Source organism: Nycticebus coucang, chromosome 11, assembly GCF_027406575.1.
Source record: "Nycticebus coucang isolate mNycCou1 chromosome 11, mNycCou1.pri, whole genome shotgun sequence".
Lineage (NCBI taxonomy): Eukaryota > Metazoa > Chordata > Mammalia > Primates > Lorisidae > Nycticebus > Nycticebus coucang.
Window position 1 is genome coordinate 27,587,584 of NC_069790.1, and position 121,896 is coordinate 27,709,479.

General features: G+C 39.2%; 2 protein-coding genes and 1 non-coding gene across 8 annotated transcripts; 2 read left to right on the forward strand and 1 right to left on the reverse strand.

The window, feature by feature from the left end:
- Positions 1 to 25,527: 25,527 nt before the first annotated feature.
- On the reverse strand, positions 25,528 to 94,149 carry PLEKHA8 (pleckstrin homology domain containing A8). 4 transcript variants are annotated; one of them, XM_053609033.1, is made up of 14 exons: positions 93,724 to 94,149; positions 74,215 to 74,331; positions 73,065 to 73,220; positions 71,152 to 71,276; positions 70,207 to 70,365; positions 68,917 to 68,957; positions 67,296 to 67,453; positions 65,081 to 65,240; positions 64,598 to 64,683; positions 61,519 to 61,577; positions 46,780 to 46,910; positions 45,129 to 45,199; positions 30,383 to 30,444; positions 25,528 to 25,765 (listed from the first exon to the last, which is right to left on the reverse strand). In XM_053609033.1, exons 1-14 carry the CDS (start codon positions 93,761 to 93,763, stop codon positions 25,568 to 25,570), a joined length of 1,563 nt encoding a protein of 520 aa, XP_053465008.1. In that variant the 5' UTR covers positions 93,764 to 94,149; the 3' UTR covers positions 25,528 to 25,567. The 4 variants fall into 4 exon arrangements, with proteins under 4 accessions (XP_053465008.1, XP_053465010.1, XP_053465009.1 ...); XM_053609035.1 differs by having other exon boundaries at positions 25,654 to 25,761; XM_053609034.1 differs by lacking the exon at positions 25,528 to 25,765 and adding an exon at positions 29,298 to 29,521.
- Positions 94,150 to 94,243: 94 nt separating this feature from the next.
- FKBP14 (FKBP prolyl isomerase 14) lies at positions 94,244 to 110,801 on the forward strand. Of its 3 annotated transcripts, XM_053609037.1 has the most exons (6): positions 94,244 to 94,280; positions 95,743 to 95,921; positions 96,076 to 96,295; positions 101,025 to 101,176; positions 105,233 to 105,360; positions 108,404 to 108,734. In XM_053609037.1, the coding sequence occupies exons 3-6, from the start codon at positions 96,099 to 96,101 to the stop codon at positions 108,560 to 108,562; spliced, it is 636 nt and encodes a 211-aa protein (XP_053465012.1). In that variant the 5' UTR covers positions 94,244 to 94,280; positions 95,743 to 95,921; positions 96,076 to 96,098; the 3' UTR covers positions 108,563 to 108,734. The 3 variants fall into 3 exon arrangements, 2 of the variants coding, with proteins under 2 accessions (XP_053465012.1, XP_053465013.1); XM_053609038.1 differs by lacking the exon at positions 95,743 to 95,921 and having other exon boundaries at positions 94,252 to 94,280; XR_008383653.1 differs by lacking the exons at positions 94,244 to 94,280; positions 95,743 to 95,921 and adding an exon at positions 108,904 to 110,801 and having other exon boundaries at positions 95,941 to 96,295; positions 108,404 to 108,615.
- On the forward strand, positions 107,694 to 107,798 carry LOC128560515 (U6 spliceosomal RNA). The gene has a single exon (XR_008373013.1). It is a non-coding gene; the product is annotated as a U6 spliceosomal RNA (small nuclear RNA).
- Positions 110,802 to 121,896: the final 11,095 nt, after the last annotated feature.

The window sequence follows — 121,896 nt, forward strand, 5'->3', positions numbered from 1 at the left end:
CTGCTATATCCTTTTTATATTCTTCATATCGTTCATCTCTTATTTGATTCTGTTTTTGGATTTCCTTTTGGTTATTTTCCACTTTATTAGCAGTTTCCTTCATTGTTTCCATCATTTCTATCATTGTTTTCAACATGCATATTCTAAATTCCCTTTCTGTCATTCCTAACATTTCTTTACAGGTGGAATCATCTGCAGTAGCTACCTCATGGTCTCTTGGTTGGGTTGTTCTAGACTGGTTCTTCATGTTGCCTGGAGTTTTCTGCTGATTCTTCCTCATGAGTTATTTCTTTTATCTGTTTCCTTGCCCTAATTTTCCTTTCACTTCCTCTTTCTCTTTAAGTTCTTGTGCCTGTGGACTAAGGGTTACAGGACCATAAGAGTGAGAAGGTTGAAGAGCAAAAACGGGATGAAAGAAAGGAGGACCGAGTGATAAGAAAAAAAAGAAAGATAGAGAAAGGAGAGGGGGTGGGTAAAAGGAATATTGACAAAAAGAAGAGAGGCACAGAAAGAGGGAGACAGAGCAATATAGGTGTACAGTAGGATACTTTGACACAACCTTAAAAAAACCCCACCTTCTGGGGATGCCCAGTTGGGTGGTTCCCTTGAGGTCAGCAGCTCTTTGCTAACCTGATCAGACACAGTACCCCACCTTCAGCAAGTAGAGAGGAAAAACAAAAATGCTATAAATCAAACCAAAACAAGCAAACAGAAAACTTTACGGGATAAAGTTGGGTGAAAAGCCAAATAATAGCGGTAGAAACACTAGCAAAAATGAAGTTCTAGTTATTGAAAAAGGCAGCAATGGGAAATTATAATTTAACTAGAAAAATTGAGAAAGAAAAAGGATCTGTATGGAAAAGGTTGAAATTAAAAAACAAAACAACATCATCAACATCAAAATAAACAAAAAAAACCAACCAAAACAAAACAAAACAAACAAACAAAAGAAAACCACAACCAAAAACCAAGCAATATGTATATGTTATTGAATATTGTTTGGGCAACACGTGGTCTTCTGGGGTATGAGATGTTAATCACAGTTCTGATACGACCGGAGGCTGCTGATTTCTCAAATCCCAGCAGGTAGACACCCTAAATCTCTCTTCAGCCCAATTAAAAGGCACTTTGAACTTGTAAACTTGCTGAGCAGAAGCTTTCCCAGGAAAGTGCTTGTCACTGGAATCACTGCTGATGTGGCTATCCACTTACCCAGTGTGCCAAAACCCGTCTCATTCTGCCCCTGAGGGTTAGGGCTGCAAGGCAGCTCAAACCCCACCCTTAGGCTACTAGGTCGCTGGGTTACCAGCTCCCACCCGATTCTAGCTCTGCGACCCTGAGGGCGGAGCTTGCTGGGGCAGATCGCTCACAATGGCTCCCTGTGACCCACAGCCAAACACTATTAGCTCCGTCTAGCTGAGCGGCTCAGACTGGGGCCCTAGACAACGGCCAAAGTTCTCCGCACTCCCACTCAGGCTCTCCCCATGGCAGTTCAACTGAGTGCCAAGTCCAAGGACACAAAAACAGTTCACAGGTAAGGCCTTTCCGGTTTGCAGTCTTGCTGCTACTGAACTTACAGTTGCGGGCGGGTTTAGATGGATTGAACACATGTGACCACTTGCCGTTTTTCCACTGTTTTAGTCCTCCTCTTGGGGTCCAGAAGTCTCTCACTGACTCCCTGTATCCTCACAAGGGTGATGATAGGCAGATCCCACCAGCCAGAGATGCCTGGAGTCCTATATCCCCAGACTCACGGTGCCCAGATGCAAGGAAGCTGTTACGCGGCCGCCATCTTGCTCTGCCTCCTATATCATCATTTAGATAATATATGTATTACATAAAATTTGACATTTTAATAATTTTTGAGTGAATTATTCAGTGCCATTAACTATATTCACAATGGTGTACAAACATCATCAATATCTAGCTCTGAAATATTTTCATTATTCCAAACAGAAATTCTGTAAACATTACATAATAACTGTTCATTCTTCTTCCCTGCAGACACTGTAATCTCTAAAGTACTTTCTGTGTCAATGGATTGCCTTTTCTAGATACTTCGTGTAAGTGGAATCATACAGTATTTGTCCTTTTGTGTCTGTCTTATTTTAGTTGACATGATGTTTTCAAGGTTCATCCATGTGGGAGTATGTGTCGGAATTTTATTTTTTTTGTATGATCAAATAAAATTCCATGGCTGGTATATATCACATTTTGTTTATCCTTTTATCTGTTGATAGATAGTTGGGTTGCTTCCACCTTTGGCTGTTGTGAATTATTCTCCGATGAACGTTGGGCTATCAGATATCTGTTCTAGTCTCTGCTTTTAATTTCTTTGAGTGGTGGAATTGTTGGGTCAGAAGGCAATTCTATGTTTACCTTTTTGAGAACTGTTAAGCTGTTTCCATAGAGGCAGCACTGTTTTACATTCCCACCAACAATGTACAAGGGAAGTAATTTCTCCACATCTTCACTAACATTTATTTTCTGTGTTTTTAAGTTGTTGTAGCCATCCCACTAGGTACAAAATGGTATCTCATTGCTGTTTTAATTTGTTTCCATAATGACGAATGATATTGAGCATCTTTTCATGTGCTTATTAGCCATTTGTAAATCTTCTTTGGAGAAATATCTATGCAAATCCTTCAGTCATTTTTAATCAAGTTATCTTTTTGTTGGTGAGTTATAAGAGTTCTTTGTATATTCTGAATCAAGTCCCTTATCATTACTATGATTTGCAAATATTTTTTCTCATTTGGTAGGTGGTCTTTTCATTTTCCTTTCTTTTCTTTCTTTCTTTCTTTCCTTTCTTTTTGAGACAGAGTCTCACTATGTTGCCCTGGGTAGAGTGCCACGGTGTCACAGCTCACAGCAACCTCAAACTCTTGGGCTTAAGCAATTCTTTTGCTGTGCCCGCCACAATGCCTTTTTGTTGTTGTTGTAGTCGTCATTGTTGCTTGGCAGGTCCAGGCTGGGTTTGGATCTGCCAGCCCCGGTGAATGTGGCTGGTGCCTTAGCCACTGAGCTACAAGTGCGGAGCCTCTTTTTGTTTTCTTGACCAATGTCCTTTGATGCCCAAAAGTTTTTAAATTAGGTGAGATCCTATTTATTTATTTTCCTTTTATTTTTCATGCTTTTGGTGTCATATCTAGCTGCTAGTATTTTGATTGGGATTGAAACGAATCTTCAGATAAGTTTGAGAAGAACTGACATCTTACCAATGTCAGATCTTCTAATGCGTGAATGTGGTATGCCTTTTATTAATTTTTTTCTTTTATTTCAGAATATTACAGGGGTACAAATGTTTTTGTACATGAATCGCTTTTGTACAGTTAGAGCTGCAGTTATAAGTGTGCTTATCACCTGGATAGTATGTATTGTACCTGTTCGGAAGGGCAAAGGAAGGGAAAGGGGAAAGGAAGGGAAGAAAGGAAGACAAGAGAAGGAAGAACAGAAAAAAGAGAAATAAATAAAAGAACTTGCTCTCTTACCAATCCAGTTCCAAGTCCACAGCAGCTTCCATCCTCACACTTGGAAGATGAGAAGGGGCAAAGGACTCGCACGGGGCTGCACACCCACTGCACGTGACAGTCAACTGAGCTTGGGAGACTTGAAAGTGGGTCATGATAAAACAAGAAAGCTTTTGCCTGTCCCTGCCTCATTTAATCCTTGCAAAAATTTTATGAGCAGGGGGTGCAATCTTGTTATCTCACTTTACAGAGGAGAGCGTGGAGCTCAAAGCAGCACAATGTGGGTGTGGCAGGGCTGGGATTTGCCCCTGGGTCTGATTCCAGTCTCTGCTCTCTCACCTCACATAACACAAGTGCACTGTGGCAAGGCTGTGGGTTCTGGGGGCCAGCCTATCTGGGCTCCCTTTACAGACCTACCTTTCACAGGCTTTGCCATCCACCTTGGGCAAAACAAGCAATATTTCTAAGTCTTCTTTATACCTATAAATGGGGCTAATAACAGCACCTACTTCATGGCCATTCTGAGGGCTAAATGAGAAAACCTCTAAGAAGTTTTCCACACAATGCTTGGTAGTACATAAGAATTCATGATTACTGGGCCATGTGCAATGGCTCATGTCTGTAATCCTAGCATCTGGGATGCCGAGGTCGGAGGATTGCTTAAGCTCAGGAGTTTGAGACCAGCCTAAGCAAAAGCAAGACCCTGACTCTACTAAATATAGAAAACAAAACAAAACGAAAACCAACTAGCTGGATGTTGTGGCAGGCACCTGTAGTCCTAGCTACTCAGGAGTCTGAAGCAAGAGAATTGCTTGAACCCAAGAATTTGAGGTTGCTGTGAGCTATGACGCCATGGCACTCTACTGAAGGCTAGAGAGTGAGACCCTGTCTCAAAAAAAAAGAAAAAGGAAAAAAGAAAATTCATTATTATTATTGTTATTTAGGAAGGAGGTAAAAGCTAACAGAGTCTAAAAACTCAGCCCTGTGTCCTGGATCTAAAGTAGAACAAAACAGTTATCACTTAAATTGGAGCCCACCTGCCGGCTTAGATGTGTTTCTCAGTTCTCTTCTATTGACCCACCATAAGAGACCAGGTGCACATATTATGAGGAGGCCCAAGGCATTGAGAGGTAATTTGCTTATCTGGCCAAATGCTTGGCTTATCTGAAAACTTATCATGCTTCTTTCAGTTACAAGTGACAGAAACCTAATTCCGAAGAGCTTTAAATAAAATGGGATTTATTGATTTACATAACCCGGAAAGACAAGTGCGGAGGTGGCCCCAGACATGATTTGACCCAGCATTCAACATGTCATATCCATTCTCTTTCTCTCAGTCTCACTCTGACCCTAGAGAGAAAGGATACTCTCTCACAGTCTCTAAATATATAGTTCCAGGGAAGGCCCTTGATGGGCTGTTTTGGTTCACATGCCCACTCTGTGGCCAGAGGCCTGGGGATGGTGGCCAAACCAAGTGGGCAGGGAGAAGTTTGCTCAAAGGAATAAGAATGTGCTCCAGAGTAAGGGGAGAGGAGATGAGACCAGACAAATATATCAGCTGTCCTCTGGAGTATGGAAAGTGGGGTCCTATGGAAAGTGTCAGTTCCATTCTAATGCCTAGGTAGCTATTCTTCTGGAATCTACCAATTGGGACACAGCTGTGAAGCATCACAGGCAAGAAAAGGAAGGCCATATTTACATAGAGACCTGATTCATAGAGGTCTCCTCCTTGAAGGTGCCAAGACACATAGTGTAGAGGAAGGGTCTAGGGGCAGCAGTGAAAAGTAGCCCAAATAGGAAAAGGCTTATTGAGCCAGCAAAATTCCAGGCACAATGGAGCCATACCTGCCTTCCAAACAACAATAATAATAGCGGCTACTGTCATTGCCACCACCATTTTTGGAGCTCTTGTCCTAACCTAGGCAGTGTTCCACACATTATGCACAATTCCTGATCTGGTCCTTTTTATAGTTTCCTGTGATAGCTGTTATATCTCCCACTACAGATGAAGGAGGTTTCTAGCTCTGCAATCCTGTGATCATCTTTCCATACTAACCAAGTGGAGCATTGAAATTTTCTAAAAGTCTTTTTGTAACACAGTGAAAGGGTCCTGAGATGTTCACACACCTGCCACAAGAGAATGTAGGGCTTCCGTGGGTTTCTGCAAACATGACGCCGAATGGCTCTTGAAACAAATGCTCACTGAGTAAAGTTTACTGTTCCATCCTCTCATCTGCCACTGTCAGCTAGCCGGGTTTGCTCAGCATAAGCTAATCCTGAACTAATCTACTGCCCAGCAATTTCACTCAGGCAGGGAAAGGGTTGACATTTCATTTCCAAACTCACAGAAGCACAAAGAAAGAAAGCTTTCAGCTTCTCCAAGGAACTGCAGCCAATTCATGTGCAAAATTCAGACTGTTGCTATGAGTCTTTCTGGCTTCTTGTAAGATGACCATCAGCCACTCTAAATGGTTCCTTTTCTACCCATTTTTCATTTGTTTTACATGTACTGGGCAAGCTTCTAGGTGTCGTACTGGCGTTCATTTTCTGCCTTAGCCCCAAGAGAATGTCACAACACTTACCGTTTGTATAAAGTGGAAAATTTAGATGAGTAATATGTTTGTGTGGGTTAAGGAACAGTAGCTTATGAGAAAAATTATCAGTGGACAAAAAAAGTGTGGTGAGATAAAGCTAGAAATTTAAACTACCTTGATGAGAGTTGTAAAGAAAGGTCAGTGTAAGGAACAGCACTGGGATCCACCACACTCCACAGTGCTTTATAACCTTGATTTTAGAGTAACATCTTCCTTTTCTGAAGCCATGGCACTCTAGCCCAGGCAACAGAGTGAGACTCTGTCTTAAAAAATAATAATAATAATAAGATGTCACAGTTTTCAAACAAAACTCAACCAATAAAGTACAAAGATTAAACCAAAATCAACACTTGGATAAAAATGACCATCATTCACTTTAGATAAATATCATTCCTGACTCTTCTTTTCTTTAGAGATGAGGTCTCACAATGTTGCCCAGGCTGGCCCTGAATTTCTGGGCTTATATGATCCTCCTGCCTTCTGCCCCCAGAGTTAGCTAGGACTAATGGTACATGCTAGCACACCTGGCTCACTCCTGATGTTTCCCTACACAGACACAGGCAGAAAGACAGAGGATATTACTGTATAAACATAGAATCGTACTTATTTTTTAATTCTCATTTATTTCTAATAACATTTATTTCAAAATAAATAATATTCAGCTAATTTGCTTGTATTTAAGAAAGGAAACTGAAGCAACTGCTAAATAGATATTTCTTTAAAAATCCATTTTAGCTTCTCTAAAAGAAAAGATTACCAAAAAAATTTAAAAGGTTTTTCTTTTCTTTTAGACAATAACAACTCTGTACTATGAAAATAAGACAGTATTGGGACTGTTATATCTCCCTTGCCAATTTCTGAGTTATCATATTAAGGTTTATAATATTTGCAATCTGTTATCTACAATGAAACTACAATTCTCAGTCTGGGCTTAGCTTTTATTTTCATAAGTTCAGTGCTCAGTGGTTCTTTTGCTTTTTTTTTATTGTTAAATCATAGCTGTGTACATTAGTGCAATCAAGGGGTACAATGTGCTGGTTTCATATACAATCTGAAATATTCTCATCGAACTGTTCAACGTAGCGTTCATGGCATTTTTTTAGTTATTGTATGTAGACATTTGTATTCTGCCTTTAGTAAGTTTCGCCTGTACCCATTCTAAGATGCACCGAAGGTGTCGCCCCACCCATTACCCTCCCTTTCCCCTAACCTCCCCCCTCCCTTCCCCTTCCCTCATAGTCTTGTGCTATAGTTGGGTTATAGCCTTCATGTGAAAGCTATAATTTAGCTTAATAGTAGGGCTGAGTACATTGGATACATTTTCTTCCATTCTTGAGATACTTTGCTAAGAAGAATATGTTCCAGCTCCATCCATGTAAACATGAAAGAGGTAAAGTCTTCATCTTTCTTTAAGGCTGCATAATATTCCATGGTATACATGTACCACAATTTGCTAGTCCATTCATGGGTCGATGGGCACTTGGGCTTTTTCCATGACTTAGCAATTATGAATTGGGATACAATAAATATTCTGGTATGGATGTCTTTGTTATATTGTGATTTTTGGTCTTCTGGGTATAAACCTAGTAAAGGAATTATAAGATCAAATGGCAGGTCTATTTTTAGATCTCTAAGTATTCTCCAAGCATCCTTCCAGAAGGAACATATTAGTGTGCATTCCCACCAGCAGTGTAGAAGTGTGCCCTTTTCTCCACATCCACGCCAACATCTCTGGTTTTGGGATTTTGTTATGTGGGCTACTCTTACTGGGGTTAGGTGATATCTCAAAGTAGTTTTGGTTTGCATTTCTCTGATGATTAAGGATGATGAGCTTTTTAGCATGTGTTTGTAGATGGTGCGTCTGTCTTCTTTAGAGAACTTTCTCTTCAAGTCCCTTGCCCACCCTGAGATGGGATCACTTGTTCTTTTCTTGCTAATACGTTTGAGTTCTCTGTGGATTCTGGTTATTAGACCTTTATCAGAGGTATGACCTGCAAATATTTTCTCCCATTCTGGGGCTGTCTGCTTGCTTTACATACTATGCTCTTGGCTGTGCAGAAGCTTTTTAGTTTGATCAAGTCTCAGTAGTGTACTTTTGATACTGCTTCAATTGCCTGGGGAGTCCTCCTCATAAAATATTCACCCAGGCCGATTCCTTCACTTCTTTCTTCAAGTATTTTTATAGTTTCATGTCTTAAATTTAAATCTTTTATCCAGGGAGAGTCTATCTTAGTTAATGGTGAAAAGTGTGGGTCCAGTTTCAATCTTCTACAGGTTGCCAGCCAGTTCACCCAGGACCATTTGTTAAATAGGAAATCTTTTCCCCACTGGATGTTTTTGATTGGCTTGTCAAAGATCAAATAATGATAAGTGGCCGGATTCATCTCTTGGTTCTCTATTCTGTTCCAGACATCTACTTCTCTGTTTTTATACCAATACCATGCTGTTTTGATCACTATTGATTTATAGTACAGTCTCAGGTCTGGTAGCGTGATTCCTCCTGCTTTGTTTTTATTGCACAGTAATGTTTTGGGTATTCAAGGTTTTTTCTGATTTCATATGAAACGAAGTATTAGTTTTTCAAGATCTTTAAAATATGACAATGGAGCTTTAATAGGAATTGCATTAAAATTATATATTGCTTTGGATAGTATAGACATTTTAACAATGTTGAGTCTTTCCAGCCATGAGCATGGTATGTTTTTCCATTTGTTAACATCTTCAGCTATTTCTTTTCTTCAAGTTTCATAGTTCTCTTTGTAGAGATCTTTCACGTCCTTTGTTAGGTATACTCCCAAATATTTCATCTTCTTTGGCACTACTGTGAAAGGAATAGAGTCCTTGAATGTTTTTTTTAGCTTGGTTATTGTTGGTATATATAAAGGCTACAGATTTATGGGTGTTGTTTTTGTAGCCTGAGACATTGCTGTATTCCTTGATCACTTCTAAAAGTATTTTAGTAGAATCCCTAGTGTTTTCCAGATATACAATCATATCATCTGCGAAGAGTGAAAGTTTGATCTCTTCTGACCCTATGTGGATACCCTTGATTGCCTTTTCTTCCCTAATTGCAATGGTTAAAACTTCCATTACAATGTTAAAGAGCAATGGAGACAATGGGCAACCTTGCCTGGTTCCTGATCTAAGTGGAAATGATTTCAATTTAACTCCATTCAATACGATATTGGCTGGGGGGTTGCTGTAGATGGCCTCTATCAGTTTAAGAAATGTCCCTTGTATACCAATTTTCTTAAGTGCTCTGATCATGAAGGGATGCTGGATATTATCAAAAGCTTTTTCTGCATCAATTGAAAGAATCATATGGTCCATATTTTTTAGTTTGTTTATGTGCTGAATTATATTTATAGATTTACGTATATCGAACCAGCCTTGAGACCCTGGGATAAATCCCACTTGGTCATGGTGTATAATTTTTTTGATGTGTTGTTGGATTCTGTTTGTTAGGAGCTTATTGAGTATTTTAGCATTGATATTCATTAGTGATATTGGTCTATAATTTTCTTTTCTTGTTGGGTCTTTCCCTGGTTTGGGGATCAAGGTGATGTTTGCTTCGTAGAATGTGTTGGGTAATATTCCTTCTTTTTCTATATTTTGGAAGAGGTTTAGTAGTATACGTACTAGTTCTTCTTTAAAGGTTTGGTAGAATTCTGACATAAAGCCATCTGGTCCTAGGCTTTTCTTTTTAGGGAGATTTTGTATGGTTAATGCTATTTCAGAACTCGATATAGGCCTGTTCAACATTTCCAGTTCATTCTGGCTAAGTCTTGGGAGGTGGCGTACTTCCAGGTATTGGTCAATTTCTTTCAGATTTTCATATTTCTGAGTGTAGAGTTTCTTGTAGTATTCATTAAGGATTTTTTTAATTTCTGAGGGGTCCGTTGTTTTTTCATCATTACCATTTCTGATTGATGAAATTACAGATTTTACTCTTTTTTTCCCAGTTAGGTTGGACAAAGGTTTATCTATTTTATTGATCTTTTCAAAAAACCAACTTTTGGATTTATGGATCTGTTGTATAATTCTTTTGTTTTCAATTTCATTTAATTCTGCTCTGATTTTGGTTACTTCTTTTGTTCTGCTGGGTTTGAGTTTGGAGTGTTCTTCCGTCTCCAGTTGCTTGAGATGTCCCATTAAGTTATTAACTTCCTCTCTTTCTGTTTTCTTGAGGAAGGTTTGCAGTGCTATAAATTTCCTTCTTAGGACTCCCTTTGCAGTATCCCAGAGATTCTGGTAATTTGTGTCTTGATTGTTGTTTTGTTCCAAAAATTTGGTGATTTCCTTCTTAATCTTGTCTATAACCCATCTATCCTTCAGCATAAGGTTGTTTAGCTTCCTTGTTTTTGTATGGGTATGCAGGTTCCTGTTGTTATTGAGTTCAACTTTTATTCCATGATGGTCTGAGAAGATGCAAGGAATAATTTCTATGTTTTTAAATTTGCTTAGGTTAGATTGTGGCCTCGAATGTGGTCGATTTTGGAGTATGTTCCTTGGCCTGATGAGAAGAATGTGTATTTAGTTCTGTTGGGATGAAACGTTCTGTAGATTTCTGTTAAGTCCAGATTTTGAATGGTTAAGTTTAAATCTAAAATTTCTTTGCTTAGCTTCTTTTTGGAGGATCTATCCAGCACTGCTAAAGGGGTGTTAACATCTCCAACTACTATGGACCTGGAGGAAATCAAATTGCTCATGTCTGTTAGAGTTTCTCTTATAAATTGAGGTGTGTTCTGGTTGGGTACAGAAATATTAATAATTGAAATCTCATCATATTGACTATTACCTTTAACAAATATGAAGTATCCATCCTTATCATTCCTTATTTCGGTTGGTTTAAAGCCTATTGCGGCTGCAAATAGGATTGCATTGCCTTCTTTTTTCTGCTTTCCATTTGCCTGGAGTATAGATAACCATCCCTTCACCTTGAGTCTATATTTGTCTTTTAGTGTAAGATGCGATTCTTGGATGCAGCAGATATCTGGCTTGAGTTTTTGTATCCAGTCAGCCAATCTGTGCCTCTTTAGAGGACAATTTAAACCGTTCACATTAATTGAGAATATTGATAAGCCTTTCGAGAGTCCGGTGGACATTTTTAATCCTTTTGCGACTGTGGAAGTTGGAATTTGGTCAAAATTTTCTGGGTGGGTTTACTTTCGTGGTGGAGGATTACAGTGGTCTTTATGAAGGATAGGTCTGAGAATATGCTGGAGAGCTGGTTTAGTTATGGCAAATTTTTTCAACATGTGAATGTCATTGAAGTATTTAATTTCTCCATCATAAGTGAAGCTCAGTTTAGCTGGGTACAGGATCCTGGGTTGAAAGTTATTTTGTTTTAGGAGATTATAAATCGATGACCATCCTCTTCTATCTTGAAAGGTTTCAGCAGAGAGATCTGCAGTTATTCTAATATTCTTGCCCCTGTAGGTGATGGTTTTCTTTCGTCTGGCTGCTTTCAGTATTTTCTCCTTCATATTAACTTTAGTGAAATTGATTATGATGTGTCTGGGGCATGTCTTATTTGGGTTGAGTCGTGCTGGAGTTCTGAAGCTGTCTGCTATCTGAATTTCAGAAATCTCTTGGCATGTCTGGAAAGTTCTCTTTCATAATCTCACGGAGAAGAGACTCTGTGCCTTGTGAAGACATTTCATCGCTTTTGGGAATCCCTATTAGACAAATATTAGTTTTCTCCGAATTATCCCAAAGCTCTCTGAGAGACTGATCTGTTATTGCCCTACATTTGTCTTCCTCTTTGAGAGTTTGGGAGCATTTGAAAGCTTTGTCTTCAATGTCAGAAATCTTTTCTTCTGCTCACTCCATTCTGTTACTGAGGGATTCTACTGTGTTTTTCAGATCTTGGAGGGCTGCAACTTCTTGTCTCAATGTGTCAAAATCTTTGGTCCTTTGGTCTTTGAATTCATTGAATTCTTGAGATATCTTTTGGGTTACTGCTTGGAATTCTAATTCGATCTTATTTGCTATCCAGATTCTGAATTTGATTTCTGACATCTCAGCTATTTTGTGCATGGGATCTTGTGCTGTGTCTGCCCCATTGATCCTTGGGAGAGTGGATCTACTCTGATTATTCACATTCCCAGAGTTTTTCTGTTGATTTCGCCTCATGATTGCTTTTTGTCGTTGCCTCTGGCCATCCTCACAGTTGGCGAGGTGTCTCTCCAAGATTAGACCCCAGCGGGATCACTCTATTGTTGCTGGATCTTTGTAGTGAGTGACCCTATGTAGTTCCTCTGGGGTTGCCCCATCCAAGGCGTTCTGGTTGTAGAAGCAGCTCCGAAGTGTGACACACCCAGATCCAGCAACAGGGCAGGAGGTGGTGCACACAGTTCTGGGAGTGCCTGGTGCCCGGTGACTTTGGCACAGAGAGCCCAAGGCTCCAGCAGTCTCTGGCCAGCAGAAGGGCTCTGCGCAGAGGCAGTAAGGGCTCCGGAGTACATGTGGTTATCAGAGTCCCTGGTCAGACGAGTGGGCTGGTGTGGAGGCAGGGAGCATACATGAGGGAGGACACAGGGTTGCGGTGCTCCTGCAGTTCCTGGTCAGGGCATGTGGAGGCCCGGCAGGCGTGGGTTGTGGCGCAGCTCTTATGGAGGTCCGTGTGGCGCCAAGCCCAGGTGTTTGAGGTTTCTATGAGCTGTGACGCCACAGCACTCTACCCAGGGCAACAGCCCTAGGCTGCAGTGTGCCAAAACCGGTCTCACTCTGCCCTTGAGGGTTAAGGCTGTAAGGCAGCTCAGTCCCTCAGTTAGGCTGCTCAGTCACTATGTTACTAGCTCCCACCCGATCCTTGCTCTGCGACCCTGAGGGTGGAGCTTGCCAGTGCAGTTCTCTCACAATGGCTCCTGCGGCTCACAGCTGAACATTATTAGCTCCATCCAGCTCAGAGGCTCAGTCTGGGGCCCTAGACAGTGCCCAAAGTTCTCCGCACTCCTGCTAAAGCTCTCCCCAAGGCAGTTCAACTGAGTGCCAAGTCCAAAAACACCAGAACAATTCACAGGTAAGGCCTTTCCAGTTTGCAGTCTTACTGCTGTTTGTACTTACAGCTGCCGGCGGGATTAGGTTGATCGAACACACGCAACCACTTGCCAGTTTCCACTGTTTTTGTCCTCCTCTTGGGGTCCAGAAGTCCCTTGCTGACTCCCTGTATCCTCAAGGGGATGACTATAGGCAGATCCCACCAGCCAGAGATGCCTGGAGTCTTATCTCCCCAGACTCACCATGCCCAGTTGCACGGAAGCTGTTACTCGGCCGCCATCTTTATTTCCCAGCCAGTGGTTCTTTTTCTACAAGCTCCCCCATTACTGAGTTATTTGATTCATCTCTGCTATCAAATGGTTTCCTTGTGAGTATTACCTGAGTTCTTGCTTTTTTTTTTTTTGAGATAGCCTCATTATGTCACCCTCAGTAGAGTGCTGTGGTGTCACAGCTCACAGCAACCTCAAATGCTCAGGCTTAAGTCATTCTCTTGCCTCAGTCTCCCGAGAGCTATGACTACAGGCACCCACCACAATGCCTTGCTATTTTTGTTGTTGTTATTGTAGTTGTCATTGTTGTTTAGCATGCCTGGGCTGGATTCAAACCTGCCAGCCCCTGTGTATGTGGCCAGCAACCTAACCACTGAGCTACGGGCTTGTATTAGCAATAACACATTGAAATCTCTCTTTTTTCCCACACAGAACTTTGCAAATACTCTTACCTTGTTTCTGACACTGAATCTTATGTTAAGGAGTCTGGGATCCCTCAGTGACTTGCTTTTTCTGCATGAATAGTGAAGAATTCTTTTTTTCTTCTTGAAGTTCAGTAACTTCATGAGGATTTGCTTTGGTGTCATGTTTTTTGTTGGATTTCCTAGAACAAAGTGCACTCTCCTTATCTAGAGATTCTTTCCTCCACTTTAGGGAAATTTTTCTGTATTGTATGTTTAATACTTTTTTAATTCCTTTTTGGTCACCACTTTCTATTATGTTAGAATATCTTTATCCTCCTACAATGATCTATTCAAGAATTACTTGAATCTTTGTGTTTAACAGTCTTCATTCACGGCAGTCATCTCCAGCCTTTTCTTCTGTTACCAATTCAATTTTCAGCCATGTTTCTTGCTATTCCTAATTCATTTATTTGTTCTATAATATTATTTTAGCTAAGTTATTTCCTATTTGTGATCTTTGTATCTTACTCTGTTTTGTCAACTCATATTTATTTCAGTGCTTGTTTTTTTTTTTTTTTTTTTTGTCACTTTGTCACCCTTGGTAGAGTGCCATGGCATCACAGCTCACAGCAACCTCCAGCTCTTAGGCTTAGGTGATTCTCTTGCCTCAGCCTCCTGAGTAGCTGGGAGTACAGGTGCCTGCCACAACGCCTGTTGCAGTTTGGCCGAGGCTGGGTTTGAATTGGCCACCTTTGGTATATGGGTCCGGTGCCCTATTCACTGAGCCACAGGTGCCACCTGAGTTCATACGCTTTTTAAGTTCTTTGAGAGCACAGTAACCTGGATGAACCTTTGCTTCTCAGGTTAAGTGTTTCTTCTGAATGGGTTTCACCTGTTTCCCATCCTGCCCACCCGCACCCCTTTCCCGGTGTAGCATACTTACACAGTCTCCTGGTCAATCTGTTTACATTTGCTCATGTTTCAGTTGAGCAGATCTGTTCAGACCGTTTATTCGGTTTCATATTATGTTGGTGTTTTCTCCTGGATGTATTTCTCATCTTATTAGGCATCCATTTCCCTTCTGTGAACTTGTGTTCTATATACTTTCCTGCACCATTGACACTGAAAATATTTAACAACCAACGTGACACAGACATTGAAAAAACCAGAACACAAGGTGGTCATAGCTCTGGGGCAGAAGCCTGAAGGTCCCTTGCTGGGCCATGTATTACTCCTGTAGATGCTGGGGTTGTGTAAAGTGGGGGGCTTCTTCTGAGCATGGCAGGGGTGGCCAGAACAGCGTAAGACACTTGACTAGTGCTTATTTCCTTCTTGGTATCTAAATATTTTGGTACTTCAATAATTAGCACACCCATACCAAGTGTGTAGCAGCCAAATAGGAACCCTACTTGTCTGTGCCTTCATGTCTATATAGGAAGGAGGAGCTGCGTGTACTTGTCTGTCCCTCGTGTCTGTGTAGGAAGGAGGAGCTGCATGTACTTGTCTGTCTCTCGTGTCTGTGTAGGAAGGAGGAGCTGTGTGTACACGCTTTTGCTGGGGAGACTGGACTTTATCTTCTGGTGCTTGCATTAGAAGTCCTGCACCAGGGTGAATTCCAAATAAAGGGAAGGCATACTTAATATGTTTCCTTATCACAGGGACAAGACCCCTGGAATATAGGGTTTTCCCTTAATTCAGGGATGAGCTAGGTCCCTTGATTCTGCCTCCCCCACCCTTCTCCAGCCCCCACCAGCTCCCCCACCCCTCCCCTATGCTGCCCCGCAGCAGCTCCACACGAAATAGCTCACCAATCTACTTCTTTCCCAAACCTGAGATTTTACTGAGTATTTTTGATTCTGAGAATTCCTCAGTAAGGGGTGGGTTTGGGAAGTCTTCTTGCATGCGAGAACAGTCTGGCCTTTTTATTTGGCAATCACCTTTTGAAGTTTAAGGCACAAGGATAAGGTTGGGCTCCTTCCATTGTTTGATTATTGGTGACTTTTTTTTTTTTTTTTTTTGACACAGAGTCTCAAGTTGTTGCCCTGGGTAAAGTACGTGATTACAGCTCACAGCAACCTCCAACTTGGGCTCAGTTTTTCTATTCTTGCCTCAGTTTTTCTATTTTAGTAGAGATGGGGTCTCGCTTTTGCTCAGGCTGTTCTTGAACTCGTGAACTCAAGCAATCCACCCACCTCAGCCTCCCAGCGTGACAGGACTACAGGTGTGAGCCACTGTGCCCAGCCTGGTGATTTTTTTAATTAGTTTTCTTTTTAGGTTTTTATTTATTTTGGTTGCTCATTTTGTTAGGCTTTAGGGACGGAGGGTCTGTGATTTGGCCACGTATTTATCCTAAAATACCCCCTCAGCACATTTTTTTTTTTTTTTGAGACAAATTCTCATTCTGTTGCCCTCTGTAGAATGCTGTGGCATCATAGCTCATAGCAACCTCAAACCCTTGGGCCTGAGGAATCCCCTTGTCTCAGCCTCCCAAGTAGCTGGGACTATGGGCATGAGCCACTACATCTGGCTATTTTTTATATTTTCAGTAGAGACAGTGACTCGCTCTTGCTCAGGCTGGTCTCAAACTTCTGAGCTCAAACAACCCACCTACCTCGGCCTCCTAGACTGCTAGGATTACGGGCCTGAGCCGCAGTGCCTGGTTCCCACGGTACAATTTTAAGGGATCAAACCAGCAACTCTGCAGTTTTCACTCTGGGCTGCAGATTACAAATACTAGGGAGATTTTAACAATCACATGCCTAGCCCTGATTTCAGTGGTCTGGAGGGGCCCAGATCAGTGGGGTTTCTTTCTTCATGCTTGCTTTTGACTCCTTTCCCTGATTCTAATGTACAATAGGGCTAAAAACCATGAGCTGAACCTGGCCTCCTAATTGTTCACAGTTTGATACATATGAGCATCACTGACACAAATATTTTATATGTGCATATTAACAAAAGCAAAATATAAAAAACACAAAAGGTATTTATACCCTGAGTGCTCTAAATATTTCTTGAGCAGCCAAGGAAGCAAGAGAGAGTAGAGGTGTATAATTTTGCTTCAAACCTAGTTTTATCCAGCTGGATAACTAACTAAACACATCTGAAAGAATCAGGGAACACAATCCAAGGTAACACCAACTTCTAGGATAGTTTTGGACAAGGAAGGCACCGTCTTGGGCTGGGCTCATTGACTCAAAGGTAAAGTTCCTGATTTAATGAGAAAGGCACCAAAACTAGTAACCAGAACATACTGCATTTTTGTCATGTATAATGCACACTTTTTTGCTTAATTTTTTGAGGAAAAATAAGGATTTGCGTTATACATGGGTATATGGCTTGGGAGTGGAGGAGTCCAGTGGGCCTCCCAGGGCTGCCACACCCTCCTGCCTGGGCTGGCAGGGCACATGGGGCTCCAGGCTGGGAGGATCTGAGATCTAATGGGAGTGCCATGGTTAGGGGAAGGAGAGTGGCAGGGCTGGAGAGGCAGTGTGTGGCTGTGTGGGGCAAGGGCCAAGGCCTGAGGTCTAGCTGCAAGGAGGAGACTGGGAGCCCCACACAGCTGGCTGCCCATAGGTCATGTGGCCTTAGAAGCTCCACCCTGCCACTCATGTGGGTGGTCATCTTGGCTGTGGCCCCTGAATTGGCAGGGAGGGAAGGGGTTCCAGGAGAGAGTGAAGGGGCTGCCTTTACAGAGTAGGCTGTGGGAGGGTGGTGTGATCTATACATTTCCCCAGATGTCTCTCCCAGCCAAGAGTTGGCCACTTTCACAAGGGGCATTATCCTTTAAGTTTGGGCCAAAACCAGAGGTGTGTATTATACACAGGACCACATTTTACATGGCAAAATATGGTAATATCGAAGAATTAGTCTAGTTACTTGGATTTACGCTTCTGGCCCCTATGTTCTGATTTGTGAGGTATCATTTAAAAACGCCATGGGTGTTTAGAGGTGAAATTGAAGGCTGGGATGTATTGAGTCTGGAGTTTTTCAAGGGGCTTCTAGGACTGGGAAAGAAGAAAGGGCATTCCAAGTTTGTGAAAGGGACTTGAAACATAGTAGTCAGGTTTGGAAGGCCACCATAGGTTGAAAGAGCAGAGAATTCAGAGATCAAGATTATAGCCACATCACCAGGAGCATGGGGACTGAGACTGACCTTAATGACACAGTGAATACAGACAGCGGAATTGAGGAAGAATTAGGGTGTCTGAATTTATTGCCTGTGAAACTAGAATAATGGTGATACAACTGACTTCGATAGAAAAGCTTCAGGGGGAACTAAGCTTGGATTTGGAGTTTCAGGTGAAGGCAGGGCATCTAAGGAATGCAGGAGGCAGGTGGGTTTGGACTGAAAGCCAAGACTATAGCCCAGGTGAGTGACCTGCACCTGAAGTATAATTTAAGGGCTGTCTGCAGGGAGAACAGAGGGCCAGGTCTAAATCAGAAAGCAGGTGTGAAGAATCACTTCACATCTCCCAGTCATAATGAAACTCAATGAAGCACAATGGTCAGGGGAAGGGAACAGCTGAGGGAACTCACTGTCCACAGTGATTGTGTGAAGGACTCTGAAGCAAGATTTGACTTTTAAAATAACTAAATACCTTTTCAACAAGTTAATCTCTCAAGCAAAAGCTGAAGGTCCTAAAATTGGCCACGTGTAAGTGTAAACAAAGATGTCACAACTCTGTTCTATGAGGAAGGAGATGTGATGACACAGCATTGTAAGATTACTTATAATGTAATCTGTGTCATCAGCGCTGATGTCAGGAAATCAACACATATCTACATGAACCATGCTCCAAAGGAAAGTGATGGTACTGGTGGGAAGTGTGTGCCTCAACACACATGGACACACACGTGACACGCGCTCATGAGAGGGCATCTCTTCTAACGTACCCATGTGAATATGAGAACAAATTAAAGTATCAACTCCACGATTGTTCCAATCCTTCTTGCTCTTTTGGTTTCCCCATTGCTGTCATTCAGCACAGATCTTCTGCTGTGTCCAGGCTGTTACAGACTGGTCAGAGGACAGAGAATGCACTGGTATCTGCATATCTGGAATAACAGCCAGTAGCAAACACAGCCACACTTTCCTCAGTCAATCCCTTGTTACCAGGAGGCAGCTCTATTTCCCTACCCCACTAAATGTTGGGACAGATATCCAAATATATCTTTCTGAAATTACCTCTGTTCACACTCCAGAGGGTGTGGCTGAAGAACAAAAATGGACTCCTTTCACACAGCTCCTATCTCAGCACATCTCCACCTAGGCATGGAGAAGCACCAGGTGGACACATCCTGCTCCAGTAGTACTGATCTTTGAGATTTATAAGAAGCCATTATCTACAAAGGAGTGTACAAGAGAGAGAACCTGACAAGTGTTCACACGACTTTGGCATCAAGCAATTTAGGCAAGTGTGTCTGCTACTGAATATAAACTAAGTAAGCAATAGCCACTCAAACACTATGCTAAGCAAATGCATCTACTATCTGTTCTACATCTGTGGTTTCTCTGAAAACAGAATTAAACCAGGCCAAAAAACTCAGCTATCTCTGAAAGGAGCTAGTCTTTCTAAAATGCTTAGAATACTCATGGCAATGCCTTTACAGAGGCTGTTTTTGATGCTTCAAAATGACCTTTTATTTAGATTTTAAACAGTTTAAAAAATATATTGGAGCTAGACTGCCTGGGTTTTATAGCCTGGGTCTATTTCTCATTAGCTGTAGGACCTCAGGTAAGGGGCTTCCCCCATCTGTAGCTCAATTTTCTTATCTGTAACTTGAGAATAACAATAGTATCTATGCGGCAGTAGTTAGGAGGATGAAAAGTGTTAATATCTGTAAAGAATTTAGATTGATCCAAGTCATATGTGATCCATAAATGAAACTTATTATGGTATATTCAATTAAGCAGAAACACACAAAAAAATCTTTGAGAAGAATTTGATAAAATACTTTAAAAATAAGTTTATTATAACTAATGAATATAAAATCTGACAGATGTTTTCAAACATTTTTGCAAAAAAAGTAAAACCCTCCCAACACCCCTCCCCACAAAATATAAAATAAGAAATTGGACAGATAATACAAACCTAAACATGAATTTCTCATTCAGCAGCTGGTCCTAAAAGGTCTCAACAATTATATTCTAAGAAAAGATCCATTAAATTAGGAAGTCAGCAAACCACTGGACATTTGTACTTCCATTTGCTTTCTATTGCCATTATGATACTCATTCAAAACGCTCACAGACAAAAACAGGAACGTGTAATACTGCGTGTGACAGATAATCAAAGTGCATGAATGTATGAAACCACAAACATATACAGGAATACTGGATGTGGAATTAAACACTGACTTAACATTAATTCAAGGAAACCTATGTACATTTTGGCCTTTGGCATCTGGTCTAACATGTTTCTTCTTTATACAGACATCAATTTCTTAAATCTATAACCAGAATAAATTTATCTGAACACATTTCTCATCTGACACAGATTGTCCACAGCCGATTTCACATGAGGTAGTTGGGCTGTTCAATGACATTCTAGTGAAATTCTCATGACGCATGGGAATTATACATTAAGTATGCCATGAAACTGGCTCGTTAGCTTTCTAGAAGCGACAGGATACTAGATCACCCTTCTTACTAGATCACCACTGACTCCAGATACACGTATAAATAGACACACACACAGGAGTCTGCATGGATGAAATCAGCTTTGCGAGGGTTACCAACCAACTCAGAATGGTTTCTGTGTATAAGGTACAAGAAGGAAATACTGACCACACTTTAAAATACATGAAATATTTAAAACAAGCAGGGTACTGTTCTTACGTACTCACATAGCTTAGCTGAAAACATTTGTTCACTCTGAAAGAGAAGTGATTAATATGGGTAACCAAAGAATTTTGAAAACTTTTTCATTGCAGACTGGTGGTATTTTTTCCTTTTAATTAAAGGCTACACATAATCCGCAGAGGAGAAAGATCAACACATGCACCAACTGCACAAGGTGGGCGCATCAGTGACTGTGTCATCACACCCTGGAGCGCCTGAACGTGGCAGTGCAAGAAGAAATCATGCGCATGGTCACCGTGCATGGGACTGACTGAGACAGGATGGAACTGGTAACACTTACAGGGAAGGTTTAATAAACAGTATGTTTATGAAATGCTGAAAGGACCCCTAATAACCTTATAATAGATAAAGTCTTAAAATACCATTGAGACAGTTAATAAAATTGTTATGTCATTACTGTGAAGCCCCTGAGTAAGCAACTGCAAATTACAAAGGGACACAGAGAAGTAGAACGTAGTCCTCAATGCAGCCTTCTGTGTACATGTCACAGGATACAGGTGCACCACTCAGACTGAGGTCTGCACATGAGCTGTGTCAGATTACAAAGTCAGGCCTCTAAGACCAAACATAATAGCTCAGCTAACAGAACAATGCCTTAAAATATATTTTACTTAACTTAAAAATGCTACATTTAAAATGTTTTTAATTTTAAAAAGGTTGATAGTTTGGCTTAAGAAAAACAATGAAACATAAGGGTAGGGGTGACATAAGGGTGACTAGTTGTAAACTTGTGACTAACATCAGACTAACCTGGTTTTAATCAATGATCCAGAAATGCACCATTATATAATCAAGTAGGACATGGTAGTTTAGTAGGAAAAAACATGACAATTGTTTTTCTCCAGAAAGTTTCCAAAAGGCTTCACATCATCATTTACTGCTCATGACCCTCTGACTCTATTGGCCTTATCTGATATTTTGTCATATATACGAGTTTTCATACTCAATTAGGTTTCCTTAAGAAACCTCTCACTTCAGTTGTTTCCTCACTTCAAATTTAGTGAAGAAAAGTGTACTTATTAGTCCTTACCACATATTTCTCATTTTCTCAAAGTATAAAGTTGAAAGCATTTTCAGAAATATATATGAAAGGAATAACCAAAAAGAGAAGAGTACAAATTTTTCCAGCAGCCCTCCTCTAATAATATGTTGCCTCTCCTAGATGTCACAAATGGTATCCACCTGTTTTCCAGTCACAAATGGGAACAAGAGTTCCATAAGAAGCTCCTGCAGTTTGGGAGGGAAAACAGAATCCCCGTGGTTATGCAGCTCTGGGCTAGGAAGAGCTAGATGCTCTGCCTATGAGTATGTGAATGGGTAGGACAGATATAAGAGGGAAGAGACCTGGCATGCTGATGGGGGCACTGCTGGCAATTTTCAGCAGTAAAGAAGAAAAATCCCTATGGAGTTCAGAAATCCCTCATTATAGAATTAATTATGGACATTGGAGGAAGCTCAATTTCAGAATGACATGCAAATAATGATGAGAAGGTGCCTCAAGCCACTAACTTATACATCCTAATGAATAGCATCCTTCAGAGTCAATTCCCCAAGGGCCATGTTCAAAATTCTGAGAGCTCCTTTTCTGGAATCCCCTTTCTGACCTCGACCAAAAGCTGATGAGAAAATCCTCTCCTCCTCATAATTACAAGCTGGTTTTGCCCCCAAAAGATATCCTTCCAATTTAACATTTTTCACCAGTATTAGCTATAACAAATCTGATTTGCTTTCAAAGGGCAAAAGACTTGCCATCATTGAAAGTATTTTGTTCAGTTCAACAAATTTACAGATTCTTCCAAAGTATGTTGTGGGGAAAAGTACAGGTGTGATGAAATTCTGTGTGTGGAAGTGCCTTATAAGGAAAGGCTCAGCAAAATGTTACTTATTCATGTCTACTAATACTTAGAAGACACAGTCCCTTTGTCATGTTCTCCCTACAGATTATGCTAGAAATGGAATCCTAAAAATGTTCTGAGCAATGAGAATTTTTTCATCTCTTCTCACCATCAAGGTGAAAGCAAGCTTAGGTGTCTCAGAAATCTTTGAGCTGTGAAGAAAAAGTTTTAAGCATCTTTTCTCATTGCTCCCTTCTTGGAAAGTGACTGCAAATCAGCACAAATTATGACTTTAAAATGGAGAAGCAAAATTGTAGATCCAGGAGGAAGCTCTGACTATCCCGCTATTCAGGTCCAGTTGAATTTATTTTTTAATATTAAATTCAATTTCTAGTTATTTTTATTTAAGGATCCTCATTTACACATCTTAGCAAACTTTCATACATCTCAGGCAAGCTTAGTATGCTCCAATAAGGAAAATACCTATCAAAACACATTATTTTCTTTCAGCAGGGCTGGAAAAGGGTCATTGGAGAATGTAACTTACTTAAGTTATTCGGTCTGTCTGATCTGGGTTCCCACTGATCCCAGATAATATTAAGCCCTTCTTCCCCAGAAAATTGAGTCGTATGTACCTAGGCAGTACCAGTATAAATACAAAATGTCCACAGTGAGCATCTTTCCTTTTGTGCGTATTCAGAGCCTTGGCATCAGAACTGAGGTATTTGCAGAGTACTCACCTCCTCTTCAAGAGACCACAAGAGTTCACCTGAGGGGACAGGGAGCATCAGCAATTGCTTAGAATAATCCTGCTTCACAACACTTACAATCTCCTGGTAGCATCCCCTCTAAATGGAACGATGCCTAAGGCATCTTCATTCTAAATATAAGCAAAGACTTGCTGCTTTTTCTTGATCCTTTTCAGGAGGTTGTGTCAGGGGTAGGAGTCTAAATTATTACCAAGGCCTGTCACCATATTCATACCAGTCCGAGAAGGAGATCCATATTAAGGACTCACAGGAATGTGAGAAAAACAACACCACACCTCAACAGCTGCCAACAGCAAATGCTAAAATACAAAATAGCGTTTTAGATTTTCACTCTAGCCTTAAAACATGTTATGTTGCTTTTCTAAGTTTAAGCATTTTCCAGAAGTCTTTGTGTGAACAAATTACATGCTTCATTAGTCTGTGCTAAATAAAATACCCATTTGTTTAAAGACAGATAAAAGACAAAAATCAATCTCCCTCCTTATATGGAACCCTTTGGCTAAAGAGAGAATTCTCTTTGCTCTAGGGATCTGCAGTAGGAATAGCATCATCAAGAGCTGCTCAATTTACTCGAGCAGCCTCCACCCTGGAGAGCTACCTGATGCTGGTGTTGCTCTTCTGGGAAGGCACCCATGGCTTCTCTCCAATGTACTCTAGGAGGGCTGGTCTACTGAGAGAGGAGGGCCAGAGTATGGGCATCACACTGTGCAGAAGAATGCACACCCAGCATGGCTTTCTGAAATATTTAAGTCCCACTTTTAACCTCTGATACTGTCCCAAAGCTTTTGAGATTGATGAACAGCTAGCTGCATTTAGCCTGCTCTGCACTTTTGGTGATAAAGCCAAGATTGATTGGAAAGCAGATTCAGAGCTGTGATCCCTGAAGGACTGCCAAGGCTGGATCCTGATGCTGGTTCAATTAAGAATGCTGCTGAGTAAACTTTCTCTACTTCTCACCCTCCATTTAGCTATTTTATTTAAATGGCCTCTTCCTCTTTGAAAAAAAGGACATCATTTAATGGAATTTGGCAAACTAGAATTTAATCTAATGGCTCTTCCACACTGTATGCAGAAGAATCATGTGGAGAATTTATCCAAATGCAGATTTCTGAGCCACCCCTCAACCTTTTTGGTTCTTTAGGTCAAGATAAGGCCTGGGACCTGCTCTTTGAATAAGCACTTCATATGACTCTGATGCAGACATGGTCCAGATCAGACATGGAAATCACCTGGCTCCTATACTTATATCCCTTGGCCTCTAAACCTTGCTTTTGGAGTAGGGTAATTATCCCTTTGAGTATCATAGCTTCCTTGTGATGCCCAATTAAGATAATGCACAGGAAACATGCTGGCAAAGGCTAGGCACTAGGTAGGTGTCATTGCAAACGACCTGTCTGCTTGTTCCCACACTGTTCTCTGACGGGTTAGGGCACAATACTCCTCAGAGCCACAGTCCCCTGCCTACCACCAGGGATGGCACTTCTTGTTCATGTCTTCTCCACTTCTCACAACTTCATGGTCACGCAAATGCCCTGAGCATCTTTACACTACGGGCTCTTATCACCAAAAGAGCCATGGAGAAGAGGATCTGCTGAAGAATGTCTTGGATAGCAAACTCCACATGGCAATAGGTTCTACAAAGGGGCTTATACTGTCTCTAAGTATCTAGTCTAATTCTAAGCTGGCTGAAACACTGGCTATGAATTACAGTCCTTGATACAAAAATTTGCTCATTTTCAGGTTGGGTTTGGGTGATCCGTTACAACTAAAATCTAAAAATAAAACAATACGTAGTGATAGCAAATTCATTTCTCGAATCTGCTCTTGTAACTAGCTGTTCAAGTCTGTAACAGCTATGATTTGGTTTCCAGTAGGCCCACTGAACAGAAATATATAGCACCTTGATTTTTTTTTTTTTGTAGAGACAGAGTCTCACTTTATGGCCCTCGGTAGAGTGCCGTGGCCTCACACAGCTCACAGCAACCTCCAACTCCTGGGCTTAAGCGATTCTCTTGCCTCAGCCTCCCAAGTAGCTGGGACTACAGGTGCCTGCCACAAGGCCCGGCTATTTTTTGGTTGCAGTTTGGCCGGGGCCGGGTTTGAACCCGCCACCCTCAGTATATGGGGCCGGCGCCTTACCGACTGAGCCACAGGCACCGCCCTTGATTTTAAACACTCAAAACATATATGAATTTAAAAAAATTATATATAAAAGCACTGGTTTAGCCTCCTCCTCGCCACCCCCCACCCCCCAAGTGAAGGGGTGGAGAGGATTGAGGCTGCTGCTGAAAATTAAGTAGGGCAACAAAATACTCGAGCAAACTTTATTCCCTGAAGTTAAGAGGTGCTGTCCTGCAGCCGTCATACCACCTCATCAGACTCCAGCCCGTGGACCTCATATAAGGTGTCCAGTATGGCCAGTTGCTTTTCCATAGCAGGGAGGTAAAGGCTGAGGTCTCTCTGCATCCCAATACTGAAAGCTTCTTTCTGGTGGTCACCTTCCTTTATAGTTAACGCAGCCACAAAATCTTCATAGGAAGGAGCTGCCCTCAGAGCTAACTGCAAAAGAATAAGCCATGAGAACCTGCATCTTGTCTGTTTCTCACACACTTACCCTTATGTACGTGCTCTCGCTCTCTCTCTCGCTCTCTCTCTCTCTCCAACACACACACATGCACAAGAAGCTGAGAAGAACAAGAGTAAAGAAATATGAATAACCTTTTAATTCGTGGATTCTTAGAACCAAAGATGTACTAAACCATCTTAAGGACGAATAATACCATCAAGTCAGGGAATGCTGAGAACGAGTTTGAGAAAAGCTCCCTTCTGATCCATAGTGTGATCCAGACTATTACCCTTGAATCTGCAGGATCTACCCGAATGCATTTTACCATTATGTAAAATTCCATGTGGCCAGTCCTCCAGGACACCCCACTCTCCCATCTACATCTCATTTTCATATACATTTCTCTGCCTATCTATATCCTCTCACATGGATATTTCCTTTGAATCCGTGCATATACCTTCTAGAAATGAAGGGAGCTAACATTTGTTGTTAGCTTGTACACTGATGCCTTAATGTATTTTATCCAGTTACTCTTCATAAGAACCATGTAAAGTTTGTTTGTTTATTTATTTATTTATTTTCAGACAGAGTCTCATTCTGTTACCCAGGCTAAAGTGCCATGGCATTAGCCTAGCTCACAGCAACCTCAAACTCCTCGGCTCAAGCAATCCTTCTGTCTTAGCCTCCCGAGTAGCTGGGACTACCGGCACCTGCCACAACGCCCAGCTAATTTTTCTACCCTCCCCCCCTTTTTTTTTTTTTTGCAGTTTTTGGCCAGGGCTGGGTTTGAACCCACCACCTCAGGCATATGAGGCTGGTGCCCTACTCCTTTGAGCCATAGGCGCCACCCCTAATTTTTCTATTTTTAGTAGAGAAGGAGTTTCACTCTTGCTCAGGCTGGTCTCAAACTCCTGAGTTCAAGGGATCCACCTGCCTTGGCTTCACAGAGTGCTAGGATTACAGGCGTGAGCCGCTGCTCCTGGCCCCAACCCTATACAGTTTATATCCCTATTTTACAGATGAACTTCATATAGCTAATGAGTGCCAAGGCCAGGATCTCTGTGCTTTTCAACCACACCACCACTCTACACTGCTTCCCTAATGGAAGCATGAAGGGAAAAGTTCCTCATCCTTCCCTCCTATGCAGGCCAATATTCCCTAAGCTTGATAAAATTTTCTTTCTGATGTTCACTCAGATGGCTCTGCTGGTTCCTACAGATTTCAGCAGAGGCTTTTTGGAGAATCTTGAATTATCATTCCATGGTTGCTTTTCCCAGTCTTCCATGTTTTCTGAAAGTCTTTGAGAATCAACCCTCTCCGTTTCTACTACAAGAGTGAGAGTGAATGGTATTATCACACAGTGGCTAAAGCACAGCCTCAGATGAAGCAGACCTGGACTTGAATCTCAGATCTTTCACATATTAGCTTGAGAAATGTAAGCAAACAAACTTAACCTCCTAAAACCTCAGCTTCCTTTTCTGTAGAAAAAGATTACTACCACTACCCTTATTTTAAAGATAAATGGGATATGGTCTGTTGCCTTGCACATGCTACTCAAATAATGCTAGGAAGAAAAGGGAACAGGAGCATAGAAAATGAAGAGAAGACAGTTACCCAAAGACATAATGTGAGAAAATCTCCCCCAAAGGAAGGATAAGTCTCCAGATGTAAAGACCTAACCAGGTGCTCAGCACAATGACAGATACAGACCAAAAGGGCACATTGTGAAGGTTCAGAACATGGAGATAAAGGACAGATTCTAAAAACACTCCAAAGAGGACTAGGAACAGTTTGTGTGTAATGCAACAAGGACATTAGATTTTACAATATTATCAGTGGAAGCTGGAGGATAATAGAGTAATACCTTCAAAATTCTGAGGAAAAATTATTATTAACCTAGAATTCTATACCCGGCCAAACCAACACTCTAGAAAAAAGGGTCAAACCAATAATAGAGTTCAATTATCTAGCGTGACTGAAGAGAAACCCAAAGAAGTCAAATGATGGCTCGTTAGTGACCAAGCTGGAGGTACAGCCTGGCCTGGGCATCAGTTCAGTAGACTATATCTGTTGGAAGATAAAAGTGCAGTATTTGGTTGGCAAAGGAGTCAAATTCTTTAGATGTAAATGATGTTTTCCTGAGCAACTGTGATCAGTTAAAATAAATTTGACTCTGCAAATCAGCACGTTAGAAAGCCGGATGCAGTAGCTCACGCGTATAAACCTAGCATTCTGGGAGGCCAAGGCAGGTGAATTCCCTGAGTTCAGGAGTTTGAGACCAGCCTGAGCAAGAGCGAGACCCCATCTTTAAAAAATAGCTGGGTGTTGTGGCAGGCATCTGTAGTCCCACCTACCAGGAAAGCTTAATCACTTAAGCCCAAAAGTTTGAGGTTGCTGTGAGCTATGATGCCATAGTACTCTACAGAGGGCAACAAAGCGAGACTTTGTCTCAAAACACTGAATAGACCTTCCATAGTAGAGATGACTTGGAAAACAGCAGAGATGATAAAAGAATTAATCTAGCTATAGACTTAACTCCTTTATTGATCAGGCTATTGCCAAATACTTGACATCATCTTAAATACCTGCAACATTAAAAATTATTGGCAATAATAACTAACACCTACAAAATATTCTTGGGTATTACCTCATTTCTTTGTGTCTCAAGTTTCTCTGGTTTATAAGTGGAGGAAACAGCAGAACCTATCTCAGAGTTAGGAGATTCATAAACTTACATATGTCAAGTACTTAAAACATCTAATATGTGGTAAGTGCTTGAAATTATAAATTGTGGTTGTAATTCTTGGTAGTAGACATAGTGATTCTACTTCTAGGAACCTATTTTGAGGAAATAAGAGTGTTAGTAAAAAAATGCATATAAATAGATGCTGTTTTATTTCTAAACTTAGAAGCAGCTTACATTTCCAACAAGATAATCAGGCAAATAAATTATGATACCACCATACTGGGGAAATACTATGCAGTCACTAAAAATGGTGTTTGTTCAAAGCCCTTTATGGCATTTAAAAGTAGTGAAGATAGGCCTGGCACTCGTGGCTCGGTGGCTAGGGTGCCAGCCACATACATTGGAGCTGGAGGGTTAGAATCCGGGCCTGCCAAACAACAACAACTACAACCCCCAAAAATAGCTGGGCATTTTGGTGGGTACCTGTAGTCCCAGCTACTTGGGAGGCTGAGGCAAGAGAATTGCTTAAGCCCAAGAGGTTGCTGTAAGTGACACCACGGCACTTTACTGGGGACAACAAACTGAGACGCTGTCTCGGAAAAAAAAAAAAAAAAGAAGTGGTCATGATAGAATCTATTGGAGGGGATATAAAATACAAGCTAAATATAGAAAAAAAATTACATACATATAAAATAAAAATATGTACATATACATATACAATATGCATACAGATATAAAACACAAACATCTAGAGCAGAAATATTTACCTAAATACGTAAACAAAGATATAAAAATAAAAGCAAAGAAAGCAAAACACAAAATGTAAAACTGGAAAAATGCAGTTTTTATTTTTTCTCTTTCTAGTCTTCCATAATTTCTAAAATCTTTCACAGTGTAAATTACTATAAATCATGGCTTGGTGCCTGTAGCTCAGTGGCTAGGGCGCCAGCCATATACACTGAAGCTGGCGGGTTCAAATCCAGCCCACGCCTGCTGAAAACAATGACAACTACAACAAAAAAATAAAAATAAAAAATAAATAGCCAGGCATTGTGGTGGGTGCCTGTAAAAAAAATAATAATAATAAATTACTATAAATCAGAGAAAAGGGCTAAGTTAAAAGTCATTTTAAAGACTCCTGATTAGGCATTTCCTAGCATTCAACTCTATGACGCTGTCTTTCCATGGCTATATTTGACTAAGACTGACCTTTCCATGGATGGAAGAATCAGAGTCTCACTGCTGACATAAAGAGGCCATCTACCCCTGCTATTTTATAAAGCAAGCGAGGTGATTTGCCAGTGGCCTATGATTCCCACGTTTGTGTTCTTCTTCCTAGTTTAACATCCTGGGAGGGTGCGGGTGGTGGGTAACCAGAGCCAAAACACTTGAATACAAACATCTTCACAATGAACATAAACTGGATAAGAAGAAATTTCTAGCTCTAGCCACCGACATACCTAATACAGTTAACATTCAAAGACAAAATTCACCTAATTAAAAAAAAAAAAAAAAATCAAGACCTGAGACCTAACAAGATTGAATACAATGGGCAGCAGAGGGAGCTATTAGTTTGAATTCATCACTTGAATGCATGGTTTCCCCAAATGGTAGGTATTTAGGGTCGCTTCTTCCTACCAACATCTGCAGGGATAAGCAATCTGTTTACCACTCTACCAGAAGGGCTACCATTTCTGAGGCAAATCTCCACAGGGCCATAGGAACTGGATAGAGTTATTCACATCAAGCAAGCTCTTTGCCAATCTAGACACTTTTTATTGCTAACATTTTCACAAACCAAAGGCCTATACATTTGAATGAAATAAACATGGAGTTCTTCTCCTCAAAAAACAAAGCAAAAACACCATATACACAAAACATCTTGCTTCTCACCATCAGAACTAGGAGCAGAAGGAGCACTTACCGCAAAAACCCCTCGAACTACCCAGCCATGGTGTTGCCGTAGTGTTTTACCATATGCGTTATCTTGAAAAGAAGAAAAACTCTATGAGGAACAATTTTGTCAGAATTTGATGTGCTCTTTGTATAATGCGCTTTTAATGTATGTAGTAAGTAGCACAGTCCTACTGGTATTTAGATCTGATGTAAAAAACCAAATTATATAATTTTGTACCCGTAAATAGGAAAAAAGCCCACATGAATTATTTTTTTTTTTTAAGAAAAACAGATACTGCCACTCTTACCCTGGATTAATATATCTAAACTTCAGCTTATTATTAATATCACAGTGGAAAGGTTAATACATATAACAAAGTAAAAAGGAAAGACTATTGAAACATTGAGACTAAATACAAGTAGAAATACACACTTTAAAAAATAAACATAAATGCAGTTCTCTGAAATGTTGTGTGACTCTGAGCCAGCCTCTCAGCTGCCTGCTCTCACCATCTGCTCCTCCCTTTGTAGAATGATTTCAAAGGTTCCTTCCAATGCTAGCATTCCAGGATGCCAAATGTTTATCCTGAATGGTCCCATGACCCTGGATATACAGTATTAAAGCTACAAACTTTTAAGAATATTATGGAAAGGTGCTCACTTTGGCAGCATATATACTAAGAATATTATGGAAAGAAAGAGTTGAAGTTATCAAGCTAAAGTAACTGGTGAGACCAATTAATAAATGTTTCTCATGTTTTATACTTTAACTATAACAACCTATTATTTTTGTTTCAGTGGGTTTTAAAATGAGATTTTACAATTAGAATATAATCATTTCAAATTACAAGAAAAATCCCAAGAACAAGATGCATGTATTTTATGTGAAGGATATGTTCCTACAGTCTTTGGATAACTCAATATGTGTACAATTCAAGGCTGATTTTTCTACAGGAATAAATGTACTCTTGGGAGGTACAGGTCTATGTCGCCATGATGCATTCTTATTTCAATGCTCCATTTCAATTTCTAAGTATCACCCCCAGTAGTTACAGAGTGTTCTTTTCTAATTAATAGCACAGTGTATAATGAGACTGTTTCACCACTTTCATGTTTTTCTACATTTAAATTTTGTGTTCTGAACTTATTTATTTTTATGTAGTACTTTTAGCACTAGCACAAGTATTACCACCATTTCGCAAAGGCTTAGGTGATATCATAATAGGTTATAAACGTACACAATAATAAGAGCAGATGTTAAAATAACAGAACGACACTAAAACCACAAATACAGATTCCTATGCAGTGAAAAGCAATGGGGTTCACAGAACACTGACTGAAGTATCTACTGAGGGAAGTCAGATATTTGCATTTTGCTGGCCAAATTAGTGCTGCCATGTGATTGCAGCTTGAGCAGTTTGCCACTTTTGAAATTATAGAATTCTAGTCAACTTTTATTTTAAAAATTTGAATAAAGCTTTAGTAATACTTTTAGTGCATCTATTTCAATTTTATATTATTCCTATTTGCATGAAATACAATTATATATTATATAAAAATATATATTCAATATACAAAGGTCTGAGTTCATAAACTTATCCTAGAAAAAGTGCTACATACCTCACTCCTGAGTATCACTATGGTCACCTTCAAAGTGCTCCCCCGGGGGAAGTTATACCCTGATGCCAGTGCCTGGTCTACCCTTCAAAGCAATTCTGGAACTCTTTCTCTGGAATGATCATAAAAGCCATCATTCTATGAAGGTTTGACAATTAAGGTCATGAACCTGCCACCAGGCCTTAACATTGGCAGCACTGTATAAAGGACTCAGTAAGGTTTTACAACCTTGGTATATCAGTGTCTCTCAGATGTGTTTGTGTGGTGACATGTGGTGGTATCTTGCTGAGTGATGTTCATTATTATTGTTGTGTGGTTTTGTGTGCCATACGATGATAGCTTAGATGGTCATTCTAGAAAAAAGAGTTCCAAAACTGCTTTGCGGGTAGATGAGGCTCTGGCATCGGTGTCTAGCTTCCCAAGGGGAGTACCTGGAAGGCGACTGTAGTGATTCAGCAATGAGTGTGGAGCACTACTTCTAGGATGAGTTTGAGAGCTTAACTGTCAGACCTTGTATATCATAATGTATTCTATATTAAAGACTATCCATCTGAAATATAACAACAGATTTCCTTGGTTATCTAAAGTGTTAGGAACAGGTTGGAATGTGACCACCCAGTGTGGCAAAACTAAAGCAGAAGTGATAAATGATAAAGAATTAATAAATTCATGTACAGAGAAGACTCTTAGAAACAGAAAAGCCTAAGATTAAATTTAGTTCTTTTCTTAGAGCAGTCTGAGTAGACTAGGGCAGGGTGAAAGAGCCATGTCTCAGATCACACATAAAACTTTAACTGTTTCTCTGTAAGGGGACATACAGTATCAGGGAAATTTTAGAAAATATACAAGGTCTTAGTAAGGATATCTTGAGAAAAGTGAAGAAAAGGGTTGCTTACCGCAAATACTGATGGACAAAGAATACTATGCACAGCCTCTAAGAAAAATCAGCAAGACAATCAAATTTACAAAAATTTGAGGAGCCATCTGGTTTGGCAAGAGTTCAGAGGTCTGTGTAAAACCTCCTGAGGCGAGTTACTGAAGTAAGGTGGGAATCCTTTTTTTTGTGAGCCTATTCCAGGCAGGCTATGGAATGTCATTATAAACAAATTAAATACCACTAAAAATCTGCTGGTAGATATTTACAATGAACAGCTGCTCTACTCAGCAAGAATTTAGTGTGAATCTGTCATGCTCCACACACTGGGCTAGGCAACAGGATCCTCAGGTGATTTAGGCTCAATCTTCTGCCCTGGAGAAGCTGATGCTTTGTAAGAGAAACAGTCATTTAACAAGTTATGATTACAGAATTCACTAACTGCTACAGTAAACACAGTGCTACAGTAACAGAAAGAAGAAACTGAGCCAGGTTGGAGATCTCACCTGACCTGTACCCAGATGGAATAAAGCCATTTTAATTGCACAAATTGGACCTCCGTTTTCTTCTCATTTCATGCCTCAGAATAACTTTTCATCTTTGGCTCCATAACCTTTTATTTGGTGCCAAACTGGGGATGGGGAGAAGCCCCTGTATGGGGCCAAAGCATACCCCATCAGACCCAGCTAAACGGACCCTTCTTCTAGTGAGATGAAAGAAAATGGGAAATCTTTCCGACCCTGCCTAAACTTCATCCATCTAATGGTGAGCTTTTTCATCTAAAACCCCTTTTCTAAACTTTGTTTAACTTCTCTTTCCATCCTCTACTCTTAACTTCCTTTTTCCTTCTCCCTCCATCTCTGGATCTCTTACTTTCTTCTCCTCCATTTTTTTTCCCCTCCTGGTTTCACATATGAAGGCTCACTTCCCCTGATCCCAGCCCTGGTCACCCCAGTGAGCCAGGTTTGCCTGCCTGCCCAGTGCCTCGTGTTTGGGGATGCCCTCTTGTAGGCCTGAGCTGTGGCTGATTACCCAGCCTTGCTCCTCTGGTGCCCTACTGTGGGCCTAGACTCCACCAGCTGGTTATGGTCATGTGCAGAGGCCAGATCCTCTTCTGACCAAAGTCATGCCAAGAGTCCGGATACTCTCCTGATGCCAGCCTTGAGGAGACAGGCTTGTTGGTCCATTGCCGTACCATAGGCTGGACCATTTTCAGTAGTTCTGTGAGCCAGCCTTACTGTCCAGTGCCCTCCTGGAGGTCTGGATCAATTTTTGGCTGACAGCCACACGCAGAGGCCAGGTTCTCTTTGGCTGAAGTCTTGGTCATTTCGTTCCTCCTTTTCCCACTGGAAAGTCCTCTTTATATTTTAGCTTTAATCTAACTCATTTATTTTCTACCAGTTTCCGATATGGGTACTACTCTGTCACAGATTCCCCCTTGTTCACCTCTAAGCTGTCCTGTAACTCACTTCAAGCCTCTCAAGCTCTATCCTGACCTCAAGCCAAAATGTCTCATTTTTTCCTGTAATACTGCTTAGCCTTATGCACAAGCTTGACAGTGGCTTACAGTGGCCTCAACATGGCACCTTCAATCTCTCAATTCTCACTGATCACAATGATTACTGTCAAAATTAGGCAAATGGTGGGAGGTCCCTTATATCCAGGCATTTCTGATACTCCAAAACATGCTTTCCCTGTGTTTGTCCTGTGAACTCTCTCAGATTCTCCTGGCACGGATAATACTGGCTTCTCCTGCTCCAACCCCCTCTTATAATCCCTCCATTCTCTCGATCAGAACACCCAGGAAATTTCTCTCTGTGAGATACCTCTCTTCCGTCTATAACCTCCCACCAGCCACCCATTCTCATTGCCCTCCAACCACCGAGTCCATATCCTTCCCTTAAACGATACCCTTCCCTCCAACGATACCCTTCCCTCCATTGCTCCCAACCTGCCTTCCACTGCCTTCAACTGCATATGGTAGAAAGAAAAAATGGTGGAATTTCTCCCAGGACCCTCAGACCTCTCAGCAAGATCTCACTGATCTGGCCTTCAAGGTATGGCAGTGCCTCTCAGAGCTCCAGTATTGGCTTCTGAAATTAAGCAAAACCCAACTACTATTTAAAACTTAGTAAGCCATTCCAAAAAACCCCAAAATCTTCCTCAGGATTGTGCTTTAAAAATACAGCAAACCAGGCTTCTGGACAAAGCAGTGCCCCAAATCTAACCCCACCCCCCACCCCCAAACTGTGTCCAGCCTGCACTGGTCTGGCTGCCCAGGTCTTTCGGAAGATCTGATGCAGACACTCTCAGAACATGGCTCAAGTTCCCTCCTGAGCCTAGATGCAAAAGACGGACAATCTGCAGAAAATCAGAATGCCTCTGGACATCGTCCTGGAAAACTGAACTCTAGGTATTTTTGCTTATAGAAGGTAAGCCAATTTTTTAACAAACACAGGAAGAACTTCATCCATGCTGCCACCTTGTAAAAATCCTCTAAATTGGGCAGAGATCTTGGTAATGAGTATTCAATTGCTGGCAGCCCTGGCAACTCCAACTGGTTTCCACCTCTCACTGTCCATCTTCTTCTTTGGTTACTGTCTGATAAGGTCACTAATGACGATTTTTTCTCAATCTCAGTTTTGAACCAGTAAACTTCCACGTCATGTCTTGATTTATTAACCAGATGGTCAACCAAAAACAACTCCTCATATCCTTGTCCTACTGGACACCAACAAGATCAAGACTGAAAAAGCCAAAGAGTTCCTGTAGGCACCAGTCTCTACCCTATCCCCTTCCCCCACCCATTCTCTTTACAGGTAGTCCACACAGCCCCTCCCTCCACAGGAAGTAGTCAAAGAGATGCCATGGCCATCATCCCGCCTCCTTATAATAGACTAAAAGACTGGAATGATAGGGTCAAACCCTGCCCAAATACAGTGCACCTGCCTAAAAGAATCCACCCCCCTACCCTTTCCCATCAGATGTCCCATCTAGGAAAGGTAAAGAAGCCAACCCCCACCCTTCCAACAGACTTTCAACCAGGAAAAGGAAAGTCCTGACCCCCACCTCTCTGACCTTTAAATCCCCCATCTGTCATTACCCAGGTGTGGATTTCTTTGTGTTTGGAGGTCTCACCTCGTCTATACCCAGGTGGAATAAAGCCATTTTAATTGCACAAAAAAAAAAAAAGAAAGAAAGAAAGAAAAAGGAAAGGAAAGGAAAGGGAAAGGGGAAAGGGAAAGGGAAAGGAAAAAGAAAAAAAAACTGAGCCAGCCTTGGGCCTAGGGATGAACAGCAAATTCTCAGAAGGAGTCTTCAAGGCAGGGTTGGGTAGAGAGAAGGATGGTGGCTGCAGACGGATGAAGCTCCATGGAGCTGTGAAAAGTCAGCTGGGCAGTGGTAAGCATGGGGCCCAAATGTCAGGACCTTTAACCACCATCTCAAGAATTCCAAACTTGCACCTGAAGCATAGTGGGCAGTTTTTAAAAATACAACATTTATCACTTTTTGCTGATTCACAGATAATATATGTCTATTATCAAAAATAAGAAAAGATATCTAAAAAGAAGAGAAGTAAAGAGACCTATAATACTTTCTCCCAGAGATAACCACAGTGGGCATTTTTGGGAAATACTTTTTCACTCTTTTTTCCTATAGAGAGAGTATTATTTTCTTCTGTTAACAAAGTCATGATCATTCTGACTTGGAATTGTAGTAGGAAAGTAATAAGATGATATGCACACTTCTTTTTTTTTTTTTATTAAATCATAGCTGTGTACATTAATGCAATCATGGGGTACAATGTGCTGGTTTTATACACAATTTGAAATATTTTCTTTTTTTTTTATTAAATCATAGCTGTGTACATTAATATGATCATAGGGCATCATACACTAGCTTCACAGACCGTTTGACACACTTTCATCACACTGGTTAACATAGCCTTCCTGGCATTCTCTCAGTTACTGTGCCAAGACACTGACATTCCACATTTACCAAATTTCACATATACCCTTGTAAGATGCACCGCTGGTGTAATCCCAGCAATCCCCTTTCCTCTACCCACCTTCCCCCTCCCTCCCCTCCCTTTCCCCCTATTCTTAGGTTGTAACTTGGTTATAGCTTTCATGTGAAAACCCTAAATGAGTCTCATAGTAGGGTTGAGTACATTGGGTACTTTCTCTTCCATTCTTGAGATACTTTACTAAGAAGAATATGTTCCAGCTCCATCCATGTAAACATGAAAGAGGTAAAGTCTCCATCTTTCTTTAAGGCTGCATAATATTCCATGGTGTACATATACAATTTGAAATATTTTCATCGAACTGGTTAACATAGCCTTTGTGGCATTTTCTTAGTTATTGTGTTGAGACATTTATATTCTGCATTTAGTAAATTTCACCTATACCCTTCTAAGATGCACTGTAGGTGTGATCCCACCAATTACCGTCCCTCCACCCATCCTTCCCTTCCCCTTTCCCCAAATTCTTGTGCTGTAATAGGGTTATAGCTTTCATATGAAAGCTATAAATTAGTTTCATAGTAGGGCTGAGTACATTGGATACTTTTTCTTCCATTCTTGACATACTTTACAGTCTGTAGCAGACATAGGTGTCCTGGTCCCTGAGCCTTCAGTTCCAGAGCATACTTGGTCAAACTGCTTGTTTAAAAAGGGCTCTGGACTCAATGCTATTCCTGCACTGAGAACCTTACATGGGGTACCTTTCCCATACTTTGCCATTCAAGTCAACCATTCAGAAAAGCCATTCTACATACTTTCTTCTAAAGGATAGGAAGAAGACAAGAAGGACAGGTACTGAGTCTAAAGAGCACAGGCACCCTGGCCTCAGAATGAGGAAATGTCTGTACAGCAGTATGATTTGTGTCTTCCCACCTTGCCAGGCTGGAGGAAGCAGATGTTCCTTGTTGTGCCTGTACTTTGCCAGAAGAAGAGTCCCACCTGGCAAAGTGTGGGCCACACAGTCATGGGAGAAGAGGAAGTCACAGAATTTGGGGTAGGTTCTGATAGGTCCAACAAGACCATGACTTCTAGGGCTACAAATATTCCTGCCATGTGAAGCTGCATTAAAATAACATGAAGTCTAAGCCTGACTTATTTTGGTTACTTAGAGAGGATTAGATAATGAAATATACATTAATCTTCACTATAATACCAGTTCATTACTATTACTCATGTTCTATAATGTGGGAGTATTTTTGGCCTCTGAAAGACATAAATGATACCTTTCTCCCAGTTCTTTGAGATGTGTCAGTTCCCCAGAAACTGAGTCAAAATTTCCAAGTAGGAAGCCTTGACAATCACCTTGCCCAATTCTCTTCCTTTTACAAATGAAGATATGGAATACCCAGAAGTAGTGACTTTTCCAAGGTCACAAACCTAAAGCCAATGAGAACGCAGGGCATTCCTGTCATATCAAACCATTCTTTAAAAAAGAAAAAAACAACAACAAAATACACCTAATGTTTATTCTTGATGAAACAAAGATATGAAAATGAAAAATATGCCTTTTTTAGTCATTTCCTAAAAGAATTAGCACCTTTTTCTAGTTATAGAAACACCACAGATCTGATTTCTTTACTAGTAACTCAGAAACTTGCTATGAGGTATCAAAATCCATGTAATACCAACTCTAATATAGAAATGGGAAAAGGATGGGTAATCCAACATATGCTGATTTTCTAACTAGAAACAATACATTTACATCCCTACTTTATACCAATTTCAAAAGTAAATTCTAGGAAGATTTAAAGACATAAATATGAAAAGCAAACCTATAAAATTTTGAGAAGAAAATATCAAAGAACATCTTTGTGATCCCAAGGAAGAAAGGGATTTCTTAAGATATAAAAAGTACAAACCATGAAAGAATGACATGTCACATAAAACTTCTGTATACCAAGACATCATAAATAAAGAGATAAGGCTTGCCACAGACTGAAAGAAGAGATTTACTAACTCTTAATTGAAAAATATTAATCTCCAGAATATTAAGAACTCTCAAGAATCAATAAAGAAAAGAAAACCTAAGAGAAAATGGTCAAAGTACATGAACAGTCAATTTGCTGCGGAAGAAATCAAACTGCCAATAAAAATAGGAAAGGCTGCTCAACCTTACTAGTAATCTAACTCTGGCAATATTCTATCATTTTATAACCATCAGACTCAAATTTTAAAGTCTGACAACAAGTATTAACGAGAATGTGCAGCACTAGGAACTCTCACTATGCTGCCAGTAATTACAGACTTTGAAGAGCAATTTGGCAGTATCTAGTAATGTGGTTCAGCCCTTCCAATTCTATTATATACTAGACCAGTAAGTTCAGTATCATCTAGGAGCTTGTTAGAAATGTAATCTTGTACCTTACCCCACACCTGCGGAGCAGTCTGTGTTTTAGGGAGTCTTCCCAGGATGATTAACTAACAAAGGCTAGAGTTTGAGCATCACTGCTCTGGCAACACAGCTTCTCAACTAGTAAGGCCTAGGATAAATTACAAGTATGTAAATTGTCAGAACCCCTGGGCCAGTCACCCTTAGGTATTAGCTACCCCCTCCTTTTCCTAGGATACTGTTTAGACCTTACAATTGCCTATATGACAGAGAATAAGTGCAAAAAAGAACATGTACATTATAGCGTCATTTGCATTAGTAAAAATCTGAAATCAACTGTGTCCGTCAACAGTATATTAGCTTTTCAAAACTGTGGTCTATTCATGATACGTGCAACAAAATGAAATAACAGGGAAAATGAATGAGGCAGGATTACAAAAATCAATAGTGGATGTATCTGAAAACAGTACTGAATAAAAAAGGAAGCACGTGTACAATATGGTATCAAGTACATGAATTTACAACTTGCAGTTTAATACTAGGTACTGTTTATGGACACATAAATATATAATAAAAGTATAAATATATAATAAAAATATACAGTCATTACATAATGATAAACAGCAAATTCAGGATGATGATCTCTGAAAAAGGATGCCTGTTCATGTACTTTGACCATTGTTCTTAGGTTTTCTTTTCCTCACTGGTTTATGGGAGTTCTTTATATTTTCTAGACATTCATGCTTTCCAGTCATTAGTTATAAATATCTTCCATCAGCCTGTGGCAGGCCTTTTCTATTTGTAATGCCAATACTGCCAGTAAGAAGCATTTGCTGTGAGTGGTTCTATGTTCCATAATATTTTGGGGATAATCAGTCAAGTTTGATTTGATGTTGATTATCTGATGTGTTCTGACTTATCTCTCTCACTTATGTCTCCTAGTCTATGAAAGCTTTTTTTTTTTCTGAGACAGAGACTCAAGCTGTCACCCTAGGTAGAGTGCCGTGGCATCACAACTCACAGCAACCTCCAACTCCTGGGCTCAAGCGATTCTCCTGCCTCTGCCTCCCAAGTAGCTGGGACTACAGGCATCCACCACAATGCCTGTTTTTTTGGTTGCAGCTGTCATTGTTTGGCGGGCCTGGGCTGGATTCAAACCCGCCAGCTCAGGTGTATGTGACTGGCGCCTTAGCCGCTAGAGCCATAGGCGCCAAGCCTGTGAAAGCTTTTTATATTACATACATGACTGAGCATACTTGTCCTATTCTGTGGCAGAACAGACTTTAGCTGGGATAGTTTTTACTTGACATTTGTAGAATTATTCTAAGGTGAGAGATGTGAAAATAATGCTACTTTGCTGAAAGAACAATGCAAAACATGTAACATTTAAACAATGGCCCAAGAAATGCCAGACCAACTTCTCTTCCTTCCACTCACAAGGATGCTTTCCAAAATCTCTTTTTGATGTGGCATCTGCAAATTGAGGGACCCAGTTCTGTGGCAAGCCATTAAACACATCTGTCTTGTGAATACAACTTCTCCCTTAATATGGCCTCTAGGGAGTGTCAAAATGCACTAAGGATATAGAGCAGTTCTTGGCACAAAATCATCCAAAACGTTACATCAAATGGGGAAGTCAAATGATGGTTCAAGTGTAAAAGGAGACAGTATAAACCTTAAGGCCTCCTTCCAGATGCTGAGAACTGCTCCAGGTCACAGAACTGCAGCAAACAATGATTACAGATCCATTTTCCAGAAAGGTAATAGATAGCAACACTTCCACAGTGTCATTTAGGGCTTTATAAATCATGCCCCATCTCCAAGGCCACTAAAACTACACAAGTTTTACAAACATTAATCTCAAAACCTTTCTTATGTTTTGTTTTACTGGAAATCTTTCTAATTATGATGCAAAAGAGGCAGAATTAATGCTGTGACTGATTTCACCACTTTTATTCTTGCTTATTAACAATCCTTCAGTCAAAATCCCAAAATTGCTGAGTACAGCCAAGTGAAAGGTGAGATGCAGTAGCCTAGGTCTAGATGAGTAAGTCTCAAACTTTAGTATGGATTAGAATCAACTGAATAACTGGTTAAAAAACAGATCACCAGACCCCACTTCAGGAGTTTCTGATTCAGCAAGTCTGGGCATTTCTAATAAGTTTCTTTTTTTTTTTTTTTCTTGTAGAGACAGAGTCTCACTTTATTGCCCTCAGTAGAGTGCCGTGGCGTCACACAGCTCACAGCAACCTCCAACTCCTGGGCTTAAGCGATTCTCCTGCCTCAGCCTCCTGAGTAGCTGGGACCACAGGCGCCCGCCACAACACCCGGCTATTTTTTGGTTGCAGTTTTGCCGGGGCTGGGTTTGAACCCACCACCCTCGGTATATGGGGCGGGTGCCTTACCGACTGAGCCACAGGCGCCGCCCCTCTAATAAGTTTCTAGGTGATGAAGATCCTGCTATCATTAGACCAGTTTGAGAACAACTGATCTGGATTTTGAGACCCCGGAGAAGATATTTATCTTCTCTAAATCTCAGTTTAGTCACTATAAAGGGAGAATATTTGGAAGAGTCATTCAAATGTTTACTAAGAATGTTATATGATAATTACAATGGGTGCTCTATAAATGGTAGCTGTTATTACAATAACTCAAATTCAACTTCAGAATTTAAATAAGCTAATTTGCCTACATATGGTCTATAAATTACACATATCCTCTCTTTTACCTACATATCCACATTCTCTCATTTCAGACAAGGTTCAGTTCACTTAAAAGGCTGCAACTTCATAACATGGGGGGGAAAAAGCCCTTATCCCAGAAGAAATATGCATAAAGAGCCTAGGGGTTCTGAATAACTACTATGTAAACACTTCTCATAAACCTATCTTGGTTTGCACACAGCTTGTTGTGTCTGTGTCAAGAGGGAGTTTGGGTTGGTTAGGGGAACAACCTCACACTGAGGAGCAGCAGGAACTAGGAATTACTATGATCAAAGATATGATTCAAATCATAAAAGCCTCCTTTGAATTATGTGTTCATCAGGATGAAAATGTCAAATTTACAGCCCCCTTTTCCTTCCCAATGAAAACGATACTGAAGGAGAAGTGGGAAAAGGAAAAGCTCAGATTGACTGTGATTATTTCAGTCACAAAGCAGTATTTATCCTTCAAAATCTTCCTCCTTTTCATAAAGTCAACATATCCAGTCTTCAAATCAAGTAAAAAGCACCTGTTAGAGCCGTGGTTCTCAATCTGTGGGTCGTGACCCACAGGAACTATATTAAAGGGTCGCGGCATTAGGAAGGTTGAGAACCAACTAAGTTAGAGGAGAAAAGGGACAGAATTGGGGTGGGGACAGGGCAGAAATGGTATATCCTTAATTTTCTCTCCACCTCCTGGGGTCAAAACCTGCTTAGTGTCCTGTAAGCAGCTGAGTTCTACTGCCTGAGCTCCTGCAGTAAGTTAAATGAGATTAGCATTTACCCTGCTCCCCTCTTACAGGTAGCCCTAACAAAGCAACAGCAGCATGTGACATGTGTAGTCCACCAAGCATATTACACCAATGCCATACTGTCTGCATTTCCAACAGGAGGAGATGTCTTTCTTTTGGTGTGAAATTTCCACTCTAAGAAGTTAGTTTGGACAGAAATTTCTGGCTTGGCATCTGAGCTTTGTAAACTTTCTATTTCTCATTTGAAATAAGTAAGTCTGGCAAGTTATCAACTTCATATATCATGATGATGATGATAAAAATATAAACAATATAGAAACTAAGCTCTATTGAGCACTTATCATGTGCCAAATACTTTTCCAATTTTTAACATGCATGAACCTACTTAATCTTCACAACAACCTTATTAGAGAAATAGTATCATCATTCCCACTTTTCAATGAAGAAACTGAGGCACAGAGGACTTAAGTAACTTGCCAAGGAAAGAATACTAATAAGTGGTAGATCCAAGAGAACCACTCCAGAGCCCACGATACTAATTACTCCAGGCCATAAAGCTTGATAGGTACTGGCTAGGGACATAACTGGACATGGTGAATCATATTTAGTACTTGAAATCAGAACAGAGAGAGAGAGACTGTAACTGAGACTATCTGGAAATTCAGGGATATATGGGGACTTCAAACTTTATAGGCTCACACCTGTAATCCTAGCACCTTAGAAGTCGGAAGCAGGAGCATCATCTGAGGCCAGGAGTTAAAGACCAGCCTGGGCAACGTAGTGAGACCCGGTCTGTATAAAATAACAAAAATACTAGCCAGCCATGTTGTCATACACTTATGGTCCTTACTCATAAAGCTCATAAAGTGAAGGTTGGAGGATAACTTGAGCCCAGGAGTTCTAGGTTGCAAGGAGCTATGATCATGCTACCCCATTCCAGCCTGGGTGAGAGACAGAGTAAGACCCTGTCTCATATTAAAAAAAAAAAAAGTGCAGGTAGCTTAGGGATGGTAGAGAAGACCCTCTGTGGGAGAAATGAGGATCTTCAAGATATGACTCCAAAATGGATCCTTCTTGAGTCACCATGGGGTCTCAAGCAAGTATTTTAATCTCTCACAATTTTGGTTCCTTAACATGTAAAAATGGATCGATGTGAAGATTAAATTGTCTAAATTCTTCACAAAGTGCTATGAAATGTCAGCTCTCATTTTTTTTTTTTTTTTGAGACAGTCTTATTTTGTTGCCCTGGGTAGAGTGCTATGGTTTCATAGCTCACAGCAACCTCAAACTTTTGGGCTCAAGCGATTCTCTTGCCTCAGCCTCCCAAGAGGCTGGAACTACAGGCAACCGCCACAATGCCCAGCTATTTTTTAGAGACGGGGTCTTGTTCTGGCTCAGGCTGGTCTCGAACCTGTGAGCTAGGCAATCCAATCGCCTTGGCCTCTCAGAGTGCTAGGATTACAGCTCTTGTTATTTTACGGCGTATCAGCAACTTCTAGATAGGGTAGACGGGGGGATCTCGAAGGGGCAGAATCCCTGAGGACTTGGGGACCAACAGAACTCTGCTAAAGGGAGGCAGAATCCACTCATGACACTTGAAAAATGCTACACAGAACACTGGCTCCCTCCCCACTAGCAGCATCTAGTTAATTCATGCCACTGTTTACAATCATGGCTAGTTACAATTTGACTCTGTGCATCTTTACATTATAATAATACAGGGCTCCAAAACAATGGAATTTCATTTTTGTCCCCAAACATGCCTCAAGGTCCATGTTGGAAGAATTTCCTGTAACCTAGAGGAGAGAGTTCAGCTATTCCATGAAGTACGGTGTAGATGCTTCTAAATATTAACATTTTCCAAAACTGGTCTGATAGAAGCATCAATCCATCCATTCACCCATAAATCTACCCATCCAATGTTTATTAAGCACCTACAAGGTTGTGGTCACTGTATTAAGATGCTGGAGATATAGGATGATCTCCTTTGACCAATGTCTTTATCTCAGTCTTGGTCTAACACTACAAAATGGGACATGTAGAGCATTTTAAGAAAACAGGGTAATGACCAACTGCTACTGTCCCTCTGAAACAAATCCCCACCCCATTTTATGGTCTCCAAAATTAGCTTCTTTTTGAATACTCAGTTTTTAGGACTATGCTATATTTCAAGATTCATTTAGGAAAACACACCTCTTAATAATATTAGGTCTTCCTATTAAGAGATGTCTTTCCGTTAATTCAATGCTTCTTTAAATTATTCTGTTTTTTAATAAGTAAGATCAGATTACCAGATCAGTGTCTTAGGGGTTCTTTTTAAACAAAGTATATAGGAAGCAAATGATGGATAATAGTAATATAAGAAATCAAATCAAATCCTGAAAAGCAGAAATTTTCCTTATACTTTATCTTCTTTTCCAGAGGTTTCTATTCCAAATGCTATTCAACTGATGAACTAAAATGTAAAGAACACTTACTCAGAGCTGTCTGGATATCCTTTTCTCCATTTTTCACTTCTGTCAAAAATCCTTTCAAAAATTTGAGACCTCTAAAACAAAAAACCAAAAAAAAAAAAAAAAAAAGGAAAAGGGAAGAAAAATTATTTTCAAAGTTCACTTATGTTGAATGGGTGCAAAGAAATGGTAGGCAGCAGCCTAACTTTTACTTTGGTAATAGCTTGGACTCAGCAGTAAATAGGCCAAGTCATAGTCAGTCCTTCCTCAGTTTCTTCATTGTCACTTCCCTTTAGCTTGCTCTAGACCAGAGGTTTGCAACTTGGGGGTCGAACGACCCTTTCATAGGGGTCGCCTAAATACATCCTGCATATCAGATATTTATATTATGATTCATAACAGTAGCAAAATTACAGTTATGAAGTAGCAACGAAAATAATTTTATGGTTGGGGGTCACCACAACATGAGGAACTGTATTAAAGGGTCGTGGCATCAGGAAGGTTGACAACCACTGCTCTAGACCTTTCCCTCAGCCCACCCAAAATACCTAAAGCATCGATTTTCAAAATGTGGTCCCAGGACCAATGGATTCAGTGAATTCCTGAGAATTTGTTAGAAGTACAAATTCTGGTACCCCACCCCAGACTTACTGAATTAGAAACTCTGGTTTTGAGTCTAGTTTTTTTTTTTTTTTTGGAGACAGAGCCTCAAGTTGTCGCCCTGGGTAGAGTGCTGTGGCATTACAGCTCACAGCAACCTCCAATGCCTGGGCTCAAGCAATTATTTTGCCTCTGCCTCCCAAGTAGCTGGAACTACAGGCACCACCACAATGCCCGGCTATTTTTTGGTTGCAGCCATCATTGTTGTTTGGCGGGCCCAGGCTGGATTCGAACCCTCCAGCTCAGTGTATGTGGCCAGCTCCTTAGCTGCTTGAGCCACAGGCACCGAGCCAGAGTCCAGTATCTTTTTTTTTTTTTTTTTTGTAGAGACAGAGTCTCACTGTACCGCCCTCCGGTAGAGAGCCGTGGCGTCACACGGCTCACAGCAACCTCTAACTCTTGGGCTTACGCGATTCTCTTGCCTCAGCCTCCCGAGCAGCTGGGACTACAGGCGCCCGCCACAACGCCCGGCTATTTTTTGGTTGCAGTTTGGCCGGGGCTGGGTTTGAACCCGCCACCCTCGGCATATGGGGCCGGCACCCTACTCACTGAGCCACAGGCGCCGCCCCAGTATCTTTTTAATAAGCCCTCCAAGTGACTCTGATGCCACTGAAGATGGAGAGCTTCTGATTTAAAGAAAAACCAGTTCACTTTGCTATCCTTTAAGGTTCCTATCTTATATATACTACTAATAATAACAATATTTATCACCATAAAGAGGGTAAAAGAAAAGAAAGGAAAGAAAGGAAGGGATGGAGGAAGGGATGCAGGAAGGGAGGGAGGGAAAGAGAGAGGGGAGAGAGAGAAAGGAAGAAAGAAGGAAAGAGAGAGAAAGAAGAAAAGAAAAAAGAGAAAAGAAAGTAAATTGGTATTCTATTCATCGGGCCTTTTAGAAGAGGCTAAACAACTCAGTTATATCCTACATTTGGAATCAGTCTCCTTTATGTTACAATTTTCTTGGTGGCAACATTTCAGTTAAGCTGGATTTTAACTTGCCCCACCCCTTCAGCCTCACCTCTTTAGCCACAAGAGGGCTTCCGTAGCTGAGTTCCTAACCTGGGCTACATCTGCCTCTACTTCATGCAACACTATCTTCTGGAGGGTGGTAAACTCTTCCTTGTTGGTTATATACTTCTGATTTACTTTCTGGAGAAAAAGAAGGGAAACAACCTAAGTTAAAAATGCTAAAGTTGGAGGATGGTCAAGATGGCAGACTAGAAGCAGCTTGCACACATTACTCTCATGGAGGATCAAAATTAATAAGCAGATATTCACTTTTGCATGGATCATCTGAGAAAGAACATTAGGAATCAATATAGAGGCAACGGAAGGCAACCGAAGTTAAGGAGAGGGAAGTGGGGCAATCAGCAGCATCTGAGATACACAGGGAAAGCACTTGCTTAGGAGGAAGGGATAGAGAGAACCCTGGGTTCCACGCTTTCCCTGAAGACATTGCAACTGCAACTGTGGGAGGACCCCTCTACCAAAGCAGGCTACTGGAATGATAGAGAACAGACTGGAGCCTATGCAATCAGCAGGCAATGCTCTGGAGAGAAGGCACAGTGGGGGTCCTGCTGGCTTACAAACCTTGGGCACTGTGGTTGCCATCGTTTTTAGGTCCCTGCCCCAGAGCACTGCAGCTACAAGGGGACAGATTCATTGCTGCCACTTGCCTGTAGCCCCTGCCAGGCCAGGAAGGGAGGAAGGAAGCTGGGTGCTATTCCAAGCCTTGTGGGTGGGTACCACTCACCCCCACTGCCACCAGGGGACCTGGGCTTAGCAGGTGCTCCACAACTGAGTGTCTGCTGTTGCTGCTTAGGCAGCCTGACCCCGCCACAAATGATGCAGGAACTGGACGGAGTCTGGGCCCACCGGCCTGCGAACTTGTTGCTGCAGCAGCTGCTGCTGTTGCCTGGGTAATGTTGTCACTGATGGACCTGGCAGGGCAAATAATTTCTGTTGCACATCAACCCCCTGCCACAGCTGTAGATCTTGGCGGGGTGAGCATGCATGCCATGCTTGCTGACTACCCGTGACTGGTCAATCTTCTAGAGCAGAACTCAAGTATACCTCAGTGAAGAGACCTCTCCTTCTCTTCACTGAGCAAACTAGAACAGAGATAGCTACTTCAAGCTGAGAGAAGAGGTTTCAGATGAAAAAGAACCAGCATAAGGACTCTGGCAACATGAAAAAAAAGAGGCTGCTTTGACACCTCCAAAGGATCACAATAGCTCTTCAGCAATGAACTCCAACCAAAAGTAAATGGTTGAAATATCAGATATAGAATTCAGAATGTGGATAGCAAGTAAGAGCAATAGAATTAATGAGAAGGTTGAAAACCAACACAAAGAAACCAAAAAGTAATTTAGGACATAAATGAAAAATTCATCAAGGAGATAATAAACAAAAAAATACAGGGTGAACATCAAGTCTATTGGCAATTTAAATTAGAATTTCACTTCTAGAAATGAAAGAGTCATTTAGGGAAGGACAAAGTACAGTAGAAAGTTTTAAAAATAGATTAGACCAAGTAGAATTTCAGAACTTGGGGACGATGCTTTCAAATTAACCAAGTCAGTCAAACATGAAAAAAGAATCATAAAGAATGAACAAAGTCTCCTAAAAATACGGGACTATGTAAATAAAGCAAACAAATATTGAAGAATCACAGGAATCCCTGAGGGAGAAGAAGACAAAGCAAAAAGCACGGATAACAACGATTTGAGGGAATCACTGAGGAAAAGGAAAACTTCCTTAGTATTTTTAAGAGATTAGACAACCAGAAGCTGCTGGGAGATTCATGGCAAATAGGACATGAACAAGGCACATGGTAATTACTCTGGCCAAATCCAAAGTGAGGGAGAAACTCTTTCAAATATGAGACAAAAGCATTAAGTAACTTACAAAGAAAACTCCACAGACTAACAGCAGACTTCTCACCAGAAATAAGCCATAAGGGACTAGGGTCCCATTTTTATTCTTCTTAACAGAGTAACTGCCAGCCAAGAATTCTGTATTCTGCAAAACTAAGTTTCACAAATGAAGGAGAAATAAAGTCTTCCCCAGACAAGTAAATACTGAGTAAAGTTTACAAGTAAATTTGTCACCACCAGACCTTCTCTACAAAATGGAACATGCATTTGATACCTACCAGTGAAATAACATCTAAAGTTAAAACTCACAGCTCTTACAAAATAGAAACACATGGGAAAAAACAAAGCAACCAGGTAATAAACAACATGATAAACACAACAGTATCTCACATATCAATGTATCGTTGAACGTAAATGGCCTTAATGCTCCATTTAAGACACAGATTGACTAACATGCTTAAAAATAACTCAGCCCAAATATATGCTGTCCCCAAGAAATCCATTTAACTTGGAAAGGTTCTAATAAACTCAAGGGAAGAGTGTGGAAAAAATATTCCAGGCAAATGGAAACCAAAAGCAAGCAGAAGTAGCTATTTCATATCAGATAAAACAGACTTTATCTTTTTTTTGGCAAAAAAGACAAAGACAGTCATTATGAAATGGTAAAGGGAACGATTCAACAAGATATAATGATCCTAAACACATATGTACCTTGGGCTCCCAGATTCATAAAGCTAAGTCTACTAGATCTAAGCAAGAAAATAAACAGCAAACTCCTAACAGCCAGACTTCAACATTCTACTGACAGAACAGGACAGATCATCAAAGCAGAAAATCAACAAACACTAAGATTCTAGAACAAATGGACCTAACAAACATTTACAGAACATTGTACCCCAAATTACAGAATATAGACTCTTCCTACCAGCAGCTGGGACATTTTCCAAGGTAGATCAGATGTTAGGCCACAAAATAAGTCTCAGTAAATTCAGAAAAATCAAGATTTTGCCATGTATCCTGTATCTTCTCAGACCACAATAGAATAAAACTAGAAATCAATTTCAAGAGGAACTTCTAAAACTATACCAATATATTAAATAACCTGCTGCCAAATTATCCTTAGGTCAATGACAAAATCAAGATGGAAATCACAAGATTTTTCAAATTGAACAAGGATGATACAAGATCTCAAAATCTCTGGCATACAACAAAAGCAGTACCAAGAGGGAAGTTTTATAGTCTTAAATGCCTAAACCAAAAAGACAAAAATAACACAAATTAACAATCTAATGTCATACATTAAGGAACTAAAAAAAAGAAAAACAAACCAAATCCAAAGCCAGAAGAAGAAAAGAAATAACAAAGATCAGAGCAGAACTAAAGACAGTGGAAACCAAAAACAACAAAACAAAAAGTCAATTCTTTAGAAAGCTCACTAAAATCAATACACCATTAGCTAGATTAACTAGAAATAAAAGTGGACTCAAATATGCTCAATCAGAAATGAAAAAGGAGACACTACAACTGATATTGATATCACACAAATACAAAATATCATTTGTGAGTACCATAAAAACCTCTGTGCACATAAACTAGAAAATCTAGAGGAAATGGATAAATTTCTGGAAACACACAAACTCCCAAATTTGAATTGGGAAGAAACTGAAATCCTGACAGACCAAAATAAATAGTGAGATTAAAATAGTAATAAAAAATCTCCAATGAAAAATCCCTCAGGCCAGATTTCTGTCAGATCTACAAACTGGTACCTACTCTACTGAAACTTCTGGATAACATCGAGAAGGAAGGCATCCTCCCCACCTCATTCTATGAAGCCAGTACCATCCTGATACCAAAGCCACAAAAGGACACAATAACAACAAAAAAGAAAACTGTAGACCAATATCCCTCATAAACATACATGTAAAAATCCTCAACAAAATACTAGCAAACCAAATCTAACAGCATATCAGAAAGATAATCCATGATCAAGTGGATTTCATTCCAGAAATGTATGCACAGATGAATTGTTCAACATACCCAAATCAATAAATGTGATTCACCACATAAACAAAATTAAAAACAAAAACCATCTGATCACCTCAATAGATGTAGAAAAGCACTCAATAAAATCCAGTACCACTACATGATAAAAAAAAAAAAAAAAAAAGCCAACATCATATTGAATGTGGAAAAGTTGAAAGTGTTCTCCCTAAGAAATGGAGCAAGACAAGGCTGCCCACTGTCACGACTTCTATTCAACATAGTACTGAAAGTCCTAGCCAGAATCAGGTAATAGAAAGAAATAAAAGGTATCCAAATCAGTAAAGAGGAAGTCAAACAATCCTTGTTTGTTCATAATATAATCCCACATGTAAGAAAACAGAAAGACTCTACAGAAAGACTCTAGGAATGAAATAATGTCTTCTGCACCAATGTGGATGGAACCAGAGACCATTCAGTAAAGTCTCAGGTTACAAAATTAATATATATAAATCTATACACTATAACAGTCAAACTGAGAATAACAACAAGACCATAATATCATTTATAAATAACTGCAAAGAAAACGAAATATCTTGGAATATGTTTCATCGAGAAGGTGAAACATGCAAAGACAATGATAAAATACTGTGAAAGAAACCACAGATCAAACAAATGGAAAAATATCCCATGCTCATGGAATGGAGGAATCAACATGTGAAAATGTCTGTACTGCCTGAAGTGATTTACAGGTTCAATGTGATTCCCATCAAAAATATCACCATCAAGGGAGAGCAAGATGGCGGCCTAGTAACAGCTTCTTTGCATCTGGGCACCATGAGTCTGGGGACATAAGATTCCAGGCATCTCTCGCTGGTGGGATCTGCCTATAATCATTCCTTTGAGGATATAGGGAGTCAGCGAGAGACTTCTGGACCCCAGAAGGAGGACAAAAACAGTGGAAAACTGGCAAGTAATCGTGTGTGTTCGATGGGTCTAATCCCGCCGACAGCTGTAAGTGCAGTAGCAGCGAGACTGCAAACCAGAAAGGCCTTACCTGTGAACTGTTTTGGTGTTTTTGGACTTGGCACTCAGTTGAACTGCCTTGGGGAGAGCTTGAGCAGGAGTGCGTAGAACTTTGGGAGTTGTCTGGGACCCCAGACTGAGCCGCTGAGCCGGACGGATGGAGCTAATAGTGTTTGGCTATGGGCCACAGGGAGCCATTGTGAGAGAATTGCCCAAACAAGGTCTGCCCTAGGGGTTGCGGAGCAAGGATCAGGCGGGACCTAGTAACCTAGTGACTGAGCAGCCTAAAGGTGGGGTCTGAGCCGCCTTACAGCCCTAACCCTCAGGGGCAGAGTGAGACCGGTCTTGGCACACTGGGTAAATGGATAGCCACTTTACCAGTGATTCCAGCGACAAGCACTTTCCTGGGACAGATTCTGCTTAGCAAGTCTAGAAGCTTAAAGTGCCTTTTAAGAGGGATGAAGAGAGATTTATGTTCTCTACCCTGTGGGGTCTGAGAAATCAGCGGAGGCCTCCAGTTGTATCAGCATTGTAATTAACATCTCATACCACAGAAGACCACCTGTTGCCCAGACAATATTCAACAAGATATATATACTGCTTTGTTTTTGGTTCTTTTGGTTTCTTGGTTTTTTACTTATTTTGATGTTGTTATTATTGTTCTGTATTCTAATTTCAACCTTTTCTGTACAGACTTTTCCTTTTCTTTCTCCAGTTTTCTAGTATAAATACAATTTCCCATTCCTGCCTTTTTCAATTACCAGAACTTCATTTGTGCTAGTATTTCTACCCCTATTGTTTGTTGTTTCACCCAATTTTATCCTGTAAAGTTTTCTGTTTGCTTATTTTGGTTTGATTTATAGCATTTTTGTCTTTCCTCTCTACTTGGTGGAGGTGGGGTACTGTGTCTGATCAGGTTAGCAAAGAGCTGCTGACCTCAAGGGAACCACCCAACCGGGCACCCCCAGAGACTGGGGTTTTTAAGACTGTGTCAAAGTACCCACCCTACTGTACACCTATATTGTTCTGTCTCCTTCTTTCTGTGCCTCTCTTCTTTTTGTCCCATATTCCTTTTACCCACCCCCTCTCCTTTCTCTGTTTTCTTTTCTTTCTTTCCTTCTTTCTTTCATCCCTTCTTGCTTTTCAACCTTCTCATCCTTCTGGCCCTATACCAAAAGGACTCATTGAAACCTCAGTCCACAGGCACGGGAACTTAAAGAGCAAGAGGAAGCGAAAGGAAAATTAGGGCAAGGAAACAGATAAAAGAAATCACTCTTCCTCAAGTGTGTGTAGTTCGGTGACTGTTTTTTGAGCAACCAAAAGTCCAATATGAAACTGTCCACAGGCACGAGAACTTAAAGAGCAAGAGGAAGTGAAAGGAAAATTAGGGCAAGGAAACAGATAAAAGAAATGACTCATGAGGAAGAATCAGCAGAAAACTCCAGGTAACATGAGGAACCAGTCCAGAACAACCCCGCCAAGGGACCATGAGGTAGCTACTGCAGAGGATTCCACTTATACAGAAATGTTAGGAATGACAGAAAGGGAATTTAGAATACACAAGTTGAAAACAATGAAAGAAATGATGGAAACAATGAAGGAAACTGCTAATAAAGTGGAAAATAACCAAAAGGAAATCCAAAAACAGACTCAAATAAGAGATGAATGATATGAAAAATATAAAAAGGATATAGCAGAGCTGAAGGAACTGAAACAGTCAATTAGGGAACTTAAAGATGCAAAGGAAAGTATCAGCAACAGGTTAGACCATGCAGAAGAAAGAATTTCAGAGGTAGAAGACAAAGTTCTTGAGATAACTCAGATAGTAAAAGAGGCAGAAAAGAAGAGGGAGAAAGCAGAACGTTCACTGTCAGAATTATGGGACTTTATGAAGCATTCCAACATACGAGCTATAGGAATTCCAGAAGGGGAAGATGACTGCCCCAGAGGAATGGAAGCCATACTAGAGAATATTATAAAAGAAAATTTCCCAAATATCACCAAAGATTCTGACACACTGCTTTCAGAGGGATATCGGACCACAGGTCGCCTCAACTCTAACCGAGCTTCTCCAAGACACATTGTGATGAACCTGTCCAAAGTCAAAACAAAAGAAAAGATTCTGCAAGCTCCCAGGAGTAAGCGCCAGTTGACCTACAGGGGCAAATCCATCAGAGTGACCGCAGACTTCTCTAATGAAACTTTCCAAGCAAGAAGACAATGGTCATCTACCTTTAATCTACTTAAACAGAACAATTTCCAGCCCAGAATTCTATACCCTGCTAAGCTAAGCTTAAAAATTGACGGAGAAATCAAATCATTTACGGATATACATATATTGAGGAAATTCGCCACAACAAGACCAGCTCTACAGGAAATACTTCAACCTGTTCTGCACACTGACCACCACAATGGATCAGCAGCAAAGTAAGAACTCAGAAATTAAAGGACAGAACCTAACCTCCACACTGATGCAAAAGATAAAACTAAGCAATGGACTCTCACCAAATAAGACGAATAGAATACTACCACACTTATCGATTATCTCAATAAATGTTAATGGCCTGAATTCCCCACTGAAGAGACATAGATTGGCTGACTGGATTAAAAAACACAAGCCATCCATTTGCTGTCTGCAAGAAACACACCTGGCTTCAAAAGACAAATTAAAGCTCTGAGTCAAGGGTTGGAAGACAATTTTTCAGGCAAATGAAATTCAGAAGAAAAGAGGAGTTGCAGTCTTATTTTCAGATACATGTGCATTTAAAGCAACTAAAGTCAAAAAAGACAAAGATGGTCACTTTATATTGGTCAAGGAAAAATACAACAAGAAGACGTTTCAATTCTAAATATTTATGCACCCAATTTAAATGCTCCCTGATTCTTGAAATAGACCTTACTCAGTCTGAGCAATATGATATCTGATAATACCATCATAACAGGGGACTGTAACACTCCTCTTACAGAGTTGGACAGATCCTCTGAACAGAAATTAAACAAAGATATAAGAGATTTAAATGAGACCCTAGAACAACTGTGCTTGATAGACGCATATAGAACACTCCACCCCAAAGATAAAGAATATACATTATTCTCATCACCACATGGAACATTCTCCAAAATTGATCATATCCTGGGACACAAAACAAATATCAACAGAATCAAAAGAATTGAAATTTTACCTTGTATCTTCTCAGACCGTAAGGCACTAAAGGTGGAACTCAACTCTAACAAAAATGCTCGACCCCACCCAAAGGCATGGAAATTAAACAATCTTCTGTTGAATAACAGATGGGTGCAGGAAGAAATAAAACAGGAAATCGTTAACTTCCTTGAGCATAACAACAATGAAGACACAAACTACCAAAACCTCTGGGATACTGCAAAAGCAGTTTTGAGAGGAAAATTCATCGCTTTAGATGCCTACATTCGAAAAACAGAAAGAGAGCACATCAACAATCTCACAAGAGATCTTATGGAATTGGAAAAAGAAGAATAATCTAAGCCCAAACTCAGTAGAAGAACAGAAATATCCAAAAACACATCAGAGATCAATGAAATTGAAAACAAAAGAATCATTCAGAAAATTAATGAAACAAGGAGTTGGTTTTTTGAAAAAATAAATAAAATAGATAAACCATTGGCCAGACTAACTAGAAATAGAAAAGTAAAATCTCTAGTAACCTCAATCAGAAATGATAAAGGGGAAATAACAAGTGATCCCACAGAGATACAAGAGATCATCTCTGAATACTACCAGAAACTCTATGCCCAGAAATTTGACAATGTGAAGGAAATGGATCAATATTTGGAATCACACCCTCTCCCTAGACTCAGCCAGGAAGAAATAGACCTCCTGAACAGACCAATTTCAAGCACTGAGATCAAAGAAACAATAAAAAAGCTTCCAACCAATAAATGCCCTGGTCCAGATGGCTTCACTCCAGAATTCTATCAAACCATCAAGGAAGAGCTTATTCCTGTACTGCAGAAATTATTCCAAAAAATTGAGGAAGAAGGAATCTTCCCCAACACATTCTATGAAGCAAACATCACCCTGATACCAAAACCAGGAAAAGACCCAAACAAAAAGGAGAATTTCAGACCAATCTCACTCATGAACATAGACGCAAAAATTCTCAACAAAATCCTAGCCAATAGATTACAGCTTATCATCAAAAAAGTCATTCATCATGATCCAGTAGGCTTCATCCCAGGGATGCAAGGCTGGTTTAACATACGCAAGTCTATAAACGTTATCCACCATATTAACAGAGGCAAAAGTAAAGAGCACATGATCCTCTCAATAGATGCAGAAAAAGCATTTGATAAAATCCAGCATCCTTTTCTAATTAGAACACTGAAGAGTATAGGCATAGGTGGCACATTTCTAAAACTGATTGAAGCTATCTATGACAAACCCACTGAGTGGAGTTAATATTTTACTGAGTGGAGTCAAACTGAAAGCTTTTCCTCTTAGAACTGGAACCAGACAAGGTTGTCCTCTGTCACCTTTACTATTCAACATAGTGCTGGAAGTTCTAGCCAATACAATTAGGCAAGACAAGGAAATAAAGGGAATCCAAATGGGAGCAGAGGAGGTCAAACTCTCCCTCTTTGCTGACGACATGATCTTATACTTAGAGAACCCCAAAGACTCAACCACAAGACTCCTAGAAGTCATCAAAAAATACAGTAATGTTTCAGGATATAAAATCAATGTCCACAAGTCAGTAGCCTTTGTATACACCAATAACAGTCAAGATGAGAAGCTAATTAAGGACACAACTCCCTTCACCATAGTTTCAAAGAAAATGAAATACCTAGGAATATACCTAATGAAGGAGGTGAAGGACCTCTATAAAGAAAACTATGAAATCCTCAGAAAGGAAATAGCAGAGGATATTAACAAATGGAAGAACATACCATGCTCATGGACGGGAAGAATCAACATTGTTAAAATGTCTATACTTCCCAAAGCAATTTACCTATTCAATGCCATTCCTATCAAAATACCAACATCGTACTTTCAAGATTTGGAAAAAATGATTCTGCGTTTTGTATGGAACCGGAAAAAACCCCGTATAGCTAAGGCAGTTCTTTGTAACAAAAATAAAGCTGTGGGCATCAGCATACCTGATTTTAGTCTGTTCTACAAAGCCATAGTGCTCAAGACAGCATGGTACTGGCACAAAAACAGTGACACAGACACTTGGAATCAAATTGAAAACCAAGAAATGAAACTAACATCTTACAACCACCTAATCTTTGATAAACCAAACAAGAACATACCTTGGGGGAAAGACGCCCTATTCAATAAACGGTGTTGGGAGAACTGGATGTCTACATGTAAAAGACTGAAACTGGACCCACACCTTTCTCCACTCACAAAAATTGATTCAAGATGGATAAAGAACTTAAATTTAAGGCATGAAACAATAAAAATCCTCAAAGAAAGCATAGGGAAAACACTGGAAGATATTGGCCTGGGGGAAGACTTCATGAAGAAGACTGCCATGGCAATTGCAACAACAACAAAAATAAACAAATGGGACTTCATTAAACTGAAAAGCTTCTGTACAGCTAAGGAGACAACAACCAAATCAAAGAGACAACCTACACAATGGGAAAGGATATTTGCATATTTTGAATCAGACAAAATCTTGATAACTAGGATCTACAGAGAACTCAAATTAATCCACATGAAAAAAGCCAACAATCCTGTATATCAATGGGCAAGAGACATGAATAGAACCTTCTCTAAAGATGACAGACGAATGGCTAACAAACATATGAAAAAATGTTCATCATCTCTATATATTAGAGAAATGCAAATCAAAATCACCCTGAGATACCATCTAATCCCAGTGAGAATGGCCCACGTCACAAAATCTCAAAACTGCAGATGCTGGCGTGGATGTGGAGAGAAGGGAACACTTTTACACTGCTGGTGGGACTGCAAACTAGTACAACCTTCCTGGAAGGAAGTATGGAGTAACCTCAGAGCAATCAAGCTAGACCTCCCATTTGATCCTGCAATCCCATTACTGGGCATCTACCCAGAAGGAAAAAAATCCTTTTATTGTAAGGACACTTGTACTAGAGTGTTTATTGCAGCTCAATTTACAATCGCCAAAATGTGGAAACAGCCTAAATGCCCACCAATCCAGGAATGGATTAAGAAGCTGTGGTATATGTATACCATGGAATACTATTCAGGTGTTAAAAAAAAAAAAACGGAGACTTTACATCCTTTGTATTAACCTGGATGGAAGTGGAAGACATTATTCTTAGTAAAGCATCGCAAGAATGGAGAAGCATGAATCATATGTACTCAATTTTGATATGAGGACAATTAATGACAATTAAGGTCATGTGGGGGGAGGAACAGCAGAGAGAGGGAAGGAGGAAGAGGGGTGGGGCCTTGGTGTGTGCCACACCTTCTGGGGGCAAGACATGATTGCAAGAGGGACTTTACCTAACAAATGCAATCAGTGTAACTTGGCTTATTGTACCCTCAATGAATCCCTAACAATAAAATAATAATAATAATTTTTAAGAAAAACATCATACAGATCTAGAAAAAATAATCCTCAACTTCATATGGAATGAAAAAAGAGCCTGAATAGCCAAAGCAATCAATCCTAAGCAAAAAGTACAAATCTGGAGGCATCACATTATCTGATGACTTCAAATTATTTGACAAGGCTAGAGTAACCAAAACAGCACAGTACTGATGTAAAGGTAGTAGACACACGTGTCAATGGAACAGACTAGAGAATCCAGAAATAAAGGCATGTCATCTACAATCAACTGACTTTTAACAAAGCAGACCAAAACATATACTGGTAAAGGGCATCATATTCCATTAATGGTGCTGGGAAAACTGGATAGCCACATGCAGAAGAATGAAATTGGGTTATTTCTCACCAAATACAAAAATTACTCATAATGAAATAAAGACTTAAAATGTAAGACCTAAAACCACAAAAATTCTAGAAGAAAACATAGGAAAAACTTTTCTGGACATTGGCCTAGGCAAAGCATTTATAGCTAAGATAACCGATGCAAACAAAGCAACAAGAAAATAAATAAATGACACGTAATTAAACAAAAAAGTTTTTGCATAGCAAAGGAAATAATCAACCGTGAGCCCAAAGAATAGGAGGAAATATTCCCTAACTATGCATCTGACAAATATCCAGAAACAAATCAGTAAGGAAAAAAACCAAATAAGCCCATCAAAAAGTGGGCAAAAGACATGAACAGATTTTTTTCTTTTTTCTGTGAGACAGAGTCTCAAGCTGTGTCCCTGGGCAGAGTGCCATGGTGTCTCATAGCTCATAGCAACCTCCAACTTGGGCTCAAGGGATCCTCTTGTCTCATTTTTTCTATTTTTAGTAGAGACGAGGTCTCACTTTTGCTCATACTGTTCCTGAACTCGTGAGCTCAAGCCATCCACCCACCTTAGCCTCCCAGAGTGCTACGATTACTGGCTTGAGCCGCTGCACCTGGCCACATGAACAGATTTGTTTTAAAAGACAATAGACAAATGGCCATCAAATATACGAAAACAAGCTAAACATCACTAATCACCACAGAAATTCAAATTAAAACCATAATAAGATACTACCTTACCACAGTCAGAATGACCATTATTAAAAATGTTAAAAAACAACAGGTATTGGCATGGATGCTGTGAAAAGAGAATGCTTACACATTGTTGATGGGCATGTAAACTAGTACAATCTTTAAGGAAAATAGTACGGAAATTTCTTAAAAGAATTAAAAGTAGTTCTACTGTTCAATCCAGCAATCCCATTACTAGGTATCCAAAAGTAAAGAAGCCTTTATAAAAAAAAAGACACCTACACTAGAATGTTTACTGTAATGTAATTCACAACAGCAAAGATATGAAATCAGTCTTAGTGCCCATTAATAGATGAGTAGATAAAGCAAATGTGGCATACATTATATATACCATTAAGTATTACTCAGTTATAAAAAGGAATGAAATAATGTCTTTTGCACCAACATGGATGGAACCAGAGACCATCTATCCTAAGTACCTCAAGGATAGAAAAACAAATACCACATGTTCGCAGTTACAAGTGGGAGCTAAATGAGAGGTATATATGGTCATAAAGAGGTATAATGGACACTGAAAACTAAGAAGAAGGGAGAATGAGAAGGGGGTGAAGGACAAAATTCTACCTCTTGGGTATAATGAACACTATTCTGGTGATGGGTACACTGAAAGCCCTGACTTCAGCATTACATAATTCATTCATTTAAAAAAAAAATCCATTTGTACCCCCTAAATGTATTGAAATAAAAGAAGTGTTAAAGCAATCAAGTAAATCAGTATAGTACTGAGATGAGTTTGGCAAGTAGGCCTCTAAAAAATCAAAATAACTTGCTTCTTTGTTTTCAAGGTAATGTGTTTTATAATGTGAAAATTCTGAGGCTTCTGCTATAATTAAATAGTTGCAGGATTTTTTTTCTTTTCTTTTTTTTTTTTTTTTTTTGTAGAGACAGAGTCTTACTTTATTGCCCTCGGTAGAGTGCCATAGCATCACACAACTCACAGCAACCTCCAGCTCCTGGGCTTAGGTGATTCTCTTGCCTCCGCCTCCCAAGTAGCTGAGACTATAGGTGCCCGCCGCAATGCCCAGCTATTTTTTTCGTTGCAGTTTGGCCGGGGCTGTATTTGAACCCGCCACCCTTGCTTGGTATATGGGGCTGCCACAGGTGCCACCCTAGTTTCAGTATTTTAAAGTTCTTTTTTTTGCAGTTTTGGCCGGGACTGGGTTTGAACCTGCCACCTCCAGCATATGGGGCCAGCGACCTACTCCTTTGAGCCACAGAAGCCACCCTTAAAGTTTATTCTTAAAGTAAATTTTTCTGCCTCAGAACCTCTCATAGCTATCTTTGGCAGATACTTTTCATTCTCAGTATAAAACTCAACAATCATTTGTTCAAACGAGATTTCATGCAACTATTCTGTTTAAATACACAGTAAAGAAAAGTATTCCTACACGTCTATAGGAACTCCTTGCACTGTTTTCTCAAAAGAGTAGCATCCAATAACAAAGGAGACAGATTTGTATTGAGTACCGTATCCTCAAGAAGGTTAATATTCAATGTACATTTTAAAAGGGACCCAAAGTTGAAAGTAATGTATAGAGATTAGTTGAGCTGGTTATCGTTCCATAGCTACAAGTGGGAGGTGGGCCTTTTGAGTCCTAGACTATCCATAGCTGATTTCACTTTCACTTTCTAATATATGTTTTGGAAAAATGTAACTTTACATCATAAAAGCTTTTAAAAAGCACAAAATCAGTGTTGACATAACAGTGAAACTCTTACTGATCCATGCTCTAGGCATGAAAAGGAAATCCTGGTTTCATTTTCAAAATCAATATTCCATTTTCCCAAAAGCTTAATTCCTTTACTTAATGTAAGAAGAAAGTTATTTGCTCTCTTAAAGAGCTGTGATAACATTATTTACTTTTAAATTTATTCTTGTCAAACACAAAAATATCGAAAATGCTTTCCTTTATTTAAAACTTTCTGCAGAGACTCAGCTGGGCACCTGTAGTTGTGGTTAGGGTGCCGGCCACATGCTCCAGGGCTGGTGGGTTCGAACCAGGCCAGGCCTGCTAAACCAAAAAAATAGCCAGGCATCGTGGTGGGTGCCTGTAGTCTCAGCTACTAGGGAGGCTGAAGCATGAGAATTGTTTGCGCCCAAGAGTTTGACGTTGCTGAAAGCTAAGACGCCATAGCACTCTACCAAGGGTGACAAAGTGAGATTCTGTTTCAATCAAAAAAAAAAAAAAAAGGTTTCTACAGAGACAAACCAATATACTCACCTTAATATTCCCAACAAGATCCATCTTAACAGGAGCAAATACTGTGGGGCCAAGTTTGTCTAGAAGAAAGGATCAAAACATTTTGAAAAGGCAGTTTTTTCAAGTGAAAAATATTTTTATATCAACAATACATTTAGCAGATCTTTTCCCTAACAACTTTTCCTTCTAAAGCATTTTCTAAAATGTTCTAAATGTTCTAAAACACATCATAATAAACTTTGAAAGCTTTCTAGGATACTGTTTTCACCTTGTTTTATTATACTACTGAAGTGAGTAACTATAATGAGTTCTTAACTGGCAGGCAAGATAAGGATAATCGTATAAATTTAGAATATACATTGTAATCCTTAGGGCTACATCATCCACTATGGTAGCTACTAGATATGTGGCTATTTAGCACTTACAATGTGGCTACTTCAAACTGAAGTACTCGAACTAATTAACTAGAAGTAAAGAAAGGAGCAATTAAGGAACAAAGAACAGGTAAGAAAAATAGACAATAAGTGGTAAAATGGTAGAAAAAAGCAAGCTTGTGAATTAAATTCATCCAAATAAACTACTCACTATATTAATGAATTACAGTAAAAACACAATGATTTCAATAAATGCAGAAAAAACATTTTATAAAACTAACTCATCAATGATTATAAGAACAGCTCTTAAAATGTGAAAATCAATTATATCTACAGGCTATCGAAGAATAATAAGAAAATTAAATGAAACACTTTTTATAATAGCTCTAAAAACAAAATTCACTTAACATTTCTACACTAAAAACTATATAAAACATTGTTGAGAGAAAACAAAAATGGCTTAAATTAAGTAAAGAGATATAGCATGCTCATGGATTAGAAAACTCAATGTTGTTTAAGATGTCAATTTTCTCCTAATTGGTTTATAGGTACGATGTAATCTTAACTAAAATCCAAAAGGCTTTTTAAATTAAGCTAAAATTTACATGGACATGCAAAAGATCTAGAATTCCCAAAATAATCTTGAAAAAGAACAACACTGGAAGACTTACATTCTTTGATTTCAAACCCTATAGTGAGAAAGATACTACAATACTCGCATCAGAAAAAAAAAAGATTCCAGAAATACATCCACATTTATAAGGCCAACTGATTTTCAACAAAGCTATCAAAGCAATGAAAAAGAGAAAAGAATGTTTTTTTGGCAAATAATTCTTAAGTGACCAGATACCATAAAGCAAAAAAACAGAAACCAACCTCAACCCCCTACCTCACACCACATACAAAAAATAATTCCAAGCTCAGTGCCTGTAGCTCAGTGACTAGGGCACCAGCCACATACACCAGGGCTGGCAGGTTCGAACCCAGCCCAGGTCTGCCAAACTACAAAATGACAACTTCAAAAAAAAAAAAAAAAATTATATATATAGCCAGGCATTGTGACCTGTAGTTCCAGCTACTTGGGAAGCTGAGGCAAGAGAATTACTTAAGCCCAAAAGTTTGAGGTTTCTGTGAGCTGTGACGTCAGGGCACTGTACTGAGGGCAACATGGTGAGACACTGTGTCAAAAAAAAAGGAAAGAATAATAAGAATAATAACTTCAAGTGGCTCACAGGAATAAATGTAAAAATTGGAATAGTCTAGAAGAAAACACTATCTTCATGTAAAGACTTTTTAGGACACTGAAAGCACTAAATATAAAAGAATACATTGAATTCATCAAAACTAAAAACTTCTGCTTTTCAAAAGACATCAATAAGAAAAAAGCAAAGTCATAGTTCGGGGAAAATATTCACAATGTATTATTGTATATGTCTACAATGAAATTTAATTCAGAATACTTAAGGAACTCTCACAACTCAAAAGTAAAAAGAAAACCAACTTCATAAAGGAAAATATAGCAATGGTCAATAATCATATGGAAAAGTGCTCAACATTATTAGTCATCAGGGAAATGCAAATTAAAGTCACAATGAGATACAGAAATAGCTCAAACCTAAAATACTGACATCAACAAATATTAAAGAAGATGTGAAGCAACTAGAATACTTAATTATGTCACTACTCTGTAAACTGTTTGAAGTTTATTATAAACTATGAACCAGCAATTCTAGTCCTAAGTATTTACTCAAGATATATGAACACATATGTCCACAAACACAAAAATGTTCAGAGTAGCTTCATTTATAATAGCCCCAAACTAGAAACTACCCAAATATCCATCAATAGGAGAATGAATAAACAAACTGTGGTATATTCCTTTAATTAAATACTACTCAGCAATAAAAAGGAACATACCTGTAACAAGGATGAATCTCAAAAACACACTGAGATAAACCAGATGAAAAGAGTATATGATATAATTCCATTTACATGAAGTTTAGGCATGTAATTAACATAGGTTAATAGGCAAAATTAACCTATCATGACAAAATTCAACATAGCAGTTGCTTCAAACTGAGTGGTGAAGTGGAAACCAACTGGCGCAGGGAATGTTCTAAGATGATGAAAACATACTATGTCTTGATAGGAATGTGAATTACATAGGTAGGTACATTTGTCAAAACTTAATGACTTACAACACTTAAGTCCTATTCAAGTTACGCCTCAATGAAAAAAAAAAAAAAAAGGTGTAGTTATTAATGGACCATACAGTAAATTTTCACGTATTAGTGATTCCTGGTATTACTGACTTTATGCTAGTAAAAGTAAATTTACCCAAATTAAATTTAAACATATAATATTTTGTATATGAAAGAAATGTTTTAGCTGGTAAAATATTCTTTTCATAGTACCAACAGATTTGAAGGCCTGGTGTTCAACTACTTCAAATTTTGCTTTTATGCATGGTTTCTAGAAAGCAGAATCCCTTGTTTTCATTATACTACTCTACTATTATTACACCAATAATAATCAGAAATGAAATGGAATTATGTAATAATGCTTAGAATTATACAGTTTTAACTGTATGTGGCTGGTGATATGAAAAGGTAGCTATGAAGGAAGGTCATCTCATTGTAAAATAGTTCAGGCTATTTCTCCTGCAAAATAACTGTTGTGAGAGATTCTAGGGACTCATGAATGTAAGGCAACTGCAGTAATCTTACCTAACACTGGAACCACAGCATAACATGATGCCAAGAATGCTTCTGTGGGAATGCCACTGTCCTCCAGAAGTTCAATGTCACTAAAGCTAAACAATTTGGTGCAACAGAGGAGGAAAGAGTGAAAATACATCAGCACTCAGCAGTTCAAAGGTAGTCATGGAAACAACTGCTATTCTACAAGGAAAATCATTTGACATGATTTCAAAGATATGCCCCAAGGGTTGTTTTTCTATCAAAATTTGATAATTTTCCAAAAATAAATCCACCCAACAAGCTAAAATTTGTTCACAGAGCACACCTTACAATTCAATTCCTTCTCATCCCCTATTCACACAAGGTAAATAGGAAGTGGGCCCTTGGCTTACCATTTATTCTCTAGTCTCTTAGAATATACACACCATCACCTGAAGGGAACACCATAACCAGTTTTCCAGAATGGAAGCTTGCTTTCAACTGTTGGTGATTTTAGAAGGTCCTACATACCTGGTGTTCATGGTACTAAAGAAAGTTGGGACAACTTCTTTGCCTTCTTCCCAGTGGGGTTCTGGAACACAACTTGAGAAGTCTGACCCAAGCTGTGCCACGTTGCTGTCATGATTTCCCAGGTTTTCCTCTCCCTCTTCCTTCACTATTTCAGCTTGGACTGCAAAGTAGAAGGTATCCACTATTAACCTATTATATATTTACTATAAATATTAACATTCATTGTTGAAAGTTTCTAAAACGTAAGACCACAGAGATTACAATTGGTGAACTACTGTACACATACACACAAAATCAGACTTAAAGTCTATGTATGAAGATCTGTATCCTGCTTGTTTTTCATTCACCCAGTATATCATGAATATGTTCATTATTATTCAATACTCTTCAAAAATGTGTTTTTAAAAACCATTTAATATTGTATCATGTCCATGTGGAGGGTATTTAGGTAGTTTCCAGAATTTTACTATTATACAGTTGATCCTCATCATTAGCATATGTGTATATATTTGTGAATTTGTCTACTTCTTAAAATTTATTAGTAACCCCCAAATCAATTTTTGTGGCACTTTAGCAGTCATATGGACATGCCCAGAGTGACAGAAAAACTTGTCACCTGACATATATTCCTGGCTGAGGTGGGACAAGGTGATGCTCTACCTTCTTGTTTCGGTTCTCATACTACAAACAAATGTCCTTATTTAGTGCCACATTTTCTCATGTTGTGTCTTTTATTATTGATTATACTGTCTTTAAACAGGGCCCCCAAGTGCAGTGCTACCTAGTATTCCTAAGCACAAGAAGGCTATGATGAGGAGCCCTAAGGACAAAAATATGTGTGTTAAATGATTCATTCAGGCATGTGTTATAGTGGTGTTGGCTGTAAGTTCAATGTTAATGAATCAGCAGAATATATTGAATAAGGTATCTTTAAACAGAAACACACAAAGCAAGGTTATGCACACATATTGATAGGTGGACAAAAATAGTGGAACCAGAGGCTTGCAGGAACCTAACCTGTATTTCCCCTAGAAGCAACAGTTCAGTATTTGCTAATTCACTGTCCATGATGACTCAAAACATAGCTACTGCAAATAATGAGAATCAACTGTCATACTAGAGGGGTGTCCAACCTGTGCTCCTGCGGGCCGCATACTAATTTTGTGTGGTCTTTTTTTTTGCTTATCTGTGGTGTTAGATATCATGAAAAGTATGCATGGACCTTTTTATGCTAATCAGTTTCCTTCATTAGTGTTTGTGTATTTAATATGCGGTCCAAGACAACTCTTCTTCCAACGTGTGCCAGAGAAAAAGCAAGGTTGGACACCTCCGCAAAGAATATCCTTGTCCACAGGTCTTTGTTCTTAAATCTGACTGTTCCCTAAAGAAAAATTCTTACGAGTAAAATGAAAGGGGCAAAAAAATATTGTTTGATAGAAATTCTCCTCTCTTTATAATTAAGAGATAAGACTTCAATGATATTGTCTCAGATTCACAGCTAAGAAAAAGCATCTTCTTTTTCCCCTAACTTATCTGGAATCTCTTATTTTAGGGAAGAGAAGGGTAAACATTTTAAAAAATTTTATATTAAAATGATTTACTAAGTACTTAAAATACAATTTAAAACTCTAATATGACTGTCTTTGACAAATCTGAAGTGAGTTTAAGTGATTAGCACCAATAGAATTAGCAAATTCCAACTACAGACCTATGACGTGAAATGTAGGGCTCTGGCTTGATGAACACAGAGAAAGCTGAGTGAAAACCTGTTGGTTTTCTGATATCCTCAGGCCCGGTTAGAAAATGGAAAAATGAAAAAATTAACTATCATAATTTTACACACTGTTTAACGGACATCACAGTCTATGTTCACAGGAGTTTGAGATACAGCATGGAAGACCAATGAAGTTCTCATACCCTAAAAAGTCCGCACACACAGCTACTGCCCACTGCAGCCATGAACATCACAGCCATGAACAATGAGCAGGAAGGGTCCTCTTCATACTCCCTTCTCAATACAATGCCAGGATAGATGAGGTGAGAGAACATTGTTCAGGGACCTAACTTACCTTGTTAACATCCTCCTTAGGAGATATCTAGGTACACTGTTAACTTGAGGTTAATACCTAGCAAGTGTCACAATCATGGATATAAATCACACCCACAAATTTCCTATTGTGCAATGGTTTGCTTCAGACTTTACTTTTGTTTTTACCTGTTATATTATCATCTGTATTTTCTTCACTTGATATGCTACAGTCTGTCTCTGCAGATTTCAAATATAAGGACCTCTTGTTTTTCATTAGGATTTCTTCATAATCATTTATTTCCATATTTAAAGATCCATTTTCACAATTGTCCAAATCCATTTGCCTGTAATTTTTTAAAAGGAAAGCCAGAATTCCAGTTATTTGTTCATAGACTGCCCAAGTAGCTGTTTTTTTCAGGGATAGGGGAAAGGTTCACAATCACCAACTCCTTTTAATATTAATTAAAAACCAGAATTGTTAAACCAAGCCAAGCTTCTCAGCTTCTGCATCCAAAACAAATACTTGCTTAGGGTGGGAGCAGGCCAGCCTCAAGGCAGCAATGTAGAAAAAAAAAAAAAAGAGCCATTAATGGCTCTTCCAGCACCTTCAGCTGCCCTAATCTGCCTGCTCCCCATCAGCGTCAGGAAATAGTCATTGACAGCTCTTTGGGTTTCTATCACCTTTCTTCAGATGTCACATTTAACACTTTCTGGACTTTCCTTGGCAACTTCTCTCTGGGAGCCTTTTCGCTATTCACACCACTGCCCACTTTCATGTGTTTGCCTAGCAGTTAACTGCCCAGAAGCCACATGCTTTAGTCACGAACCAAGGAGGATCACAACAAATCCCAAGTGAACTGTTAGCACTTCAGGGTAACAGAAAAAGCTAATAAACAAGCTAATAAACAATTGATTCTATTTGTTAAAGGGATAATCATAATATCTTATTATAGATGATTGTACCTAACCAAATTAGAACAAAATATTTTCTTCTAATAAAAATAAGAGGGAAGGGTCCAAGCTACTTGGTGGTTCCAAGAAAAGCATTTGCTATTTCATAAAAAACAATAATAACAGCACCCTCCCCCCCATTTCAACCTGGTAATTCAAAACGTAGGAATATATAGAGATAATGCCTCAAAAGAAAATATTTATAAAGATGTTCCTAGGAGAAATACTTTGAACAGAAAAAAATAGAAATAAATTAGGAACAATCTTTATGATAAAGAAGCAAATGATAACTGTATAAAGAGACTATTCAGTAATAATCTGAAAGGACAAATACATGGACTATGTCAGTATGTGGGAATGCTTATAAGAAATAACTGAATAAAGACTCCATTGACTATGTAAATGTGTACTTTTTTAAAATGAAGGAGCATTTAGAAAAACAGAAAGTTTAAATTTGATACCAAGTTCTTTTTCAACCTGTAAAGCTACCCAACATTTTTAAACAAAGTAGTAGCACTGTCCTTTCTGAATAAAAGCACACGTACATCAGTCCCCAGCTCCTATGCAAGAGAAGTTCCAACCTTCGATAGAGTGAGTAAATACTACTAGATGTGATGTGTGAGACCTGAGTCCTAGGGAAAATGCAAACATCTTCTCTATTACAGTAGTGCTGAATGAAAGGTCTGAGTTGCTTTAGGCTCACCCCAAAAGGAAAAGTGAGGCATTGTTTTCTTCTGTTATCATCTCAAATCATGAGGAAAACCACCATATGACTAGAATATAATTTTTTTTAAACAAAGGATAATAATCTCCTTTTTATTTTTAGAAAGAAGAAAAAATATAAAGGTTACTGTACCTTTCCAAGGAATTATGGATTGGTATGACAGGATGTTTCATCTTTAAAAGAAGCAAAGATACAAAAGTTTACACATTAGACTTCTAATAGAACATACTTAGGATTTTATCAAATATAAAAGTTGCCCCACTCAACAGAATCAATTTTAGGTCCTACCTAAAGGGAGTCATTGATCTCAACTTCTTATTTATTCAAATAAGGGTTCCCAAATGTCTTTTTTTTTTTAGAGACAGAGTCTCATTTTATCGCCCTCGGTAGAGTGCTGTTGCGTCATAGCTGGCAGCAACCTCCAGCTCTTGGGTTTAGGCGATTCTCTTGCTGCAGCCTCCCTAGTAGCTGGGACTACAGGCGGCTGCCACAACACCTGGCTATTTTTTTTTGTTGCAGTTTGGCCAGGGCCAGTTTTGCCACCCTCGGTATATGGGGCTGGCGCCCTACTCACTGAGCCACAGGTGCCGCCCGGTACCCAAATTTCTAAGGAAAAGGTCTTTTGAAAGTTCAAATTATCATAGCCAAACTCTTGGTGATGAGCTTTCTTTGTAATTTCAGTTGTGTTTATTAAACAGTAATAAATAGCAAACTATAACACAGCCTTGTATCAAACACTAGAGGTAAAAGGTAACCCTTATGGGGTTCCTCTCTTAAAATAATTTTGATACAGAACAAGGCTAAAAATAGAGGTATATATACTACATGTGAGAGGAGCCGTTTTTTGCCCAACGTAGGGACTCAAAGAAGAGACTAAGTCTCAGAATATGATTAAAAACTAACCTGGGAAAAGAGGTGAGAAGGGCATTCATGGCACCAGGAAATGGCATAAAGGAAAAACTACAAACAATTACCATGTCCAAGCCAGGTAATGACAAGGAGAGAGGCTGGCAATGAGGAAAAGGGCTAAGAATTTTTGACTTTATAGGCAATGAGGGAGGCACTAAAAGGCTTAGGAAAAGTGGTTCGACTTATACCACATTAATAGAAATATTTTTACTGACTGGAAAGATCATGCTAAAGGTAACTAGTTAGAAGGCTACCATAAGTTTAAGCAAGACTCACTAAACAAGGAAACTAGAAAGAGGAGGCTGTATCAGAGACATGTTTAGTTGGTAAAATTGCCACAAATAACTGACTGTATGTGTGACACTGAGGGCAGACACAAAAGTGTACATAAAGCAAAGTCCACTAACCAAGTCTTTATCAAGTCCAGAAAAGAATGATAGAGAACACGGCTCAGCATAAACTTTTCACCTTTCCATGATGCCCTGCTGTAGCCAAATGGAGCTGGCCTTTTACCTTGCTGGACTTGAGCATGGCCAGCTGTGGTGATCCTGGGGGAGTACGGTAGAGCAGCTCAGAGGTGAAGGCTGCATTTGCAATCTGCATGCATTCTTCCAAGGTCTTCAGAAAAGTATTGCAGGTTGACTTCAGCAGAGTTCCCACATCAACTCCCTCCTGCGAAACAACCAGAGTAGAAGACTCCTTTACCTTGCCAAAAAAGAAAAAGCCCAGGGCAGTGCCTGTGGCTCAAAGTAGGGTGCTATTCCAGCCCTCACAGTACTACAGGATTTCACAGAAATGGAAATTTCCAAGTTTCAGGAAGTTAAGTCTATAAATTCCTAAGAGCCAAGTCACCATGGAGAGGACCCTGCAGGTGTATCCTTGTGGTCTCATGGAGAAGACCCGTTCTTCTAGACCTCACCCTTCTCAGGTATCCTCTCTCAGTGCAACATATTTTAGTATACCAGTACTTAAAGTTAAAGGTTCTAAATGTTACCAATGAATTAATCTCCAATTCATTCCAGGAAGGAAAATTATATATAGTACCTCTATATGCTAAAATGTATACATTTCCTCTATCTATTGAATTTTGTTTCTGTTTTCCTCTATAAAATAGTAAATTTCAAGACAGTCATAAATTATCTGAGAGAAAGTATCATCTGTTATTTCTTATGTGAAATATTCTTTTTTTTTGTGGAGACAGAGTTTCACTTTACTGCCCTCTGTAGAGTGCTGTGGCGTCACACAGCTCACAGCAACCTCCAACTCCTGGGCTTAGGCGATTCTCCTGCCTCAGCCTCCAGAGTAGCTGGGACTACAGGCGCCCGCCACAACACCCGGCTATTTTTTTGTTGCAGTTTGGCCGGGGCTGGGTTCAAACCCTCAGTATATGGGGCCGGCGCCCTGCTCACCGAGCCACAGGCACCGCCCTGAAATATTCTTAATAAAATAATATTTTACCTCAGAATTGGACACACCAGTTGTGGTCACTTCTTTTGTTTTATCTACTTGTTGAACAAGGAGGTCACAGTAGAGTCTTAGTTCTGACATCTTGGTCTTCAAGTTTTCAGTGTTTTCAGCAAACTCTAAATAACATAACAACAATAATGTAGTAACTGGAATAACCAATTTACTAGTCAGTATACAATACAGAAGTGGAATATATAACCTATGCCCAAGTCAGATGTTTAAAGTATGGGGTTATAAATATGATAGGTGAAAATACGAGAAGAAAAACAAATGCAGATTTCCAGTCTTTTCAAGTAATGTACACTTTCTTGAGCCAACATTTTGACTCAGGAGATGACAATATGAGAAAATGGAAATGACTAACTGTCTCACCCACTTCTGTCAGAACTGGGAGTAAAAGAGTTCAGAGTTTTGGTCTCAGTTTCTGCCACACAGAGTTTTCCCAATCTGTAAAATGGAATCATACCTATCTATCTGTTAATGCAGCTCTCTGCTCAGTAGGGTCCAGTTCTACGAAGAACACCATTTACGATTTCGGCAAGGACTGAATGCTGCCTAGTCAAGGCTAAACAGCACCCAGCCATTATTAGCAAGGCACTCCAGCCATCCTGGGGCTAAGGGCTCAGCTACAATTACTACCTTTGTTTCCCTCTCCATAAAAAAAGTGCACATTACCATCTGCTCTGAGTCAAAGCCCACAGTTTCCAGAATTTGCTCCCAATTTAGCATTTAAAAACAACCAAATGAAGAGGTCATTTTACTGGGTTGAAACTTGAAAAGCTAAGTATACTTGCCATACCTATTACAGGAGATATTCCCTAAAACACCTTTTCCCATTAACCCCACCCCTTAACCCCAGTCTCTTCAGGTGTACATAAAGGCCCACAAGGTCAGGAAGGCAATAACGAAGGCTCGGGCAGCAGGCCCTGGCACTTTTCTTTTCTTTCTTTTTTTTTTTTTTGAGACAGAGTATCACTCTGTCGCCCTGGGTAGCGTGCCACAGCGTCATCATAGCTCACAGCAACCTCAAACTTGTGGGCTAGTTTGAGTAGCTGGGACTACAAGCATGTGCCACTACACGCAGCTAGTTTTTCTATTTTTTTTTTGTGGTTTTTTTTTTTTTTTTTGGCCGGGGCTGGGTTTGAACCCGCCACCTCTGGCATATGGGACCGGCGCCCTACCTGCTGAGCCACAGGCGCCGCCCAGTTTTTCTATTTTTGAGTAGAGATAGAGTCATTCTCTTGCTCAGGCTGGTCTTGAACTCCTGACCTCAAGTAATCCTCCCACCTCAGCCTCCCAGAGAGTTAGGATTACAGGAATGAGCCACTGCACCCAGCCCACCCAGCCCTGGCACTCTTGCCCCAGGGAGAAAGTTGTGCTATAGCTCTCAAGAGTTAATGAGCATTAAGAAGCAGCAGCAGCTGAACAATTAAGTATTCATTCCATCCCAAAGAAAGGGAGGGAACGCAGGGCATTACTACAGAAAATCCAAGGCTTTTCTGGATTAGCTATTCACCAAATGTCAATTCTGCACTGAGTACTTAGATTATTTCATATCATCATTAATCCTCATAGTAATCCTCCTAAGGTAGGCACTATTGCCTCTTTTTAAAAGATGAAAAAACAGGCTAAGTGACCTATGCTAAGGTTACCCACAGTTAAACACAAAGCCACCATTTCAGCTCATTTGTGTCTGGCTCCAAACCCTACATTCTTTCTGCTGTGATACACCAAGAAAGAAGACCTAGATATGGACCTTAGTTTAAGTTCTACTAACCTAAGTAGCATTTGCATCATACAAAAAGCTGGCTAGGTGGTCAGGGGAAAGGGAATAAATAAGTGAACCCAGAAATGACAGTGGGTGATTCCCAAGGTTTTCAGACCAAAAGACAATCAATACTTGCCTTTCTCCTTCTGAGTCCTACTGTCTGTCAGGCAAGCCTTGGCTGACCCCAGGGCCACTAACCACCGCTGCCTCTCAGCCACACTTCTGGCCTTCAGGTAGAAATACTGTTCCCCAGGGATTATCAGGTCCATGCGTGTGTTATCTACAGAATGAACTGGGAGCAAGACAGAGAGAGGTCAAAGACATAGAAGAACCCTCTCTGGGTAGCCTCCACTCTACCAACTTCTTACGCTCTACTGGTGCTTATCACTGAAGGCTTCTTTGTAGAGAGGATGCCAGTCCTCATTACTCTTCTAATTCATACAAAATTCTGTTTATGTATCGCTCTCTAGACACTTCTGCTGGTCACGAGGGGAAACCTTGCAATTGCCTCCAAGGGATAAGACTTGGCCCCAAAAAGAATCACTTAATTTAACTTTTGGGTTAAATTGATTTTTTATCAGAAACAAGAAGGAATCTCTCTTTTAGTGTATATGTGTATGTATGTGTGTAAAGAGTGCTGTACTGAAGCTAAAGAGGCTTGCATGCCAGCAAGCAAGGGGATGTTCTTGATTTCCTTGGATTTACTGGGAAGCAACCAAGAACAAATTATTTTCCCTCTTCTACTTCCCTTGACAAATCAATCGAACCAAAAGTGTGAGAATTTCCTCAGATCCCTTTAAGAATCAAGGAAATCACACTCTCCTTTACAGGCCCCCACCTCCTACATTACCATTTAATCTGCTGTTCTTCTGAGCCACACCTTCTCAGCATGTGTCAAGATTCCAAAACAAGATTATTTCTAAGTTTGTTCAATTTATGCTTATTTTGGGGGGGGGAGGGGACTGGTGTGTACGTGTGTCCATCTTGATTTAAACACAGAAGTGTCTGATGCTACAACTTAAACTTTGCAAATAAGCCACTGGCGCCCTCAAGAGAAGGTGACTAAGGAGTGAGTAACAGCTGAGTGGTGAAGCACACTGCTCTCCTTGAAAAAGTCAACTGCAGCTTTGGGTTGTATTTGCAAGGCTTTCTTTTGGGATATAACACTATGTATCTTGGTCTACACTGGGAGAGGAGCAGAGAAAAGCATACAGAGGACAGGGCTTTTTTATTTCTGCCAGGAGACAGAAAGAAAAGTAAAACCTGCAAGTCACTTGGATTCTTACCTTGAATTTCACAGACTGCCATTTGAATGCTCCCTTTGCAACCTTTCCAGGCATCTTCAGGAGAATCGTAATAGGATAATATTCCCCCACACAGAAGGAACCATCGAGGCTGCCAACCTGAAAACAAAACCAGGAGTATCATCACAATTACTGAGGTACCTCCAGGACACAGAGATAGGGGCTAACATGGGATACTGGGTGCCAGCAAGGGAAATTCTAAGAGAAAGAGGTAGAAGACACCTGTATGTTTGATCTCATTTTTGTAAAAATTAAAAACAAACACCCACAGAGGCATATAATTTTAGTTACATAATTATAGAAGAAGTCTGGAAGGATCAGCAACAGGTGTAATGATGATTCTCTGCGACAGGATTTACAGAAATAGAAGGAGATACTACCTTTTCACCCTAATACAGTACTATGCCAACTAATAAGCCTGCATTAAAACATTCAAGGCTCAGCCATGTTCATTTCAATATCAGAGAATTACCGGGGACAAAACATACATACTATAAATATGCATCTTATCTAGTTACACACCCTGTACTCCAGTAAATAGAAGAGCCAAAGTTATTTGCTGTATTTATGCCTCTGGGCTTGACCTGGATCTTCTTCACAATATGTCTTCTCTTGACTGCTCTGCATAAGCCTTGCCAGGTCTCCTTTTAGATGCAGGTTTTGTCCTTTCTATGAAATGCAGAGCCCTTTAAGGATACATTTCTCCCATGAGACTCTTGCCAAGGGGGAGGCAGCCAGTGAGAAGGGAGAGCCCCAGGGGTTGCTCAGGTATAAATATGTGATGGGCCCTTGGGGTTTGATTCACATAAACCAAGTGGGTAAGAAACCAATCAATGTTAAAATGGCATCAATTTATTTCACTGTTAACAGGAGATTAGTAGACTTCCTGGGAACACCCCCAGCTCAAGATTACGGCACAGGAAAATGACATGTGTAATCAGAGGGATGAATGGTCAGCACTAAATCTAAGTTAAGTGGTCAGGCAAGATGTTTCACTCATCATTAACTTCTTCAGGGTCTGCTGTTCTAGAAAGCAAAACATCAGGCCCACCAGGTACTACTGTCACTCACTTCCTTAAACAAAACTGGATAAATACTGATTCAACATGCTCCAATAATATCAGAATGAAATATCCTGCCATACAACCCCTTCTCACCAAAGGTAAGCAATCTTTTCTAAAACTATCGCTTTGTTTCACTTGTTAGATTTTATACTGAAGATTTCCTCCAGAGGGACATAGAGCTTTTTGTGCATGTCAAAAGCCCTATGGCCTTATCTCCACTGTGGACACAAGTCAATTATTGGCTGGCAAACTTTCTGGAATAAACTTGTAAATTTTTATTTTAGAAGGTGATGCTTTTAGATGTTGGCTTCAAATTCTAAAGAGAGTAGATAAGACACCAATCAATGTCAAAATGGTATCACTTTTCCAGGCATCTTTAGGAGAATAATAGGATAATATTCCCCCACACAGAAGGAACCATCAAGGCTGCCAACTCAAAAACAGAACCATGAATATCATCATAATTACTGCCTGCCAAGAGTATCAGCATAATTACTGCCTAGGCTGAGGTACTCCCTAGGACAGAGCAATAGGGACTAACACAGGATACTGGCCACTTGAAGGCCAATTATTCTTGGGACAAAAATTACAACCTGGGAAACCAAATCACTCTTTAGACTATATCTTCTTGGGCAGAGAATCATTACTCTTGGAATCAGACACTACTGGTGAAGTTTCAGCCATTTGAAAGAGAGTCTGATTATTCACTGAAACAAGAATCAGTTTTTGACAACCTGAGAAATGGAGGAGGTCTTTGAAATGACTAGTCCAACCAGTTCATTTCACAGATAAGGAAACCAATCCCAGGTAGATTAATTATATGGTAACATAGGTAGTTAATATGACATAGCTGGGAAGAAAACTCATCTTTCTACACTGCCCTTCCTGGCACAAAAAACTTAAACCTCATTTCCCCCACTCCCAGAAAGCTATCTTGGTATAGAATAGTAGCATCTTTTCAGCACCATGACTTTGGTTGACTGCTCACATATCCACCATGACTTTTGTGTAGAAGACATTCAGGACATCTTCAATTGCTATATTTATAAAATGTAGAATGTATCTGTATTAGTCAATGTTCTCCAGAGAAAAAGAACCAATAGGATGTGTGTATATGTGTATATATAAAGAGATGCTTTATAAGGAATTGGCTCATGTGACCATGGAGGCTGACAAGTCCCAAGAGCTGTAGGCAGTAACTTAAGAGACCAGATAGCATAAGTTTCCATTCCTAAAGCTGGTAGGTTTAAGAACCAGGAAGAGCCAATGAAAGCCAGAAAAGAACAATACTGAAGCTGGGTAACGGTACTATGTGCTTATAACCCCAGCTACTTGGAAGGCTGAGGTGGGAGGACTGCTAGAGAACAGGAGACCAGCATGGGTAATATAACAAGATCCTGTCTGCAAAAAGAAATTATTTAAAATTTAAAAAAAAAAATTCTTTAAAAAGGAGATAAGACCAATATCCCCCTTCAAGGCAGTTAGGCAGAAGGAGCTCTTTCTTTCTAAGCCTTCTTATTCTATTCAAGTTTTTCACTGAATCCTGCCGGTATTAGGAAGGTCAACCTCCTCCTATACTTGGTCTATTGATTCAAATGTTAATCTTTTCCAGAAATAGTATCAAAGACTTGCCCCCAAAATGTTTGGCCAAATGTCTGGGCACACACAAACCGACACTTAAAATTATTACTATCATCAATTTTAAGATATACCATTATTTTAGGTAACACAGGAAAGAAAATAAGACCCCCGCCAATTAAGTTATGGCGTGGAATTGTTTCCTGATTTCAGAATTGTTGAAATGTGAAAAAATAAGTGTCTTAAAGTTGAACAAATGCACTCAATTAGTTTTATCTGACAGAAATCTGAAAAAATGTTAAATAAGCCCTTCCCCACAACAAAGCACAGCTGCAGTACTAGTTCTGAAACTGCAACAGAACTGAAATACTCTCCTTATAACAGGTTCTGTATGTATCTAGGGGAAGTTATAATTATAGAAGCGGAAATACAAATACTGCTATTTTATTCTGTAGTTTGTAACCACAGAAACTGTGATCAAGAGAAACTTTTCTTGTAACCATAAAGTTCCTGGTGTTTCAGAAGGCTTAAGATAAGAGATCACAGAAATCTCATTCCCATTAGGCAAAATTTAAATGCAGAGTGAGGGAGAATCTATATTAGTACTGAGGTACATTCCTTCACGATGTCCAGTGCTGGGAAACTGGGATATGGCCCAGGAGTGATGAACTGTAGGAGAAAAGAAGGATGAATGATAAAGAGGCCATTAATCTACTTGCTATTTTAAATTAATCTGCAGTTAACTTGGAGATGATAATATTTTCAAGGTAACAAAAGTACAGGTGGAAACTGTGGGTCTGTACTAGTCCTTGCTCCCTCAGACTACCACAAGCCTACTTTCCTATCCAACCCCCACCCTCTTTCTGCCATCCTCTTCTAAAGATGGAATGTGGTGTCATCCAAACTCCCAACCTGGAAGGATTAGACAAGATATGCAGCAGGGGTAAGAAAAGAATGGTTTAAATGCCAATTTCACACACTTTGTATTATCCTGGATTATTTCACTATAGAAAGTACCCTGAACATTTATTTTTGGCAACTCAGCATCCACCTAGCACATTTGCACTGCTTAAAACTCCTTTCTCCATACTCCATCCATGCAGTTTGGGTGGGTATGTAATTCAAGCCTAATTGGACCTTCGCATCCCCTGTCTTCAATGCCAGTTCCATAAGGGCAGGTGGCCCAACCAGAAATAATTCTGGGACTTCTGCTGGGAGTGGGAAAAGGTGAAAAGAAATAAAGACAATCTCTCTTTTTCTTTAAGATGTTTGCTTGGAGCTGCTGGCACCCACTTTGCCATTACGCGAGACTTAAACATGACTCCCACACAAAAAGAAATGGGGGAGGGGGAATTTGAAGGACAGAGGGAGAAGGAAGCAAATCTGGACGACAGTGTTTGAACCCCTCTATCAGACGATGCCATGCTTGAAAGTTAGATATCCCCTGGACTTTTCAGTTAAGTGTGCCAATAAATGTCCCTTTTTACTTCAAGCCTGTCTGAAATGGAACTTTTCTACAAATAAAAGGGCTCTAAACTATAACAAGATCATCTCACTAAATGTACAAAAAAATCACTTGATAAAATTTAACATATTTCTCCTAGCACTCTAGGAAGCCAAGGGAGGTGGATTGCTTGAGCTGGGGAGTTCGAGACCAGCCTGAGCAAGACAAGACCCTGTGTCTACTAAAAATAGAAAAACTAGCTGTAGTCCCAGCTACTTGGGAGGCTGGGGCAAAAGGATCACTTAAGCCCAAGAGTTGGAGGTTGCTGCGAGCTATTGATGCTATAGCACTTCACCCACAGTGACACAGACTTGTCTCAAAAAAAAAAAAAAAAATTAACACATTTTCATACTAAAACCATTTAAACAAGGAATAGAAAAAAACTTCTTCAACCTAATATAGGCATCTACCCCAAACCTACAGATAGCACACATAATGGTGAAAGACTGGATGCTTTCCCTCTAATGTTAGGAATAAGACAAGAATAGTTGTTCTCACCACTTCTATTAATATTGTATTTGAGGTTCTAGCCAGGGTAATTAGGCAAGAAAATGAACTAAAAGTGATCCAAATTAGACAGGAAGAAGCAAATCTACCTCTATTCACAGACATGCTCTTACATATTTAAAACAAATTAATAACAACAAAAATACACAATCCCCCACTCCTAGGAATACACTTAAAAAAAGTTAGAATAAATAGTTCAGCAAGGTGATGGGATATATGACCAATATACAAATATCACTTTTATTTCTGTACAATTGCAAAGAATAATCTGAAAATGAAACTTGGAAAACAAATTATTTATGGTAACACCAAAAAAGAATAAACTACTTAGGAATAAAACTTACACTCTGAAAACTATAAAACACAATTAAAAGAAATTAAAGATCTGAAGATCACCAATCCAAAACTGCTACCAGCTTGTTCTTTTCTCACTTAGAGAAAGTGCTTTTCTACACTTAATCACAAGCAACTGTTTACAAAATTCACTCGCTTTTTCTTTAGCTAAAAGGCTTTTCAGTTCAACAAATGTTGAACAATATGCATTTTTTCAGTGAGCACAATTTTCTTCCAAATTGCACTTACATTTGGATGTAAAATGGCATATCTCATGTTAATTTTGCAATAAAATTTCTTCCATTTTTATTTCCCAACAGCAACCACCATTTTTAAATCAAAATTTCTAAATGGAAATGTTCTTATTCCTTTGAATCCAAACCAAAAAAGTAACTGTGACTCATACCCACTCTGACTAAAAAATACTGTAGGTTCTCTTCGTTTCCCCCCAGAAGCCTTGTGACAAATAGCTCATCCAAACACACTACCATAAAAAAATTGCACTCCATTAAGTTGACACAAATTTTTTTAAATTTATTTTTAATTTATATAAAATAAAATTCATTCTTTGGGGGATAATTCTGAGTTTTGGTAAATATATAGTCATTTAATAACCACCACAGTAATAATAGTACAGAAAATGTACATTCTCCCATAATTCCTTTGTGCTATTCTTTTGTAGTCAAGTCCTTCCCTTGGCCTTTACCCTGGCCACCCAACCACGGCTGTGTTTTCATTTTAAGTTCAAAATATTAATATTTTCCAACTTTCTTAAAGATGTCCACTTTGACTCATGGGTTACTTGAAAGTATACTGTTTAATTTCCTAATATTTGGGAATTTTCACATCTTTCTGTTATTAACTTGTAGTTTAATTCTGGTAAAGACACAGAATATTCTTTTGACAAGATTTGGCAAGATTTCTAATACGGCCCAGAATATAGTCTACCTTGATGAATGTTCCGTGTGCATTTGGAAAACATGCAACATTATGCTGTTCAGTTTTTCAGTATAATCAGTGGGCTTCCTCTATCTTGGCTCAAAAATAACTAAACAACTAGTAGAATCTCCACTAAGTGAAATGTTAGCCTATTAACATCATTTTGCCTATTAACTCGTCATAGTTCCTACAGAACTTCTAGGAATAAGATGCTATGGGAAACCAGAAGTATATGATCTTACTGTTTAACAGAAAAACCAGGTTAAAAAAGGAAATATTACTACACTGTTAATTTTTAAAATCCATAAGAAATGCTGCTGTGTAGAAAGGCAGAAATGCAAGAGAAGGAGCTATTTAAATCCTCTATAGAAAAGTAAGCCAAAGGTAAAGAAAAAAGTGAAGGAAAGATGCTTTTTCATCAACCACAAAAGGAAAAATTAGTGATCCCAAGGGGGAGTAGAAATGGGAGAAATAAAAGATTATGTCCCTTAACTTCTTTCAGCTTTCAAAACCTGTAAAATTCCTGCCCTATTACAAAGTAACAAAAAACTCAATTCTTTCCCACAATCTGATTCAAGAGAAAGTAATTTATGTCAAGACAATAGAGTGAGATTAAATTTCTTGATAGGACTGATAATCTTTCTGAAGTGGTGAGTCAAGACTTAATTTATTCACCATAAATTATGGTTTCTATGTTCATAACCCCTATATATTATGGTTGTAATATACTACATATTTGCATGATACACAGATGTTAATAATGGAAATCTCTACCATTTTAAATTGAAAGAAAGCACAGCTATTGATTTAATATGACCTCTGACCTCCACAAGATTGTGGAGGCTGTGGTTTCCCGTGTCCAAGCTAGGTGCTCAGCTACACCGCATCCCATTAGAGTCTGTCCCCCTATCTCAGCTTCTATGGGTTGTGGTGGGCAGAATGCTCTAGACAGGGAAGTGGATGGCAAAGCCTTGGGTTCCTCTGCCAGGTCAAGTAAGATTTTTGCTATAGCTAGGAAAGAGGGAAGAAAGAAAAGAAATACTCATCTCTCCACTGTAATAGATAATAACCCAAGCATTATCCAAATTGCAGGCTTCTTAACTTACCATTAATTAATTCACGATGTGAAATTTTTTTTTTTTGAGCACTTATAATTTGCCAGTCTTGGAGATTTAGAGAAAAGAAGATCCCAGCCCTAAAGGAAAGAAAGTCTACTACGGAGGAAGGCCTGCAGATGGTGAGGAGACTGTAATTACAATAGATTATATCAAATTCTCTTTAGAGCTTTCTGTTAGAGACAGCTGTAAGTCACTTCTTCTGTGTGGTCTGGGCTACCAAACTGAATATTTAACTTGTTCTGGACAGTGCTTCCCTTATGTTCCACCAGGACCTTACTCAAGACAATAGTCAGGAAACCTTGGTCAAATTCATAACATCCAGCTGTGTCATCTTGAGCATGTCAATTTCTCTGGTCATTATTTTCTGATATACAAACTGAGAGATGGACTAAACTGAGTAGCTAAGGTTCCTTCCAGGCTTAACACATCATTTTTCCTCTGACTGCAATGACTCTCTTAACAGACCCAGCATCCTATCACCATCCAACCTCTAAATCTGAGGGTCACTTCTGCCCCATCCTTCGGTGTCAGTCACCAAGGTCCTCCCAGTCACCCCCATTTCTATTCTTGCCTTCAACATTCCACTGTGTCCACATTAGAGCATAGAATATGAAATTATGGAAAGGACATGTAGTCAGGCAGACTTGGCTCAAGACTTATTAGCCACGTGACTTGAGGTTACTTATCTGTGAAATAAAGAGTAAATAGCTCCCTTCTCCTTCTTCCTCATCATCTCCCTGCTATATTTCAGCCTCCCACTCCCTGATCATGTTTCAGCCAGGTTCATCTTCCTTAAACACAGCTTTCACCTGCTCTTTTTTCCTATTTGTAAACCTATCAGACTAATTTTAAATTATCAGTTTGGCTTAATAACTGAACTCCACCCTAATAACTCCGCAGTACTTCTTTCCTACTCTCAGAAAATGATTCTTTTTTAGTCCTACTGGTTTCCTTATTAAGGGTCCCTAGTGCACAGTTCTCCCCACCTTTCCCCATACCAATTCTACCAACCCTTCAGTCCTACCTTTTCCATGAAGTTTTCCTTGACACCTGCTGAAAGGGGACTCTTTACACTTTTTTTTTTTTTTTTTTGTGAGACATGGTCTCACTCTATTTCCCAGGCTAAAGTGCAGTGGCAACATCATAGCTCACTACAACCTCAACCGCCTAGCTCAAACAATCCTTCTGCCTCAGGCTCCCGAGTACCTGGGACTACAGGCACGTGCCAACATACCCAGATAATTTTTAAATTTTTTGTAGACATGGGGTGTCACTATGTTGCCCAGATTGGTCTCATACTCCTGGCCTCAAGTGATCCTCCTGCCTCAGCCTCCCAAAATGCTGGGATTACAGGAGTTAGCCACTGCACTCAGCCATTTTTACATTTTTCTTGACAAAGGTATGCTGTCTACTTTGGCTAGTTGCATACCTTCCTCTCTTTCTTTTCTCCTTATTTTTGGCCTCAAAAGTTGAAGAGCTGGTCTCCACCAAAATCATGTATATTAGCCACCAGAGGGAGAAAAGCAATAGGACCTCTGGTATATCAACCTGGAAGACTGCAGATTTTAGCATTCCTACCTGTCAAGGGTACTCAAAATTTGCATTTAAAATCCCAGACAGTAATAGTAATACCTAACTACCCATAGGGACCAGGTACATGAAATGTGGTTCTAAGCCTTGTCAAGTCACAACTTCAGAGCAAACACTTGAAAGCTCCAAGGCCAAAATGATACCCCTTAGCTGGAAGTGCATTTTCACAATTCAAAAGGGTTTCCACTACACTATAACCTATAAAATCTCCTTGAGAACAAGGATCATGTCTTACAAAAACATCCCAAACACCCACATAGGGTCTGATAAGAAGGTAGTGTTCAGTAACTATGTCTTGAATGAATGAATGTATAAGGGCTATCAGACAATGGTAAAAGTACATTGTTGAAACTATTCCTCTATTCCTAGTATTTAAAAACCAAGACAGAGCCATCCTTGTTTTGAACTAAATAGGAACGATTCTATCTCAAGCAAGTTATATTATGCTTCCTTTGATGTGATAGAAATACTGAGAAAGGTCAGCCTTCTTTCTGACAAGTGCTCTAGGAGGATTATCTATTTTCCCTCTCTCAGTACTGCCACAGACTCCACAAGCCCACCTGAAAACGTATTCAGGGAGAGATTCCCAAGCATCATGGTATTTTTTTGGATATGCCCTCCCCATGTCTCATTTATCTGTGTCTAACAATATCTCCACAGCCTGTTTTACTGTCAGTCTTAAATTATTCCCTAATAGAATTTAACTGGCTTTTGCTCAACCTAAACAAGATGAAAGTAGTGGTAAACCAGAAGTGGTAAAGATTAAACACTGAAAGTACAGTCCCAGAACAATGGTCCCTAGACTTTTTCAGTCTACAGACCATTTCAATGAGGTAATACTCCATGGATCACTCCCAACATTTCCAACCACATCAACATCAGAAGCAGTGGGAAGATCAGTGCCATTTTTGATGGGGTGTCAAAGAGGCAATGGTATTAATATAACATTGCTCGAGTTCCTTAACAAATTATTAATTTTTGCTGGAAGAAAAAGAACAGACTAATGATATACAGAATTACACAATTTGCAATCATCATTCACCCAAAAGGGGCCACAAAACTGTAGAGTCAATTCCAAAAAATTGATAATTTATTTGAATCTTTTCCTTTATAATTTACACCCCTCTGACGTTCAAAAGGCGAACCTAAAAAATTTAGGACACATATATTCTGAGAAGCCACGAGGAGCCACACTATACACACAGAGAGCTGAAAACACACAGACTGAATTTTCCAGGCATCATTAATCAAAACAGTCACCCAGTTAACCTATCCTCAAGTGAAATACATACCAAGCAGGTTCATATATATTATCCATTTTACAGACAGTGCCTGTAGTTCAGTCAGCAGAGTACCGGCCACATACACCTAGGGCAGCAGTTCTGAACCCAGCCTGGGCCTGCTAAGCAATAATGACAACTGCAACCAAAAAACAGCCGGGCATTGTGGTGGGTGCCTGTAGTCTCAGCTACTTGTGAGGACGATGCAAGGGAATCACTTGAGCCCAAGAATTTGAGGTTGCTATGAGCTGTGATGCTATGGCACTCTACCCAGGGCGACAGCTTGAGACTCTACCTCAAAAAAAGAAAAAGAAATTATCCATTTTACCTTAACAAATCTAATGATGGCTATCATTATTATTGTCATTTTAAAACTGAGGCTTGGTAAGATTAAGAGACTTGCTCAAAGTATCAGCACTACTAAGTTATGGAACAGAGGTCCAAACTCAAGGTTTCTGACTCAAATCTTTTACATTTAAGCATTCAAATGTACTAGTGACTCTGTCACTGAAGCAATGAATCATATAGATAAAGAGTTGACCATTAGAACCAAAGGAAAGAGACAACTATAAGAATGGGAAAAGATCTTTGCACATTATCAATTGGACAAAAGCTTGATAACTAGAATCTACAGAGAACTCACATTAAGCAACAACAAAAAACAGCCAATAATCCTTTATATAATGGGCAAGTGAGATGAACAGAACCTTCTCTAAAGAAGACAAATGAATGGCTAACATATGAAAAAATGATCATTGTCACTAATTATCAGAGAAATGCAAATCAAAATCACCCTGAGATGTAACCTAACCCCAGTTAGAACGGCCCACATCACAAAGTCTCAAAACTGAAGATGCTGGCATGGATGTGGAAAGAAGAGAATACTTTTACACTGCTGGTGGGACTGTAAACTAATACAAGCTTTTTGGAAGGAAGTATGGAGAAACCTCAAAGCACTCAAGCTAGACCTCCCATTTGATCCTGCAGTCCCATTACTGGGACTCTACCCAGAAGAAAAAAAAATCCTTCTATCATAAGGACACTTGCACTAGACAGTTTACTGCAGCTCTATTTACAATTGCCAAACTGTGGAAACAACCTAAATGCCCACCAACCCAGGAATGGATTAATTAGCTGTGGTATATGTATACCATGGAATACTATTCAGCCACTAAAAAAGATGTTGACTTTTACATCTTTTGTATTAACCTGAATGGAGGTGTAACACATCCTTCTTTGTTTTTTTTTTTTGGACTTGTGACGTCTTTTATTGCCTTTTTTTATTATTATTATTAAATCATAGCTGTGTACATCAATGTGATCATGGGGCACCATGCACTGGTTTTATTGAAAGTTTCACACATTTTCATCACACTGGTTAACATAGCCTTCCTGGCATTTTCTTACTTATTGTGTTAAGACGTTTACATTACACATTTACTAAGTTTCACATGTACCCTTGTAAGATGCACAGCATGTGTAATCCAATCCCACCAATCACCCTCTCTCGCCCACATCCTCCCTCCCTTCCTTCCCTCTCCCCCTTCCCTCTATTCTTAGGTTATAACTGGGTTATAGCTTTCATGTGAAAGCCATAAATTAGTTTCATAGTAGGGCTGAGAACACTGGATACTTTTGCTTCCATTCTTGAGATACTTTACTGAGAAGAATATGTTCCAACTCTATCCATGTAAACATGAAAGAGGTAAAGTCTCCATCTTTCTTTAAGGCTGCATAATATTCCTTGGTGTACATATACCACAATTTATTGATCCATTCGTGGATCGATGGGCACTTGGGCTTTTTCCATGACTTAGCAATTATGAATTGGGCTGCAATAAACATTCTGGTACAAATATCTTTTGTTATGATGAGATTTTTGGTCTTCTGGGTATATACCTAGTAGAGGAATTATAGGATTGAATGGCAGATCTATTTTTAGATCTCTAAGTGTTCTCCAAACATCTTTCCAAAAGGAATGTATTAATTTGCATTCCCACCAGCAGTGTAGAAGTGTTCCCTTTTCTCCACATCCACGCCAACATCTCTGGTCTTGGGATTTTGTGATATGGGCTAATCTTACTGGAGTTAGATGATATCTCAAAGTAGTTTTGATTTGCATTTCTCTGATGATAAAGGATGATGAGCATTTTTTCATATGTCTGTAGGCCATGTGCCTGTCTTCTTCAGAGAAGTTTCTCTTCAAGTCCCTTGCCCAGCCTGCGATGGGATCACTTGTTCTTTTCTTGCTTATATGTTTGAGTTCTCTGTGGATTCTTGTTATTATACCTTTGTCAGAGACATAACCTGCAAATATCTTCTCCCATTCTGAGGGCTGTTTGCTTGCTTTACTTACTGTGTTCTTGGCTGTGCAGAAGCTTTTTAGTTTGATCAGGTTCCAGTAGTGTATTTTTGAAGCTGCTTCAATTGCCCAGGGAGTCCTCCTCATAAAATACTCACCCAGACCTATTTCTTCAAGGGTTTTCCCTGCACTCTCTTCTAGTATTTTTATAGTTTCATGTCCTAAGTTTAAATCTTTAATCCAGTGAAAGTCTATCTTAGTTAATGATGAAAAGTGTGGGTCCAGTTTCAGTCTTCTACAGGTTACCAGCCAATTCACCCAGCACCATTTGTTAAATAGGGAATCTTTTCCCCACTGAATGTTTTTAATTGGCTTGTCAAAGATCAAATAACAGTAAGTAGCTGGATTCATCTCTTGGTTTTCTATTCTGTTCCAGACATCTACTTCTCTGTTTTTGTGCCAGTACCATGCTATTTTGATCACTATCGATTTATAGTATAGTCTGAGGTCTGGTAGCATGATTCCTCCTGCTTTGTTTTTATTTCTGAGTAATGTCTTGGCTATTCGAGGTTTTTTCTGATTCCATATAAAACGAAGTATTATTTTTTCAAGATCTTTAAACTATGACAGTGGAGCTTTAATAGGGATTGCATTAAAATTGTATATTGCTTTGGGTAGTATGGACATTTTAACAATGTTGATACTTCCCAGCCATGAGCATGGTATGTTTTTCCATTTGTTAACATTTTCAGCTATTTTTTTTCTTAGAGTTTCATGGTTCTCTTTATAGAGATCTTTCACATCCTTTGTCAGATAAACTCCAAAATATTTCATCTTCTTTGGCACTATTGTGAATGGAACAGAGTCCTTAACTGTTAGTTCAGTTTGACTATTGTTGGTATACATAAAGGCTACCAATTTATGAATGTTGATTTTGTAACCTGAGATGCTGCTGTATTCCTTGATCACTTCTAAGAGTTTTTTACTAGAATCCTTGGTGTTTTCCAGCTATACAATCATATAATCTGTGAAGAGCGAAAGTTTGATCTCTTCTGACTCTATATGGATACCCTTGATCGCCTTTTCTTCCCTAATTGTGGTGGCTAAAACTTCCATTATAATGTTAAAGAGCAGTGGAGACAATGGGCAGCCTTGTCTGGTTCCTGATCTGAGTGGAAATGATTTCAATTTAACTCCATTCAATACGATATTGGCTGTGGGTTTGCTGTAGATGGCTTCTATCAGTTTAAGAAATGTCCCTTCTATACCAATTTTCTTAAGTGTTCTGATCATGAAGGGATGCTGGATATTATCAAAAGCTTTTTCTGCATCAATTGAGAGAATCATATGGTCTTTGTTTTTTAATTTGTTTATGTGCTGAATTATACTTATAGATTTACGTATATTGAACCAGCCTTGAGACCCTGGGACAAAACCGACTTGGTCATGATGTATAATCTATTTGATGTGTTGCTGGATTCTGTTTGTTAAGATCTTGTTGAATATTTTTGCATCTATATTCATTAGTAATATTGGTCTATAATTTTCTTTTATTGTTGGGTCTTTTCCTGGTTTGGGGATCAGGGTGATGTTTTCTTCATAGAACGGAACACATTCTTCTTAGGAAAGCATCACCAGAATGGAGAAGCAAGAATCCAATGTACCCAATTCTGATATGAGGACAATTGATGCTGGTACATGGCAGTGGGTGGAGGAATGGAGGATTAGTGAGAGGGAAGGAGGGAGGGGGATGTGGGGTCACGGTGCGTGACACACCTCTTGGGGATGGGACACAATCATAAGAGGGACTTTACCTAACAAAAAAAAAGAGTTGACCTTTAGACATCTACATGCAAAAATATGAAGTTGTAGCCCTACTTTACATCATATACAAAAATTAATTCAAAATGGATGAGACCTAAATGAAAGCTCTGAAACCGATTTTTTAAAAAGTGTTTATTACTTTAGGTTTGGTGATGGTTTCTTAAAATGACAATAAAAGAATAAGCAAAATTTGATAAATTGGACTACATAAAAATTTAAAATTTTTGTGATACAAGTGATACTACCAAAAAAAATGAAAATAGCCGAAAGAAATATTTACAAATCATGTATCTGATAAGAAACTTACCAGAATAAAGAACTTCTATAACCCAATTAAAACAAACCCCAATAAACAAATGGACAAAGGATGAGAACAGACATTTCTCTAAACTATATAGATTAAGTGGCTAATAAGCACATGAAAAGATGATCAATGTTATTAATCAGGGAAATATTAATATAAATCTAAGTCATGAGATACTACTTCATACCCACTAGAAGAGGTATAATCAAAAAGACAGACAAGACCTTCTTTGATTGCTGATAAGAATGTAAAATAAAATGGTGCAGCCACTTTGGAAAACAATTCTTCAGTTTCCCAAACTGTTAAACAAAAGAGATGTAATATGATCCAGCAATTCCATTCTTATGTATATATCCAAGAGAAATTTAAACATGCTCATACAAAAACTTGTACACAAGTGTTCACAGTAGCTCTTATTTATAATAATAATATAAAAAGGAACAACTTGCATGTCTATCAACTGAAGAATGGATAAAGAAAATGTGGTATTTCCATACAATGGAATATTATTTGGCCATAAAAAGAAAAGAAATTCTGATACATGCTTATGGATAAACCAAAAGACCATTATGCTAAGGAAAAGAAGCCTGTCACAAAAGACCACATATTGTATGATTCTATTTATATGAAATATTTAGAAAAGGCAAATCTATGCACAGATTAATGGCTGCCAAGATGAGGGCTGAGTGCGAGAGTGCTAATGGGTACTGGATTTCTTTCTGGGATAATAAAAACATTCTAAAATCAACTGTGATAATGGTTTATACTCTGTATATATACTAAAACTACTTACTTGTACATTTAATCTTAAATTTTTTTTTTCTTTGAGACAGAGCCTCACTGTCATCCTGGGTAGTGTGCCGTGGCGTCATAACTCACAGCAACCTCAAACACGGGGCTCAAACCATCCTCTTGCCTCAGCCTCCTGAGTAGCTGGGAATACCAGCACCTGCCACAATGTCTAGCTAGATTTTCTATTTTTTAGGAGAGATGGAGTCTCACTCTTGCTCAGGCTGGTCTCGAACTCCTGAGCTCAAGCAATCCACCTGCCTCAGCCTCCCAGAGTACTAGTATAGGCGTGAACCACCGCATCCAGCTTACTTGTACATTTTGAGCAGATAGATTTTATAGCACATGAATCATTATCTCAATAAAGATATTAAAACTGGTTGACCAGTGAACCTTTTTTCATGTAAGACCATGAATAATGCTCTGGATCACTCATATGAATTCCAGATGTCTTCCTGCCCTGTTTACACAGCACAAACCTACAGGGCAAGAGTCACCTTCTTCCACCTGGAAGGAAATAAAATTATGGCACCTCCTCACTGACAACCGTCTGGCCTGCATGATGATGTAGGCTTTTGTTATTTTTGGAATGCACAGCTGCAATGTGCTAGTGACCTACCCTACTGGAGAGACCCAAGAAGCCTACAGCTGGCCAAAGATTGTAATTACTGAGTGGGCAAAAATAGGAGCTAAAACTGCAAAGTAGAAAAGCACAGCTCAGAAAATCTCCTTATGGCAAAACATATACACAAAACACTGGGCACACAAAGCCTTCTTCACTCCTGAATTCCTCTCCACTTCCCACCCCCAAACAGAGTCTGCTATTCTAGGTAAAACATACTTTAAATATAGGTACATTACAAATCAGCTAGAATTATATAATGATCAAGCAGGAAGAACCTGTAAAAGTGTTATGTAATGGAGCACTGTCTCTGGAGCCATTTAGTAACCATGTGATCTTGGCAACTTCACCTCTCTGTATCTCAATGTCTTCATCTGGGAAATGAGGATAATTAATAAAGGCAAGAGTTTCTCAAAAATGCTGCAAAGATTACATGAGTTAATCCATCTAAAATATGTAGAATGAAAAAAAAGAATCAAAAAATTGTGCCTGGCACACTGTAAGTACTAATAAATTTTTTAATATTATAATTATAAACTGGTAAATTCCATTATTTTTATAGAGGAAGACACTAAAGCTCAGAATGGCAAAATGACTCTGCAGTTGGCAATGACAGAGCTGGAATCAGACTTCAGGTCTCTGACCCCTGAACCAGTGTTCCAGAGTACGAATGTTTAAATCTGCTTGTACAATACTCTTTAACTTTTAGGTCATGAAAGATAGAAATAAACATATAATGCCTAGCATTATGTTTCATACAATATGGGTGTCAATAAAATGTTTAATTTGTTCTCTTTCATCTCAAATTTAATCTTCTAATATCTGCAAAGAAGTTTTGACATTAAATCCCAGAATATCCAACATTCTATTCCTCAAGGCAGGATGGCTAAGGACTGAAGAAAACATACGTAAGTTCAGTCTGTTTTCTTTTTTCCATTTTTTACTGAGAGTGTAAGTTACACAAGTATGCCTAGCAATTGAGGGAAAAAAGATTTTTCTTCCTTTCTCTTTTCTACATGTTAGAGAGTATATTTATACAAGCAATTTAGATACTACTCATAGGGTCTGATGATGGCTCCAACTTTCAGTAATTGATACCTGTCCCTCAAATTCAAGAGGCAAGAGAAGTTCACACATAGTATTTGATAAAATACAGTAATTGCAGTAGGTCACAAAGATACGACAAAAAAACTTTTCTACAGTACACTACAATCAGAGTAAGCTTTTAAATAAGTTCATCATTTCTCTTTCTTCCACAGATACCTAATCGCATGCGCACACATACACATCATGGTGTTTACAATATTCTTTGAGGCCTTGCACACACTCCCGCATCTTTGTTGAAGCCTCACTCTTTTCAGCTATCCAGCCAAATGGGTCCTCTTTTTTTCTTCAAATTCACCAATCTCTATTCTGCTTTGGGCCCTTCACACTGGCATGTCCTGTACCCAAAAAAGTTCTTCCTTACTTCTCCTCTGCCTTGGCCTCCCCATCTAACTAGCTTGATATATCCTTCAGGCTCTGCTTAAATATTTTCCCCAAAGAAGTCTTTCCCCACAACTCAGACTAGACTTCCTTACCCTCTAATCACACACAACTGGAACATGCTTCTAACCATTTATTCAATTATTATCTTTCTTCCCCACCAGAAGAAATAATCCTCACACACTGGGAGGCCAAGACAAGAGAATCGCTTGAGCCCAAGAGTTTGAGGTTGCTGTGAGCTCTGACACCACAGCACTCTACCGAGGGCAACAAAGTGAAACTCTGTCTCAAATAAATAAATAAATAAATAAATAAATGGATAAACTACACAGCGGCACACATTATGTATTCCCTTTGGAGAAAAATTCAGAAAAACAAAAATTTGGGATGAGATATATGTTTTAAAGTTATTATATACAAAACCACAAGAAAAAAATGTTACTTTAAAAAATAAGCTTTAGAAGAAGAAAAAGTAGCTTGTCATTAACACAAATGCTCTTTTGGGAGACTCACTCCCAAAGAAGGGTTGCGGGTGGACGAAACAAAAGTGAGTGTGATCTTCCCAGGCTATTACCTTTTCTTTCCAAAGTAAATTTATCTCCTAATGGAAGAGAATGTGCTGAACTATAAATCTAACTACATCTGGAAAAGTACCCAGTGTGTGATGGGCTCCTATGAACAGGATGCTCAAAACAGGAGGCATGTGGATCAAGGGAACAAATTACACAATGAGCTTAGAGAGACCTTGGAAGGAAAACTGTCTGGTCAAGCCTTCTCCTTGTAGGTAGATAGAGCATTAAACAGTTTCTGGCATTTATCAAACCAAAGCCCAGCTTGAGTTTTACACATCTAATTGCTGACATCACTGAAGGTCCCTGAAGCAAAGACCAAGTTTTCTAAAGGAAACACCTCTCCCATTCAGTCTCTACTAGTGATTAAAGAAAAAAATAAACAGGAGCACTTGCTACTAACTACACTATGCAAAAGGAAAAGATTCTGAGTAAATCCAACAGGGGCACTATTTGCTCTGCTGTGTGACCTCCTTAAAGACATTATGCCAACAGATCTTTCCAGATACACTCACCCTAAAACACTCAGGGTATTACTCCACTCCACCCTTTAAAAAAACTGTCCCACAAAAAAGGGTTGAGAAAATATCCTTCCCCCACGCTAAGAAAAACTGGAAACATTTCTGGTTTCAAACATATAGCCATTAACATTTTAAATACCTAGTCCATTATCCTTTTTTGCGGGGGCGGGGGACAGTATCACTCAGTCGCCCTGGAGTTGAGTGCTCTGGCATCACACCTCACAGCAACCTCAAACTCTTGGGTTCAAGTGATTCTCTCGCCTCAGCCTCCCGAGTAGCTGGGACTACAAGCACCCGCCACTCCTGGCTATGCTCAGGCTGGTCTCGAACTACTGAGCCTCAAGCAATCCGCCTGCCTCGGCCTCCCAGACTGCTAGGATTGCAGGCGTGATCCTCAATAAAATCTTAATTTCCAAAAAAACAGTGCCTAGCCAGTTTCCAGCATACAGTAGGCTTTTATTAAATACTGGTTGCACAGATGCAAAAATGCATGTTCTGAATGATCTCCACCGCTGAAGAACAGGTATAACCTTCTTAAGATATGCAGCTTTTACTTCCACAAATTGGAAAAGGCAGGGCAAGGAAACAGTTGCTAGTATTTGCATTCATTTTACAGTAATTTCTGAGTCTGTAAAACAAAAAGGAATGCTCAGTGAAGAAATCAAAAATCTTGTGGATGCTTTGGAGCTTTGTGATGGTATGCACGCAGATGAGTGAAGGCGACAAAGCGAAAGTGTTTGCAATGGGAACTCTGATAAAGGATCGTTCACCCCTGGAATACCAGGTCGTGCTGGCATTCATTTGAAATCTTCCCACCCAGCTGCAGGCAGGCGTGACTGGCTCTCGCCAGAATTCGAGGGACTCTCAGAGGATCCCCACAGGGGGGCGTCAGCGCTTTCCTACCGCTGATGTCGGGGCACTGTGCCTTTCAAGTCACCCCAAATCTTTGCTTTCCTTGACTGCTCTCAACCTCAAGAGGAGGCAGGGTCCGCAAGGCAGGGGTGACAGAGTCCTGTGAGAGAACTGCATTAGGACATATTCCCGGTCTGCGCCGGCCCCCCGGTCTCGGGAGGGACAGTGACCCCGACCTCCCAGGAAGCGCGTCCCGACGCCGCCCTCCGGCGGTTCAGACAAAGGCCCGGCCCCAGGAGCGCCCACTCACCGCTCAAATAGTTGGTCCACTTGTACAGCACCCCCTCCATGGCTCCCACAGCCCCCTGGCCCCCGCCGCGTCCGGGCCGCGTGCCCACGCCTGCCCGCCCCTCACTGCCCTAGGGCTCAGGAGACTAGGAGCACCGGAGGCAGGGCCATCGCCCGGTCCCAGACGCCCACTGCAGGCGCCCGGGCCCGGAGCTGGGACGCCCGGCCCGCCTCACATCCTCGGCGCGGGGGCGGGGTCACTGCGCCGGCCTCGGTGCGGGAAGCCTCAGCCAGCCGGTGGGCCCGCGCGGCGGGGCCCGGCACACCGTGCACAGGAGGCCGAGGCACAGGGTGGGCCCGAGGGGCAGCGAAGCCTCCAAAGCGCGGCGAGCCAGGCAGCGGGTCACGGGCGGTGCCACCACGCGATACCCGAGCCCGCGACCCGGGAAACCCGAATGCGCTCGCGCATGCCCAGTGCGTCTCGCTCGCGCCGGTTCCCAAAATCCGGCCCGGAATTTCCTGGCTGCCGGGCTGACGTAGCGGGAAAGGCCAGCAGGGAAATTGAGTCCTTGGAAGAAGGTATGGAAGTAGGCTGTGAGAATGGAAGAGGGAAGACCCCAAGACAAGACCGGGACACAGTTCTGACTGTAAATAGTGTCTGAAGAGTGGGCTCTCCATTCCCCATTTTTGGAGGTCTTCCGGACCGCTTACGATACCCCCTGGGTTCTAGTCCCCAGGGTCCCTTTCGTATATAGGCGCTGTCTAATCCCCACACCCTAAGTACTCGACCAGGGAGCGTAGGAGATGATTGGAATTTCAGGATAGAATACTGTGAGGGCAGCCGGGGTAAACAGGGCTCCAAACTCCGAGCCGCGCTACTAGAACTGCAGTTCATAGACCTGGAGCGTTGACAACACTAGGGGCTTATTAGAAACGCAGAATCTCGCCCCAATCCCAGACCTCCTGAACCAAAATCTGCATTTTAACAGAGTCCCCAAGGGATTCCTAAATCCTTAAAGTGGACTGTGTTAAGGATATTTGACAAGGAAAAATGTTAACTGGAAAGAGGCGAGAAAAGTGTACAATCCAAATTCACATTGCTTAGCTACGTCACAGATACATACACCGCAAGGTGTGGATGATTGATTCCTCGTGGACGGTGGCATTAGGGGCGATCTTTTTCTTTAGTGTAAGGTCATTGCCAGGTTTAGTAAATAAAAATACGGAACAATTATTTGTTATTTATCTGAAATTCAAATTTCATTCGGCTCCTATATTTTATCTGGAAACCCTATTGCTTTCCAGTTTCTTACAAATCAATGACCACGTATTGCTTTTGAAATTAGACGAAAAAATGTAAAACTAGAAAATATAAAAGATGATGAGGCTATATGATTCATAAGCGTGATTACCATTTCTTCTTTGTACCCTCAAATTAACCTGAAACAATAATAAAAATAAATGGAAAAAAAAACTGGTAAGCCATATTTAAACCACATTATCTACCAGCACCTCTCAACAACAACAAAAACAAAAACAAAAACAAAAACAAAAAAAATGGAGGTCTGCATGTCTTTATCCACAATTTACCTCTAAACTGAGATCGCTTAAGACAATTATTAACAGCCACATTACACGGTGCTGTGGAATGAACCAGACCTGGTTTGAAGGCGGAGCTCAATTGTTTTGGGGTAAAATGACCTTAAGTAGGACACTTAATCTCTTCTAACCTAAATTTACTTATCTTTTAAGGAATGCACTTTGTGAACCCTAAAGCACTAAATCTCTATACTGTAAATTATTAAACAATATCGGAAACGCCAAGATTGCAGCACCGTGTGCTGGGGACTCTATCCAACAGCGAAAGTAAACAAGTCCTTCCTGGAACCCCTGTGGTTCCATCTGTCCCCGGGACTTTTCCTACTTTACTTAGTCAGGGTTCTTTACAGGGGTGTAGTCTGCAGAGTTTCCGGTTATCTCCATACCCCACCCCTCTCCGAGTGTCAGGGCTTGTTGAGTTTCCTAATCCGCCCGGCTCTAGGACCCTGGGAGGTTTGCCGCCTAGCGACTGCTTCGCGCACCCCAACTGTGAATTCCACAGATCATTGGCTTAAGAGGAGCCTGAGGGACTGCACTGCAAGCCAATGGAAAGCCGCCCTTTCCAGACGCCTGCGTTGTCAGAGCCAGTCAGGCCAAGTCTTTACGTTTAACCCTTTAAAGGTAAGTTCGAAGTGCGTGGGGGAAGTTATGGGTAGAAAATGTGCCACGTCTTCTAGGAAGGGGGAGCCCTCAACTTGCGAGAGACTATTGTCCCTAAGCCTTTAACTACATTCTTAACTCTATGAAGTCAAGGGCCCTTTTTCTATTTTCGTAGGGACTTTGTCCCGCTTCAGCAACATGAAGCTTTTCTTGTGGAACGCGGTCTTGATGCCATTAGTTACTTCTTTGATTGGGGCTCTCATCCCTGAACCAGAAGTGAAAATTGAAGTTCTCCAGAAGCCATTCATCTGCCATCGAAAAACCAAGGGAGGTGATTTGATGTTGGTCCACTATGAAGGCTACTTAGAAAAGGATGGCTCTTTATTTCACTCCACGTAAGTAATTATGCCCTGCTCGTAAAGTAATAAAAAACCCCCACCAACTCTCCAGCGGGAAAGGTAGCGTGAACCTGGCTTTACATGTCTTTTTTTTTTTTTTTTTTTTTGTAGAGACAGAGTCTCACTTTATGACCCTAGGTAGAGTGCCGTGGCCTCACACAGCTCACAGCAACCTCCAACTCCTGGGCTTAAGCGATTCTCTTGCCTCAGCCTCCCGAGTAGCTGGGACTACAGTTACATGTCTTTTAAAGAAATGAAATATCTTATTTTCTTCTTTGAGGAAAGGAAATTGTTCAAAGCCAATTCTGTGTATATAATGAGACGGCTCTTTAAAAGTATTATTGGAAACATATGGTCTGGATAAAGCGGTTCTCTTTTATTATAAAAATTAGAACTAGAATCTTTGAAATATCGCAGAAATATCTAAACGTATAACTTATGCAATAAGTAGAAAGAGCTCGAAAGCATTCGGGTATCTCAAACTCCATTCCTTAAGAGGAAATGACTCGATTCCATTTTTAATTTGGTATAGGTGATATTTACTTAAAACTTTCTCAGCAACTTCAAGAACACAATACACAATCATTCGTTTTGCTCGTTGATGGATATATTATACTAACGCTATTTCATTAACCTATTTAACTTTTGTTCTGACAATTGACATTTGGTCAAGCCACAGAACCATGATTTCTATAGTTATTTCCTTCTTTCTGGAAAGTAAGCCTTCATTGATGGAGTGCCTGTGGTTTTTTGCTTCTTTCTGGAAAGTAAGCCTTCATTGATGGGGTGGGTGTGGTTATAGAAGTTTACTTGCAGGACTTTCAGATGGATACACTGTATTTTCTATTCTGTAAACAAAGAAATTGCAACATGGAAACCGTTTACAAGTGTAACGATTTCCAGTTAGGCACTGGTTATCCTTCATTACATTTCAAAAGTGTGTAGTGAGCATTTCCTTTATATTAGGCTCTGTACAAGGGAGATTAAAAATTTTTGGCTTTTAATCATCCTCATTTATTAATTTATCTATCAAACTCTTATTGAATGGCCATAAGTCAGGCCCTAAAGATGCAAAAATGGCTAGCAGTAGGTTCTTGTCCTCTACCAGAACACCATGTGTGAAGGGGATGAAGACAAGTAAATAACTTAGTGATGTAAAACACAGAATATTCAAAGTGCTAACAAAACATAATAGAGCCTGAAATTAGTTATGCTGTGAAAAGTGGGAGGAAAAAAAGACCCATAATTGAGATGGACCTTAAAAAATGAATAGAGGTTTCCAAGGGGGTAGAATGGGAGAAGCAGGGTGTTGCAGGTAGAAGGAACAGCATGAACTAAAAACAGTAAAGCTTCGTTGTCTGTCATACACCTTGTTTTTGATAAAATGACTTTTCTGGACGTTAACAGACCACGTCTGTTGTGGAGTCTGGGGAAAGTGAATGGCACTCTTTGAATTCAGTTAGCCCTGGTAAAAAGATAGCTTTGCATAGAATTCTCAGTAGCCCTTTCCTCTTGTGAATAAGGCAGGCGCCATAATGCACATTAAACAATGTTGTGATTTGCATTTTAAAATTACAGTTACATTCTTTAGTATGGTCTCTTTTAGAATCAGCCTGTTTTCTTTCAGATCTCAGAACCCAAAACCTGTGCCGACTTTAATGGTATCTATGGGATATTATTTAGCAATTCATTAATACGTCCTCTGATGAGGGGACTGTAGTCATGCAGCTTTTATTTTTTTTATTTTTATTTTTTATCATGCAGCTTTTAAATATATGATCGGAAGCAGCTAACTTGTGTAATTATGAAAAGATCAGTCCATAAAGCATATTTGCCACTTCTAGAACCACATAGCCTATGTGGTAAATAGCTACAATGAGCAGTGTGCCAAAACTGTACATCAATGCTGGGTAATAGATTGTTTCTTCCTTCTTTTTTTCTTTTCTAGCATTCCCAGCTTTTCTACAGTTGGTATTTTGTTACTTTTATCATGGGGGGTAAATTAAAGAAACCAGAAAGAAATGGCATTTATCTGGCTTTAGTAACCATGGTACTCATAAAACCTAGTAGAGTGACTTCTTATTTTCATCTGCAAGATATCCTTGAACAGAGTACTTTTCTTATTTCACCAAAAGGAGCTCAATCTTCCCAGTTATATGGCACACTGGTTTTCTTTTTTCTTTTTTTTTGTTTTTTCTCTCTTATTTGAGACAGAGTCTCACTTTGTTGTCCTGGGTAGAGTGCCCTGGGGTCACAGCTCACACCAACCTCATACTCTTTTTTTTTTTTTTTTTTTGTAGAGACAGAGTCTCACTGTATCGCCCTTGGTAGAGTGCCGTGGCGTGACACGGCTCACAGCAACCTCTAACTCTTGGGCTTACGCGATTCTCTTGCCTCAGCCTCCCGAGTAGCTGGGACTACAGGCGCCCGCCACAACGCCCGGCTATTTTTTTGTTGCAGTTTTGGCCGGGACTGGGCTTGAACCCGCCACCCTCGGCATATGGGGCCGGCGCCCTACCCGCTGAGCCACAGGCGCCGCCCCCAACCTCATACTCTTAAGCTCATGAGATCCTCTGGCCTCAGCTTCCTGTAGTAGCTGGTACTACAGGCACCTGCCCACAACGCCTGGCTAGTTTTTCTATTTTTAGTAGAGATGGGGTCTCTCTCTTGCTCAGGGTGGTCTTGACCACCCAAGCTCAAGCAATCCACCTGCCTCAATCTTCCAGAGTACTAGGATTATAGACATGGGCCACCTTGCCTGGCCACCAGGTTGGTTTTCTCAGGCTAGCCCCTCTTTAGCTCATCAGTCAAGACATCTTGACTATTTCTTTCCTCCCTGGTTCTTGACGGGCCATTCTTACGGACTTCCCTACATACCCTCATAGAAGGACCCCTGGAGAGGGAACTTGGCTAGGATCTGAGTGGGGATTCAAAGGTGAAACACAGCCTTTTCCACCCATCAGTGCCATCAGCAGGCCATAGATTAGGACAGTTTTATGCAAGTTACAGTGCACTGTGCTCCTGACTCTCCATATTGATATGCATATGGACCTACATGTGCTAGCAGTAAATTCTCCTCAACCTTTCATGAACTTTCTTTTTTTTCTTTCTTTTTTTTTTTGTAGAAACAGAGTCTCACTTTACCTGTAGAGTGCCATGATGTCATAGGACAGGCAGCAACCTCTAGCTCTTGGGCTTCCACAATTCTCCTGCCTCAGCCTCCTGAGCAGCTGGGACTACAGGCGCCCGCCACAACGCGCGGCTATTTTTTGGTTGCAGTTCAGCCGGGGCTGGGTTTGAACCCGCCACCCTCAGTATATGGGGCATGAACTTTCTTAAACTCAGCCACTTTCCATTATTTTCTCCCTGTTCTGCAACCTACAGGGCTTCCTTGATGGCCATAACTTAGTGGTTAAGAACTTGAACTTTGGAGTTAGACCAAAGATTGTTTCCTCCTCTATATGATGGAGAAATAATGGTACTTACATCATAGGGTTATTGTTAGAGTTAAAAGAGGCAAAAAATTTAGGGTAACACCTGATATCCAGCAAATGCTCAAATGGTTGTTACCCTTTCTAATCCAATTTTTCTAGCTGGGCTCGGTGGCTCATGACTGTAATCCTAGCACTCTGGGAGGCCAAGGCAGGTGGACTACTTAAGCTCAGGAGTTCAAGACCAGTCTGAACAAAAGCAAGACCTCATCTCTACTAAAAATAGAAAAACAGGCAAGAGGATTGCTTGAGCCCAAGAGTTGCAGGTTGCTGTGAGCTATGACAACATGGCACTCTACCTAGGGGAACAGCTTGAGACTCTGTCTCAAAAAAAAAAAAAAAAGAAAGAAAGAAAATGGTTTTTGTCCTTCCATCTTTTCCATTTCTTCTGCAAACTATGCAATCCTTTTGTTGATTTTTTTTTCATTTGGCTTTATAAAGTATATCTTCCCCTTTTAGCCTTTCCTCAGTAGTAGAAGATGATGGTCTCCCCCCTTTTTGAATTTCTGTTCCTAATATTGCTCACAAGCTGAGTGATGAGATTGAGAAAGGTGTGTCTGCATTTTTACTCCACTCTCTTTATCTAATGAGTAAAGGATGTAGCTAATGTAGCTAATAATCTAATGAGTAAAGGATGTAGCTGTTCACAACTGCAACTTCCATTATTCAGAAGAATGTTTTCCACCATTTGTAGGACCTCCTTGTGAATCCATAACTTCCACATTACTGATCACCTGTGTCCACTCTTCCCATTAACCTTGTGAATTCTAAAATAACTGTCAGTTTTTTAAATTGAACAGGCTATCTCTTTCTATAACTAGTGATCAGCTATGTTTGGGGGCCAAAGAATGCACTCAGCATTTTCACTAACCTCTTGTTATAGAATGAGAGGCACAAAAAAAAGTGTGTTGGATGTCATCCAACAGAGGAACGGAACAGGAAAATCATTAAGGTCTGACACAGGATGGGAAAGGGTTTTTAATTGTTTGACTGTTATTCCCTCTGACCTACTCAGGCTGAGTCACCTATGTGAAATTTGTATCCAGAAAGATAAGCAGTGAATTGGGAGTACTATAAAGTTGACCTGGAGATGTGTATGTGTGCAAATAAGGAATTACTGTTTTCACTAATTTTTAAGCTAGTAATCTTAACCATTTATAAGTGGGGAAAATGTACTAAGTCAATTTTTTAAAAGTTACTACAGAGTTCTTCTTATTATTTTTTTCCTGTCACAGTCACAAACATAACAATGGTCAACCCATTTGGTTTACCCTGGGCATCCTGGAGGCTCTGAAAGGTTGGGACCAGGGTTTGAAAGGAATGTGTGTAGGAGAGAAGAGAAAGCTCATCATTCCTCCTGCCCTGGGCTATGGAAAAGAAGGAAAAGGTAATAATAGCACTTATGTATTTCTTACTATAGCACTAGAGTTCTTTGTCTGTGAATTAAGAGACGGAAGTTAGTGTAACTACTAGGGTATATTTTTCCCTCTTAGAAGTAAATAGGGGGCGGCCCCTGTGGCTCGAGGAGTAGGGCGCCGGTCCCATATGCCAGAGATGGCTGGTTCAAACCCAGCCCTGGCCAAAAACCACAAAAAAAAAAAAAAAAAATTGTTTTAGGGTGGCGCCTGTGGCTCAATGGAGTAAGGCACCGGCCCCATATGCCGGAGGTGGCGGGTTCAAGCCCAGCCCCAGCCAAAAACTGCAAAAAAAAAAAAAAAAAGAAAAAAAAAAAAAAAGAAGTAAATAGGGTGCTTGTATTCTTTTAGGAAATATAATTGTATCTTTATTATAAATTGAAATGACCATTTAAAGCTATAATATCTAAATTGGCAGCTAAGCTAACAATCAAACAGGTTCTGGAAACTTGCACTCTAAAAATACTATTCATCAGTGCAGTTTTTAAAATTGTAATAAAATATACATTACATAATATTTACCATTTGAATAATTTTTAAGTATACAGTTCAGTAGCATTCAATACTTTCATGTTATTGAGTAACCTTCACCACTGTCCATCTCCAGAACTTTTTCATCCTCCCCTAAATGGAAATTCACCAATTTTTTCTTTTTTTATTTTTCGAGACAGTGTCTCTGCCTGTCACCCTGGATAGAATGCTGTGGCATCATACCTTACAGTAACCTCAAATTCCTGGGCTCAAGTGATCCTCTTGCCTCAGCCTCCCGAGTAGCTAGAACTCTAGATGCCTACTATAACACCTGACTAGTTTTTTATTTTTAGCAAAGATGGGGTCTTGTTCTTGTTCAGAGTGGTCTCAAACTCCTGAGCTCAGGAAATCCACCCATCTCAGCCTCCTGGAGTGCTCCATACCCAGTCTCAGGAATTTGTTTTAACAATTCAAAAGAAAGATCACTCATAAGCAAACACTGAAATATGGATTATTAAGGCCTTAAATATGTTTTAGATATGAGCTGTATATGACTCATGACAATGAAGTATCCTGCAGCAAATGATTATTGGAAGTTCTTTTCATTCCTAGTTTAAAATTTATTTATAAAGCTCTTAACTATTTGAAGAACAAATGGAATAACATGAAATGAGTTTAGTTCTCCCTGTATCACAGAGCAGAAGCAAGGTGACTAGCTGGTCCAGAGAGCTTTTGTGTTAGTTTGTTTCAGGGTAGGCACCTACAGTTGGTGTCCAAGTGGGAACCCCTGCAGTTTTCCAAAAGACTATTTGATGATATGTATCAGGAGACCTGAAGATATTTACATGAATTTTTTCTATAATTCCTTTATTGGAATCTTACTTAAGGGAATAATCAGATATCAGGAGAAAGATTTGGGGAAAGGGATGCCCTTCACTAGATTGTTTCTAATGGCAAGAAAAGGGAACTGACCTAAGTGTGTAACGATAAGGATCTAATTAAAATATGGCCCTGTTATTTAAAATGGCATTTTTAAAGATTTAACAAAATTACATCCAAAATGTATGTGATATACTCTTATACTGTATGAAAGTAGAAAATAAAGCTATGGAATCTATGGTATGATAGTAAGTGTAAGAAAAAGTACATACATTAGAAAGTCAAATGCAAAGAAATAAGAATGTTAACAAGAGACTGTGATACTGGGAATCATATTTATTTCTGGTCTATCTTTCAAATTCTCTACAGTGAGCATGTATTACTTAGGTAAGGAAGAAAATACATTTTTAAAGTGGTTATCAGAACCAGACAGAAAACCACTGATATAGGAGTATAAATACAGACTTCACATCACCCTCAGGTCTAGGTGTAACCATTGACAACCTGGGCAGCATTCTCAGCCTGGATTCCTGAAAAGGGAAATAGGTGCCATGTGTGAGGCATTATATATTCTAAAGTGAAACTAACTACATGGGATAGGATTTACTAATCAAATTCAATTCTTATTTTCATAATAATCCTCTTTAGAGAAAATAATCAAGTGTCTAGAAAATGTTTCTCTGATATTTAAAAGTATTCTTTTATTTTCCTGTATCTTTATTGTCTTACCTTTAACATTTATATCCAGTAGACCCCCCTTATCAGCAGTTTCATATTCTGTGGTTTTAGTTACCTGTAGTTAACAGCAGTCTGAAAATATTAAGATATTTTGAGAAAGAGAGAGAAGAGAGAAAAGGAGGGGCCATATTCACATAACTGTCATTACAGTGTATCATTAAATTGTTCTATTTTATTATTGTTGTTGCTAATCTCTTATTGTGCCTAATTTATAAATTAAATATTATCGTAGGTATGTATGTACAGGGAAAAACACATGTAGGGTTTGGCATAGCCACAGTTTCAGGCATTCACTGGGGGTTTTGGAATGTATTCTTTGTAGGTAAGGGGGGATCACTCTAGGTAGTACTAATCCACTACTCTTTCTCCATACTATGTTTATGTCAGTTTTACCTCTTAATAATGAGAGATCTAAATTTGAGTTATTTCCTTCAGACTGAATGCCATGAAACTAATTCTTCTAATGTATACTTACCAACAATTTTGTAGTCTTTTAGTACACGCTTGCATGCCTCCTTTGAGAAGATCCCAGTTTTATCAATGACCTAGTATGTGTCCCTCTCTGTCTAGATCTGGAATGGTAAGTTTCAGCACACAATGTAAGCATTTTTCTCCTTGGAACTTACAAATGCTCTTTCATGGAATATGTGGGATGAGGGTGTGACTAAGAAATATAGCATGTTTACCCAGACCTGCATGTTAGATATAGTTATAAAGAAACAAGTTTGGAAATAATCATCTGTGCTTCCCAGAGGACTCTTAATAGTTCTGTTGTTTGTTTTAGATCCCTGGGACTTTAAAAAAACTCTTTTTACTTTTAAAAAGTTCTTATCTTCTGGCGGTGCCTGTGGCTCAAAGGAGTAGGGCACCAGCCCCATATGCCGGAGGTGGCAGGTTCAAACCCAGCCCCGACCAAAAAAAAAAACTGCAAAAAAAAAAAAAAAAACCCAAAAACTATTTTTAAAAAAAGTTCTTATCTCCCTTCTTAGAAAGTTATTTGAATTTTTCCCTCCTATGAAATTTTTTCAACACATGTATGTATAATGTTCTATAGTAGAGGGTGTGTTTTTTAACTGTTTGAAATTATTGAATACGTAACTGTCTTTACAGCTACAATTGAAGTTGTACAATTGAAGAATTGAAGTTGTTCTATTTTATTATTGTCATTATCAAGTCTCTTACTGTGCCTAATTTATAAATTAAACAGTATCATAGGTTATGTATGTATGTATGTACGGATTATTTTTAAAGCCTGTAAAAGAATTATATCTCATTAACATGTATTGAGAGCTGGCTATTTGTCAAGTATAATGCTAAGTATTTTGCATAGATTCTCTCCTTTTACAAACTCCCAACAGATTCTTGATGTGGGAAATAGTATCTTAATTCATAGATGAAGAAACTGAAGCTTAGAGATGGGCAGGTGTAAACTTCAATCTTAGACAGTATGATCAGACCTCATTCAATTATATACTGCCTCCCACTGGTAAAGATAAAAGTACTACATGTACTTTTAGGACAGGACTTTCTGACCCAAAAGTTAGTAAATTGCTTGTAGTATAATTAATACTGAATTACAGAAAACTTTTAAGTCATTTTTTGATATGTAGTATGTAATATCTTAGTTATATTTGAAATTTAATACCTAGGCCATATGTATATCTGCGTGTGTGTGTGTGTGTGTGTGTTTTTCCAATAGCTAACCCAGAAACAGAAAGCTTTTGTTCTGCTAGTTTGAATTATTCCTTCTTTTACTCTATTCTGTTAGATCAAGTAAAATAGATGTAGTAATTTAGTATAAGTAATTTTCACCATATATGACAATGTTAGGAAGTCTTTCTAATTCAGAAAAAAAAAAATTGTCCATTATCATTAGTTTTCTATTACTAAAACTTTTGGATCTTTTAAATAAAACTTTTCCCCTTGTCTCCTCTTGTCAGGTAAAATTCCTCCAGAGAGTACACTGATATTCAACATTGATCTCCTGGAGATTCGAAATGGACCAAGATCCCATGAATCATTCCAAGAAATGGACCTTAATGATGACTGGAAACTCTCCAAAGATGAGGTGAACCTCTTTCTGTCCTTATCTCCTTCCCTTCCTTCCTATCACTTTTTTAGAAATACATTTTTAAAATTTATTTTTATAGGTAAATGCTATTTATTTATATGTTTTTTAAAAATTCTGATGTTGGCTGAACTTGGTGGCTCACACCTATAATCCTAACAGTTGGGAGGCCGAGGTGGGAAGATTGCTTAAGCTCAGGAGTTTAAGGCCAGCCTGAGCAAGAGTAAGACCCTGTCTCTACTAAAAATAGAAAAATTAGCCAGGAATCATAGCAGGTACCTATAGGTCCAACTACTCAGGAGGCTGAGGCAGGATGACTTAAGTCCAGGAGTTTGAGGTTGCTGTGAGCTAGGCTGATGCTACAACATTCTACCCAGTGTGACAGAGTGAGACTTTGTCTCAAAAAAAAAATAATAAAATGTTGATGCTTTGGAAGTTTACTTTTTCATAGGAAATCACTATTTTGGAGAGAAATATCCTGAGACTTAAAAAGCACCATTCAGGCATTTACTTTTTTACTTTCCCCCCAGGGCTTAAGGCTCACTGTATCTTATCCTAACCCTGGGGTCTTTGGAAGATCCATTTTGGCCAATCCAATTCCCATTTGTAGTTTCTCCCTAAGAAACTAGATGTCCTAAGAAATAGCTCATGTGGATAGTTTCTGTTTAAAACTTTAGATTAGCTGTTAAATGCATTTCATAGAGATTTCCTGGCAATTATCAGCAAGTAATTTACATGTTCAATTTTGTTCAGGTTAGCACATGGAGAAAAGACACTCCTGCCTGAGTTTTCCATGGCAGGAGACTTTCCCCAACCCTATCAAAGTCCAGGCCATTGGGCAAGGAGTAAAGGAGAGGCTTCTCCCTGTAATTTAAGCTTTCACAGGCATTACTACACATACCTGCCTTAGTCTGGCTGCTATGGAGAAAGAAGTGGAGGTAGATACTTATCCCCATGTTTTTTATCAACCTATATCCATTCTGGCCTAGTTGGTCATATGTCAAGTCCTTTTTTATTTTATACTTTGATTAATTTCACTACTAATGGTCAAGAAATGATTAAGTCTTAAATAAATTCATTATGAACCACTGGATCTGCAGCCACTAAATGTATAATATCTTATAGTGTTACCAGTCACATGCTTTATTCTTCTATCCCAGATAGATTTTAATTTCCTTTCATTAAAAAATATTGAATATATAATACATTCATATGATTAAAAAATCAACCCAGTATAAAAAGATATTTACTTAAAAGTCTTTCTCCTACCCATGTCCTCTTCTCCCCATGACCCCTTTATCCAGCTTTATCAATCTATTATGTATCCTTCCAGTGTTTCTCTATGCAAATACAAGCAAACACAAACACATATTCTTATTTCCCGCTTTCTTACACAAAAGGTAGCAAACTACTACTGTTTGGCATTTTGCTTTATTCACACAGTATATCCTGGAGCTATATAAGATATAGGCTACAAAATCCATACAGTTTCATCGTCTTTCTAAATTTTTTTACAACTGCATTAAATCATTTGAACTTAAAAATAAACATGCACCATCTGTTTGCATGTTGGGGGTGGGGAAAATGAAGATTGGCCCATCAGTCATTCAGGAGTGTTGTTTAATTTCTATATAATTGAATAGTTTTCAAAGTTCTGGACCCATCATTCTACTCTCTAATTATATGACATCAATTGTTTTAATAAAAAGATGCAATAATATTAAAAAGTAAAAATAAAAATAAATTCAAATGAAGATTTTAAATAGAGTAGGGATATTATTAAAAATGAAAATACAGGGCGGCGCCTGTGGCTCAGTGATTAGGGCCCCAGTCTCATATACTGAGGGTGGCCTGTTCAAACCCAGACTCCAGCCAAATTGCAACAACAAAAAAAATAGCTGGGCATTGTGGTGGGCACCTGTAGTCCCTCCTACTGGGGAGGCTGAGGCAAGAGAATCACCTAAGCCCAGGAGTTAAAGGTTGCTGTGAGCTGTGACTCCACGGCTCTCTACGGAAGGCGACAAAGTGAGACTCTGTCTCTATAGAAAAAGAAAAATGAAAATACAGGTTGAAGTGTATAATGGTGAATCTAGTGGGAAATTTGCAATGATATTTTATTTATATTTTTAAACATTTGAATGAAAAGGGAAAATTGTAGCCTTGCCACTCATCAGGCTGGACTTTGCTTTAATTTCTGAGATTGGAAGGTCATGATTAGGCTCAATGAGTGTGGAATGATTATAGCCAGACCCACAGCACCTACTACTTACAGACATTTATGCAAGTCAAAAATGCCATCATTTATAAAATCTGGTTTTAAGAGATGTTTCTGGGTGCTGGCTTCGGCAGCACATATACTAAAATTGGAACGATACAGAGAAGATTAGCATGGCCCCTGTGCAAGGAACACACACATTCGTGAAGCGTTTCATATTTTTAACACACACACACACAAAAAAAGATGTTTCTGGAATAAACATCTGAGTAAGTCAATGGATTGAAAGACAGTAGTCTTTCAAATGCCTGGCTTTATTTAGACTGAGATTAAGAGCAGGTGGTATGCTTTAATTGGGTATTTTCTAGATAGTGTAAGCTTAATATTTGATATAATCATTGTATATATGATAAAAGCTTTATCTTTAACTCTGTGCAGCATTTTATGTCACCACTGTGACAGTATAGCAACAGTTTTTTTTTTTTTGTAAGAGAAGAGAGTTCTTGTAATTCTTTTACTATCATTAGAAATATCTCATAAAATAATCAACAATGTGTTAGGGTTTGGAGTATTGGAATTGGAATATTTCTAACACAAAGAAATAGGAAATGCCTAAAGCGATGATCCCCCAATTACCTTCTTTTGATTATTTCACAGTATATACTTGTATCAAAAAATATATGTGTATGTGTGTGTGTGTCACAAAGCAGTTGTTTAGTAGTTATTATATATAGTTAAATGAGCTCCCAGTTAATGTATATGATATTGATTGGCTCAATGTGGGCATCTTATAAATCAGAGCTATTAATGAGATCCATTATTTTGTAGGTTAAAGTGTATTTAAAGAAGGAGTTTGAGAAGCATGGTGCAGTGGTGAATGAAAGTCATCATGATGTTTTGGTGGAGGACATTTTTGATAAAGAAGATGAAGACAAAGATGGATTTATATCTGCCAGAGAATTTACATATAAACATGATGAGTTATAGAGATATGTCTACCCATTTTATATCCATCTTTAAGAGAGGATAATCAACTTTAAAGAAAGTTTTAATTTTTTTTATTTACTTTTTTTTTTTTTTTTTTGTAGAGACCGAGTCTCACTTTATGGCCCTCGGTAGAGTGCCGTGGCGTCACACAGCTCACAGCTACCTCCAGCTCCTGGGCCCAAGCGATTCTCTTGCCTCAGCCTCCCAAGTAGCTGGGACTACAGGCACCCGCCACAACGCCCGGCTATTTTTTTTGTTGCAGTTTGGCCGGGGCTGGGCTTGAACCCGCCACCCTCAGTATATGGGGCCGGCGCCCTACCGACTGAGCCACAGGCGCCACCAGAAAGTTTTAATTTTTAACAATGTTCTTGCTTTGCTTTTTTATTTTTATGTATTTTTTCTGACTCGTATGTAAGAACCCCTTAGGGTTTCAAAGTATCCGTTTCTTTCTAGTAAGTTATTGGGAAGAAAAACCTAATATGAATAGAAGACTTCCACTTTTATAAATGAAGATTTGTTTTACTTTTTTAGTTGTCATTTACAAATATTGCAATGGCAGCATACCATAACACGAGATCAAGTTAGAGCACAACTCAGCACCCTGCATTTCTGCCTCCCTCTACTTTCTCCAAGGTAGAGACTGACATATTTGAAAAGCCTTTTGTAATAGCCCAAAGCTGGCTATTTTGATGTTATAATGAAATAGTTTACTTTACCTGCCTTTGCATCTTGAGGACAAAAGGAGAATGGTATTGGACTTTACTTGGTAACAGCTACTGCTTTACTAAAGAGATGTGCAATGCTGAAGTTGGTAACAAAATTAATAACTTATATAAATATGTATGCATTGAAACATTCTGCCTAGGACTTAAGCTGCATACAATACAGCTCCTAGTAACTAATGGCCTGTTATGTGTTTGTTTCTTTGTAATAAAATGTATCAAAATATTATAGACAAGATAGAGAGTAGTATTTATACTCAAACTTTATTTTAAATCTAGCAGATTACCTTCCTAGTTCTTAAAAGATGAAGTCTGTAACTAAGGTATTATCGTATAATAATATTGCATTATAAGAGAAATTAGTAAGCCAGTTAAAAATTTTCCCTTTTCAGGGTGGTGCCTGTGGCTCAACAGGGTAGAGCGCCAGTCCCATATGCCAGAGGTGGCGGGTTCAAGCCCAGCCCTGGCCAAAAAAAAAAAAAAAAAAATTTCCCTTTTCTGCCGCATCTAAAAATGAGCAAACTGGGTCCGGTGCAGTGGCTCAGCCCTGTTATCCTAGCACTCTGGGAGCCCAGGCAGGTGGATTGCCTGAGCTCATGGGTTTGAGATCACCCTGAGTCAGGGCCAGACCCCATCTCTAAAAAAATAGCCAGGTGTGTGGTGGGTGCCTGTAGTCCCAGCTACTTGAGAGACTGAGGCAAGAGAATCACTTAAGCCCAAGAGTTTGAGGTTGCTGTGAGCTGTGGTACCACGGTACAGTACTGAGGGTGACAAAGTGAGACCCTGTCTGTAAATAAATAAGAGCAAACCTATAGTAGCTATATTGAATAGCTACTCCGAAGTCTATGAAAAAAGCTGATGGATCTTACTGGAGCTATTTCACAGATGAGGAAATTATCATTCAAAGAGATTGTCACGCCCAGTGTCAACAGCACCTATAGAGCCGGTTTTCAGTCCCAAGTCCTTTTCTTCCTCCTAATGAAAAAGTGAGATTTCTCCTGAACTGTTAGACCTTATTTTCTCTTCAGTTTGTTCTTCTGTTGTTTGTCTTTGAGTCCTTATCCTCTGAAGATGGATTCATGACTATTTTTGGCACATTAGAATTCTCCCTATGATCCAGGAATGACCCCAGTTTCATAGAATAATCTTGGGGTTAGCTCTGAATTGCCTCAAAATCCTCAAACAAGAGGTTCCAAGTGTGTCTTAGTTCTTTCATTCCTATTTACTTGCATGTTTTTTTTAAACTTACGAACAAGTATTACAATTGTATATAGACTACTTTTACCCATTACATATTTATATGTTTATATTTTTCTCACTAAAACGTGGGAAGAATGTACTATAAAATCTCCCTCCAAAGAAATCAGCAACATCTTAAAAACTAGGGTGGTGCCTGTGGCTCAAGGAGTAGGGCGCCAGTCCCATATGCCGGAGGTGGTGGGTTCAAACCCAGCCCTGGCAAAAAAAAAAAAAAAAAACATCTTAAAAACTATAGTAGAACTACTGTAAGGACTAAAAAGGACTATAACAAACTGGTCAACATATGGAGGTGGTGAACATAAAGGAACTGTGTAAACATAGTTAATGGCCTATGAAAATTAAGTCAATGTAAGGAGGTGGTCAACAACAGAGTTTCTACTATGTTAAGTTGTCACTGATATTTTCCTGAGCCTGGAGGAGTTATAAGCCACATTACAGAAAGTCTTTACCATATGAGGAAAGGAAAGACCAAGTGTCCTATGGTGCTACTTTGCATAAACATTACTGATACTATCTATATCTACAGTAGAGCAGGCAAGGTAAAAAGAATTTTGATCATTCAGGCAGCATCATTTTTTTAATCTTATATGAATTTGCATCAGTTATTACCTAAATATTTGGACACGTGTGAAATGAAAACATACACATAGACAATGATTGTTTCCAAGTTAACCTGCATTTTGGGTTTAGTTGTATCTTTGAACCTTTCCATTAATGAGACTAATCAAACATGAACTGTGACTTCACATGTACAGTCATGCCTCATTTAACTTTGGGGTTTTGTTCTGAGAAATGCGTCACAAGAACATCATAGAGTGAAGTTAACAAACCTAAACAGGAGAGCCTGCTACACACCTCTAGGCTATCTGGTATGGCCTACTGCTTCTAGGCTAAAAACCTGTACAACATGTTACTACACTGTAGACAATTGTAGCACAATAGCATTTGTATATCCAAACATAGAAAAGGTATAGTAAAAAATATGGTATAAGTGATACAAAATGGTACACCTGTATAGGGCACTTGTCATGAATAGAGCTTATGGAAGTAGAGGTGGTTCTGAGTGAGTTTGTGAGTGAGTAGTGAATGAAAGGAAAGGCCTAGGATATTACTGTACACTACTGTAAACTTTATAAACACTGTATACTTAGGCTAAATTAAGTTTTTTTATTCAGTGACAAATTCATCTTACCTTACTGTAAATACTGCTTTTACTTTGTATACTTTTTAATTTTAAAAAACTTTGTGATCCTTTAGTAAGGATGATTAGCTTAAAACAAACACGTTGAACAGCTACTGTACAAAAATATTTTCTTTCTATCCTTCTGTAAACCCTTTTCTACTTTTAAAATCTTCTGATTATTTTTTATTTTCAAACTTTTTTTGTTAAAAACTTAGGCACAAACACACAAACTAGCATAGGCCTACAGACAATCAGAACCATTAAGATGTCACTAGGCAATGGGAATATTTCCAGCTTCACTATAATCTTATGTGATTGCCATCATATATGGAGTTCGTTGACCAAAATACAATTGTGAGGTGTATGACTGTATATAATTTGACTCATTTACACTGCTCAGTGTCATATTTAAATTTCTATGACTGTGTTGTATAATTTTTAAAATAAAGTTTATTTTAAATAAAATAAAGTAATAATTGGTTTGTGAAAAATTGTTTAAGCACCAGTTGCCTCAGAAGTTTGATTTTCTTAACTGTTAATTCTTATGTTGAAAGTAGGTGAGGGAGATGAACAGGCAGTGGGAGGCAAGGGGTACATTGACACTTGGAATGTGCTTCTGATTATTTACTCTGTTTAGAAATATTTGGAAAAAATGTTAAAAGCGTGGCAACCTTATTTTTTCTCTGCTGCACATTGGGAGAATACAAGTTTTTTTGGACCATACATTGAACACACAAACACTAACTAAAGCTGGTGAGCAAAAAAAAAAGTTCTGTGCTGTGCAAACTTTCCATGATATTTGACACCACAGATAAGCAAAAAAAAAAAAAAAGTCCTTAAAAGTCAGCATTTGCAGCTTTAAAAAAAGATGGAGACTTTACCTCTTACGTTTACATGGATGGAGCTGGAACATATCCTACTTAGTAAAGTATCTCAAGAATGGAAGAAAAACTATTATGAAACCAATTTACAATCATTCACACTTTCATATGAAGAATAGATCACAACTATGGCCCAGGATGAGAAGGAGGGAGGAGGGGGGAGGTCTGATCAAGGGAGGGTGAATGGTGGGATCACACCTATGGTGCATAATGCAAGGATACGTGTGGGATCTATTAAGTATAGAGTATAAATGTCTTAACACAATAATTAAGTAAATGAGACAAGGTATATGTTAACCAATGTGATGTAAACCCTCCTAATTCTACATGAAATCAGCACATTGTACCCCATAAATGCATTAATGTATACATGATCTAAAAATAAAATAAAAATTTAAAAAATTAAAAAAAATAAAAGTCAGCATTTAACTAGCGGCCACGGGTTGGACACTCCTACTTTAAATGGTCTTGAAATAGAATTAAACTTTGAGCCTTAAGGGCGGTATTTAATAGTGAACTTTTAGCACTGGAGTGTTTTGAGTTTGGGGGGGAGGAGGGCTGTTGCGGGAAGGAGGAAAGAGGGTGATGGTTATTATCACTGTTGTTTTGGTTTGGGATTTGTGGATAGCAGGTGGACATTATAATAATTTATGCCTACTGAGTAAATTAGTGCTACAAAATACCTTATGTGATTAAATTAAATGCTGAGTTGCCGTAAAGATAACAGAAACAATGATTTCTGATTCAGATGAAGTAATTAGCCATTTGGATCTTCTCTGTGAAAATGAATTTGTGTAATACTTTTCATTTTATTCATGATCTACAATATTGCTTACATCTGTAATGTTATTTGGATATAGCCATGCTCACTTCTGACTGAATTGAGTATGAGTGATTTCTCCGAATTGTTTAGAAACTGCAAAAGGAGAAAAAGAAATTTGATGGCACTTTATGAGAAAAAAATATTTCTCACACCTTTTTATTAATTTATCATTATAATGGTAACCCTGGGGGGAAAAATAACAAAGAGTTGCTTTTTCAGAGATGCAAAGCACTTTAACAGAAGAGTTTTTGTTTTGCTTTGCTTTTGTTCTATACCAACTTTAGCTTGAATTAGAATCTAAAATGTCAAACATGATTATACATTCATTTGCCCAGTTTTTTTTTGTTGTTGTTGTTGTTGTTTTTAGAGACAGAGTCTCGCTTTGTCGCCCTTGGTAGAGCGCGCCATAGCATCACAGCTCCCAGCCACCTCCACCTCTTGGGCTTAGGTGATTCTCTTGCCTCAGCCTCCCAAGTAGCTGGGACTACAGGCGCGCGCCACAATGCCTGGCTATTTTTTTGTTGCAGTTTGGCTGGGCCAGGTTCGAACTCGCCACCCTCAGTATATGGGACCGGCACCCTACTCACTGAGCCACAGTTGCCGCCCCCATATGCCCATTTGAAAGCATTATTATTATAGTACTTGCATCTCTTAATATTTATAGCATTTTTAGTAGGGTTTGTGTATAAGTACAATGATATCCACACATTTTTACGTATGAGTTTTGAGTCTTTATTGGAAGAGAAATTCTTTTTCAGAGGTCAAAGACCAAAAAGAAAAGATTATTCCGAAACGTGAAAGAAAGGAAACAAAGTCCAGGTTCTCTGTGGGCAACGTCAGCCTTTCCTTCCACCTGGGTGCGGGTGAGCTGAGTTCCAGAAGGAAGTCAGCACGTGGGTTAAGGTGGGTGGGAATTTAAAGGGTCAGAGGGGTAGGGATTGGCACAGTTACTCTTTCCTGGATGGGACATTCATGCACTCATTTCTTCCTGAGCTGGTCGGTTCTATTTGACTCTGTCACTTTTCTTTCTTTAAAACGCGTTCGCCTTTTCCTCTGCTACGTCCAGCTCCCTGCTTCAGGCTGACTGAAGAGAGAGACTTAGCAAACACTGATTTCAGGACATAGTCCTCGAATTCAGTGAGAGGCATACCTTGGTTCCTAAAGGTTGCAGTAATGTATAAGTGATTTACACTTTAGCATACAGCAGAATCACGTGAGGTGTGTTAAAAGTGCAAATTTCTGAACCCTTTCCCTGGGGATAATCACTAATTTTTGATTGGGCCCATTAATGTGTATTTTATCCCACTTTCTAGGTGATCCTGATGGAGGTAGTCCAAAAACCTTAATTTGAAAGACAGCTTCATTAAGTCTCTGCCCTTGAATATACGGTCTCCTATATTTTTCTCTTCTGTGAACATCCTTTTTTGCATCCCAGAAAGCATTGTGCACTGGGGCAACTAATTGTGCCTAAAAAATGAATGTATAGCTAAAAGACTAAGTTGTGTGGCACTACCATCTTCCTCAGGGTTAGAAATTCTTACAATTCCGAATTCTTACAGCAAAAATTATAAATGATAGTATGTTTTTATGAACATCTTCCCTACCAGAAGAAGGAAAAGAGTACTGGACTTTATCCAAATTACTCTTACATTATTTTTTCAGAATTATCTGCAGCCCACCCTTGTGAAAAAATGTAGTCATATGTAGAAGAAAAAACGATATATATGATGGGTGTGTTATATATACTATAGTAGTGAAAGGGATTCTGCAGTGTACCCCAAGTTGAGACCAGAAGAGGTTCAGGTCAAGTTTAATGAAAGGAGACTGAGCCCGACCTGGGCAAAGATGGCAGCTGCACCAATAGTGGGTTTTATACTGGGTGTAATGGGGAGGAAGATTCCACAGGTTGCTGGAAGGCTTTGGCAGGCTGGAGTCTTTCCAGCAGAGCTCTTGGGGTCGGGGGCCAGGTAGATCTTTTGTTCTGGGAAGGAAGGTAGGGGAAGGTTAGGCACCTAACAAGTAGATACAGTTTATACTCCACATATATAGTTTTATATCAAAGATAGTAATTGAAATGCTCTCTTCAGTAGATGATTCCTTCTCTCTGAAAACTTCTCTTTACCATGGAGTTAAATTTCCTTCTGTCCGAAATTACCCACATTTCTATGTTTCATTGATAATTTAAGTAAAAATGTCTTAGTAGTTCATTTTAAATAAAAAATAATCTTTCCCCACCTCAACTTGAAATTCAAGCTATTAAATGGTTTATCTTGATATATTTAGATTATTGTTAAGGAAAGGGATAAAGGCGGTTGGAAGAGTCAGGGAGATCTGTAATGTGGGGCCCACTGAAGATTCTTTTGTTTACCAGTTCTTTGTGTTCCTGCACTGCTAGCAAAGCCCTTGGTATAAAGCCAACGACTTCAGGATGAGTCAGTGCATAATCTATAAAACCAATCTAAGTGTCTGTGAGCTAGACTAACATCAATTTTGTTTTATGATCTAAAAACAAATGACATGAAATATTTGCTGAGGTTTTACTCTAAAAAATTCAGAGTAAAGCAAATGGTGTGCGTTGGGTCTCTACTATCAGCTAAATTATAACCCACTTGGGGATTTCTGGGAATTTACAAGTCATTTCATTAATTTAAAATTCCACACTGCAGTAGAATTTGGATAATTTCCTCCCCAGTAAACAGTTGCAATAAAAAGAATTCCACACACAAAGTAAATTGAGGCACTGAGGGACAGTTTTCATTATTATTAAGAATGAAGCAAGGATAGGGGGACACTTTGGGGTTTAGTTACAATTTCTTACAGCATTCTCATTCATTTGTTGGACTCGCTGTGCCAGAGTATATTTTATGTTAGTATAAGTATAACTAAATCTAATCTTTATCTTTGGTTAGGAGATAGGACATCATATCATTCAGCCAAAGGTGGTTCTCTTTCTTTTTGATTGTATCTTCTGGAATTTGTACAGCTATTGTTGTGCAAAATAAATTCTAAGACATTCTTTCCATGTTTTAAGTAGTGCTTTAGTAGTTAAATTTAATCAAATGAACAAACTTATATAGAATAAACAAAAGGAGTAGTGCAAATACAGGGTGATTTAAACCATTTAAACTTATACAGAATAACCAAGAGGAGCAATAGTGCAAATACAAGATGATTTGCCTTTAAATAAGAGATAGCAGTTTACTTGTAAGAAAATGGGGATAAACTTTAAAAAAATCTGTAATAAAATTCCCATTTGGAATTGCCAAATTTCCCAACAGCATAATTGTTTTTTCTTGCTGTCTTCATATGAATGATTCCTTGAGAATATTTTCTTAAGTCTTACCTTGTATTGTTTTGGCCAGATTTTGTGAGGTATATAATGTTCCACACAATGTCATGTATTTTTCTTGCTATATACATATATGGTGGTAGTCAAGGTTTTCTGTTTTGTATTATTATTTTTAAAGAAAATTAAGCAGCCTATAAAAGTTCATTGATTCTTACATTAAGACTAAGCAGTAAATCAACTCTGTTCCTTGGATTTTTTTTTTTTTTTTTTTTTTGCTAACACTTTAATACTATGGCAACAATATCTTCAAAACTATTAACTCTTTACCTTTTATCTGCTTCCTCTCAGCTGAGCAATGTCCAATGATTTTCCAATATTTTGGGGGGAGGAGTAAGGTCATTTTATTTTTATAAAGTTAATATGCAAGACAATGACATTTTTATATTCTTTAACACATGTTAGCATATTCACAGAGTTGTGCAACCATCAACAAAATTAATTTAAGAACATTTTCATCACTTGGAGAGAAACCCTGATACCCATTAGTAATTACTCCCTACTTTCACTAACTCTCACAGCCCTAAGCAACCAACAATCTACTTTCTCTACGAATTTGCCTGTTCTGTACATTTTAAAATAATTCTTAAAGCTTAATTCCTTCTTTGTACTCAAAGTAAAGCTAAATAGATTATCTGATAAACTCATCTAATAGTAAAATAATTTCTACTTTTCATCTTCAATATGATAGGTACATTTTGAAATTCAAAGTTGAACAGACACAGATTCTAGCCTATATAGGCAAAAACTCAAACTTTGAAGCATGTAAGAGCTAGAACAAGGGATAGAATAAGAATAGTAAAAACCCAGAGCCAGGTTTAGGATTAGGGGTAGAAAGTGAATGAAAAGGAAAGTAAAGAGTAACCAGGAGTTGATGAACTAAAATATTTCCATATGTCTAGATTATTCCCAATTCTTTGAAAGTCAGACAATTCATCTGACATGAAATAAAATATCATTTTTTGTGGTTCATGGAAAATAGAAAAGTGCCCAAATAAAATATTCTTCCTCTGCAGCCAGAGAAATTTCATACATGGAATCATTGTTTAACTACTCATAGCATGAAATAAGTCTTCCTTTAACTAAAATTAAAATTTCTATAGCAATTTAGAGAGACTTTGTTTAGTTCTCTGAAGAATTAGAAAATAACTAGTAATAATTTTTATTACCTTATTTAATTGTATTAGTTATATGAAGATATCATCTTAGGTCAGCAGTCATGTTAAAATCGCAAATGTAAAAGGTTCAACTTTCGCAATTCTGGATAAGCCTTCATTTATTAAAAAGTGGTTTCAGATGTCACTAGAACATTAAAGACAAGCCCAGTTTTAAAATTGTAAATGACATAAAGTGGACTTTTGCCCTACATGTAAATTAGGAGAAAAAAATCAGCAAGGAAGGGTTAGATTGAAACTCCTAATTCTGACCATAGAGTTTGCTAGTCTTCTCTGAAATGGTCACAAGATCAGGTCTCAGCAATTCCTCTTTAAGTTATCTGTACAACTGCTAAACCCACAGACGACTCCTCGAGGTGTGGCAATGAGTGCGAAGCATACACAATATAGCTTTTAACACTAGGTTTAAAGGCCAGGCACAGTGGCTCTCACCTGTAATCCTAACACTTTGGGACACCACGGCAGAAAGATCTCTTAAGGCTAGTAATTCGAGACCTGCCTGAGCAAGAACAAGATCCTGCCTCTACAAAAAATAGAAAAATGAAACAGGCATGGTGGCCTGCACCTGTAATTCCAGCTACTCAGAAGGCTAAGGAGGGAGGATTACTTAAGGCTAGGAGCTTGAGATTGTAGTGAGTGATAATGATGTCACAGCGCTCTAGCTGAGGCCAAGAGCAAGACCCTGCCCCCGCTCAAAGAAAACCCAAACAACAACTAAAAAACCAAACCTAGAACATCCATGAACTCTGTCTTACTTAAAATTAATTAGGAGCCATTAATTCATTCATTGAAATGACACATTTGAATAACTGAATTTATAAACCCATCACCCAATAATAATGAATAAGATTTTATAACTTCCTTTTGTCAAAATACAATTCATGCTTGTATATATCTGAGGCTTTTTAATTTGTAGAAAAAATATATATTTTTGAGACAGAGTCTTACTCTATTGCCCTGAGTAGAATGCCAGGGCATTGTAGCTCACAGCAACCTCAAACTCTTGGACTCAAGTGATCCTCTTGCCTCAGCCTTCCAAGTAGCTGGGACTACAGGTGCCTACCACAGTGCCTGGTTAGTTTTAGAGACAAGGTCTCGCTCTTACTCAGGATGGTCTCGAACTCTTCAGCTCAAGCAATCCACCTATCTGGGACTCCCAGGGTGCTAGGATTACAGGTGTGAATCACCTCGTAGCCTAAAAATAATTTTAAAATACATTTTAACAATTTATAGTATCTTTTGTGTTGCCTATACTCAGTAATAACAGTGATTCTGTAAATTGTTAAATCAATTTACCCTTAAACAGGCATTCTAAAAGTCTACTACCATGGTAACCAAATTCAGAAAACTAACTCACTACAGACAATTGTCATAGGATTGAGACAGATGGCTGACTACTCTTGATGAGTGGTTTTCTTTGTCATCATTCCTTGGCTTTTCTGTCACCTCTTTTTGTCATTCTCATAAGATTACATACAATTATGCAGGCTTTCTTACCCACCCCTAAGTGTCTTACTCATATATATTGTCTGTATTTCATCCCCATGAGGTTTGCTCAATGACAGATCTTTTTTCCTCCTTTTACTATCATACACTAACAGAAGCGCCAAGTGGAAAATACCTCTTTATGTGCAATGTGCTAAAGATATTTCCCAATTACACATAAGTACTCCAAGCTCCTCAAAATCAATGCATAGGTGTCTTTAGACCATCAATAACACTGGTTAGAAGAAAAGATATAATTGTCATCAATAATTTTTTAATGGTCTATGATAGGTTGATTGGAGGAACTCCAAAAACAGCAAGCATAGGCCTCTGCATTTTGAGCAAAAGGCACTCCATCTTGGCTGTTCAGTGACCTCTGCTGAAACCAACCACAGAACGGTCTCAGTGGGAAGCCAGCCGGAACCATGCCCGGCAACAGCCGCTGATACACCAAAATAACACTCTTCTCCTTCCTCCCCTCCCTACACTTTAGCTATTGCTCTATATCTGACTTTATGACTTGATTGAGTTAACTGCTACCTTACTTACAGTTCAGGTTTGAGTAACCCTGATTTATGACCTACTGTTTACATTTTCCAAAGTGCCAGATTAATGTATTTACCTATGCATAACGCTTATGTTACCCCCGACAGTGACATATAATAAACACATAATTAGATTATACTTAATTTCCTTTCTTGCCTTTGACTTCTTGAGAGGAGGGGCTATTATGTGCCTTTTTAGTCCTTATAGCAATAGTGCAATTATTGGTATAGGTCTTGGATAAATGTTTATTATTACATCAGTATATCGAAGAAGTTCTAAAAATAAACTGTGCATCTGTAGTTCTTCAAATAATGAAGAACTACAATATAAACTACAATATAAACTCTAGCTGAGTTTATATCAGGACATTTGGCCCCTTAGGGGCATTAAGATGGGCTGTTCCTGGATTTCCACATCTACTCAGGAAGGAAAAGCTGCTATGGGACTTTCTATCCTGTTGTGAACAACCAGAAAACTGAGCAAAATACATGAAACAATTGTCAGACCTTAGACAAGAGGCAGAGTAGGACTGTTACTCTCAGAGAACAGGAATAAAGGAGGGAGACAAACAATCACCCTGGCTTTCTGCTTGGAGGTCAAGGGAAAGAAAAGAGAGCACTGTCATCTTGCCAAGTCGAAGAAACAGAGATAAAAGTTCACAGAGGTCAAGGCAGCTAGAATTTGTGAGGTAGAGCACTGGAGAGGAGAAAACTTAAACAGAGAAAGAACTTCAAAACTTTGCATAAGGGTTCTCTTAAGTCATTAACTGACTATCTGTGCCCACATATGGTGAAAATACACAGGTTGGGCAAAGAAAAATTCCTGAGGAAAGAATAATTATTGGGGAGTTATAAACCAACCAATTCCCAGAACTCATGTAACACTGGGAATTGTTCTAATTCCTACCAGCCAGAATCACCTTATTGATTCAATGGAACATTCATTAGTGTCCCCAGCTGGGTCACAGCTTAGTAATAGGGCTAAATTCAGGCACAGAGTTAAAGCTACCCTAGAGTTGTCCTAAACAGTTTGTAAACAAGCCTCAAATGGATCATGCTAACTCTATTTTTTTTGTTGTTTTTTGTTTTTGAGACAGTCTCACTTTGTCCTTTGGTAGAGTGTCATGTCATCAAAGCTCACAGCAACTTCAAACTTTTGGGCTCAAGGGATCCTCTTGCCTCAGCCTCTCAGGTAGCTGGAACCATAGGTGCCTGCCACAACGTCCAGCTAGTTTTTCTATTTTTAGTAGAGACAGGGTTTCACTCTTGCTCAGGCTGTTCTTTCATTTCTGAGCTCAAGCAATCCACCTGCCTACCAGAGTGCTAAGATAACAGGCATGAGCCACTGTGCCTGACTGGATCATGCTAATTCTTAAGTACTTGACTGCTAGAACAAAATCCAACACTCTTTAAAGGAATACTTAAAAGAAAATTCATCACTCAACAGCATAAAATTCATAAAATCTGGCACCCAATTACAATACAGGCAAAGATAAATAAATCCATAATAAGAGACTAAACATTTATAAAAATTATGTAATTAACATACAAAGACATTAAAACAACTAGTAAATATTATAAATATGATAAGTAATTTAAAGGAAAATACATATATATGAGAGGAATGGGTGATATAAAATGAAACAAATAGAGCTTCAAGAGATGAAAAATACAGTAATGCTATAAAAAAATTCACCAATAATATGAATAGTAGAGACTGCAGAAGATAATGGAATCTGAACAAATAACAGAAGAAATTATTCAAAATAAAGCGTAGAGGAAAAGAAACTGTAAAAAAAAAGGGGGGGGGTGGCGCCTGTGGCTCAAAGGAGTAGGGCACCAGCCTGGTATGCTGGAGGTGGTGGGTTCAAACTCAGCCCCGGCCAAAAAAACTGCAAAAAAACCAACCAACCA

What these genes read in the sequence shown, in the direction of transcription:
- PLEKHA8 (XM_053609033.1), bottom strand. Translation starts at nt 93,763, where the DNA reads ATGGAGGGGGTGCTGTACAAGTGGACCAACTATTTGAGCG. An exon ending in TAGGACTCAGAAGGAGAAAG is followed by an intron (nt 71,277 to 73,064) that starts GCAAGTATTGAT and finishes TATGTTATTTAG; the next exon opens with AGTTTGCTGAAAACACTGAA. An exon ending in CTGGTGTGTCCAATTCTGAG is followed by an intron (nt 70,366 to 71,151) that starts GTAAAATATTAT and finishes GTTGTTTCGCAG; the next exon opens with GAGGGAGTTGATGTGGGAAC.
- FKBP14 (XM_053609037.1), top strand. Translation starts at nt 96,099, where the DNA reads ATGAAGCTTTTCTTGTGGAACGCGGTCTTGATGCCATTAGTTACTTCT. An exon ending in GGCTCTTTATTTCACTCCAC is followed by an intron (nt 96,296 to 101,024) that starts GTAAGTAATTAT and finishes TTCCTGTCACAG; the next exon opens with TCACAAACATAACAATGGTC. An exon ending in GGAAACTCTCCAAAGATGAG is followed by an intron (nt 105,361 to 108,403) that starts GTGAACCTCTTT and finishes ATTATTTTGTAG; the next exon opens with GTTAAAGTGTATTTAAAGAA.